The 127,253-nt window shown below is 39.3% G+C and overlaps 1 protein-coding gene, 2 long non-coding RNA genes and 2 pseudogenes across 3 annotated transcripts in view; 2 read left to right on the top strand and 3 right to left on the bottom strand.

Moving 5' to 3' along the window:
* Positions 1-9,282: 9,282 nt before the first annotated feature.
* On the top strand, positions 9,283-83,712 carry LOC150019788 (ankyrin repeat domain-containing protein 26-like). The gene is made up of 18 exons (XM_090267371.1): positions 9,283-9,677; positions 13,543-13,657; positions 13,811-13,984; positions 18,986-19,083; positions 22,868-22,941; positions 27,313-27,346; positions 29,781-29,853; positions 42,292-42,421; positions 42,720-42,781; positions 47,604-47,700; positions 52,647-52,860; positions 54,435-54,618; positions 56,754-56,875; positions 67,227-67,617; positions 68,812-68,964; positions 81,303-81,590; positions 82,121-82,230; positions 83,439-83,712. The coding sequence occupies exons 1-18, from the start codon at positions 9,454-9,456 to the stop codon at positions 83,710-83,712; spliced, it is 2,817 nt and encodes a 938-aa protein (XP_090123497.1). The 5' UTR covers positions 9,283-9,453.
* Positions 45,666-46,953, bottom strand: LOC150019789 (cytochrome c oxidase assembly protein COX11, mitochondrial pseudogene; annotated as a pseudogene).
* Positions 83,713-85,171: 1,459 nt separating the features above from the next.
* Positions 85,172-91,893, top strand: LOC150019786 (uncharacterized). The gene is made up of 3 exons (XR_016509085.1): positions 85,172-85,270; positions 90,439-90,484; positions 91,634-91,893. It is a non-coding gene; the product is annotated as an uncharacterized LOC150019786 (long non-coding RNA).
* LOC150019787 (lysine-specific demethylase RAD23B pseudogene) lies at positions 87,721-89,793 on the bottom strand (annotated as a pseudogene).
* A 34,150-nt stretch (positions 91,894-126,043) lies between the features above and the next one.
* The window catches only part of LOC150019785 (uncharacterized), a 22,856-nt gene continuing 21,646 nt past the window's right edge, over positions 126,044-127,253 (bottom strand). The window contains exon 2 of the long non-coding RNA XR_016509299.1: positions 126,044-126,130. This is a non-coding gene — a long non-coding RNA (uncharacterized LOC150019785). The remainder of the gene's footprint in view (positions 126,131-127,253) is intronic.

Raw genomic sequence — 127,253 nt, 5'->3', positions numbered from 1 at the left:
ACTAATTTTTAATATGCTGATGGAGTCAAAATGAATGTATAGAGAGGGTTGGGATTATTCTTTGATCTGCTATACTGTTTTACTTTTATCTTGGGTCTGTCTGGCTTTTAATGAGGTTTTTGTTATTTATGCTCCTGACTTTATCTGTGCTTGGGTTTAGCTGGCAAAACAGCATTAACTGGGTCTCTGTTCTCTATTTGCCAAACCAAAGTGATTTCAGCTATGTATTTTCTGGTTAGGGAGGAGAGGTAGAAATCATTTGCGCTCAAGTCCTTAGTTAGGGGAGATAAGGTCTTATGATTCACCAGCTTGCTGTGAGTTCCTTAAGCTGTTTAGCCTTAATTTTCTTATCTCAGTTTCCCCATTAGGCCTGGCTGGTTTAGCTCAGTGGATTGAGCGTCGGCCTGCGAGCTAAGTGTCACTGGTTCGATCTTCCAGTCAGGGCACATCAGAGAAGGAAAACTCTGATTCCAAAAAACCTCCGCTGCCTTGCGGCATACCTCTTCAGGGGAAAGGCTAAGGGAGTAAACCCCGACAGAAAATCCGGAGCCGGAGTCCCTAAGGCGGTTTGATGTTGTAGTCAACACTGGCAACTCCTGCGGCGCACCTGAACCCAAGCTGTATCGACTCCGTCTTTCCCTTGGACCCTTCAGCTGCGAAGAGAGGGGGGGTCTGCTGCATGGGCAACAGCAGACCCTCCATATCACCCTGCCCAGGCTCTGTAGCTTCAGCGTCATCGCAAGATGTCGATTCAACACGGGAGGAGACAGATACCATGTCACTCCCGAGTCGGACTGCACAGCCATTCTCGGCGGTGCAGATAGACTCTTAAGAAGCTACACCATCGTCTCTCGAGACGGATGGCTGCCGACGGAGTTTCCCCATTCCATTTACCCAGGAATTTTCCTAGCTTTTAACTATTCTGTCACAAGATGGGCAAGAGATTCATGTAATGTCTAATCAATGAGATGTACACCTGAAACAAATATAATATGTGTCAACTGTAATTGAAAAATAAAAATGATTTAAAATGATAAAATAAAAAATAAAAATAAATATGCCCATAACATTTTTTTCAGTGAAATTTAGTGGTGGTATTTTTACATAATTATCAAAGTTAATACTGTTAATGTTACAGAACCCCTGGGCTACTCCAGTTGAAAACAAACCCACGGGCTCTTTAGTTAGGGGCCCGATTGCCCGCCGCCAAAATTATAACTCTCAATACCAGAGTTTAGTGAAAAGAAAAAGAATAGTTTATTTAACAGTTATATAGATTTAGTTATTTGCGGATTTCTGTTGTTAAGTCTTATGTTCTTTAAAACACCCATAAACACATATCCTTGCCTCCCCCCTACCAAACCAGGCCAGCTTTAGAAAAGTCAGAGAAACCCTTTCCCTACTTTCCAAACACAGTTCAGCTTTACCAGTAGCTGCCAATCATTCAATCCTGATTGGGGAGACCTCGTCTGTGTTATGGGGTCCACCAGCTTTTAATCCAGAACCTCATGGATTCTCAGCCTCCTTGTAAACTGGATAGTAAGTCCTTTTGTAATCTGCAGTCAGCCTCAGCCTTAGTCCAATTCGCATAGTCAGTCCTAACCTTAGTGAAATCCGCACAGTCAGCCTTAACCTTAGTTAAATCCGCACAGTCCGCCTCAGCCTTAGTCCAATTCACACAGTCCGCCTTAACCTTAGTTAAATCCGCACAGTCAGTCCTAACCTTAGTTAAATCCGCACAGTCAGTCCGCCTAAAATGTCTGCCGCTTATTTTTAAATCCCTGACTACATCCTCTGATGTAGTGGGTGCGGTAACCAGTTCTGACCATTCACAGAACCTTACGCAGGTTCTGTGTGCTTTCTCCATACCATCCCCTGGTTCAAGACTCCTCCCATCTACCTGAGACTTTGGATGCATTAAAGCCATTTTGCATAAAAAAAGACACAAGCCACCGGCCTCAGGCATGTGGAAGCATTCTGAAAGCTGCTTCCTTCTCCCCATCCCCCAGCTGCAAACTCTGGGGTTTTTTGGAATACCCCTGTTTCTGTAACAGTTTCCCCCCTCTCAGACTTAGACCCTTTATAATCTTATAAAGGACAATGGGCGAAGGTCTCATGCTCCTCTAACTGCTTCCTGCTGGACGTGGTCGTTGTCCTACCTACCCTTGGGTCTAGAAATCCCTAATAAGAGTGGGGATGTAGGGGAGGGTGCCCTTCCCACATGGGGAAGGATCTTGCAGAGTCCAGGTCAGTTGGCTGTTCCTGGGTAGCAGCATGCTCAGTTTCCAAGGGCTGGCATCCTTGTCGTATTCTGAGGGCAACAGATTTGGCAACAGGGTTAAAAAGAAACACAATTCAACCTACAACCACTATATACAAAAGGCAGAAGTTAATTTTTCAATGTCCCACATTAGAAAAAAGAAATGGCTTCTTTGGAGGAAGGTGTGCAGGGCATGTCACACCTGTCCAAAGCCTTTTTGCCCACTTCACTTAGCTTGGGCTGAGGGGTATAAATTTTGGATTTCCCCCCTCTCAGACCTCTGGGCCCTTTCTGTCCAAGCCATTAGGACAGAAAAGAAACCAGTTTTAAAGTGAAGCCCACAGACCACCCCATACTTCACCAACTCAACCACTTAGTTCAGCCAAACCGTTGAGTCTCAGGAGGTGGCAATGCAGATGGGCTTCTTAAGTGAGGCCTATATGTACAGATAATTACTCAGGTAGAGATCATAGGCTTACGCCCTATGAAAACAGAAAGAACATGCATGTTAAATCACACAACACAATTGACAAACTAGTCTTCAAACCTGAGAGACTGTCTTATTGGGAAGACATCCAGTTGCAAGGCGCCTGACATTCTTCTTGTCTGTAAATTAAGCATCCTTGATAATGTCACAGACTTGGTTTAACTTTCAAATGAAAAACAAACTTTATAGACAGTTAGCTGCACTGAGCATTGTGATTTTCCTTGAGTCACAATTTTTCTCCTTAAGATCACCCTCCTTGTCAGTAAAGGGACTGCATTAAGTCCAGTTTTTAATTTAGCCTGTTCATTTGCATAAACACAACAAGAGCAGTGATTGATCACATATGATCTTTAAGTCTACTATGCTGGAACTTACGCAAGGAACCTTCATGTTGACTTTAGTCTGCCCATCAGGGCAACAGAAGCTGAGCCACACACCTACCATTCAGCCTTGCCTGCAAACACCTGCTTTCCCAAGTCCTTTGGGTTTTCCATTGTGCCTTAAGGTTCTTTCTAGCCATCCTTCAGGAAAGCAACCTTCGTTCCTTCCCTGGAAAGACTGCCATGAACCGCACAACCAACCAAGGTGTCAGGCCTTTTTCCTTCTGGGCTTTCCTTAGCTTCAAAAGTCAAGTCCAGTTCCTCAGGGCTTTCTGGTGACAACCAGAGCCCAAGCATGCCTCCTTCAGGCATGTCATTCCAGTCAAAAGTCTTGGTTAACAATACCTTTATTAACAACTGGTCTTTTTAGTTTTATGCAAAGAAACCTAATGTAATTACTTACTCCTTTAAATAGCCAAATTCTGGAGGGATCAGGTAGGGAGAAAAATATACAGTGTGAAGGAAAATCCTTGTCCTTCTAATATTCCCTAAAATTGCATTTCCATGCCTTATACTTTCTTTTGTTCACTTTCCTACATGTGAAGTTTTCTTAACTTTCTCTGGGAAACCTCAATTTTCCTTTCAGATTATATGGCCAGTACCAATACAGAGAATTCCAGACCTTCCATAGGTCCCCAAGAATTCTAGACCTTACATAGGTCTCCAATGGCTAATGCCAAACCAACACAGGGAATTCCAAATGACCTTTCATAGGTCCCCAAAGGCTAAATGCCAATCCAGGGAATTCCAGACGACCTTTCCTAGGTCCCAAGGCTAAATGCCAACACAGGGAATTCCAGACGACCTTTCCTAGGTCACCAATGGCTAATGCCAATCCCAACACAGGGAATTCCAAATGACCTTTCATAGGTCCCAAGGCTAAATGCCAACACAGGGAATTCCAGACGACCTTTCCTAGGTCACCAATGGCTACATGCCAATACAGAGGTACAGTAACCATACAATTAGACCACAAGTAGTTGAGGTTTCCCTTTTCCCAGGTTTAAAAAACTTTCACAACCTTTCTACATTTTTTATGACTTTCCACAGACCTTCTGCAACATTCACAAACTTTCCATATATTTACCCATTCAGATTTAACCATAACCCATTTCCAATTCTTTTCCACACTGTAAAGGACTCTACCCAAACTCAGTATTTAGCAGCTAAAATTTCCCTAGATTTGTAGATATTCTGCAGTTTTCTGAAGCTTAGACCTTGCAAATACCTCTCATGCAACAATGACTTGAATGTTTAGACATATACCATTTTGCAAACAAAGCACATCACCTTAAGAGCATACCTAACCCACCATTTTGCCCACTTCAAAGATGGTGGCAGCATTACATCCAGCATCTTTAAAGACGGTGGCACCCATAAGTACCATCCACAAGATGGTGGCAAACCCACGTGACTTATCCACCATGGTGGAGCACTCACGTGGCTTACCCTAAATGGCAGTATACCTATGAGGCTTAGTGTCCAAATCACAACCTTCATGCGGGCTCTGGAGGGAGAGACCCATTTCTCCTCCTGAAGAGGTGGAGTCATTGGCTTTGTAGTCACTTCAGAGGCCATAACCAAAAGGCGTGCTGAGAGGGAAGTCCCTTGAATCTGCAGATGGGTGGGCACTGCAGAAGCCATGCCCACCTGCAGAGAGGGCTGCGCCCCAGGAGCCCTGGATGCTGCCTCGGGAGCTGCCCCTACCTGTGGAAGGGGTGGTGCCATGGGAGGCGCCTTTACCTGGGCGCAGTTTGGCGCCAAAACAGTTCCTTTGTCTCCCGGATTTAGAGAGTTAAAGAGGGCTACTTCTTCATTTTCCTCCTTCTCCGGCGTTTGACTTTCAGGAAAAGGCTTTTTGGCCTCTTCTTCCCTCTGCACCATTATTTGGCCCTCTACCTTCACCAAGGCTTCATTATACAACTTTACAGATGCATCTAGATAATAAACATCTTCCCAATTTCCCGATTGCAAACAGTACTTCTTTAATTGATTAATCATAAGGTAATTCAGAGAACCATTCACAGGCCACCTTTTCTTACCATCCAGAATGTACTCAGGCCAAACAGTGTTACAATAATAAATTAACATTTTCTTAGTCATAGGATAACGACAGTACATATCCCAATTTTCCAAAATTCTCTTCAGTGGACTGCACTCAGGGGCTTGCCAAGAACTGCTTTTATTGACCCAGACATACATGACAATGGCTAAAACCAGAAAAACCCCAAAGACCAGAAAGCATATATACCACTCAGGCATCCATAGTTCTGTTACTTCCAGGAATTCTCCTAATCGGACAAACAAATCTAGTATCCACGATGCCATTATTTCAGAAATACTTCAGAAATAAGTTTTAGCAAACAATCTTACTTCTCTAATCCCTTCTCGGTTCAATTTTCTTTTCACCACACTGGCGTGCTTAGGCGGTCGGCGTCCTCAGAGGGTGTCTCTCAAGGGGGTCGACCTGCCACGGGCAATTATTAACGTCCCGTCTGGGTCGCCAAATTGTTACAGAACCCCTGGGCTACTCCAGTTGAAAACAAACCCACGGGCTCTTTAGTTAGGGGCCCGATTGCCCGCCGCCAAAATTATAACTCTCAATACCAGAGTTTAGTGAAAAGAAAAAGAATAGTTTATTTAACAGTTATATAGATTTAGTTATTTGCGGATTTCTGTTGTTAAGTCTTATGTTCTTTAAAACACCCATAAACACATATCCTTGCCTCCCCCCTACCAAACCAGGCCAGCTTTAGAAAAGTCAGAGAAACCCTTTCCCTACTTTCCAAACACAGTTCAGCTTTACCAGTAGCCGCCAATCATTCAATCCTGATTGGGGAGACCTCGTCTGTGTTATGGGGTCCACCAGCTTTTAATCCAGAACCTCATGGATTCTCAGCCTCCTTGTAAACTGGATAGTAAGTCCTTTTGTAATCCACAGTCAGCCTCAGCCTTAGTCCAATTCGCACAGTCAGTCCTAACCTTAGTTAAATCCGCACAGTCAGTCCGCCTAAAATGTCTGCCGCTTATTTTTAAATCCCTGACTACATCCTCTGATGTAGTGGGTGCGGTAACCAGTTCTGACCATTCACAGAACCTTACGCAGGTTCTGTGTGCTTTCTCCATACCATCCCCTGGTTCAAGACTCCTCCCGTCTACCTGAGACTTTGGATGCATTAAAGCCATTTTGCATAAAAAAAGACACAAGCCACCGGCCTCAGGCATGTGGAAGCATTCTGAAAGCTGCTTCCTTCTCCCCATCCCCCAGCTGCAAACTCTGGGGTTTTTTGGAACACCCCTGTTTCTGTAACATTAAGACTGAAAGAGCTAATCCAGGGTTCTGGTAGAATTATCTGTTTGTAATACTGCTCAGTTAATGAAGACAAAAGAAACCCTTTCTGATGAATACTTTAGTTTGTTATAGCTCTCATTTCCTCCTTTATTCTGTTATAACAATTCTATGATGGTGTTAAAATTTAGGAATTATATTGTGGGTTTTTATTCTTTACTTTTCCTTTCATATTAATAAACTCTACAATTGTATCCTTAGTCCTTTTAGTTTCTCTCCATATTTTTCTACCATCTGTACATTGGTGACTTCTTAGTCTTTCTCTCCCGCCTTTTTCTATTTAAGCTCTATGTCCAACTGCTTTCTCTGTTTCCCTACAGCATTTGATTGGTACTTCTGTAATAAACTGTTCTCTAACTTATTGTTTCTAGGTCTGCATTCTCCCACCTGATGGTGCGTTCTAGGAAGAAATTGTGAATACTTTTGTATCTCTAGGACTAAAAAGAGTGTTTTCTAGGTCATCAGCTAACACTATTTCAGTGAGTTAAAGAATAGGTATTCAGTAGATTAATTATCCTAATTCTCCCACCATCAGGCAGAGCAAGGAATAGATGGATCAACTCACTTTAGAGGGCTTACTATGCTATGTAGATAATGAATATTGAATGACTCTTTCATCTCTGAAAATATCACAGTGAGAATAACTATAAAGGAGATATCCTTTAAATGACTGAAGTGTTTTTCTTATAGAGGAAAATCTGATTTCTTTTTTAGAAAATACAGAAATGCAAGGAAGGATTGTGTGTCAGTCTAACAGAGAACTATATCTGAGTGAATATGTTTCACTAAAATGTGCTGTATCTTTCATGTTTCCTACTTTCTGTTCCATAGAAATGATTTCAGGCTATCTCCTCAAATTTTTCTACCGTTCAGTTTTGAGGAATGTTAAAGACCAGTTCTTCAACCTGAGACATTAGTTACATCTATATAACTTTGCCAGGTAATGAAAAGAAGCAGAGGTAGGAGAAAATGGAGGAAAAAAGGGAAAAAACAAACAAAAAACATAGAACAACTGGAGAAACTGGTTGCTAAAAGATTTTCAGAAAGAACAAAACAGACTCTATTTTTATATTGTTTTAAAATAACCATCACTTCAGGTTTCCTTAATAGATACAGCAGAATGCATGGGAAGACATCGCAAAGAACAAATTAACCAGTTGTGGAAAAGTGTTTGATTGTTTTGTAGTAACATTAACATGAAGAAGACTTTAATAATAGCGTTTGAGTTAGAATTGGAAAACCTTAGCTATGGCATTTGTTAAGGCATCCACCTCCGAGTTGTTTTTCATGACAAAACAAATATCACTCTACCCATTATTAATTCCGTTAGCATAACTATTAAGTGAGAGTGCAGGAGAGCTCAACCAGGGCGTTATCTGAGTGTTAAATAGGCATGAGAGTTCTAAGTAGCAACCTTCTACAGGTCATCTGCTGTGGATCTGAAACTAGTTTCCACAGAAGTCTGGGAACAGGCAATCCTAAATTCCTGTTGCATTTGACAAAGTAACACAGAAGCTCAAAGTTGGTCTAACATATACTCCTTAAGTATCTTTGGTCTGTACCAAAACACTAGTGTCAACCAAATCTCTAAAACTGACCTGGAGTCTTGGTGTGTGGTTCCTACCTCTCCGCAGCCTGGTAATGTCTTCGAACCTCATTACAGGCTGTTTCAAAAAATGTCATATTCTTCTCTTCAGATGTCACTACAGAGAGTCTTTACTGGTCTTACAGGTCACCCCAAGGAATACTGAAGGATTTACATAAGAAAAAGGCTGCCAAGAACTGATTAGGGAGATAAAATAAGAAATAAATTAAGAGTCATAATATCTACCTGGATACACTGATTCAACAGATTTTCAGCTTAAGTTAATTTTCAACCTAAAATAAAAATTTCACTAAGATGCATCTCAAAAAATTTCGACGGAGTGGGGAGAGGGGAGTGAGAGAAGGGGAATAAGTAAGGGAAGGGTCTAGTCAAGGAACGTATATGAATGACTCATGGACATGGACAACGGGGAGGGATATAATTGTGGGAGAAGGGATGGGCTGGGAGGGGGGAGCAAAAGGGGAAAAATGGGACAACTGTAATTGAATAACCAAAACATAAATTAAAAAAAAAAATTTCGACGTAAACATTGCCGGGAGAATACTGAATAAAGAGGGGAAACTTTGGATCTCTAATGTATATTAAAATACATCTTATAAAGAAGTTCAAATACTGGAGTACTTTTGCAAGAAGTATATCATTCAGTGGAATGGAACAGAAAATCCAGAAACAGAAAGAAGAAAAAAACAAAAACGAAACGAAATATTTAATGCAAAATAAAGTGGTATTTTAAATTAGGTGAGAAAATGTGGTTTGCCACATGTGAGTAGCTAATTTTTTAAAAGTTCTTGCTGTTGTTGCATCTACCTAATTCCATGGGGATTGGCTGGGGCCCAGAGGGATGTGGAAGAGGAATGAGCTGAGGGGCAAGAAGACATATAGATTTCTTTTAGGGGAGTTTCCTTGGGGAGGAGGCCTTCAGCACCCCAGATTTCCACACCACTCTAGCCCCAGACGTAGGCAAAGACAGCTTTTCCACTGGGGTGAAGCTAAGTTTTGTAGCTGTCTCAAAACACTGCCAAACTTCCGCTGACATTGAGACGGAACCCACACTACCCACAAGCAACGCTGAGATTTTAAAACGTCTGGACCTGGCACATGCGCTCTGGGTATCTCTGACTGCAGGCTTCCGTGCTCACTGTCTGTGATGTAATCCCTGAGGCACGCACGCGCAGTTGTGTCTGCGGGGGCCAGGGGTGGGGTAGTTGCTTGGTTACGATTATTCTGAGCTGAAAGGTTCTGAGCCCTACTACCCTGCCGGGGTGTTGTTCCGTGAAGACGTTGGCTCGTCTGGAGCGGTAATGTGGCTCACCAGATGGTGAAAAGCGGAGGGGAAAATGAGGCTGTTCTAAAGCCCTTAGGTTATCCAAGATGAAGAAGATGTTTGGTTTCCGGAGTAGGAAGGGCGTGTCGCCCATTGTCCAGTCGGACACCCCGGGGAGCTGCGTGGGAGGAAGGCATTCCCAACGTAGGCACCACCGGGACAAAGATATGGGAAAGATCCACAAAGCTGCCATTGTGGGCAGCGTAACAAAAGTGAAGCAGATTCTGTTGCACCGGATCAGTGGCGTGAATGACAGAGACAATATGCACAGGTAATAGGGACCGCGAGGCCCACAGCCAGGGGTGGACCGGGAGGAGGTGGTGTGGACCTGGGAGAAGCGCTCACCTGCTGGGGCTCAGCCAGGTGGAGCTCAGCCCTCCTGTCACCGAGGGCGCTGGGCTGTCTTCCCTCCCGCGGCTCCGTAGCACCTCGGTGGTGGAGACCTTAGGTGGGGTCTTGCACTCAGGCCGACTTTAGGAGCAGCAAAAACCAAAACTTAAAAGACCCATTCATAATTCCTCTCACAGAACACTTGAAGTATATGCAGCGTTTTTTATTTGATGTTCACATTTTTATACCGTAATGCTGTATACTATAGAAAAATGCATAGTAAGAGAAATAATTTCCACAATAGGTCAACTTCTGGGCCAAAAATTCTTCGGATAAAATCCAATATCCGTTTTATATCAGTGTACAGTGGTGTATATATGTTCTTTGTTGAAGGACCTCAGAAGGGAGTTTTGAAATTGGAAGATGGCTGTGGTCTTAAATAGGGAGAATCGTTTTTTTTGAATGTGTGCTCTTCCGATCATTACCAATTTTACATAAATTAAATAAAAATTTTGAGTTACACATGCTGTCTGTTGTTGTGATGAAATTAAGAAAATTACTGTATACAGTAGTGAAGATTTGCCTTTCTAGACATCAACATGTGCTATCAATTTCCACAAATTATTTACTTACCAATAGATGAAAAGACAAAGAAGGGATTGGAACAGAATAGAAATGCCCAAACATCCAAATAGATTTAAGTCTTTAGAACTTGGTACTGTTAACATTTTATGTTTACATAAAAAGATGAATCATTCATAAATGGAGAAATAACTTAAATATTTGGAGAAAACTAGCTAAATTTTAATCTCAAAAAATAAGTTCCAGATGGGATGTAGACTAAAATTTTGAAATATACAAAATGCAAAAATTATCAGAAGAAGACAGAACATATTTATATATTTTTTCAAGTTGACAAAGACTTCAAAATTTTGCAAGACTTCTGGTGGTTGATTGAGCAATATAAAAAAATTAAAACTCAGAAATTAATATTAATAAAATAAAAGAAAATGTACTTGCAAAATATTTACAACATGCATATCAGAGAAAACATATATCTTTATTTTACATAGGAGATTTTGTAATCAACAAGTAAGAAAACTCTAATTTGAAATTGGACAAAGTACTTTTAGCATATCTACAAGTGACCAATGGACATAGGGGAAAAAAACAAAAGGAATTTATGTTGAAAAGTAGTGAAATACCGTTTTCCATCCACAAAGTTTGTGAAGGTGACCAGCAATAGTCCTTATACTGCTACTTAAAGTTTAAGTCACTTCTGACTTTTCAAATAGGCAATTTGTTTATAAGTACCACATTTAAATATATAGTTTTTTATCTATCCTATTTATACTAAAATATTTCCATAAAATAATTAGATAAATTAAATGCAATTTGTTTTTCTCAGCACTGCTTAAAGTAACAGTGTATTAAAAACTCATATAAATGGATTTTGTTTAAAAATTGCAGTGCATCTGTAGGATGGAATAATATGTGACCATTAAAGGTGGACTAGATAATAGACGTATGTTGACATGAAAAGATGTACTTTGGTAGATCAGAAAGGGAGACAAAAATCAGTTTGATTATATATACACACAGACTATGCCCTTATGTTAACCAAAAAATGTGCAAAATGTGATCAAATTTATTTCTGAGCATTTGAATTATAAGGGAAAATTTCTCTTCCTTTTTAAAAATTCTGATTTCTACAATGAACATGTATAGAAATTTTAGTAAAATTTTATTCTGAATGAAATAATCTTGGTGAAGAGCAGGACTATGAATCTTGAACGGATAAAAATAATTTCTCACTTTATATTTTTTTAATGTTTTTTGAGGAGTCATATATTTTGATAACTTTTAGCATCTTCAAAAGTAAAGGAAGCCCTGGCTGCTGAGGCTCAATGGATTGAGCGTCGGCCTGCGAGCCAAGTGTCGCTGATTCGATTCCCAGTCAGGGCACATGACAAGGTTGGTTGCATGTCAGGCCCCCAGTTGAGAGCGCGAGTAAGAGGCAACCACACAGTGATGTTTCTCTCCCCCTCTTTCTCCTTTCCCCTCTCTCTAAAAATAAAATAAATAAATAAACAAACAAATAAATTGATTAATTAAAAAAAAAGTAAAGGAAATCTTTTTATCTGTGCCTGTAGAGTTTATGCATATATTTAATTATATGCATATGGTTTTTATTTTATATAGTTTTATTATGCGTAATATGTAAATGATTATAATCATTTTAGTTGTGTTCTTATGAAAATAAAAAATCAAAGCTAGCAAGTATAAGAGATTATTATATTGCAGAAGGATTGCTTTACTTTATAAACATTTTCTTTAAGAATATTGAACTCTCAAACTATATTTACCCATTCTTTCAATTTACTTATTCATGAAATATAACCTGAATACCTTTGTAGCATGTGTCTTCTACTCAGGGCCCTTTCAGTCTATCCTCAGACTCTTTTCCTTTAAAAACTTCGTGTTGCTCAGTATTAGCAAAGTAAGAAATTTAAAATTGAAGTATTAGGACTACAGCTAAAGCTTTTTCTCCCTCCTTTCAAACAAAAGTATTTCTGAAGGTAGGAAATTGTAAAAGATAACCTTTACCTCCCCTTTTGAAATGTGTAATATTATTAAATACTAATAATGATCATTGGAAATATCTAATTTCCATACAGTCTGTAAGTCTAAATATTAAATAAAATGAGCCATCCTATTCACTTGAATCCATAGTTCCTTTTGGCTTAAAGTTTCTTAAACTTTAAAAAAAATTGTTCTCTTGTTTTGTCTTTCCCCATAATGCTTTTATGAACTAAAACTGATTTACATACCAACCATATGACTAGAACTGCAAAAGATCTGTTATGTTTATCATTACTTCACTTAATGTAGGGCACCATGGATGGTATGATGCCTAATATTTTATGAAGGAATTTTTTTTAATGCTGCCAGTTATAGTTGTAAGACATTCTGAATTATAAATTGCATTCCAATATCAAAGTATGAGATGTTAAAGTGTGAGAAAATAACATCTTAGAATCACTGAAATACAGTATATCTTCTCATTCTTAAAACACATCTGCAAAGTAGGTATCATATTACCATTTTCTTAGTTGAATATCTTTGTAAAGTTATAGTAATAGTAATAATAAGAATCTAACAATTACTGAGATTTTTTTTGTGCTAGGTACTGTAGTAAACACTGCATAACTTTTCATTTAAGCAAACAGTGTTCTATGAGATAACTACTATTTTTAACCCCATTTTGTTGATGAGGAAATTGAGGCACAGAAAGGCTAAGTGATAGCTAATAAGTGACAGGGTTAAAATTGGATCAGACCCAAGCTGAGCTGAATTCCCAGGTCATGGTCTCTCTATTCCATTAAGCTGCTCCTTCATTAATGTGGTGAGTAACAAAAACTAATACATATTGTACTGTCTTCAGGAAAAAACTAAATATTTGTTTTGAAGGCATAGGGATAACTTTTTTAAAAATTTATTAATAGTTTACATATAATAATAAATGCTTAATTAATCATTTAACATAGAGCCTGGTAGATATTGTGAACTCAATGAGTGTATACAACTTTATTATTATCTTCATATTATAATTTTTAAACTATTAAGTTCTAAATGTAGATATTTATCATTGTAATGAAGGATTATTAAGTCATTTTGTTGTTGTACATCCCTATTTACATTTCTTTTGGGGGGGGGATAACTTTTAATGTTTGCAATTGCATGAATAATTGTATGTTTTGAGATAGTGCATTCTAGGTTCCTAAAAATGTCTCTCACTTGCACAGAACTGCTCTACATTTGGCCTGTGCCAATGACCATGCGCGAGTGGTCACTCTCCTAATAGACAGAAAATGCGAGATGAACTTCCGTGACATTGATGAAAGGACAGCTCTGATTACGGTATGGAGTAGCCAACTATGTCAGCATGAGATGGGTTTGATTTAATTACTTAGAATAAAAATGAATCTATCTCATTTAGCTGTAAGTTATTGTTGAACTGTTTACTTTGAACTCCTAGCATTTATGATCTATTTCTCGGCATACTACTGACAGGCCGTACGATGCCAGGCGGAGGAATGTGCGACTATTCTGTTAGAACGTGGTGCTGACCCAAATATAATGGACATCGAAGGCAACACTGCGCTCCACTATGCTGCCCTGGGTGACAATACAGAGATAGTAGCAGAGCTGCTTGCACATAATGCAGACATTGAAGCAAGAAACAAGGTATAGATCAACCGACTTTATTTACAAAATATTTGAAATACATGGTTTTACTTTTTTTTCTCACATGCATATTCTGAATATAATATATCAGGCCCTGTCACCATGGGAACAACTCCAAGCCAGGTCAGGGAGGGCTGGAGAATGTAGTGTCCAGGGAAAAGGCAAAGCACTGTCTCCAGCTACCCTTCAGCCCAGAAGGAAAAAGTTTCTGTTAGTGCCTGGGACTGGGTGATAGGCTGAGAGCCCACCCAGGACTGAAGGCCTGCGGGGAGTGAAGTGAAGGTGGGGCTGGCTCCTGTGCAGGCAGGGGCTTAGGAAACGGGGGCTGCTGGGGATGGGTGGGTGGAAGAGACCTAGTACCCAGCAGGGGGAGCTGGGTGAGTGCAAGTGAGAAGGGAAGCAGAAGTCCACAGGCCCTGAACATTCCAGAACACCAGAGTTTGGAAGGCTGTGGCAAGAGAGTCAGGCCATGTCTTGACATTACCAAAGGCATCCACTTGTGCTCATAGCCACTCCGCCAGCCACACACCTCCTTGGGATTTTCCACGTGAGAGTGGACCTCCTGCTCAGCCTCGGGTGGCTCCTCAGTGGGGTTGTAGCTGTACACAGGGCGCAGGTGATGGCAAAGCAGTCCACCCAGTTTTACTCCTGGACACACATTACCTCTCACCACTGCAATCCTGACAGGAACAGCATCGGCGGACACAGGTGGGGTTGATATTACATATTTGGAAGCTGAAGCATTCTCTGAATGAAAATATCTTGAAATAACTTAATTGTATAAGATTTCACTTTACATAATGATACTTTTGAAGAAGCAGTAGAGGATATAGCTCTCTTTTATGCCCTGCTGATATCTATTTATGAAAACAATTTATTAGAGGTAAAACTTCTAAAAAAAATTTTTCAGCCAAGTTTTTCCCTAATTAATGTCAAACAACACAGGAAAGCAAAATATCCCATGGAAATAGGCATTATCTTAAAACTCAAACAAAACAAAACATTTTATACTAAATAGAAATCTTGCTGCTATTGACAAGTTTTTATATGATAAAGAAGTGATTTATATAAAAGTGATTTATCATTGGCCAAAGCCTAAGAGGGAAAAAGGAAAACGAAAGAGAAAGAGCAATTAAAAATACCGAGGCCAATTTGGAAATATGTTGATTGAGAGGAAATAACCAGAAAAGTGTTTTTTTGGGTTTTTTGGGATTTATTTTTTGTTTTTCCTCTCCTTGCAGTTTATGTGTTTGGATAAAGCGCTCTTCATTTTTCAGGGACAGTGATTTTTAGTTTGGGAGGGTGCATCAGTGAGTTATAAACTTGCCTCAAGATCAATATTAGGAGGCTCTGAGGCCACCAGACTGGCATTGAACAGTGATCATTAAGTGGGGCCCAAGAGGAAAGGACAGGTGATTAACTGAGCTATTATCCTATTCTGGCAGAAACAGTCACTTAGATAAGAGTCTGAAGTCTGTTCTCAAATCTAGAAGGTCTTGATGGGAAGTAAGGAGTTTATAAATAATGAAATCGAGTTGCATTTTGAGTTTAATAGTCCCTTTTGACCCCTACCCAGGAAATTAAATGCCGTTTTGATAAGTTATTTATATCTCTTACACTTTTAGTTGGCCCAGTCCTCAAGTGACAGAGGGGTTTGGCCAGGCAGGTGAGAGACGAGACTAAAGTGACTGTGTACTTTACTAGTTCTCAACTTGAAGTGTGCTGGTGAACCACAGTCACCTGATGGACTTTAAAAAGTTTTCAATTCTAGGCTCTTCCTTAAAGATTTTGCCTGAGTAAATCTAATAATCCTGGACGTGTGTATTTAGAAATATTTCCTTGAGATTCTGATATAACACTTGGTTAAGAACTACTGAATGGGTAAGTGTAATGTGTAAATTCACAGATCGCACAAACTTAAGCAATCTCTAAAAGACTTGGAATTTGATAGGCGAAACTTCCTTAAACTCTCTCCTTTCCAGCAATATTGGCCTGACTTTCAACTGTTGCCACCTCTTCGCTTAGGAAGTTACTGGGACCATTATTGGCAATATCTACTGACTTAAAGAACACCTTTTTCCTTTCAACCATCCAGTCTTTAGATATTTGCTTATGGGTCATCTGTTAATTAGTAGAATCGGACCCTTTAAGAATTTTGCATCATTTGTTCTTGTTCAGATCCTTAGATCAGCAAATGTTTACCACAAGCAGGATTTTCCTGCAATAATATTAAGTCTTGAGGCTTCTTTTTAGTTGAAATAGTGTGATGAACTGTTTCAGTATGTGTTAAATTCATAGAACCCTGGCATAATCAGGATGGCAGCTTTAAACATTAAAACATCAAAAACCATGAATTTTAATAACAATGACGATGAGGATTGTTCCAGTAATTTAGTTTCAGCAGTTCTATCAACTAATTATCTATTTGATTAACAATTTCAGAGAATTAAATACAAATTGATTATAGTTTTAATAAGTATTGGCGAATTTTTGTAGTGGGTATTATTAGTCTAAATAATTATTTTTATTACATACATGGCCCGAAATATTGGTAAGACATATGATGCTAATGAAAGAAATGGGTTTAAATATAAATATTTGTTTTATACACAACCATTTAAAAACATAGCAAATAAAAACACAAGTGGGCTCTAGCCTAAATGTGGGCCCTGAATGTTTATTTTGCTTCCATAAATTGAGTCAACATTTAAATTTAGGAGACTCATGTGGAAATCTGGATTTCAAGCTTCTCTTAACGAATCAAATATGGCACCCCATAAGCCCATACTGCTGTTTGCTATGTTGTGGAGAATCTGACCCTTTCATATGAGACATGTGTTCTCTAGTTTGCTGCCATCCCTACCTAGATTATTTTCTTACTTGAGTTACCTACTTTACCTCTATAAGCACTTGAGTTTACAATTCCTGTATTATATTTTATTAAAGACATCAATATTTTCAAGACCATCTGCATTCATTTATAATATATATATTTATAGTGATCTTTTAAGAATGGGATTGAATTTTTCAAGTTAGAATTTATGTTATTGTTTTAAAAAACTTTTCCTTTATAGGTCCTATAAATAATCATATTCTTGTTACTGCACAGGGACCAGCCTAGAGCTGGTCTGCATCAGGCCAGCTTGTAGTGTGTGGTTCTTGAGTTCATGTAGGAAGGATTTTGCAACAGCAGTCTAAGTGATTTTGAGAGTACATTTATTATAGCTGGGGACCGTGAAACAAAGGAAGGGCTTAGGGTAGAAGTGGCAACAGGAGAGAGCCTAGGCAGTGCTCTGCTTTGGTTCCCTGGAAACATTGTAGGGAGGAAGTGAGCCCAGGTGGGGCAGCTGTTAGCTCACTGGAGAGTCAAAGAAAAAGAGAGCCTTGGAGAGAGGGTCAGGGGATAAGCTCGGGTTAGCTGAGGGTTAGCTGCTGCTGCCCGCTGCTCCCCTGGCTGTACGTCTCATGGACACCCTTAGAGTTTAGAAAGAAGTAAAAAATTCATGGCCTGGACGGGGCATGGGTGTGCTCCAGTGCAAGCCCGCAGTGAGTCTTTGTCCTGAGGGCTTTTTCTCTTTTTTTTTTTCCCATGCTGGAATGAATCTTAGGGGAGGGTTTCAGTAGACTATTCAACAGCTTTCTGGGTGCATTTTTAATATGCTGATGGCGTCAAAATGAGCATATAGAGGGGTTTGGGATTATTCCTTGGTCGGCTATACTATTTTACTGTTACCTTAGGTCTGACTGGCTTCTAATGAGGTTTTTGTTATTTGTACTCCTGACTTCATCTGTGCTTGGGTTTAGCTGGCACAGTTAGCATTAATTGGGTCTCTGTTCTCTATTTTCCAGACCAGGGTGATTTTGGCTATGTATTCTCTGGTTAGGGAGAGAGGTATACCATTTGCTCTCCGGTGTCCTTGGTTAGAGGCAATAAGGTCTTGTGATAACCAGTTTATTGTGAGTTGCTCACACTGTTTGGCCTGTCTCTTAATTTAGAGTCCATTTTTTTAGAAACCGTTTTGAAGCAGGAGTGACTGACGTTGACATCTGGGATCCTGATAGCTTTAGTAGAATAGAGTCAAGCAACTGTGTATAACCTGGAGAAAACCTTCACCTCTGTTGCAAAGCTCTCAAAACTGTATCCATGCAACTCTGTAATTTACAAATGTTAATGTTTGCCACAGAAAACTATTGACAAATTGGGATTAAGCAAAGTTAAATACTTTTTTAGTACTGAGCATACAATGCACAGTTTTGTCATATTTTTTAAACACGGGTGATCCTTCTGGATCCTTTTTCTGCTGGGACATAGTGCTACAATTCTGGCAAAGTAGGGTACATATTCTTTGAAATACAATTTAAGAAACACTAGAGTTAATTATTTAGGTTATTAATTCAGTAAAAGTATTGAAAGCATTTACTACTATGTTTTATAGTTTGGAAATACAGAGATCAAAAAATAGCTTCAGCCCTCATGAAGCTCTTGTTTTAGATGGGGAGCAATGAAATAACGCCAGTATCCCACGATAGATAGATACTGTGATAGGAACACAGACTCTTGAAACCAGTACTGTACGTGTTTGAAGTGAGTTCTGGAGAGTGATGTTGCAGTTAATCTACTGAAGAGGGAGAGGTGGGCATTTTAAAGAGAAGCAGCAGCCGGTGACAGCACAGGGGTGAAAAGGAAGGGGCTGCTTTTTTTTCTTTTTAAAATACTTTATGTATTTGTTTTTAGAGAGAGAGAGAGAGGGAGAGAAACATCTCTGTGAGAAACATCAGTCTGTTACCTCTCATACTGCCCTGACCAGGGACCACCGCAACCTAGGCATGTTCTCTGTCCGGGAATCAAATCAACTGAGTCACACTGGTCAGGGTGGAAGGGACTACTTTTATTTACTTTCTGTATTATGTGTTTAAGTTCAGAGGATCTTTTATAAGTTTTAAAATTTAGTTGGATATATGTTATTTCATAAATTATAAATTGTTTTTGCTGCTTTACAGGAGGGCCTCACACCACTTTCACTTGCTAAGCGTGAACACAGAGAGAAAATGGTGGAATTTTTAGAAAACAGAGATGCAAAAGTCCATCAGTTGGAAAGGTACAGTTGTTCATTTTCTTTATTGTTTTTGAGTGGAACAATCACTCAAGTCAGAAAGATTAAATTAATAATAAGAAGATTAATTTATAATTATATAGTGAAAAATACCAAACATAATCAACTAGGTAGAAAAACAATTATTCTGACTAGGCAACTGGAAGGAGAGTATAACATGGTTTCATATTCATTTATAATATTGAGTGATGTCATTTGCAATCTGATTTTTTGGTTATATGATCTCAGCTAGAGGGGTTTCCTCTTGGTTTTATTAGTTTTATATTGTATGGATTCTGTTAGTTTAATATTATGATACAATATTGGATTTAGTCTCCCTGAATAGTTTTTTTTTTACCTTTACTTTGCATATAGTTTTCCTTAAAAGATGTATATTAAAATTAAGTAGGAGTTGATTTTGTCTTTTGGATGACCCTGCTTTACATTTCTCTCTCTGATGAATACTGGTGTTATTAGATTATCCCTAAGTGGCTATGAATTACTGCTGCTAGATACTATGTACTCATCCTTTTTCATTTCTAGTATATTTTGATGTTTTTATTTCTAATTGGTATGGTCGAAGGAAGGAAGATAACTTTAATTGAATAAACTTTTCCTTTAATGAAGATGAGTCATAGGCGGGTGATAAAGGAAAGAGATAAGCTTTCAGGTCACTTGAGACTGGGTTTAATGGCTAGCTTTCCTTCTTGCCAGCTGCGTGACCTTGTCAACATTACTTATCATCCCCAGATATGTTCCTGATATGAAAAAGAGAATCCTAATGTATCCTTCAAGGCTGGTTGTGTGTAAGATTATCTAGCATTTAACTTCGTGCCTACCTCATGCTTGTCAGCATCAGTAACACTATGACTAGGTGTGGGGAGCATGTCGAGGGAAGTCAGGTGAGAGGGGAAAGAGGGGAGAGGGAGGGAAATGGTGCAGAAATTAAGAAGCGTAGTGGGAGGATGCAGAATAGTACGGGAGGATGTTGAGAAGGGCTTTATGCCCAACCCAAGGACATGGATTAAGTCAGGGGGACTGATGGAGGGAGGGCGGTTGCTAGGTAAAGGGGAGCAAAGGGAAAAGAAATTCGGACAGCTGTAACAGCATAATCAATAAAACATACAAAAAAAATAACACTATGACTATTAACATCATAATTATTATTGATATTATTGTTTTAAGCCTGCCAAAAAGCTCTTACTTACCTGACTTCTAGCTGACTTTGAAGTACAATATAACAGACTAAGGATGAAACAGGAAATTCTTTTAAATCTTCACCTACTTCAGATTAGTGACCTCAGCATAGTTTCTTATCCGTTTGAGGATTTTAAATTAGCAAATTCTACTGTGTAATATCCAAGTGGGACAAGAGGCTTTCTTTTTGTCCCTTAATTTTAGCCTTGGAAGTAATTTACAAAGATAAACACTTAAGCATGTGAATGATCAATTCTACACAGATAAACAGGGTATTGACTTGATAACATATATCAAATTAGATGTTTAAATGACTTAATTGAAGTTCCCGAGGGTGAAGTTTACCTCTGTGTTATAATAGAACAGCCCTCATGCTTGCAGTAAATGATGAGTCCACAAATAGAGTCAGGCTTTTTCTTCAGCACGGCACTGATTTCTTTTTTCAAGATAACTATGGATGGACTACAGAAGAATATGCTTTTGTTAGTGGTCTTCATTTGTAAGTGTTTACACTAAAATGCTAGGTATCGCTAAACGTAGGTTTAAAATAATTTAACCATTACTTCTTATGTAAAAGGTAAGATTTCATAGTTTGGTTCAGGCAGTCCGGGAATGGCACTGAATTAGTCTGTGCCAGCAGCCAGAAACCAAGCAAAAGACTAGACTAGTGAGAAGCAGCAATGGGCCAGATTCTTTAGCTCAGAACTTTTAAGATCTTTATTGTTTTGGATCCTAATATTACCCATTTCATTCTATGTAGAACCCTATGCATGGGGTAAAAATAATGTCACATCTCTGATTTTTCTAACTAGTTATTTGGGACCTTGAAATCTTAGGTTTAGCCAAAGATTCTGTATTTTCTGGGGGCGAACTCCTATAATCTCATCTTTGAATTTTTCAACAACCTAAAGGGTTCCGTAAGTCCAAGGGAGCCAGTTATCTTTTACAGGTCAGATGGAGAAGTAAAACAAAGACACTAATCATTTTGTTGTTTCCATTGATTCTATTGCTGCAGACTTGCTATTGAAACTGGTCCTACAGTCATGATAGATCTATGCTCCTAGGTTACCCTTGCTGATCCAGATTCCCAAGTCTTCATGTTGATCCACACTTGGACTTGAAAGTTACAGCTTTTTTTTTTTAGTTCACATACATATGCTTGTATGCTCAGCCCTTATTCTAATTACTCGTACCTTGTTCTGGCAGCTGAGCCTCCTAGCTTTAGACACCCACAGTCTTCCACACACATTTGAAAACCTATGGAGAGCTCACAACTTAGTCCAGACCTTTGTGCACTAGTTATCCTTTGAGCATCTTATTTGCTTTTTTCTGTTAGCAGGTATTTGTTGGAAGCATTCTAAGCTGTCAGAGAGGTTCAAATAATGTTGCAGGAAAAGATCAGACTTTCCTTTCTTTTTCATTATCAGATTTCTAGCCCAAGGCCACTTTCTGTCCTGTAGAGCATCTTTGTTTAAGTCAAGGAAGGTCCCATATCACCTTTCCTAGAATAATAGGCATCAACTTGCCTGAGATTCTATAGTTAAGGTTGACCCCTCAAGTGATCTGTTTTCCGTAACAATGAAACTCTCCCAACTGCTTGAATTTACCTCACATATCAAAATATTTTAATTATGCCTCATGTGGAAGTCAGTAAACAGAAAGCTCTTAAGTCAAAGTAGGTTATTGGGTATTAGAATTGCTAAAGCCCTATCCCTGACTCATCAGTATCCATGATTGACAAGTAGGATTTTATCTTCCAAGTCTATTGGGAATAAACAGGGAGATTAAGCATCGTTCTCATAAAGATCTGCTGGTTCAGAGTCTGAGCAGGTGGAGAAGGATGCTAGTAGTCCAGGCCAGGTCCTGACTTCTATTAATTTTCTGCCATTTGTATGATTAGCTACAATAAGAGGGGAATATTATGTTATCTGACTTAATGAAGTAATATATTTCTAAATAAATTTCATTGCAAGTTATATAATTGCTGAGATGCCCTGAATTACAAGCCATAAAGAAGCAGCAGCTAATAACTAACTTAATTCTATTTTCTGGAAACTGCAACAGTTAAATGTTAGAAACTATGAAAAACCCACTTTGGGGTTGATTTGCGATTTCATAGTAGGTTCAACAAATAAAGTTCATGAACAGATTTTTCTTTTACTATGCTGTTTCCCTAAGCATCTCTTCTTGGTGTATTATCTCATTTAGTCAATCATCCTAACAACCTTGTAGAATAAGGCAGTAAGATTCTTATATTAGAGGAGGATTTCGAGCCAAAGAGAAGTACTGTCTTAGAACAAATAGCTATTGGTTACAGACCTAGGACTTCTGAGTTTAAGACACTTGCCATTATGTCAAGCTAACTCTAATTGATTTACAGAAGTGTATTGCCATCAAGTCATGACCGTTTCATGTTTTTATTTTCCTTAATAAAAAGTTTGTAGAATTTACAAATTTGAAATGTATGGTATGAAGTCTTGATATTAGCTCAAGATATTATCTGAAATACTCTTAAGAATTTAATATATTTGAAAAATATTTTTGATATCAGTATTAAGGTAGTAATATTATTTATCACCAATTTTATGCACAGCAATCATCAACTAAGTTGTGAAAATACGGAAGAAAGGAGATCTAAAACGGGTTTCGAAAGTAGCAAAAGTCTTGGTAAGACATCTAGTAGTGAATTACTTTTGGCAGTCCTGCCATTGATAAGTAAGAGTAAAGAAGTTTTGATAAGAAAGAGCGGTGAAAAAAAATGTGTAAATCTCACGTACAGTTTTTCTTTCATAATTTCTTTCTTAATAGAATAGTATTCAGTACTGCTTAAACAGTTTATTGTAGGTAATTCAAAATCTGGGACAGTATTGTCTGAAAAGAAGTTCATTTCTTTAGTCATTACCCCTAAAATTTCATATTATATCCTTATGTAAAAACGAAAAAAGATTTTAAAGTTAGGATGTTGTATGTTTCCTCTATAATCACATGATAACAAATTATACTTGTTATAAAAATGGTTCTTTTGTTTAGTTTTTACAACAAATGGATTATATTTAGTAAGTAAATACTTGTTATTATGTCCTGATTTGTCTCACTAAGAAAAGTAACTAAAACTGGGAACTCAACAATACCTTCCTAGTGCCATAAACAAATGGCAAGCGGTAAGAACTACAAAACTTAGCCAGTGTGCAGCATTCCCAATGAGATTGTTTTTTAACATGTTTCCTCTATAATCACATGATAACAAATTATACTTGTTATAAAAATGGTTCTTTTGTTTAGTTTTTACAACAAATGGATTATATTTAGTAAGTAAATACTTGTTATTATGTCCTGATTTGTCTCACTAAGAAAAGTAACTAAAACTGGGAACTCAACAATACCTTCCTAGTGCCATAAACAAATGGCAAGCGGTAAGAACTACAAAACTTAGCCAGTGTGCAGCATTCCCAATGAGATTGTTTTTTAAAGATATCTACCGATAGATAAGTCAGAAAAGCAATGCCTTGTTGAGAAGCGTAAGTTATTCTATATGTTGTTATACGAACAGGGTCTCACTGTTATCAACTTCCTTTCTCATAGGTCAAAACAGAATGAGATATTTTGACTCAATTAGAACAAGATGTTTCCTTCTGTTTGTTGGATAATTGTCATGATACTGTAATTTCTTTAGAACAAGATACTCTGTTGCCATTGGTCAAAAGATAATCAAAATAAATATTCAATAGCCCAAAGTCAACACATTTTTAATAAAAGTATAAAAATGCTTCACAGTAACAAAAATCGCTGGTGTGCTAGCTGGATGTGACACCTAGTGCATCGCGCAGCCTGAGCTGTATGAGGACGCCTTTGACTTAGTAGACCTTTATCAAAGGACTTGCGTAGGTTGTTTTGCGAGTTATAAGAAACACAAAGATGAAATAGAGTTTTGATATTTAAGGCATTCATAATGTGATAGAGCTGTCCTTGGTTTATTTCTGTGGTTTTTTTAAACGTACTTTTCAAAGAAATTTTCAAAGTTCATTTATTCATTTGTCTGCTTAATGGTGTGCCATTTAACTCTCAAGTGCCTTAGGTGCTAAGTATTACTCTGATGTTGCAAAATACAAATATTTTAAAAACACAGTCCCTGCCCTTCAAGAGGATGTTGTTATTGTCATTTGTATTACTTACTATACTTTATTCAGTGCTTACTAGGTACCAGAGCCCACTAGGAATTTATAATTATCATTATTTATTCTTTTCTATTAATGCATAATATGTCCCATACACTTTAAGTGCATAATGGGGAATTAGGGTTTTTAAAAAGTGGGTAGAATGTTTTTTCAGCTACCATCAGTTCTTTATGAAATTTTCACCTATCCATGTTGAAATAAAAAAGCCAGGAAGCTTCATTTATTCCACTTAAAATGTGCTCTGTTTCTAGGCCTGCATGTTTTTTATTTATTTTCCTTAAAAAATCTTATTCATTTAAGAAATAGCAGTAATAGTTGGTAGTGTTTTTTTCCCTTTGAAAGCCATCTCTTAAGAACCCATGATTGACTAGGGCAGAAGCAGTGGCAAAGTAAAGCAGAGACAGAAGAGGTCTAGATAATATGATTTAATGATGACTGAATTTAAAAAGTTAGCAGGGAGAGAGAAATCTAAGATGATTCATAGGTTTGCAGGTTGTGCACTAGTATTTTAATTGGACATGCAGACTAGGACTTTATCAGATGAACAGGGAAGAGCAGCAGGTCAACAGAGAAGACCAGTTTTCTTTTTCCATACGTGTTGAGATGGAATATCCATGGATAACTTATGTACATTTTGTAGACAATTATTTTTGACTTTTTGCCTTGTCCTGTCAACAAATGCCTTTAATAGTGAGCTATATTTTTAGCATAATAAGAAATTAAGAAAAAATTGGGAGCAAATAGAATGAGTAGCAGGGGGGAAGTAAAGGCAGGACTCTCACCATCGCAGTCTAACAAAGAACTTAATAGAGAAGGCAAGAAGCAGAGGGAGACATGTCTCACCCGTTGACCAGTAGTCGTGAGCCTGGTCCGATAAGGCTGCCAGGCATTCCAGACTACACAAGTAAACTATGATAGTGCAGGGGGAGCCCTTGAAAGTCTGTGCGTATCATCTCCACTAGCTGGGAAAAGAAAAGCCTTGAGACAGGTAGTCATCCCAAGGCCTGGAAGTGGGGAGGGGAGGGGTCTACGGTGTCCAGAGAAAAAGCCCATCCATACAAGAATTCAGTTAACTGCCTGCCTTCTGTCACGTATGCAAAACGAACAAATAAAGTCTGCAGTGACATAAGGTTTGGGACTAACAGACTCCCACTCATACCTACATTTGGGTAGTCACATCTCCCTGGGGGAAGCTGGCACCATCTTTACCCATCAATCAATCTGTAATTCCCTCACCCTCATCCCACCTGGCCACCTGGGCTCTGGTCACATGGGTGCTAGTCACCCGCCTTTGGCCACCCTTGTTTTTGCCACCCTTGCTTTGGCTTTCCCATTCACTGATAAACTTTGCATGCACACTTCCAGGCTCGCTGATCTATAACTCTTTACTGCATAGGTGAGAAGAACCAGGGTCCGGTAACCATACTACATATGATAACTATAGCTATCACAAGTGATTGATGCACAGTTATTATAAAAAGTTAAGCACTGCTTAGTTGGAGAAAATTAACAGTGGTGTTTTTATTTTCTTTATAGGAAGTTTCATACTATAGAATGTATTGTCAGTCATTAGAAGTCTTTATTTCTTATTCTGATTATAATAGGATTGTTACTGGTTTCACATATTTTCTGACATCATTGTTTCCTTTATTCCTTTTATGTCTTTATTCACGTGGATGTAGATCTACTGGAATTTCGAAAACAAGTATCAACACAAACAAATTCAAGGACAGGTATAACACATCAGCCCAAATAATGACTTATCATTATCACCCAAAGTTCATAGTTTACATTAAGTTTCACTCTTTGCGTTGTACATTCTATGGGCTTTGACAATGTCTGATGACATGTAGCCACTATTATAGTATCCTATAGAATTGTTTGACTGCCCTAAAAATCCTTCATGCTCTGCTTATTTATCCCACCCTCCCCCCTAACTCCTGGAAACCACAGATCTTTTTACTGAATGTCATATAGTTGGAATCATACAGTAGGTATTTTTTTGAATGTTTAAAAAATTAAAATTTCCAAGGTAATTAAATGTAGTTATCCAAGATGTTTTTTTGTCCTTTATGGGTTGTTGCTGCTGTTGTTGTTCATCAGTATAGGATCTGATGATATATGCCTTACAAGCTGAGAAAGCATGATTTCTATAGGCATTTGTCACATACTGGGGAGGGTTGAGAAAAATTACATCACGCACTACTGCACAGCGCTAACTATTTGGACCATCCTTCTCTCTGAGGTGGGTCCAGATAGATTCTAGCCATGTAAGGAGACTGTCTCAAGGAGCTATACTTGATAAAACTGGAACCACAAAGTCTGTCATACTTATCCTGCGATGGGAAATAGGGCCAGAAAGTGTCTGTTTCCTATGTTTTGCCATGTGCAAAGTGTACTGCCTGTAGCCAGGCTCCCTTGTGATAGAGTGGACAGAGCTGAGAAATTGTATTGTATTACAGCAAAATAAGCATACTCTCTTCTAACTAAGGGTAGGAGTCTGGAAAAATTATTCATTTCAAGTTTGACATTGTTAGTTTATGATACTGATTCTACTAATGATACTATTTTCTGTCAGTTTGATAGGATTTAGTTAGAATTATGATCATTGTAAATAGCAGTTCACTTGTAGATATCAGATTATGATCTCCTTCTTTTTTTTCTCCTGCATTTGATATATATAAAGGAGGAGAAGTAAATATTTTTAATGTATTAATTGCCTACTAATAGTATCATTCATATTCATTGTAGTATAATCTTAGGTCCCAAAGGACTACTTTCTAACAAAGCATCAGTCTGGTACTTTTAAAGTTCTGGATTTTTCCACTGCTGATTTAAAATGTATTTTACTTTTTTTTAACAGTGAGTGAGAAGTCTGAAGAAGACCCTTTGAAGAGGTAGGATTTTATGGATTTTTAAAAACTATATGTTAACTAAGGGAATGCAGAGAAAAGAAACTTAACATTTCTTGAGCGTTCTGCCCTGGGCTGGACACTATACTATGGAATTAACATGTGTTATATAGTCACCGCAATACCTTTGCAAAGTAGCTATGCCCTAATAGCCTACTTTTCATTAATTAGGCAGCTGTGGTTCAGGGAGGTTGATGAGTTGACCCATGATTCCATAGTTAACAAGTGGCTGACCCATGGTTGGAGTGTCATTCTGCCTGGCTCCCAGATCCCTTCTGTTGTCCTTCAACATACACTGCCAAGTTTCTGTGTGGCCCTGGCATCAAGATACAGATACAAATCAGATCACCTCAGAATGTCAGATCTAGTTGTGTGTTAACTGTGATTTAGAGTTTTCCTAAGAAACCCAAGCATTTGTCTTAATATAGTCGACAATTGCAGTGGTAACTAGTACCTTGTTTTTCACAACAAAGACTTTAGGGCACATCATGGTTAGCTATGGCCACAGAACCATAGATTTGACCTAAGGAAAACCTAATCAGGCAAGTGTTTTTAAGTATAATAGTATCTGTTCTTCTTGATATGAATTATTTTTTGTAAGTGAAAAATATCTGTGTATAAACCATGTTATGTTAATTAAATTCAGCATCTATTTAAAAGATATTTCTCAATGATTTCTCTACTCACTGACTTCCCAGTCTGGTTTTCTCTTCAGGCCAGTAACTTGGCCTAGTTGTAGTTTTTTTCTTTTTCATAGAGTCCTTTTTTCTTTCATGACGTTTTAGATTTTTAACTTTCTTCTCTGCCTTTTTTGGAGTTTCTCTCATTGTGTTAGTTTTTTTCCACTTTAGCCTGTTACGTGTTCTCCATTTTTCTATAGATAGAATGAAGAGCACATAGAATTGTAGGACTTTAAGGAATCTTAGCAATTAAATAATCAGAACACCCACTAGTACTTCAACCTGTGTTTAACATTCTGGCCAACTGGTTGCTCACATGGAGAATTTGAAACTCAAAGAAATTAGAGTGACTTACTTGGATGTGGTAAGTGGTGGAAGTGAGATGTAAATTCAGATTTCTAAGCCTAGTAGGATTGGGTTTAGTGAATGCAGTGAAAGAAGACAGAATAGAATTAGCAGGGAAATCAGGAGGAAAAACACTGGGTTGGGATAGGAATAAGGGTTTTAGAAAAGAGATGGGAGAGATCAGATAGGGGAAAGAGATCAGAGTAGAGGGGTTTATGACAAATTAAAGACAAGTTACAAGAAGGAAGGCCACAGGATGTTGGGAGTTTTCTAGAAAGGCAGATTAAAATAAAGGGTTCAAGAGAGTCCTGAAGATGTTCCTGTTCTTTTGTTTGTTTGCTTAATTTGGAAAACTAGCAAAATTCAAGGTTTCTATTGAAAAGTATTAGAATAATTTAGAAAGATTCTCCTTATTGCAAACAGGACTATGGTATCATCTATCTGAACCCCTACTTACAGAGTGGGGATTTGATCCCCTCGAGTCGTAGGGGGCTGGAGATTGCTGAACTATATAGATCGGTGGCCCAAGGCAGGTGTCTCCTCACCTCTGCCCCTTTTCCCAATTAGCTGATAGCCTTCCCATGTAGGAATGGGGTAGGAAATGGGTAGGACTGGCTGTTAAATCAGTAATGGAGGTGTGTAGTTGATAACACGCCTATGTTAGATATGGATGGCAGAATCCATTTAGCTTGTTTTCCAGGAGCAGGGAAGTCGAGAGCTCTTACTCTTGGTTATTTGAACCCATTCTTGTTTCAAGAGTGTGTGCCTCTGTAGGCTGAAGATTTAAAGCTTGGAGATGGTCTTGGAGGCTGCAGAAGGGTAATCTGGGAGTGGGAAGGCTAATGTCATACACATTTGTTCTTTGACATTTGGACATTTAACTTTTAAACATTTCAAGAAACTCCCTGTAGTATTCTAGGGTAAAATGAAGAAATGTTGTCACCTTAGTAAGTTCCTTCCTAAAGAACCTAGATTAGTCCTTTGACGGACATAGTTTAGTCCTTGAACCAAGGACAATGGAGAAGAAACAGTCTGTCTTTCCACCTTGATTCAGGTCATCAGATCTTTTCCAGTTCAGGAGTCAAAAATTATGTCAGCCATTTATTGGATTTTTAATTCAGGCTTCAGGACTTCTGGTGAAAAATTAACTTCAGGCTTTGCCAGTATATTGGCTGTCACCCTTTGTGGGAACTTAGAGCATATCTCCATTGACTAGTTCATAGATTGGGAGAGGTGAAGACAGAAATAGAGAACTGACAGCTTTTCTAAAACAGGCCAAATTTTAATTATATCAAGAATCTTCATTTAATACACAGATAGCTGACCTTTCACTCAGGTTTTTGGTTGGTTTTTTAAAGAAATGAAAATTTTTGTTGCCTATTTTTACTCTAAAGGCATTCCAGCAACCCTGGCGCTGACAATTCATGGCCTGTATCAGAGGATGAAGACTTCCGTTCTGATACCAAAGTAAGGTGCTCCTTCATGAAATTAATGTTCCTGCTCTTAAAATTTAGTAGTGGTCTAGCTATCGTTGTTTTATGTTTATAACGAAAAATTAGTCAAAGCAAACCATTTTGGTGGAAGTATGATATGTTGCATATTTTTTAACTTTAAATATTGAAGGTGGGGGGGCTGCGAAATATATAGTGATAGAAAAATTATATTGGAGGAAAGTTTACCACAAAAGAGGAGGTAGGAAATTTGATCAGAGATAAGGATTTTTAATATGACTTCTAAATCATACCAGCATGATTTTTATAATACACATGTCTAAATGATTCTTTAGTGGATCCCATTACTTACTGTAATAATCAAGAAATCTTGGTGTCTCTCAGTTCCAAAACTATATATTATATAATATATAGTTTTTTTTTCTCCTTGGACTGCTTTTATTTTGGTATCATATTGTTAGGAGAGAGTTTTATTTTGTTTATTTCTAACTTGGTTAGAAATAATATTTATTTGAACTGAAATAATATTACAAAATGTGTAATTTTAGAAATTTAAATTGTCTTTCTCAAAAACTGTATTGCAAAAGGATTCCATTGTGTTTTAAATCATTCCATTGAGAGTCTTTTAAATTATTTATTTAATTAAAGAATACATGTTTTGCTTAAAATAATAACCAGCTCTAGAAGCAGAAATTCTTAATAACCAAATAGTAAAATATCAAATTTCAGAAAATTTGTTGTTGCTTTTTAAACTTTTTATTTCAGTTAAAATTAACGTTCAATATTGTATTAGTTTCAGGTGTACAGCATGGTGGTAAGAGATTCATATAAATCACGAAGTGATATCCCCAATTAGGCTAGAATTCCCATGACATCATATATAGTCATTATAATATTATTGACTGTATTCCCTGTGCTGCATTTTGTATCCCCATCACTGTTTTGTAACTACCAGTTTGTGGTTCTTAATCCCTTCATTTTACTACCTCCCCACGCCCACCACAGCACTGGTAATCATTAATTAGTTTGTTCTCTGTATCTATTAGTTTCTTTTTTTGTTCGTTTGTTAGATTCCATACATAGGTAAAACCATACTGTATTCGTCTTTCTCTTTTCAACTTACGTCACTTAGTACAATACCTTCTAAGTCTACCCATGTCAGTGATTTTTAACTGGTGTGCAGCAAGAATTTTTAAAACATGCAATGCTGGACTATTTAGTCATGACCTCTTTTCTCTTAGATTGTCAAATTTTTTAAAATGGCAAGAGTCAACACAACAATAGCCATCTGGAGGGAAAGAATCAAAATGATATCTGTCTTTGTCATATCGGCAAAAAATATATTTTTGGGTGTGCCACAGAACTTGAGTAATTAGATTATGTGTGCCATGAGATGGAAAAGGTTGAAAATCACTGTTTCGTGTTATTTCAAATAGTAAGATCTCATCATTTTTTATGGCTGAGTAATATTCCATTGTATGTATGTACCACCTCCTGTTTATCCAATTGCCTATTAATGGACATTATAGTTGCTTCCATATCTTGGCTAGTGTAAATAATGATGCAGTGAACATAGGGATGCATGGATCTTTTCGAATTAGTGTTTTGACTTTCTTCAAATAAATACCCAGATGTGGTATTGCTGGATCATACTGTTTTCCACAGGGGCTGCTGCAATTTATTATCTTACCAACAGTGCACCAGAGTTCCCTTTTCTTCACATCCTCACCAACACTTGTTTGTTGATTTATTGATGATAGACATTCTGACAGGTGTGAGGTCACATCTCCAATTGGTTTTAATTTGCATTTCTCTTAGGAGTAGGGATGTTGAACATCTTTTCGTATGTTCCATTGTCCATCTGTATGCCCTTGTTGAAGAATTGTCTATTAAGATTCTCTGCCCATTTTTTAATTGGATTGTTTATGTTTTTAATGCTAAGTTTTATGAGTTCCTTATATATTTTGGATATTAACCCTTTATTTTGGATGTATCATTGGCAAATATCTTCACCCATTCTTTAGGTTGTCCTTTTTTTTGCTGTTGATGTTTTTTTTTTTTCCCTGTGCAAAATTTTTTAGTTGGATGTCACATATATGGGTTTTGTTTTCTTACTCAGCCACACTATGTTCTTTGGAGTATTTAATTAATTTACACTTAAAATAATTATTGATAGTTATGTAGTTATTTCCATTTCATTATTCATCTATATATTTTTTTTCCAAGAAATCCCTATAACATTCTTGTAATACTGGTTTGGTGATGATGAACTCTATTTATTTCTTGTCTTTACGTCTCCTGTGATTCTAAATGATATCCTTGATGAGTAGAGTAATCATGGTTGTGGTTGTAGGTTCTTGCTTTTTATTACTTCGAATATTTTGTACCAATCCCTTCTGGTCTGCAAGGTTTCTGTTGAGAGATCAGTTGACAGTTTTATGGGAACTCCCTGGTAGGTAACTAAATGTGTTTTTTCTTGCTGTTTTTAGATTCTTTTTTTTTCTTTTTCTCTACCTTTATCATTTTAATTATGTTGTGTCTTGGTGTGGGTCTCTTTGGGTTCATTGGCGGGGGGGCGCCCTGTGCCTTCTAGATTTGTATGTTTATTTTCTCGGTCAGGAAAGATAAGCTTTTAGTTATTATTTCCTCAAATAGCTTTTCAATCCTTTGCTCTCATCATTCTTGTACCTCTATATGTAAATGTTCTTATGCTTGATGTCACCCCTGAGGTCCCATAGCTATCCTTATTTTTATTAAATATATTTCCTTTGTTTTATTGATTGGGTGTTTTCCACTCCCTTGTCTTCCTAATCACTGAATAGATCTTCTGCATCATGTAATTGGCTGTGGATTCCAGCTAATGTATTTTTCATTGCAGTTATATATCTTTGATTTCTATGTCATTTTCATTAATTTTTAAAAAATATTTTACATATTTATTTTATTTTTTAAGTATATTTTATTGATTCTGCTGGTATAGTTGTCCCAGTTTCTTTTCCCTTTGCTCCCCTCTGCCTAGTACCACCCTTCCCTCCAGGAATCCCACCCCTCTTAGTTCATGTCCATGGGTCAATGCATATAAGTTCTTTGGCTTCACCCTTTCCTATATTCTTAACTTCCCCCTGTCTGTTTTGTATCTACCAATTATGCTGCTTAATCCATGTACCATTTCCCCCTTTCTGCCTCTTCCCCCTCCCAGCTGATAACCCTCCAAATGATGCCCACACCTATGATTCTGTTTCTGTTCTGGCTGTTGGCTTAGTTTGTTTTTGTTTTTATTTTTTAGATCCTGTTGTTGATAGTTGTGAGTTTGTTGTCACTTTAATGTTCATAGTTTTGATCTTCTTTTCCTTCAATAAGTCTCTTTAGCATTTCATATAATGATGGCTTCGTAATGATGAACTCCTCTAGCTTTTACCTTGTCTGGGAAGCACTTTATCAGCCCTTCCATTCTAAATGATAGCTTTGCTGTATACAGTAATCTTGGTTGTAGGTCTTTGCTTTTCATCACTTGCAATACTTCTTGCGAGTCCCTTTTTTTTGATGTTGTTTACTCTTTTTAAGTGTATTTTATTGAATATATAGTTACAATAGTTCCAATTTTCCCCCCTTTATTCCCCTCTTCCCAGCTCCCCTTCCCCCCAGCAATCCCACCACCCCCAGTGCATACCCATGGGTCGTGAATACAAGTTCTCTGGCTTCACCCTTTCCTAAATTATTCTTTCTTTAAAAAAAAAGTTAATTAATTGATTGATTGACTTTCTATAACAATAAAAAACAATCCCCCCTCTCAGACTTAAGACCCTTTATAATCTCGTGCTACTCTAGCTGCTTCAAGCTGGACATGGTCGTCATCCTACCTACCCTTGGGTCCAGAAATGCCTAATAAGAGTGGAGGTGTGGAGGGGAAGGTGGCCTTCCCACATGGGGAAGGATCGTTCAGACTCCAGGTCGGTTGGCTGTCCCCGGACAACGGCATACTTGGTTTAACAGGTTGCCATCCTTGTTGTATTCTGGGGGCAACAGATTTGGCAACAGGGTTAAAAGGCATCATTCAATCCATAACCACTAGATGACAAAAGGCAGGGATTAATTTTTCAATGTCCCACATTAGAGAAAAAAAAAGGGGCTTCTTTGGAGGAAGGCGTGCAAGACACATCGCACTTGTCCAAAACCCTTATGCCCACTATACTTAGTTTGGGCTGAGGGGAATATTTTAGGTTTCCCCCCCTCTCAGTCCTCTGGACCCTTTCGGTCCAAGCCATTAGTGTAGAAAAGAGAAACCAGTTTAAAATTGAAGCCCACAGACCACCCCATGCCTCACCAAGCCAGCCACTTAGTTCAGCCAAGCCATTGAGTCTCAGGAAGCAGCGCTGCAGACAGTATTAAGTGAGGCCTATACGTACAGACAATCACTCAGGTAATGAGATCCCAGGCTTATGCCCTTTGAAAACAAAAAACATGTTAATTTATGTAACATAACCCACAAACAAGTCTCTAAATCTTTAAGACTGTCTTATGGGAAAGACATCCAGTTTCAGGGCATTTGATATTCTTTTTGCCTGTAAATTAAGCATCTCTGATGATGCCACAGACCTAGTATAACTTTCAAATGAAAACAAATTTTAAATGAAACGAAACTTTAAAGACGGTTAGCTGCACTACTTTATAGTTTACCACTGAGCATTGTGATTTTCCTTGAATAGTGATTTTTCTCCTTAAGATTACCCTCCTTGTCATTAAAGGGATTGCATTAAGTCCAATTTTAATTTATCCTGTTCGTTTGCATAAACACAACAAGAGCAGCAAATAAATCACTTATGATCTTTATGTCTGCTTTGCTGGAACTTACACAAGGAACATTTACGGTGATCTTCAGTCTGTCCTTCAGGGCACAGAAGCTGAGCCACATACCTGCCATTCAGCTTTGCCTGTAAACACCTGTCTTTTCCAAGTCTTTCAGGTTTTCTATTTTGCCTTAAGGTCCCTTCTAGCCATCTTTCAGGAAAGCAACCTTCGTTCCTTCCCTGGAGAGATTGCCATAGACCGCACTACCAACCCAGGTACCAGGCCTTTTTTCTCGAGGGTTTTTATTACCTTCTAAGGTCAACCTTAGTTCCTCAGGGTTTTTTTGGTAGCAACTAGAGCCCAAGCATCTTTCCTTTAGGCATGACATTCCAGTCAAAGTCTTGGTCAACAAAACCTCTATTAACAACTGGTCTTATTAGTTTTATGCAAAGAACCTTATGTCATTACTTCTTCAGGATGCCAGATTCTGGAGGGATAAGGTAGGGAGAAAAATATACAGTGTGAAGGAAAATCCTTGTCCTTCTAATATTCACTAAAATTGCACTTCCATTTTTTATTTTTTATTTCCCCCCCATTAAAAATTTTTGTTTGTTTTTCTATTACAGTTGTCCCGTTCTTTTCCCTATTGCTTCCCTGCACCCTGCTCACCATTTCTCCAACAGTCAATCCCCACCGAGCCATCCATGTCCATGGATCATTATACTTGTTCCCGGACTAGACCCCTACCCCCCTCTACTCCCCTATGCCCCCCCACCAGTCTACTCCTTGTTTACATACCTCCGATTCAATTTTGCTTGTTTGTTTGTGTTGTTCATTAGTTTCCTGTAATATAGGTGATAGCATAAGGTATTTTTCTTTCGTTGCCTGGCTTATTTCACTGCGCATAATTCTCTCTAATTCCATCCATGTTGTTGCAAATGGTAGAAGTTCCTTCTTTCTTTCTGCTACATAGTACTCCATTGTGTAAATGTACCACAGTTTTTTTGATCCACTCATCTACAGATGGGCACTTACGTTGTTTTTAGCATTTAGCTATTGTAAATAGTGCTGCTATGAACATAGGGCTGCATAGTTTCTTTTTTTTTTTAATGTTTTTTATTGATTATATTGTTACAACAGTTCCAATTTTCTCCTCCTTGCTCCCCTCCACCCAGCACCCCCTCCCCCAGCAATCCCCCCCAAGTCCATACCCCTGGTTCGTAGAAATTAACTATCCCCCCCCCTCAAATATTAGGACCCTTTGTAATCTTGTAAAGGACAATGGGCAAAGGTCTCAGGCTCCTCTAGCTGCTTCAAGCTGGACATGGTTGTCGTCCTACCTACCCTTAGGTCCGGAAAACCCCAATAAGAGTGGGGGTGTGGAGTGGAGGGTGGCCTTCCCACATGGGGAAGGATCGTGCAGACTCCAGGTCAGTTGGCTGTCTCTGGTCAACGGCGTGCTTGGTTTAACAGGCTGGTGTCCTTGTTGTGTTCTGGGGGCAACAGATTTGGCGAAAATGGTTAAAAGACATCATTCAATCCATAACTACTAGATGACAAAAGGCAGGGATTAATTTTTCAATGTTCCATATTATGGGGGAAAAAAAAGGGCTTCTTTGTAAGAAGGTGTGCTAGGCACATCTCACCTGTCCAAAACCCTTTTACCCATTATACTTAGTTTGGGCTGAGGTAAATAGTTTAGGTTTCCCGCCCTCTCAGACCTCTGGGCCTTTTCTGTCCAAGCCATTAGGATAGAAAAGAGAAACCAGTTTTAAAGTGAAGCCCACAGACCACCCCCTTCTTCACCAACCTAGCCATTTAGTTCAGCCAAACCGTTGAGTCTCAGGAGGCAGATCTGCAGAGAGGATTAAGTGAGGCTTATGCGTACAGACAATCACTCAGGTAATGCGATCATAGGCTTATGTCCTTTGAAAACAGAAAACACGTGTTAATTTATGTAACGTAACCCACAAACAAGTCTCTAAATCTGTAAGACTGTCTTATTGGGAAGACATCCAGTTGCAAGGCACTTGAAATTCTATTTGCCTGCAACTTGAATATCTTTGATGATATCACAGACATGGTTTAATTTTCAAGTGAAACCATATTTTAAATGAGAAGAAACTTTTAAGACGGTTAGTTGCCCTATTTTATACTCTACTACTGATCATTGTGATTTTCCTTGAATAATAATTTTTTTCCCTAAGGTTACCCTCCTTGTCTTTAAAGGGACTACATTAAGTCCATTTTAAATTTATCCTGTTCATTTGCATAAACATAACAAGAGCAGCAAATGATCATTTATGATCTTTAGTTCTGCTTTGCTGGAACTTACCCAAGGAATATTTGGGGTGACCCTCAGTCTGTTCTTCAGGGCACAGAAGCTGAGCCACATATCTGGCATTCATCCTTGCTTGTACACACCTGTTTTTTCCAAGTCTTTCTGGTTTTTCATTGTGCCTTAAGGTCCCTTCTAGCCATCTTTCAGGAAAACAACCTTCAAAAGAATCTGTGCACCCCTGTGTTCATAGGAGTACTACTTACAATTGCCAAGTGCTGAAAACAACCTAAGTGCCCATCTGTTGATAATTGGATCAAAAAACTGTGGCACATTTACAAAATGGAATACTATGTAGCAGAAAGAAAGAAGGAACTTCTACCATTTGCTTGAACAACATGGATGGAACTAGAGAGAATTATGCTTAGCGAAATAAGCCAGGCAATGAAAGAAAAATACCATATAATATCACCTAATACAGGAAACTAATGAACAGCACAAACAAATGAGCAAAATTGAACTAGAGGCATGTATACAAGGAGCAGACAGTGAAAAGAGGGTCGAGGAGAGGGAGAGAAGGGGGTAAGAAGGGGAAGGGTTTAGTCAAGGAACATGTATAAATGACTCATGGACATGGACAACCGGATGGGGATTGACTGGGAGAAGGGGTGGGCGGGGTGGGGGGAAGCAATGGGGAAAATTATGGGACAACTGTAATAGAAAAACAATAAAAATTTTTTTTAGAAAAAGAAATGCCATTGGTGTTTTGTTAGGGACTGCATTGACTCTATAGATTGTTTTGGGTAGTCTGGACATTTTAATGATGTTAATTTTTTCTATCCGTGAGCATTATATATGCTTGCATTTATTTGTATCTTCTTCGGTTTTTTTCTTCAGTGTCTTTTAATTTTCTGAATACAGGTCTTTTATCTCCTTGGTTAAACTTATTCCTAGGTTTGTTTGTTTTTTTAATGCAATTGTAAATATAATTGTTGTCTTGATTTCTCTTTCTGGTAGTTTATTATTGGCATATAAAAATGCAATCGATTCCTGAATATTCATTTTGTATCTTGCTACTTTACTGGATTCATTAATCAGTTCCAGTAGTTTTTGATGTAATTGTTCAGGTTCATTTTATTTTAATTTTTTAAAATCCTTACCTAAGAACATGCTCCTTGATCCTAGAGAGTGGGAAAAGGAAGGAGAAGGATAGAAAGAAAAAAACATCAATTTGAGAGAGAAACATCGATTGGTTGCATCTTGTATACACTCAATCCAGGGACCAACCCACAAACTGGGTATGTGCCCTTACCGAGAATGAAACGCACAACTTCCAGTTTACAGGATGATGCTCCAACCAACTGAGCTACACTGGACAGAGCTCTTCAGGTTTTTTATGTATAGTACCATATCATCTTCAAATAATGATAGTATCACTTCTTCCTTTCCAATTTGGATATCTTTTATTCCTTTTTCTTGTCATATTGCTGTAGCTAGAACTTCCAATACTGTGTTGAGTAAAAGTTGTGAAATTGGACTTAAAAAGCACTATAATATGAGATGAAGAGTATTACATAATAATAAAAGTATCAATGCAATAAGAGGATATAATCCTTATAAACATTTATGCATTCTTTATATATTTAGGACCACCTAAATACATAAAGCAAATCATGATAGGCATTAAGGGAGAGATCAACAGTAGGGGACTTTAATACCCCATTGACATCAATGGATAAATCTCCCAGACAGAAAATTTACAAGGTAGCAGCAGCCTTAAGTGACACATTAGGTCAGATTAATTTAGTTATTATTTTTAGAGCACCACCCCCAGAGAATTAGAATATACATATTTTAACATGCTCATGGAACATTTTCTAAGATAGACTACATTTTAAGCCATGAAACAAATTTTAATAAATTATAAGAATTAAAACTATATCATGCATGTTTTTCTACCACAAATTACAAGAAGAAAACTGAAAAGCACACGAACACCTGGAAGCTAAGTAATGTGCTACTAAACAATGAATGGGTTAACAATGAAGTCAAGAGAGAAATAAAAGATACCTTGAGACAAATGAAAATTCAAAACAATACAAGCCTACCTCAAGAAACAAGAAAGATTTCAAACAATTTAACCTTACATCCAGAGGAACTAGAGAAAGAACAGTAAGCAAAGCTAAAGTGAGTAGAAGGAAGAAAATAATAAAGATCAGAGTAGAAATAAATGAAGTACAGTGTAAAAAATCAATACAAGATGTCAGTGAAACCAACAGCTGGTTCTTTGAAGGGATAACCAAGATTGATAAACCTTTTACCAGACTATTCAAGAAAAAGAAAGGACACAAAGAAAGAAAATCACAAACGAAAGAGAAGCGACAGCTGACACCACATAAGTAAAAAGGGTTGTACGAAAATACTAAAAATAATTATATACCAACAAATTGGACACTCTGGAAGAAATGTATAAATTCCTAGAAACATAAAAATCTCGCAAAACTAGATCAAGAAGAAATAGAAAATCTGAATTGATGTCTTACTACCAATGAAATTGGATCAGTAATCAAAAAACTCTCAACAAGCTAAAGTCCTGGACTAGATGGCTTTACAGGTTGATTTTTCCAAACATTCAATGAAGAACTAACACTTATCCTTCTGAAACTATTCCAGAATATTCAAGAGGAATGAAGACTTCCAAGCTCTTTTTACAATGCCAGTATCATCCTGTCTCCAAAACCAGACAAAGACATTCCAGTCAACGAAATTGTAGGCCAATATTCCTGATGAACATAGATGCAAAAATCCTCAATAAAATATTAGCAAACCAAATTTGGCAAGACATTAAAAAGTATACAGCATGATCAAGTGGGATTTATTCCTGGGGTGCAAGGTTCAATATCCACAAATTAATGTGTTATACCAAAGAAGGATACAAATCATGATCATATGAATAGATACTGTAAAAGCATTTGATAAGGTCCAGTATTCAGTGATGACTAAAAAAACAAAAGTCTCAGCAAAGTGGAAGTAGAAGGAACATACCTCAACATAATAGAAACCATATATGACAAACCAACAGTTAATATACTTAATGGGGAAAGCTAAAAACACTTTTTAAAGGCGAGATCGTGCTTTACATTTTAAAATCATCAAATGGGCTCATCTAAAACACGTCTGTTAACATTGTTCTCTAAATAGCTACTCTGTTTGGTGCAGTAGCTGCAAAGACTTATGTAGAAGTCACAGGAGTTATTTATTCAGTCCCCTATGGATGGACAGCCATTGTAAACAATGATACATGGAACATCTTCAAGCTCTATTCTACATCCTGCTCCAGGGCAGAATGAGACTGAGCAGGGCTGGGAGGGCACACAGACTCCCTCTCCAAGTCCTCTTGAGTGCCTATCACAGTGCTTCCCTCTAGGGCTTGTTCAGGAATGGGGGACAAAAGGAAGAAAGGAAGCACAGGAAGGCATGAAATGGGAACAAGGAGGGGAAGGGATGGCAGAGCCACATGAGATTTTAGCATGGACACATATGCAAATAGCAAATGAATGAAATCACAATTTCTGATTTTTTTCTGATATAAAGGCATGCTGTCATAAAATACCAAGGTAAAATTACCAACAGAGTATACAAAATTATCTCTGAAAGATGATTTTTACTTTATAAAATATATCCAGCAATGGGTACATTTCATATTATTCCTAAGAAATTTTATCATCTTTGGTATTCATAGTTGTGAAACGTATCATGGAAATTCTTTCATATCTAAATCTTAGACATCGTGGTGACTTGATGTTTTTTAGTCTCCTTTTTATTCAGTCCTCCTTGATAATCACAGATATATTTGGAGACTTTAAATCTTCAACTTGGATGATTGTGGTTTTATTCGTTTTTATACTAGACTTTTTATACTTCATTAAGTATCATCCTATATGGAGTAGACAGGCAATTAGAGCCATTAATGTGCTATTGACAGGGGAATAAGAAAACCATGTGAATTTTAAAATAAGGTTTTATATTTCTCTCATACATCATAGTGGTACTTAAAAATGCCTCATAATTTTATAATCACGTGAGCATTTCTTCTACAATTTAAAACTTGCCTTTTAAAATTAATTTTTAAAAAGGAGTTTTCAAAAATTGTGAGTTGGTATTTTACCATTAAATTTTTTCATTAAACATAAAATGTTTATACTGAAATATCCCAGAAATATTTGCATATATTTGTAAAAGGGTATTTTATATTGTTGAAACAAATTTTGAAATGTATAGTTGAAAAATTGAGTTTCATGTGTTTTTTACCGCCTGCTCTTATTTTCAATTTCAAAATTTTAGAAATTCTGTGTTAGGTTTGCATTATTGAATTATATCAATTTATTATATTTTACAAATATCTATCTTCTTAACATCATGTGCTTTTCCTGAATAAAGTAATGTACTTTTACTTCAAGTGTATTTATCTAGATCTTTCTTCTAAGTCCCCTGGGTGACTCAGATTTGATATGTCTCAAACTGAAGACATTGCCTCTGACCCTTTCCTCTTTGTAGACCCTGTAATCTGTTCTGTCATCTGTTTTCCCATGCTCGTCAATAGCAGCACTGGAACACTGAAGTACGAAAAATCCTGGACCCCAGCCCTTCCTGAGATCACCACATCCAGTCGTTCACCAAGTTTAATACTTTCTACCTGCTGCCATTTTTTGTATCATTAGTTTACTTATTACAGTAATTTACTTGGTCCTTTTTTATTTTGAAGTACTCTTTTCTAGTTTTGGTCCCCTTATGTTCATCTTTATATTGCTTGCAGAGTGACTGCTCTGAAATATATCTGTGGTGATGTAACTCCTCTGCTTATTTAGTGTCTCTCCATTCCATTTGGACAAAATTCATATGCTAGCATGGCACGTGCCTATTTTGGTTAGGCTCTGATTTTCCAGTTTTCTCTCTCCATCCCATTTTCACCATTCCAGTTTTACCACATTCCTTTGGTACCCTCACTTACCTTATGCTTTTGCTCATACTCCCCTTTCTAGAATGCCCTTCATGCTCTCCCTCTGCACTTAGTACACCTTTCACGACACATCATTTCCTGAGCTTCCCTGGTACAAAAGACTAGTCTCTTTTGTGCCCTTACTGTAGTTTATTCAGTTCAGTTCTAAGACTAGCAAATGATACTTTCCTTATTGTTTTGTTGTATCTCTCCTTTTACTTGAATATTGGGGAAAATCTTTTATTCATAGTTCTAGCTTCTAGGTTAGTGCCTGTGATTTGATAGATACAGTAAATTTTTGTTGTCCTGCTGACTGAGTGATTGAGTGGTTGAGCAAGGCAATGAATATGACTTTTTCTAAAGTTTGGTTTTTGTTTTGTTTTTTATAGGGAAAGGAAACAGAGTCAGGGATTAAAGAAAAAGGAAATGGTATTGATATTATTGAAAGTGCTCCACAGAACCAAACAAATATTGACATTTTGACTTATGTTCATGGAGAACATAAAGACAATAATGATGGTAAGTTAGGGACTATCTGTGAATTTTTTTCTATGCTTAAGTGCTGGTATAAACAAATCTAATTTGTATAGATCCAAATATCCATTTTTTAAGGTGGTTTTTTATTTGCTATCTATTCAAAAGTATCTCAACTAATACCATCTTCTTCTTCCTGCAAATGCTTCAACCCCCTGAAAATCTTTTCTGCTGTTATTTTTATTTTATCGAAATATTCATAAATGGAGATAGACCTGTATATGTATTTTAAATTCATAGTAAAAAATATTCACATTAATGTATCTGTGACTACACTTTGTAGGTAAAGTGGCAGCATTAGGATTAGGAGAAGATGAAGATACAGAATTACTTTGGGACTCTGAGGTACATTTTTTTATTATTATTTTAAATATTATCATTGATGATGTTCAAATATAAAAGGTATGCTTTGACTTTATTTTCTCACCATTATATTTGCCCATAAAAATTATTTTCTTATATTTTAACCTATAATTAATAGGATAACTATGTGCTAAAGACAGGGTAAGGCAAAAGTACATTTACAGTTGTGTGTATTATAATTTATTAATTATTGTATTATTTTTCATACAAACAACTGAAAACCTACTTTTGCCGTACCTTTATAATAATACTGCATAGTACAATTCCATGAATTTGCAAGATGCACTGAATAAAATCAGTGTAGTATATTATAAATAACTAAGGCTTTGAAGTCATAGGTAATCCGTTTAGGTTCTGAAGTTAAGTTTCTCTGAAAACTAAAGAACTATTCCAGGTCAACCTATGGCCAGTGGATGTTACTGTGGTTTATACAGATACGTAAAACTAATGAGATTCAGATAGAAACAATTTGGATTGTAGTTTTTTTAATCACTTGACATTTGTAAAGATAATGCCTGGGACTTCAAAGAGTTGTTCAATTTGGATTGTCAAGTAGATGTGCAAGGAACATTTCCAGAGAAAGAAAAGCATGGTGAGTAGTAATAAATATGTAGGATTATAACAACAATTTGGCTTAGCGGTGTTTCGATAAGTAGCAGCCGTTTTCAATAGTTAAAACAGCATGCGTTGAGTACTTTACGGCAACCGTACTTGTAGTAACTTAGGTACAGAGATCTGATGAGCTGTTCTAAGGTGACAGTTGGGGAAAGACATACGAAGGGCCAGATCTCTTGGGTACAGACATCTGCTCCCTGATGATACAAACACTGTATTTGAAGTCTAAGGTCATGCTGGACCTGTCACCTAGTGGCTACGCAATCTTGGGGAAACATGTCTTAACCTGTTGGAATGTCATTGACCCCATTCATAACAATGGTACTAATCCCTACCTTTCACGTATGCGTGATGAACAAATGTGGTAACAAATGCGGAAAACACTTTATAAGCTGTAATGGGTGCTGTGGAAATGTAAGACTACGGTGATCACAGTGGTAATCTGTGACTCACTAAATACTGAGGACACTTTTTATAAACCTGAAGGACAATAAAATAGCAGTACTGTTGAGAAAAAAAATGGCAACATTAGAAAGGGTATGTAAATTTCTAATTTGAGGGATGTTAAGTTTTTGTAGGCTATTAATGGAGGTGTCATATAGGTATGTAGTACTTTGGTACTTGAGGCCTTCTTGATGAGCTCATACATGCGTTTTGACCTTAATTAAATTTATTATTGAACACCAACTATGTGTTGGGCAGTTAGATGCTGTACAAGTTGAAGAGTCAGGCAATAGTGAGTGGAGAGTAGAAAAACACATAAACAACAATCCATTATAAGTCACTATAAATGCTTCATATAAAGGCAATGGAGAATGTTAGGTTAGAAAATATTGGGGGAGTTTTTAGTTAGAATGGGAGTGGAAATGGAATTTAGGTGGTCAGAAAAGATCTTTGTGAGTGTGACAGAAACTTCCAAGCGAAGGAGCCAGGCATGTGAAGGTCTAGGAGAAGGACTTGCTGGACAGAGAGAACAATGGATCACATCTGCTCATCATTTTACTCTAACATCTTGGAATGACCTAGAAGCAGGAGGCAGGATAGCCATGTAATACCATTTTTATTATCGTGTTTGTGTGTAGAAAAGAATCAAAATGTGAATAAGTGCCTGGCACATTTTAGGTGATTGATACATAAATGTTCTTACTCTTCCCTTATTAAAGCTTACTATAATTTTTTGAAGAGTTACATAAAAACTATGCACTTTGCCACAATTATTTAAATATAATTCAAAGAAAAGTTTTTCTTCCTACTTTGCCATTTTATTCAACCATTTTTCCTATCAAAAATTTTATCAAATAATAGCTTTGTCTAAGCCCTAGAGTACCTAAATGAGGTAGGTTTTACAGTGTTTTGTTTATATTTAACACAACGCACTCCGAAGTTTCTTATTATGTCAAGTATCTTTTTTTAACACTAAAAAAATTCTGTTAGAAATATTTTAATCTTTGTTTTAAAAATAAAGATAGTAAAAAAAAAAAAAGAAAAAAAAAGCCCTATTAAAAGAGTTTAATACATCTTTTTTACAGTTTGTTCATCGCAGAACTTCTAATGTCAGGAGTCTTCACATTTCTAACACTTACATTTTAACATTCAGGGACTTGGAACTATCCCAAGAAATATTAGAAGCCTCGTAGATATTTGCATTTTCGTGACACCAAAATTTCAAAGTACTTTGAATGTAAATTGCCCTAGGTCTTAAAGGAAAAACAGTCACATCTGCAATCAAAATATAATCTTTGGGCAAACTGTTAGGGCTTAGTGATTCCTCTTCCATTTTGAGTTTTTAAAATAGTGACTGTATACAACGGGAAAAAAAAAAAGTAGTAACCGACTGTTTTAGAAATAGTCAGAAGTTCTGACCTAGAGCCTAAGAACAACTAGCATTAAAATATATATATACTGCTAACAAGTATGAAGTGCAAATAATTTGGAAGGGGTCCAGTGAATTAAGCTGAACCATCAAGTCCATGCCTACATATTCACGAAACAGCACTTTCATACTACTTAGCAAAGTATGGTTTTGAACAGTCATACATTCTAAGTAGGCATGTGGATTCCTTATGCTAAAAAGCTGAACTTATTCTCTATTTTAAGTAGGGCAAATTAGTCGGGAAAGAAAACATCAGTACATAATATTTAAAATAGAAAGCATAAAATATAATGGAATACATTATTATAGAATGTTTCTCTTCTGAGAAGACAAAATACATGGTTTTTCAAAAATGACAAATTTGAAGCAGAACTTGGTTGCTGACTTCAATTATAGCCAGGAACTGGCAACCTGTGCCCCTCCTTTGCTTCAAAAAATGTGTAAGAAAGAGTGATGAGATCAACATTCACCATCCTTGGATCTTCAGCAAATTCAGGATCAATGTAGAAAAACACTGGCATATCTACTTCCTCCTGTGGATTAAGCCTTTGTCCTTCAAAACAGAAGCACTGTATTTTATTGAAATACTGTCCAGCTTCAAATGGTACGACATTGTATGTAGAAATTCCAATTACTGGCTTGTCAGTAGGATTCTTAGCTTTATAAAATGCAAGTGCAGCCTCTCCAGGCACTACATATATTTCAGTTTGCTGAGGTCTGAAGTTCCACTGGAGACTTGCATGCACATCTGCATTAAAGGTGACTTGAATGATGCGATCCTTAACGGGCACCATATTTTTGGTCTGCTCTGATGCATGACCTGCTGCTACTGATTGTCCAAGTACAGTTGTCTAGCAATAGAGCCGATACGAGGGTACAGCGGCGTAGGACACCCCTAGCATGCCCATGGCGGCCGCGGCCACATACACACGGACGGTCTTGTTCCACCGCCGCTGTTCCTCCGGTGCACGCGTGTAAGGGTTCGTGCTCTTCGGCCGTTGGGACGGCTGCACGGCCAGGTCCCGGGCCAGGTTCGGGCGCCTCCATGTTACAAGTCGCCTCAGTCCCTTCTCAGCACCTCCTGTCCGCTTCGTCCTGGCTTGAGACACTTGTTAAAAGGGTATTTCTTAGATGTCCAGACAGTAGGGTAATCAGCTGAACTTGGGTCCCGGGAACCAGACCCCCGCAGTTGCATGCTCCGACCAAGCAGAACAAGGAACTTAACCTCACTGTTATTCCTTTGAGCAGTGACCTATTTCTTTGAGCAATGACCTGGGTATAGTGGAAAATTTTTGTCTACACAAGCTGTATTTCTGTCCAAGTTCCTGCACCTGAAATGCTTTATAAACCCCCGAATCCCTAAGGTTGGGGTTGTCCACCTAAGTCCGGCTTGTGGACTGGTCCACCTAAGTCCGGCTTGTGGACTGGTGGGCAGTCGCTGGCCAGATAATAAAGGCTCTTTAAATTCTAAATTCTAATTTGATTGTCTCCGACCGTTTGGTTCTCGCACTTGCTCCACAACAACACTGCTCGGGCCTCTGATCATCTTTGCTGAGCGTTTGGTTCTCGCACTTGCTCCACAACAACACTGTCTGCCCTCTCGGCAAAGATGATCAGAGGCCCAAGGGGGCTCCACCGCCAGCCACAAAAAGCGACGCACCTCCATCCCGGACTCCAGAGCCCTCCCATAGTGTCCGGAAAAGTAGGACTCTTTTTTTTTCTTTTTCTTTTTAAAGATTATTTATTTATCTTTTTAGGGAGAAGGGAAGAGAAGGAGAGAAACATCAATCTGTGGTTGCCTCTCTGGACCCCCAACTGGGGACCTTGCCCACAACCCAGCCATGTGCGCTGACTGGGAATAGAACCAGTTACTCTTTGGTTCGCAGGCCAGCACTCAGTCCACTGAGCCGCGCCAGCCAGGGCAGAGATATTTTAAAACTTTTAGCAAGTATACTTAATAGATAATTTGTTTTAAAAAGTACTCCCCCCAACTGTTCTCTTATTTTGGTGGAGAATACTAAGTAGAGGTAGGTATTTTGAAATTAGTTCCTTGTTAAAATGTACATATACATCAGTACTTTATCTAGGAAAGGATTTTCTCTGGCTTTTCAAGCTCAGTATACTGTCAATAGCCAAATGAAGACAACAGAAAGCTTGATCTAGAGAACATACATGACGTTTTCTATTTAAATGTTTTATTCAATACATGTTTCTCTTATTTTTAAGTCTGATTGCTTTTAAAGTAGGAAATTGAGATATTTTCTTAGAAAGAGGTTAGGAAGTCTTTATGTAACTCATTATTGATACACATTTTAGGAGAATTTCCCTGCAAGTCTTCCACAGAAGGATGTTGATAATTTATCTGAAGTGGTAGATCAGAGAGGAAAACTTAAACTACATGATCAAGTAGAAGGTAAGAACTGCATTTTATTAAAAAGTCCTTTGACAGAATGTTGATTTAAAACATGAACACATATATTCTGATAGTCAAAGAAAATCATCTGTTACATGCATAGTAAATAAAAAGAAAAGTGAGAACAAGTTGTAAATCTTATCAGGTATCAGCAAGAGATTAAATTGAGAGTATCACTGCGGGAGCCAAATTATTTGTTCCATTTCAAGATTCTCTGAAACCTGAGGAAAGGGAGGATTCAGGAAGAGGCAAAGAATGAAAAAGGGAGTGAAGAATGAGAAAGGCAGAAACACAGGGAGTAAATGAAGGAAAAAGAAGCTGGCGTATACAGGGTGGGGCAAAAGTAGCTTTACTGTTCTGAGTATGCGAAACAATTTATTCTTCTGTTATTATTTATTAATTGTATTACTTTCCATGCAGACAACTGTAGACCTAGTTTTGCCCCACCATGTTTGGTGGGAGGTGATAAAATAAAATACCTGTTTAGGAAAAAGAAAGCAGAGTGTTTGAAATGTGGGAAGAATATAAAGAGAGCTTCCAGTACTGAAACTTCTCAGAGAAGTACAGCAAAATTTTCCCACTCTTACTCTTTTCCTCACTATTGGGAAGGCATTGCGGATGACGAAGAGCTGTGTTTTATCTACCATGGGTGAGCATAAGTGTATGTGGTCAGCTCGAAATGTCTCTATTCTTAAGTCATGTAAAATGTTACTACGTAATAGGATGGTATTCTGTAATCCAAGATGAGGGCATCGGAAAGGAGAGACCAGGGTCAGTAATGGGGAGATCAAAGAAGTTAAAGCCTGATGAAAAGTCCACTAGAAAGTTTATGACTTCTAATGCAGTTTCAAGTCTAAAGAAATGACAGTATGAAGCCTGGTATTCTGCATTGTCACCAGCTCTCAGGTGACGCCAGTGCTGCTTGTCCTCAGGGTATGGACTTCTCTCCAGAGAAGTCTGGAAGGAGGACAGCCTTGGATAGATAGTTTAAGACATGAAAGGGTTAATGAAATGCATTGTTTTTATTTCTGAGCATGTCTGTGGCCACCGAGAAGCAAAGAGATGAAGAAACAGAAATGACAGATGTAAGATCCTACAACTAAACAGAGGAAAGAAGAAATAGTGGGGATAATCCACAAGAAGAATGGGAAAAGGAGAAAAATTGAGACCAAAAATCTAGAAATTACTTTTGAAGAGGAAGGGGGTATAGTGAACAGACAGAGGGTAGGGGAAGAACCGCATTACCTATTTAATTTTGGAGTGGATGAGGACATTTGAGAGACCTCACCTTAGGCTGTAGGATATTGGCGGTGAAACAGAAGATGAGATCGTTGCTGCTCCTGAGAATACTGGAAGCAGGAGGCAGTGCTAGTCCTGGGGTGAACTGTAGTTCCTCATTTATCCTCCTCGTGATTGTCAGGCATCAGAGGTATATGCTACACTGGCATTTATTGTTCCAGTGAAAGTAATTTGAATAAAGAAGCATTGGCTGTGTTTTTAAGGTAGTTCAGGTTTGGTAAGACAGCTGTTTAATAAAACTCCTTTAAAGACTCGCATAATATACCAAACTGATTTTGGACAGAAAAGAAATTAGAGTTTATTCTCTAAGGGCTACACTTGTTTCATACGTGTTTTCATTCATTTCAGTAGGACTAGCCTTCATTCCTTCCCCATCTTGATTAAGTCCCACTGTTATTTCTGTAAGCTGTTTATAACTATAGCCCTGAACTGAGCCTCAGAAAGATTATCTATGTGCTCATCCATTAATTCGTGTATTTGCTTTCTGGTCAGCTGCGTGATTGGTATCTCTATCATTATCCCTGCCATCCTGGCAGGTTTGTTTACCTTTCCTTCTTGGGCGGGGCTGTCACACCTCCTACGCTATAGGGGGCAGAGCCCCATGCTCTCATCACTAACGGGCAACCCTCCTCACCACACTGTGGTGCTTTGTGTGGGGTCGAGAGTCCAAGATGGATTCCTGCTGTTTACTCTCTGCTGAGAGATCGGGAGCCTCCGTCTCCGTCCCCACGCCCTCTGAGCCTCACAGTCCGAGGCAATTGGGGTCTGCCTTCCCCGGGTTGGAATCGAGAGCTGACGGGTCTGGACTGCAGCCGGGGGTGCTCCCCAGGTGCTTCTCACCTCCCCTTAAACACGGGTGCCTGTGCTTATCGCAGTCCCGTCGCTCGTCGCTGCTGCTGCCACTGACAGCACGGCTTGATCTCTCCACCCCAGCTTTGCCTCTTCTACCCGTCTGGACGAGCACCACTTGTTTATAACTTCATATGTAGCTTTATTTTCTGTAACTTCTGGTTATTTCTGGTTTTGCAGTAGTTGTAGTCCTTCTTAGTTGTGGAGGGAGACAGAGCGTGTCAGTCTAGGCCTCCATCTTGGCCAGAAGTCCTACTCTAGTTTCTTTTTTTTTTTTTTTTAAGTATATTTTATTGATTATGTTGTTACAGTAGTCCCAATTTTGTTTGTCATTTCTTAATGTGGACACTAAGGTCACTGATTTGAGACCTTTTTTTTTTTTTTTCTAATAGATTTTTAGTGCTGTAAATTTCACTGTTAAGTAGCATTCCACAAAGTCTAATATATTCATTTTTATTTAAATCCAGTTTAAAATACTTTTCAAATTTCTCTTTTCATTACATCTTTGACTTAAGGGTTCTTTAGATGTATGTTACTTAGTTTCCAAATACTTGAATATTTTCCAGAGGTATTTTTCGTTTTGATTTTCAATTTGATATCTTTGTGGCTAGGGTGAATATTTTATATGACTTAAATCCTTTTGGCTGACTCTTTCTATTAAGATTTATTTGATGACCCAGAATATAGTTTCTTCTGGTAGATATTTCATAGGTACTTAGGAAGAGAAGTGTGATGTTCAAGTCTACTATATCCTGGATGATTTTCTGCCTACTTGTTCTATCATTTATTGAGTGAGTACATTTAAAATCTCAGACTGTAATTGTGAATTTGTCTGTTTTTCTCTGCAGTTCTATCAATTTTTGCTTCATGTATTTTGATGCTGTTAAGTGCGTGATCATTTAGGATTATTATACTGCTTATTAATTTATCATTATGCATTGATCTTTCTAATTACTGATATTATTTTTTGCTTTGAAATCTACTTTGGTGTTAAGATAGCCACTTACCTCAGTCTTCTTTTGTCTGGTGTTTGAGTCTTATTTCTTATTTCTAAGCTTTTACAGATTTTGTGTCTTTATGTTTAAAGTTCATTTCTTATAGGTGGTATGTAGTTGGGTCTTGGTTTTTTATCCAGTTGCGGTTTTTAGACAGTTTTAATTTAATGTGATTGGGAGTACAGTAGGTTTGAATCTGTCGTTCATGCTGTTTGATTTCTTTTTGTCCCATCTGCTCTTTGTTCCTATTTTTATCTCTGTCTTCTTTCAGATTAATCGAGTGATTTTTATGATTTAGTTGTATGTCTTTTTTTGGCTTATTTGCTATATAACTCTTGCTATTATAGTGGTTGGTTTAGGGTTGCTTTATGATAAATGACTAAATTATCACAGTCTACTTTCAAGTAATATTATAGCATATCATATGTAATACATAAGAACATGGTAATAAGTTACTTCAATTTCTTCTCTACTAGCCAGATCTGTCCTAGATCTGTGGAATTATATTTTTCATTGAGTTTAGAAAGTTTTTGGTCATTGTGTCTTCAAATATTTTCCATCCCTTCCTCCTGCTTCTTTGGGAATTACACATTAGGCATTTAAGTTTTCTCACAATTCACTGATGAGAAATTTACTAACTTTTATTTTGTGATGTCTAATATGCATTTATTTCCTTCCAGTATATTTTTCATGTCTGACATTATAATATGCATCTTTTTAAGTGCAATTTATTTTTAAATAGCTTTCATGCCTCTACTTATCTTTTTGAGCTTTGTTTGGGATTTAGTTAAGTTCCTTATAAACAGTTTGATCCTTTCTGGTCTTGCTCTGTCAATGTTAGGTCAAAACAGAGCAGTGCTTTACCAATGGCTACTCTCCACTACTGAGGCAAGACTTTTCTGCCTGCTCTGTTCATTGGCCTGTGAGTTATGAGGTTTTTTTTTCAGCCTGGCTAATGGAAATAGATACCATTCTTGGTTCTTTGTGAACACCAGGTTACTGCTTCCTCCACTCTTTTCATATATTTGTTTTCTCTGGTCTGTGGTGATTCTGCTCTGCTCCCTCTTCTCCAGGATTCCAACCTGTGACCTCTACCTGCCTGAGTTTCATCAGACCCTCAGCTTCATCACCCAACCCAAGGAGTCTGGTGGACTCTTGCCTCAGTTCTTTCTCCCTGTGTTGTGGCCTGTAAATTCTCTAAAGGCAGTGAACTGGGACATTCACTTCATTGGGCTCACTTCATTTGTTTCAGGCATCGTTGTCCTTCATTGCCTGAAGTTTGTTGTCTCGAAAGTAATTTTTTTAGTGTACTTTTTCTATTTTGTTTTTGCTTGTTTCATGTAGGAAGGTAAATCAGTACCTATTACTCCATCTTGTTAGAAGCAGATTGCATAGAACTTTGGCACGTGCTGTAGAGTGTCTAGAATGTTCTCCTTCCTCCTTTGCCTGATTGCTTCCTGCTCATCTTGCCTTTGTCACTGTACCCATCTCTTCTTTGGGGAAATCTTCTTGGGCCCAGTCTAGATTGAATTCTATTATATGATCATAGAACTCTAATTTACTTACAATATCTACCTGAATTTATAATTGTCATTTAATTTGTCTTTTTCCTCCAATAGACTTTAAACAAGAGCCAGGAGTCTTGTCTGCTTTATTTGCAGAGCTTAGTATATATAATCTCTTCCACATTGTAGGTACTCAATATATATTTGTTCAGTATATGAATGAATGTGAAAATGCACAGTCCTTTAGAAACAAAAAGTACTCAAATGTTTTTCTATTTTTGTTTTCTTGCTGATGCAGATTCTGTTACCTTATTGAAAATGCAAGCCTCATTTCTTCCATATAAAAGGTTGCTAGAACGGAAGACGAATCATCGTGAAATACTTAAAGAAAATATTAAAAATATGGAAAATAGGGTTAGTGTACTACAGAAGGAGCTCTCAGAAACAAAAGAAATGAAATCACTGTTAGAACATGAAAAAGTACAATGGGTACAAGAACTCAACAGCTTGAGGTATTGAATAGTTTATTTTTAAAGAAATATTTAAATATTTACTTTTATTTTTATATACTCTTCATATTTGTAGGAAAAGTTTTATAATTGCCTTCATACCAATTATGATTTCACAGGAAAGAACACGTCTTCACTACTATGGGGTATGACATTTTTGGAATAATATAACAATTTTTAACAGTGCATACTTCGAGTTACAAGATAATGTATATTTTTTAAATCATTATTTGCATTACCATATAGAAGTCCATCATATGGAAACCTCATTATTTATTTAACCAGTTGAATTTTAGTAGTTTTTCATTATTGTGTATTATAATTAATCCTGCCAGCAATGTCTGTTATATAAGTCTGTTCCTACATTTTTTGATTATATACTCTAAATAAAATTTTTAATAGAGTCTTATTTGGTTAAGTGTAAGAACTTTATAAAAGGATCTTTGTTCATATTCCTAAATTGTTCCAAGACAGTTATATTAATTTGCACTCACATCAACAGAGTATGAAATGGCCATTTTTATCAAGACAGAAAAAAAAAATGTTTTTAACTAATGCAGTTTTAGTTTTAATATATGCATGGAATGGAGAAGGATGACTGATTAGTGTGTTCAGCATCTTTCTTACACTTAGATGACACTAACTTGAAGGTCTGTACTAAAAGCATATATTATTCTTTATTGTTGATTTAATTAATTCTATCTTATTCCAAAGGGATTTTAAATGGATGTATAAAATAGATAATAATGGAAAAGATACATTGAAAAGGTTACAAAAGAAGAAACATAAAAAGTGTTAAGCAACAGACTTCCTAGCCTAGTCTTAGATTACAGTATTCAGCAGATATATCTTGTGTAAAAGACTTCTACAGATGCTGTCCTACACTGTGAATCATTTTTAGGAGTACCCGTGATATTTTGTGAAGCTGAAATTGTATTTCTAGAGAATTTACAAACCTGTTTATAGAAAACCACTTCTCTTTCTAATTAGTAACTATATCATGTGTTGTCCTAATGGAGGAGTAATTATGATTGTGCAAAAAAGGATAATTTCAGTTCTACCTTTACTGAATAACTCCAAATTTTCTTTTCTACAGCATTTACCACAGTTACTTCTGACTAAAACCTACTAAGTAACAAAAAGGTTTTAATTCTCATATATATGTATATATATATATATATTCCAAAAATTTATATGGAACCAAAAAGGCCTCAAATAGCTTCAGCAATCTAGAGAAAGAAAAACAAAGTTCGGGGTATCACAATACATATCACACTGTACTACAAAGCCATTGTATTCAAAACAGTCTAGTACTGGCATGAGAACAGGCACGTATATCAATGGAACAGAATAGAGAGCCCAGAGATAAACAAACAAATAAATATATATTTATATTATATATATGTATATAATTTCAGAAGAGATTGAAGAAATAAAAACATGAAACCTAGCAAGAAAAAATTTCAATAACAGGAATTTCATTATGATAATAAACCAGCATATGTGGAACCAGATCATAAAATGAACATTTTATTTTCTAACAAAATGAATTTTAAGATAAGTATATTTAACTGCAGACTTACATTAAAAGAGGAAAAAAAGAAGAGAAGAAGTATGCATTCATTATATGACAAAACAAAGGAGCAGTTAAGAAAAAGAGAAGAGCAATATACTAAAGAAGTTGAAATGAAACAACAACTTGAAACTGCTCATAGAACACTACAGATGGAATTGAAGGTTGTTAGAATAAATTTCAATCAGGTAAATTTATCTTTTGTAAAAATGTCTTATTTCTGTGTGTGTTTGTGTGTGTGTGTATGTGTGTGTGTGTGCAATGGCTAAACTTTCCTTTGGGGAGACAGAGCTTTGCCTTTTTAAAAAATATATCAATTAGAGTTTAAATTCAAATTCAATATTATTTTGTATTTGTTTCAGGTATATAGCATAGTGATTAGACAATCATATACTTTACAAAGTGGTCCCTCAGATTTCAAGTACCCACTTGGCACTGGACATAGTTATATATCGTTTTTGACGGTATTCCCTATGTTGTACTTTATATCACCATGCCTATTTTGTGACTACTAATTTGTACTTTTCTTTCATTCTTTTTTCTTTATTTTTATTGTTGACACTATTACAGATGTCACATTTATCCCCACTTTGCCCACATCTACCCAGCCCCCAAACCGTCTTCCCTCTGGCCATCACCACACTATAGTCTGTGTCTATGGGTTATGCATATATGTTCTTTGACTAATCCCTTCACCTTCTTTTTTTTTTTTTGTATGTTTTATTGATTATGCTGTTATAGTTGTCCCAATTTCTTTTCCCTTTGCTTCCCTCCACCCAGCAACCCCCCACCCTCCAGCAGCCACCCCCGTTAGTCCATGTCCATGGGTCATGCATAAAACTCTTCTCAACAAACCTCTGTCCATTCCACACCCTCCTACTATGCTTCTTAATTCCTGTACCATCTCCCTCCATCTCCCCGCTTCCTTCTCCCCACTGACCTCCCCCCACATGCTCCCCATACCTATGATTCTGTTCCCACTCTAGTTGCCTCCTTCGATTGACTTTGTTTCCATTCCTAACTTCTGTTGTGATAATTGGTTGTGATAGTTGTGATACCGTTTTCATTTTAATGTTCATAGTTTTGATCTTCTTTTTCTTAAATAAGTCCCTTTAACATTTCATATAATAAGGCTTGGTGATGATGAACTCCTTTAGCTTTACCTTGTCTGGAAGCACTTTATCTGCCTTCCATTCTAAATGATAGCTTTGCTGGGTAGAGTAATCTTGGTTGTAGGTCCTTGCTTTTCATCACTTTGAATATTTCCTGCCAGTCCCTTCTTGCTTGCAAAATTTCCTTTGAGAAATCAGCTAATAGTCTTATAGGGACCCCTTTGTAGATAATTCTACTCCTCTCTTTCTGCTTTTAATATTTTCTCTTTTTCCTCAACCTTTGGCATTTTGATTATGATGTGTCTTGGTGTGGTCCTCCCTGGGTCTAGTTTGTTTTGAACTTTCTCTGCTTCCTGGATCCAAATGTCCATTTCCTTCCCCAAATTAGGGAAGCTTTCCTTCATTATTTTTTCACATAATTTTTCAATTTCTTGCTCTCCCTCTTCACCTTCTGGCAACCTTATGATTCAGATGTGGGCACATTTATAGCTGTTTCAGAGGTTTTAAGCCTCCTCATTTGTTTTAAATTCTCATTTCCTCCTGTACTGGTTGACTGTTCATTTCTTCCTTATGTTCCAATTTGTTGATTTGAACCCTGGTTTCCTTTCCCTTACCACTTGTTTCATATGGATTTTCCTTCATTTCAGCAAGGATAGCCTTCATTCTTTCCCTGTCCTATTTAATCTTTGCTGTCAAGTCTGTGAGCATCTTGATCACCAATGCCTTGAACTGTGCATCTGTTAAGTTGTCTGTCTTCTGATCTGTCAGGTGTGCTATCTGCTGGTTGCTTAGTTGTGTCACTGGGACCTTGATCTGCCACTTTCTCTGTGTCCTCATCATGACAGCTTTCTGTGTTCGCCTCTGTGACCTGGGTGGGGCTGTCGTGCCTCTTACATTATAGGGGGCAGAGCCTGAGGTATTCATTAGTGCTGGCAACCGTTTCACTGTTTTGGCGCTGTATGTGGGGGAGGGGTCAGAGAGGGAAATGTGCCGGTTGCCATCACTTTTCCAAGCACTTCTCCCCCTTCCGGTACTAAGCAAGCTACCTCCTTTTGGAGACTATTGGCTTCGTCCTCCATCCCAGCCCCCACCTGCTTTCACAATCGGAAGCAATGCGGCTCTCTTTGCCCCGGGGCGGTAACCGCCCGCTATGCGGTCTGTTTTGGCGCTGAGGCTGCTTCTCAGGTTTAAACTCTATGGCTGTTTTTCAGCCCAGGTACAGCTCCCCGCGCCTACCAGCCACTCGCCTGCCCAGCATCACCCCCGCAGCCCCTGCAGCCACTGCTCTGCTCCTCTTTCTCTCCATCCTGGCTCTGCCCCTCCAACCTTTCAGGCTGATTATTACTTCTTTATTTCTTTGCTGAACTTCCCTGTAGTTTCGATTTTCTGGATGTTCTGGGTTTTTTTTAGTTTTGACGTGGTTGTAAATTTCTTTTTAGTTGTGAGGAGACACAGCATGTGTATTTACGCCTCCATCTTGGCCAGAGGTCCCCCTTCACCTTCTTTTATCCAATTTCCCCATCTTTCCTCTGATCTGACAGCTCTCAGTCTGTTCCATGTGTCCATGCCTCTGTTTCTGTTTTGTTTGTCAGTTATTTTGTTCATTAGTTTTCACATGTAAGTGAAATAACATCATACTTTTCTTTCTCTGATTGGCTTATTTCACTTAACATAATAATCTTCAGGTCCTTCCATGCTATGACAAAAGGTAAGGTGTCCTTTTTTATATGGCCGAACAGTATTCCATTGTGTAAATGTATCACAGCAGTTTTATCCACTCATCTTTTTTTTTCCAATTCATTTTTTTATAGTTTATTTATTTGTTTGTTTGTTTATTTATTTGGGCGGAGGACCCCGCTCTGAGTCCCCGCTCTCAGACTGAAGACCCTTTATAATTTTATAAAGGACAATGAATGAAGGTCTCGTGCTCCTCTAGCTGCTTCAAGCTGGCATGGTCATCATCCTACCTATCCTTGGGTCCAGAAATCCCTAAAAAGAGTGGGGGTGTGGAGGGGAGGGTGGCCTTCCCACATGGGGAAGGATCTTGCAGACCCCAGGTCAGTTGGCTGTCCCCGAACAATGGCGTACTTGGTTTAACAGGCTGGCATCCTTGTTGTATTCTGGGGGCAACAGATTTGGCAACAGGGTTAAAAGGCATCACTCAGTCAATAACCACTAGATGACAAAAGGCAGGTATTAATTTTTCAATGTCCCACATTAGGGAAAAAAAGGGCTTCTTTGGAGGAAGGTGTGCCAGGCACATCACACCTGTCCGAAACCCTTTTGCCCACTATACTTAATTTGGGCTGAGGGGAATATTTTAGGTTTCCTTCCTCAGACCTCTGGACCCTTTCTGTCCAAGCCATTAGGACAGAAAAGAGAAACCAGTTTTAAAGTGAAGCCCACAGACCACTCCATTCTTCACCAACCCAGCCACTTAGTTCAGCCAAACCATTGAGTCTCAGGACGAAGCGCTGCAGACAGGATTATGTGAGGCCTATATGTACAGACAACCACTCAGGTCATGAGATCCTAGGCTTATGCCCTTTGAAAACAGAAAACACATGTTAATTTATGCAGCATAACCCATAATCCAGTCTCTAAATCTGTAAGACTGTCTTATTGGAAAGACATCCAATTGCAAGGCATTTGACATTCTTTTTGCCTGTAAATTAAGCATCTTTGATTATGCCACAGACCTAGTTCAACTTTCAAATGAAAACAAACTTTGATGAAAATAAACTTTAAAGACAGTTAGCTGAACTTCTTTATAGTCTACCACTGAGTATTGTGATTTTCCTTGAATCGCGATTTTTCTCCTTAAGATTATCCTTCTTGTCATTAAAGGGACTGCATTAAGTCCATTGTTAATGTAGCCTGTTCATTCGCATAAACACATCAAGAGTAGCAAATGATCACATATGATCTTTTAAGTCTGCTTTGCTGGAACTTACACAAAGAACCTTTAGGGTGATCTTCAGTCAGAACTTCATGGCACAGGAGCTTAGCCACCTACCTGCCATTGAGCCTTGCCTGTAAACACCTGTCTTTTCTAAGTCCTTCAGGTTTTCCATCGTGCCTTTTTTTTTTTTTTTGAGATATTTTTAAAAGTATATTTTATTGATTATGCTGTTACAATAGTTCCCATTTTTTCCCCTTCGCTCCCCTCTGCCCAGTATCCCCCTTCCCTCCAGTAATTCCACCCACACTTAGTTCATGTCCATGGTTCGTGCATATAAGTTCTTTAGCTTCACCCTTTCCTATATTATTATTAACTTCCCCCTGTCTATTTTGTACCAATCGATTATGCTTCTTAATCCATACACCATATCCCCATTTCTCCCCCTACCCTCTCCCGGATGATATCCCTCCAAATGATCCCCATACCTATGATTCTGTTCCTATTCTGATTTGCTTAGTTGGATTTTGTTTTTATTTTTTAGATTCGGTTGTCGATAGTTGTGAGTTTGTTGTCATTTTAGTGTTCATGGTTTTGATCTTCTTTTTCTTAGGTAAGTCCCTTTGACATTTCATATAATAATGGCTTGGTGATGATAAACTCCTTTAGCTTTACCTTGTCTTGGAAGCACTTCATCTGCCATTCCAAATGATAGCCTTGCTGGATAGAGTAGTCATGGTTGCAGGTAGCCTTTCACCACATTGAATACTGCTTGCCAGTCCCTTACTGCCTGCAAAGTTTCCTCTGAGAAATCAGCTGCTAGTCCTATAGGCACCCCCCTGTAGGCAACTCTCCACCTCTCTCTTGCTGCCCCCAGGACTCTCTATCTTTCACCATTGGCATCTCAATCATGATGCATCCTGGTGTGGTCCCCTCTGGGTCCAGCTCGCCCGGGACCCTTCGTACTTCCCAGACTGTATATGCATCTCCTTCGCAAAATTTGGGAAGTTTTCTTCATTTTTTTCAATTCTTGCTTCCTCATTCTGCACTATTTTACTGTGTTTTTCTTCCTTATGTTCCAAATCATTGATTTGAACCCTGGTTTCGTTCCCTTTGCCATTGGTTTTGTGACGATTTTCCTTCGTTTCACTTAGCATAGCCTTCACTTCCTTATACGTTTGCTTTACTCAAGCATATCTGTCAAGCCTGTGAGCATCTTTATCACCAGTATTTTGAATTATGCATTTGTTAGGTTGCCTATCTCCTCAACTGTTAGGTTTACTATCTCCTCATCACTTGGTTCTCCCACTGGAACCTGATCCATTCACCCTTTTGGTCCATACTTCTCTGTCTCCTAATTCTGACATGCTCCTGTGTTTGTTTGCCTCTGTGTCTTAGGCAGAGCTGTCACTCCTATTACGTTGTAAGGGATGGAGCCTTAGGGATTCGTCAGTACACGGCGACCTGTTTCACCCGTTGTGGTGCTGTATGTGAAGGAGGGGTCCGACAGGGAAGAATGCCACCTGCCCAGCACTCGCCCCTCTTCCAGGCACCTCTTCCACTTCCGCACCAGACTGGCACCCCTCTTGCTGCTGCCCTGGCCATCATTCCCAGAGTGGGTGGGTCTGTGGACATTCTAAGACCGTGGGGGCCCTTTAAATAAGCAGACTCTGCTGAGAGACGGGCAGTTTCTGCCTCCTCCCCAACCCGCACTTGTTTGCACAGTCAGAAGCAATGAGGCTTGATTTTCCCTTGTGCTGGGACTGTGAGCTGCTAGGTTCAGTGAGGAGCTAGGAACGCTCCCCAGGGGTCCCTCCTGACTTTTTTAAATGTGTGACTGCGCTTTCTGCGGGCCTGCCACTGGCGCTGCTGCCACCACACTGCGTCCTCTCTGCCCTCCTACCTGTCTGGATGAGTATTTCTTCTTTATATCTTCATTTGCTGGACTTCCATGCAGTTTGATTTTCTGGAACTTATGGTTGTTTCTAGTTTTGAGGTAGTTGTATTCCTTCTTAGTTGTGGACGGAGATGCAGTGTGACTGTCTACGCCTCCATCTTGGCCAGAAGTCTCAAATTTTGGCTTTTTGAAATGTTAGCATTCATGCTAAGTTGCCTTGAGGCTATTATGGAAGTAGTCAGACGTCTTTTAAAAAAATTATTTCACAGTGCTTGTATTTTTCACTCTTTGACCCATTTAGCTGTGATTTAAATTAAGATTTGAGCTTTTCATGGAAGATAAGATCCTTCTGTTTAAAAAGGCTACCTTCTTTTAACAGTATTTTAAAGGTTCTGCTCTTAAGCTTATGGCTTTTTTTTTTTTTTTTTAATTTAATTTTTTTAGAGGGAGGGGAAGGAAGGGAAAGAGGAAGAGAAACATCAGTATGTGGTTAGGATAGGAGTAAGTTCTTCCCTAAATGTTTGATAAAATTTGCCTGCGATGCCATCTAGTCCAGGGCTTTTGTGTGCCGGGAGTCTTTTGTTTACTGCTTCACTTTCACTAGTTGTTATCAGTCTATTCAGGCTTTCTGCTGCTTCTTGATTCAATTTTGGAAGATTATATGTTTCCAGAAATTTTTCCATTTCACCCAAGTTGTCAGATTTCTTGTCATGTAGTTGTTCATAGTAATTTCTTACAATCCTTTGTATTTCTGCGGTATCGGTTGTGATTTCTCTTCTTTCGTTTCTGTCCTTATTTATTTGGGTTTTTTCTCTTTTTTTCTTGATGAGTCTAGTTAAAGGCTTGTCAGTTTTGTTCACCTTTTCAACAAAACAACTCCTGGTATTATTAACCTTTTGAATTGTTTGTTTAGTCTCTGTGTCATTTAATTCTGCTCTGATCTTGATGATTTCCTTTCTTCTCACTCTGGGCTTTGTTTGTTGTTTTTCCTCTTAATTCTCATAGCTGTAGGGTTAAATTTTTTATTTGAGATTCCTCTATCCTTTTTAAGTAGGCCTGTGTCACTATAAACTTCCATCTCAGGACTGCTTTTGCTGTGTCCCATAGGTTTGGACTGTTGTGTGTTCATTATCATTTGTTTCCAGAAGCTTTTTGATTTCTTCCTTGATGTTATTGTTAACCCATCATTATTTAATAGCATGTTATTCATTCTCCATGAATTTTAGTGTTTTTGAGTTTCTTCCTTGAGGTTAGTTTCTAATTTCAAGCCATTGTGATCTGACAATATGCTTAATATAATTTCATTTTTGTTGAATTTGTTGAGGCTTGTTTGGTATCCTACCATGTGGTCTATCTTTGAAAATATTCCATGTGCACTTGAAAAGAATGTATATTTTGCCTTTTTGAGGGTGAGAGTTTCTGTATTTATCAGTTAAGTCCATTTGATCTAGAGTGTTGTTCAATGCCTAAATATCCTTGGTGTTTCTTTGCTTCAAAGATCTGTCCATTGTTGATAATGGGGTGTTAAAGTCCCCTACTATGAATGTGTTGCTGTCGTTATCCTTCTTGAAATCCTCCAAGATTTTCCCTGTAAATTTGGGTACTCTTATGTGGGTTTATATATGTATACAAGGGTTATATCTTCTTATGGGTTGTTCATTAAGTATTATGAAATGTCCTCCTTTGTCTCTTTTTATGGCCTTTGTTATGGAATCTATTTTGTCTGATATAGGTATTGCTACCCCAGCTTTTATTTTTCATGTCCATTTGCTTGAAATACTTCTTTCCATTCCTTCACTTTCAGTCTGTGTAGAACTTTTGTTTTGAGGTGGGTCTCTTGTAGACAGCATATATGTGGGTCGCATTTTCTTACCCATTCAGCTACATTATGTCTTTTCATTGGTGCAGTTAATCCATTTACATTTAAGGTTATTACTGATAACCTTACCATTGTGATTTTTTCCCCTTGTGCTTGTGTTCCTCTCTGTCTTGCTCTGTTTCTTCATCTTAAAGCAGTCCCTTTAGCATCTCTTGCAGTGCTGGTTGGTGGAGATGTATTCTTTTAGCCTTCTTTTGTCTGGGAAACCCCTTATTTCACCTTCCATTTTGAAAGAGAGCCTTGCTGGGTAGAGTAATCTCGGGTGTAGACCTTTGTTTTTCATTTCTTGGAATAGTTTTTGCCATTCCTTTCCTGCTTGTAGTGTTTCTGTTGAGAAATCTGCTTATAGCCTTATCGGAGCTCCCTTGTATGTTATTTGCTATTTCTCTCTTCCTGCCTTTACGATTCTTTATGATGTGTCCTGGAGTAGGCCTCTTTGGGTTCATTTTAGTTGGAACCCTCTGTGCTTCCTGGACTTGCGAAACTTTTTCTCTCATCATGTTCGGGAAGTTTTCTGTTATTACTTTATCAAACAGGTTTTCTGTCCCTTGGTCCTCTTCTTCTTCTGTTATCTGTATGATACGGATATTATTGTGTTTCATGTTGTCCTGCAGCTCTGTTAAACCCTCTTCATTCTTTTTCAGTCTTTTTTCATTTTGTTGCACTGTATGGGAATTTTTTTCTACGTTTTCCTATAGCTTGCTGATCTGATGCTCTGCTTCATCTGTCCTGCTTTTGATTCCTTCTGCTGTGTTCTTCAGTTCAGAAATTGTATTCTTCATTTCCTCCTGGCTTTTATTAATAGTTTCTAAATCCTTTTTAATGCTGGTGTAGTTCCCCAGTGAGTTCCTTTTAGTTTCCCTGGAGTTCTTTGTAGATGCCCTGTGGATCTTTGTAGTTCCCCTGGAGTTCTTTGTAGTTTTCTCAGAGCTTGCTGAGCTCATTGAGCTTCCTTGTGACCATTATTTTGAATTCCATGTCTGATAGTTTGCTTGCCTCTATTTCATCTATCACTCTTTCTGCGAATTCCTCCTTTCCTTTTAATGGGATGTTGTTTCTTCATCTTCTCATTTTAGGTGACTTCTTGTTTGTTTCTGCTTCTTAGGTTGATCTACTTTGACTTTCTACTCTCATGGTGTTACCGTCTGTGGTAGGAGTCCTGTGGGATTCAGTGGTGCAGACTCCTTGATCTCCTGAACCTGATGCTCTTGGGATGGCCTTGTGCCGTTTATTTGGACTCTGGTAGTGTTTTGGTTTCTGTTGGTATTGTCCTGCTCTCTGGTGGGTCCTTCCCTCCAGCTAGCTGACTGAGAGTCACTCCGCCCACTCTGTCTTGTAAACAGTTGTTGAGCTGCTGCTCAAACAAACCACCAGCCCAGGCAAGAATCCCACACTCACAAAGACATCCCCCACTTTCAGTCACCATATAAACTGCAGATGAACCAGTATGAATAAGGATGTAAAGAGATTAAGACTATTATAAGAAAAGAAAAACAAACAAGAGTTGAATAACTGAAAGAAAAATGATTTTGAGGAGGGGTGGGGAGGAGCAATAATAGTAGCGAGTAGGGATAAGGCAATGAGAGAGAAAGTAAAATTTATATCATATATAAAAAAAAGGATGGGAAGAAGGCAGAATGAAGAGAGGACAAGTGTATAGCATTAGGTTTAAACAGAAGTTATAATATTTATATATAGTGTGTGAGAGAACAAACGAAAAAAAGTAAGGAAGATGAATAAGAAGAAAAAATAGGAATCAAATTTGAGAAAAAGTTTCACCACAACACTATCAACAATCTATGAGCTAAGATTTATATAGGTGGGATGGGTGTAAGAGGTAAAAAAGAAAGAGAAACTTAAGAGAAGTCTGGAGGAAAGGGAAGTGATTTTGAAATGATGGAGGGAGAAGGAATACTAAGAGTGAGGAATCGAAACCAGGCTAAGGCAGGGTAAAATTCAAATTTAAAATTAAAGAAGGAAAGGGCTGGAGGAAGGTACAAATGGAGTAGGAGAGGCGGATGAGAAGGTTTGAGATTTGAAATACCAGAACAGTGAAGATCTGTGAATACAGTTGCAGAAATGCCACAACCACCACCATATCACACTCAATGGGCACAGATTGATCAAGCTGGAGAGAGAATAAGTGTATTTTATGAATGAGGAAAAAAATGCGGGGTGACTAATGACAAGAAAAATGGTATGGAGAGGCTGAAGAGGTGAGAAATAATGAGTGCAGATTGGAAACGAGTCGTGGCAAGAGAGAAGATAGAGTTTAAAACAAAAATAAGAAGAGGAAACCAGATGATACATTAAATGAGAAAGGGGAGGAGCAAAGTATGAGATTTTAAGTAAACTATAATATAAAAACTAGTTACTTATAATGCACAGACTGGGAGGACAAGAAATGACTGTTGAAAACATATGCAGGAGACAAATAACTCCTGTAGAAGATCACATGGAATTGGTTTCCATAGTATCTAGTTTTTACCACTTTCTTCTCTTTCCTGACCCACCCCTGGTGACGTCAGATCATATCCCAGTCTGGATCTAGGCAGCCTTATTGAAATTACCGGCGTTCTGCTGCTGTGTCTGTCTTTTTTGGTTGGGTTTTACTCTAGTCGTCCTACGTGTGATCTGCAATCAGGTGCAAACACCATGGAACAGGGCTGAGTTATTTCTTCAGGCGGGGCTATTGCTTTCCCTCTGGCTGATGCCACTTGGAGGAGAGTGGTCTGCTTGAAATATTTCTCCCGCAGCACATGCGATGAGTCAGCACTGGGATCCCATCTGCTGCTCCCCCAGCTCTCTCCCCGACACCACCACCCTGAACTCTCTGCAAGCATCTCTAGTCTACTTCAGGGCACAGGGCAAGCAGACACAAATGCAATCCTGCACACCCTCCTCTCAGGAATCTCACTGCACCTCCAGCCATTCCTCCTTGGTCTTAAGGGGTGAGGGAGATCCTGCTTTACGCATCGTGCAGCCAGGCACCACCTGGTTCACTGTCTGCTCTAACAGCAGACCCAGCCTGAGGTCCACCCCCACTCTTCTTGGAGAATCCTCGCGGCACTGAAACATCTCTCCGCACCCCCAGCTGCCACCCAAGGGAGCCCAGCTGGGACTCCTGGCACTCCTGCATCTCCTCCACGATCTGCTCCAGACAGGTCGTGACGAAGCAGCCTCCTCTGCCTGCTACAGCTACAAAGCTAACTCCAGCCTGTGTCCAGTTGGTCATCCAGATGATTTCTCCACAATTAAGCCAAAATTCCAGACTGGTCCTGGTAGGAGGCAAGCGCAGCCTTCACTCACTCCTCTGACATCGTGGAGAGTTATCTAATTAAGAGATTCTTAAAATTTCTCTTATGATTCCTTTTGTACTTTCATGGATTTATCATTTTATATTACATTTTTGAATTTTGGGGAATTTATACTTGTACAGATTTGGAAGTTTGGATCCAACTCTGTTTTTTCCAGGGGGATATCCACTTATTGCAACCTTTCATTCTGTAAACATATGTTACTCTTTAATTTCAGAGGATATCATGATACGTCATTTCAATGAGTGTTAGTTACATGTCTCCTATGTTTTCCTTAGGTTTCTGCAAGTTACGAAAAAGAAAAAGAAAAATGGTTGCATTTTCGGGAAAAAATGAATCGTGATATCTCTGACCTAAAAAAAAGAAACGAGATGCTTTCTCAACAACTATGTAAAGCAGAAAGTAAATCCAATAGCGAAAGAAAACTGCAGGTATTTCTTGCTAGTGGTAGAAAAATAGGGCCTAGAATCCTACTCTGGGGTCTCATGGGATCTATCTTAAGTAGGGTTGTAAAGTTACTCCCTTTCTAGTCCCTGAAGACATGCTTTTTGGTGTTCAGCACTGAAGGAGGCATTGGAGGTGATGTTTTGCCATATCAGTAAAGCCCATACCCCCCTGTCCTATGGAAGAGTCTATACATTTACATAATACATCCAGCCAATTGGCCCTGTTGCGATCTACTATTCAGTTAGGTATTTGGTCATGTCCTATTCTAGTCATAATAAAATCATTATAAAAATTTATAGAGAAATGCATTCTTCTTGGGCAGATGTTAGTTTTTTCAATTAGAACATTTCCTATTGCTATTAATTGTTTTACAGTGAAAATAGCACAAGTGATTAGACCAAATTATGAATCAGTCATCTGCCAAATTAAATTTTTAAAATCACCAGCGTTAGAGGTTATGGGAATGTGAAAGAGAAGCAAGCAAACCTAGGAAACATTAGAGAAAGAGGCTGATGTTTTCTCAAGTGCCTCATTGCCCAAACCACCTGCCTCTTTACCATTCTTCCAATGAGTGCTCATGCATGTACACACACATACCGTACATATATATATATATATATATACACACACATATATATATATATACATATATATACACATATATATATACTTACATTGCCCTGGCTGGTTTAGCTCAGTGGATTGAGCGTCGGCCTGCGAGCTAAGTGTCGCTGGTTCGATCTTCCAGTCAGGGTACATCAGAGAAGGAAAACTCTGACTCCAAAAAGCCTCCGCTGCCTTGCGGCATACCTCTTCAGGGGAAAGGCTAAGGGAGTAAACCCCGACAGAAAATCCGGAGCCGGAGTCCCTAAGGCGGTTTGACGTTGTAGTCAACACCGGCAACTCCTGCGGCGCACCTGAACCCAAGCTGTATCGACTCCGTCTTTCCCTTGGACCCTTCAGCTGCGAAGAGAGGGGGGGTCTGCTGCATGGGCAACAGCAGACCCTCCATATTACCCTGCCCAGGCTCTGTAGCTTCAGCGTCATCGCAAGATGTCGATTCAACACGGGAGGAGACAGATACCATGTCACTCCCGAGTCGGACTGCACAGCCATTCTTGGCGGTGCAGATAGACTCTGAAGAAGCTACACCATCGTCTCTCGAGACGGATGGCTGCCGACGACGACGACGACGAAATCCAATAGCCTAGAAATTGAGCTTTATCACACAAGAGATGCTCCCAGAGAAAGAACACTGGTTTTAGAAGGTGTAGAAAGAGACCTAAGCCAAACACAGTGTCAAAAGAAGGAGATTGAACACAGGTATCAAGAAGAACAAGGTAAAATGAATAAGTACATTGGAAAGCAGGGCTCCTTAGAGGAGAGGCTATCTCACCTACAAAGTGAAAACATGTCGCTTCGACAGCAGCTAGATGATGCTCACAACAAAGCCAACAATAAAGAAATGACAGTAACTAATATTCGAGATCAGTTTCGGGATATCATCAAAATATTTCAAGCCGAAAGTGAAAAACAAGTTGTTATACTAAAAGAAAGAAATAAGGAACTAACCAATGAATGCCATCATTTAAAGGAAAGAATGCATCAGTATGAAAACAGTAATGCAGAGAGAGATGTAAGTATCCAAAAAGATAGATATTTTTCAAATTTCCTAGAAGAAAATTCAAAGTAATATTATTTTTGATGATGGCTAAATTTTGAATCTAGTTGAACATTAAAACTATATAGATTATAACTGTGTTTGCTCTATCAGTTTAAATGCAGATATTGTATCCTGCAAATGAAAATTAGACTTGAGAGGTGTTTTGTTTTGAGTAAAGACATTGTGTTGTCTATGAAATTTTAAGAGGTTATATTATAGACTGTTAATAGATATAGATTTATATTAACAATTTAGCCTTATACTGATAAAATACTAATTTTAATCTCACCACATTTCAATACCATTATGAAGCAGATAAATGGAAATACTCATTCCTAAAAGGAGTATTTTGAAATTAAGTTTCAGTTAAGTGGATTATCTTGACAGTTAATTTCAGATTTCCCAGATGAACTGAAGTGTAGACGTATCTTATAGTACCTTTCCCTCAGTGGCTTCTGATACATTTTAGTTAGTATAATGCTATTTTTATTTATGTCAATCTGAATTAAATTTGGAAATATTTCATTCTTGAGTAATATAATCTTATGACCTCTAAACGCTTTAAAAATATCTACTTTTCATTAAATCATAATTTGAGACAAACATGATGAGTTTTAGCAAAACTATACTTGACTTAATCTTTCCACTATTTACAATTTTGTTTGAATATTTTTACAAGTAATTTGCTCATATTTTTTGTTTCAAGATCCAATTATGATCATTTGGAGATGTTTGTTTAATACAGAGAAAATTGTAGTTTTCTGTGATTTATTAATTTGGCATTGGCTCTCCAGTTCAGACTAGTGAGGGGTGGTAGGATTTATATGTAACAGGGGGGGAGATCAAGGCCAGATTACCTAATAAACAGGAATGTGTCCATCTGAGGAAAAGAAGGTGAATTGATGTATATTGGTGATACTTTCCCGGTTATATTTTGTGTTAATAATATGACTAACAAAGTACATACAGAATGGGGCAAAAGTAGGTTTACAGTTGTTTGTGTGGAAAATAATACAGTAATTAATAAATAATACAAGAGTAAACTCTTTGTTTTGCATATTCACAGCTGTAAACCTTATTTTGCCCCACTCTGTATATGAAGTTATGTATTATTAACATGACTTAATAGTGTGATTTATAAAATCAGTAACAGAAATGTCTTACTAGGCAGCTGTGAGACAACTTCAAGAAGAACTGGCTGATACTCTGAAAAGACTATCTATGTCAGAGGCTTCACTGGAGGTTACATCACGTTATCGTACGAATTTGGAAGAAGAGACACAGGATTTAAAGAAGAACTTAGAAGAAATCGGAAGTCAAGTATGTATGGAATTTAACATGCCATCAGTTAATCTATAGCTGATTAAGTAATAGAATATGTTTTAGGATACTAATTTTCATGGGCAGCTTTCTTTCTATCTTTATTGTAATTAATTTATTATAATTTTATTATCTTTATAATGCACTTACATTTATTAAACCGTTGCTTTATTCAGTCATTTGTATTTATGTTTTTTCTCATAATATTTATCCTTAGGAAAGTCGAGAATTGTGCATTATTCTTCACAAAATTCAAGAGACTTTATTTTCTACTATACAATATTATTAGTGCTATCTCCATTATCATGATGAACTGACAGATAAAATCGGAGGATAATGTGTAACGGAATGTTCCAGAAATTTTTTTATCTTCACTTTTGTGAATGGACAAAGAATCCATATTTACTTCATAGACTTCAGAATAACTTGTATGGAAACATCATTCTACAAGCCAGTTGAAATAGGCATTTCCTTCATTTTCTCTCAGAAACATTGCAAAAGCATGGAAATATTCAGATCATTATAGTATGCACATCCACAAGAGAAAATTTTAAAAATTAAATTTAGATCCACCATTGGCTTTTTAAAAAAATTATATTGCTATAATTCACATATCATATAATCTGCCCATTTAAATTATACATGCAATATATTTTGACATATATAGAGAGTTATGCATCTTACTATCACCTCAGTCAATTATAGAACATTTTCATCACTCCAAAATCAAACTCCACGTCTCCTAGCTGTCACTCCCAGCTTCTTGTCTTCCCCACCACCAGGCAGGCAACAACCAGTGTACTTTCTGTTTCTACAGACTTGCCTATTCTGGACACTTCATATAAATGAAATCACACAGTATGCAGCATTTGTGACTGGCTTCTTTCACTTAATGTCACACTTTCAAGGTTCAACCATATGATAGCACATCAGTATTTATGTATTTCTTTTTATTGCAGAACAATACTTCATTATGTGGCTAAACCACTTATCCATTCATCAGTTCATGAAACTTTGTGTTGTTTTCACTTCCTAGCTGTTAATAATTCTACTATGAACATTAGTTATTATGTAAACATATGTTTTTATTTACCTGCCATTGGCTTTAACCGTGCTGATTTCAGCATCTCTCGGCCTTTACCCATGCTGTCCATTTTGTCTTTTCAGTTGCTATTCCTCTTGCCTAATCCGACATCTATTCGGACCCAGCTCCCAACCTCCCTTTCTCCATGAAGCTTTCTCTGACTGTCCTCTCATTGGCCTCATTCTTTTCAGCACTTGTCATCTTGTCTGTGCTGAACAATCCAGTCCTTAATTTTACATTGCTTTAATTCTTTTTATGAGACATAATCTTGTCTTTTTAAGTATAAATTTGTCTATGGGGTGTATTATTCGATATGAAGGTACTTATCTTTGTATACGACTAAATTGAAAATATTTTAGCTTAACTATTTGGATAAAATTATTTTATATCACACCGCTACTTTCTTCTTGGAGACATTGATATAATTAAGCTTTATTCTCAATGTATTTTAAGCAATTAAATATAAATATAATAGAGAATTATTTGATCAGAAGCGCATTTTTTTATCCCCAATGTAAGAAAACAAACAAAATAGAAACCAGCCTTCCTTCACTATGCAGCCAGACCTGGGATTTAGAGATTTATAGCACTTTACCATCTGTAAAGCTCTGGGAAGGGCTTTTCTGATATCGATATGCCATTCCGTCGTCGTCGGCGGCGGCGGCGGCAGCCGTCCATCTCGAGAGACGATGGTGTAGCTTCTTAAGAGTCTATCTGCACCGCCGAGAATGGCTGTGCAGTAAAACTCGGGAGTGACACGGTATCTGTCTCCTCCCGTGTTGAATCGACATCTTTACGATGACGCTGGAGTGTCCTCTCCAGTGAAGCTGAAGCTACAGAGCCTGGGCAGGGTGATATGGAGGGTCTGCTGTTGCCCATGCAGCAGACCCCCCTCTCTTCGCAGCTTGAAGGGTCCAAGGGAAAGACGGAGTCAACACAGCTTGGCTTCAGGTGCGCCGCAGGAGTTGCCGGTATTGACTACAACGTCAAACCGCCTTAGGGACTCCGGCTCCGGATTTTCTGTCGGGGTTTACTCCCTTAGCCTTTCCCCTGAAGAGGTATGCCACAAGGCAGTGGAGGTTTTTTGGAGTCAGAGTTTTCCTTCTCTGATGTGCCCTGACTGGAAGATCGAACCAGCGACACTTAGCTCGCAGGCCGACGCTCAATCCACTGAGCCAAACCAGCCAGGTATTCTCCAAATACCTGTAAGATATTAAAGGTATTCTATGGCCCTGTCAAACCTCTGCATATTCAAATCAAAATGGAAGACTCATCCCTCTCCCTGCAACCAGCTGGAACCCACTTCTCCTTCCTAACTCTATCATCAGCCAGAGCACCACATGTCTTCTTACCTAGAGTAGCATGGTGGTGCCCTCTTTGCTTTCTGTTGTTTCATGAACATTCTGTCAGTGATGCCTCCACATTCTTTCCTGGATTTGTACCTTTATTTTTATCCCTGCCAGTCTTCATCCACTGATCTGACAGACATTTATAGTTTTAGGTTTTACATTTTGAGATAATTTTTATATATGGTGTGAAGTAGCAGTCTAATTTTATTCTTTTGCATGTGGATATTCAGTTTTCCTAGTATCATTTGTTAAAAAGACTATTCATGTCTTATTTAATTGTTTGACACCCTTATTGAAAAGCACTTAGCCATATGTGTGAGAGTTAATTTTTGGATTCTCCCTTTTAATTCATTGGTCTATATGTCTGTCATCATTCTATTACTGCATCAAATTTTATAAGAACTCTTTCCTGGTCATCTTGCATATTACCAGTTTTGTTTTTTTTTTTTTTATGTAATAATAAAAAGTCAGTGTAGTGGAATGTCCTTAACTCTACTTTTGTGGAGATTTATTGCTTCTTCATAAAGCCTGTGGCCACTTTATGTTTTGCTGACCTGACATTACGGGAAAGTAATCTTACAGAGACAATGTTCATTCCTTTTTTTCTCCACTCAAACCTTCAGTCTCTAACTCAACACCTCTCACTTCACTCCCATTTCCATTAAGTCCTGGTAACAGGATCTGCTGACTTAGGCATTTGCTCCACTGTGTTTAACTCATAATTCATAGACTCAGTGATAGATTTCACTACCTCTCTTCAATAAATGGTGTTGGAAAAATTGGACAGAAACATGTGGGGGAAAAAAATGAAACTAAACCACCAACATACACCATACACAAAAATAAAGTCAAAATGGATTAAAGACTTAAATGTTAGTCAGAAAACCATAAGATTCCTAGAAGAAAACATAGGCAGCAGAATTTCAGACATTTCAAGGACAAATCACAACCAATACCACAGAAATACAAAGGATTGTAAGAAATTAGTACAAACAACGGTATCACAAGAAATTTGACAACCTAGGTCAAATGGATAGATTTCTGGAAACATATAATCTTCCAAAACTGAATCAAGAAGAAGCAGAAAGCCTGAACAGACTGATAACAACTAGTGAAATTGAAGCAGTAATGGAAAAACTCCCGACACACAAAAGCCCTGGACCAGATGGCTTCACAGGTGAAATCTACAAAACATTTAGAAAAGAACTAACTACTGTCCTTCTCAAACTTTTCCAAAAAATCCAAGAAGAGAGAAGACTCCTAAACTCTTTCTATGAAACCAGTATTACCCTAATTCCAAAACCAGGTCAAGACACAGCAAAGAAAGAAACCTACAGGCCAATATCGTTGATGAACATGGATGCTAAAATCCTCAACAAAATATTGGCAAACAGGGTCCAGCAACACATTGAAAAGATCATACACCATGATCAAGTAAGATTCATCCCAGGGATGCAAGGATGGTTTAATATTCACAGATCAATAAGCATAATACACCACATAAACAAAATGAAAGACAAAAATCACATGATCATATCAATAGATGCTGAAAAAGCATTTGATAAAGTACAACACCCATTTATGATGAAAACACTCAGCAAAGTGGGAATAGAGGGAGCATATCTCAACATAATAAAGGCCATATACGAGAAACCTGAAGCCAACATCATACTCAAGGGGCAAAAACTGAAAGCATTTCCCCTGAGGTCAGGAACAAGACAAAGATGTCCACCCTCTCCACTCCTATTCAACATAGTGTTGGAAGTTCTAGCCACAGCAGACAAGAAAGAGAAATAAAAGGCATCCAAATTGGAAAAGAGAAAGTAAAACTGTCATTATTTCCAGATGACGTCCTAGTGTACATAGAACACCCTGTAGACCCCACCAAAAAACTACTCAACCTAATAAGTGAATTTGGCAAAGTAGCAGGGGACAAAGTCAATATTCAGAAATCAAAGGCATTTCTGTACACCAACAATGAAATATCAGAGATAAAAACGAGAAGAATAAACCCCATTTACTATAGCAACAAGAAAAATAAAATACCTAGGAATAAACTTAGCCAAGGAGGTAAAAGACCTATACTTGGAAAACTACAGAACACTGAAGAAAGAAATTAAGGAAGATACAGATAAATGGAAGTAAATACCATGTTCATGGATGGGAAGAATCAACATCATTAAAATGTCTGTGCTACCCAAAGCAATTTATAGATTCAGTGCAATCCCTATTAAAATACCAGCGACATATTTCACAGACCTCGAACAAATACTGCAAAAATTTAAAAGGAACCAAAAAAGATCTTGAATAGTCACAGCAATCTTGAGGAAGAAGAACACAGTAGTAGGAATCACAATACCTGACATCAAATTATACTACAAGGCCACCGTAATCAAAACAGTCTGGTACTGGCATAAGAACAGATATATAGATCAATGGAACAAAATAGAGAGCCCAGAAATAAACCCAGGTCTATATGGCAACTAATATTTGACAAAGGGGGAAGGAACATAAAATGGAGTTAAAAGTGCCTCTTTAACAAATGGTGCTGGGAGAACTGGACAGGGACATGCAAAAAAATGAAACTATACCACCAACTTACACCATACAAGAGAATAAACTCAAGTTGGATCAAAGACTTAAATGTAAGCTGTAACACCACAAAAGTCCTAGAGGAAAACATAGGCAGGAAAATTTCAGATATCCCACGCAGCAGTATTTTCACCAATACATCACCTAAGGCAAGGGAAATAAAGGAAAGAATAAACAAGTGGGACTACATCAAACTAAAGATTTTCTGCTCAGCAAAAGAAAACATCAGCAAGATGAAAAGGGAACTAACTAACAGTATGAGAAAACATATTTGCCAGTGATACCTCAGATAAGGGATTGATCTCCAAAATATATAAAGAACTTACAGGACTCCACACCAAGAAGACAGACAGCCCAATTTAGAAAATGGGCAAAGGACCTGAACAAACACTTCTCCGAAGAGGACATACAGAGGGTCCATAGGCATATGAAAGAATGCTCAACATCACTAGCCATCAGATAGCTGCAAATAAAAACCACAATGAGATACCACCTCACACCAGTCAGAATGACTGTCACCAACAAATCAACAAACAACTTGTGCTGGCGAGGATGCGGATAAAAGGGAACCCTGGTACACTGCTGGTGGGAATGCAGACTGGTGCAGCCACTATGGAAAGCAGTATGGAATTGCCTCAAAAAACTAAAAATGGAACTGCCTTTTGAACCAGCGATTCCACTGCTAGGATTATATGCAAAGAATCCTGAAACACCAATTCAAAAGAACCTATACATCCCTATGTTCATAGCAGCACTATTTACAATAGCCAAGTGCTGGAAACAACCTAAGTGCCCATCTGTAGATGAGTGGATCAAAAAACTGGTACATTTACACAATGGAGTACTGTGTAGCAGAAAGAAAGAAGGAACTCCCACCATTTGCAACAACATGGATGGAACTAGAGAGAATTATGCTAAGCGAAATAAGCCAGGCAAGGAAAGACAAATACCATATGATGTCACCTAATACAGGAAACTAATGAACAACACAAACAAACGAGCAAAACTGAACCAGAGACAATGTAAACAAGGAGCAGACTAACAGTGACAAGGGGGGAAGGCGGAAAGAGAGAAGGGGGGTCATAAGGGGAAGGGTCTAGTCAAGGAACATGTATAAATGACCCAGGGACATGGACTGACTGTGGGGACTGACTGTGGGAGAAGGAGTGGGCAGGGTAGGGGAAAGCAATGAGAGGAAAAATGGGACAACTGTAATAGAAAAACAATTACAATTTTTTAATTAAAATAAAAATAAAACAAAATTAAAAAAAATTTAGACATTTCTTATAGCAGTGTTTTTGCTGCTATATCTCCTGGACAAGGGAAACAATGGAAAAAATAAACAAATGGGACTACATCAAAATAAAAAGCTTTTGCACAGCAATAGAAACCATCAACAAAATGAAAAGAAAACCCACTGAATAGAAGAACGCATTTACCCATGATCCATTTGATAAGGGATTAATGTCCAAAATATACTATGAATTTATACAACTCAACATAAAAAAGACAACCCAATTAAAAAATGAGCAGAGGACCTGCATTGACACTTCTCCAGGTGGCCAATAGGTACATGAAAAAAAACACTCAATGTCACTAATCGTCAGAAAGACACAAATTAAAACCACAAAGAGATATCACCGTACACTGGTCAGAATGGCTATCATCAATAAATCAACAAACAACAAGTGTTGGTGAGGATGTGGGGAAAAAGGAACCCTTGTATACTGTTGGTGGGAATGCAGACTGGTGCTGCCACTGTGTAAAGCAGTATGGAAAATATCTCAAAAAATCAAAAAGTGGAACTGCCTTTGACCCAGCAATCCCAAAGAATCTCCTATGTTCATAGCAGTGTTATTTACAATAGCCAAGAACTAGAAACAGCCCATGTGTTCATCAGTAGTTGAGTGGGTAAAAGATCTGTAGTACCTTTACACAATGGAATACTAAGCAGCCATTAAGAAGAAGGAGATCTTACCTTTTTGCAAAAGCATGGATGGACCTGGAGGTTATTATGCTAAGTGAAATAAGCCAGTCAGTGAAATACAAATACTGAATGATCTCACATGGAATCTAATGAACAAAATAAAGTCACAAAGTAGAAACAGAAGCATAGCTACAGAGAACAGACTGACAGCTGTCAGAGGGGAATGGGGTTGAGGGGATGGATGAAAGAAGGTGAAGGGATTTAAAATAAAACATACAGTGGTACATAAAACACAGACAAGATAGCAGTGTGGTGATAGTCAGAGGGAAAGGGGGATGGCAGGTCGGTGGAGGTGGGCAAAGGAAGGGAAAATGGGGCCAAAAAGAGACTGCTTGGAGCCGTGGGTGCACAATGCAGTGTGTAGATGATATTTTATTGAATTGTACACTTGAAACCTGTATGGTTTGCGAACCAATGTCACCCCAATACTCAGTTTTTGAAAAAAAGCTTGAAAATAGGTGAAAGCATCACCATCATGGATTTTTTTTTTTTTGCAGGTTTTGCTCTACTTAGTGGTGCTGCTTTCAAGGGGAGTAAGTCAGACACACACACACACACACACAAAATGTGGACTGTCTCCTTCTGAAATTTCAAAATTTTAAAGCTAATTTGTGTGCTGTGGAAAAACATTGTGGTGTAACATAAAGATGAGATGTTCTTACCTTTTCATACAAACAAGCTTGAAGTAAGGTAGAGGAGAAATTGTACGTATTTAATAGTGCCAAAGGACACTGCTTTTTTTTTTTTTTTTTTTTAATAGTGGGATTTAAAATGATTTCAAACTTTCCTCTATTTCCTCACTGAAGGAGGAATGGAAAACTTAGTCCTAACCATGGACTGCTTCTCTATGGCCCTTGGCTGCTCCCTCTGAGCTCTTTGTTGTGCCCTTTTCATTAGAAATGACCTGGGATTGCAGCTCTTTTCTCAGCCTGCTTGCTCCCTGTTGAACATCTGAGATCCACAGGCCTCTTTACTGTGTCCTGTCTTGGTCTCCTTTAGTCCAAGCTAGCAAGCAGGGTTTCTGCTTCTACAATTCTGTCAGAAGCTTTGAGTTTCCTGTAAATTTTATCAGGTTCATGCCATTAGAAAAACCACTCTTATAAATTGTTTTAAGATAAGAACTTCACCTAGGGCTTCCTGGACCTATTATAAGACAGTGCCTTTAAAATTCTTATATTCTGAAGATCCTTAAAGAAATTGGAGGCACCATCTTAATCTTTCTGAGGCCTTAAGGGTTTTCCAGTCTTGGCTTCATCCTCAGACCATGTTTTCCTGGAAGCACCCTGGATTTTATCTTAGCCTAGAAGCCATTTGTTTATTTTAGCATTACTTGACAGTTGGACATGTGGGAGAAGCTATGAGAAATGGGTATTTGAAACCAGTAAGTCCTGGTTCTTTTATATTTAATAGTCTTTCTTAAGCTTATCTTTCACATCCATTTTACTTTGAGTTCCTTTATAGTAGGAGTCCCCTTTTGTCCAGGTTCCAGGGTCCTTTTGTTCACTTGCCTGGAATCCCTTGCTGTCAGCCTCTTCAGGGGCCATCAGGCCTCCACTAATCGTCTCTGGGAGGCCCTTCTGTTTTCCATTTTCACGTGTCTTCACATTATTTCAGGTTCCACCTGCCTCCTGTTTCAAAGGCACTCATACATTTGTCTGGGTTTTTGTTGTTTTTTTTTTTCTCTTTTTTTAGTGGCAGCACTCTGTTTTAAATATCAGAGTCTGTGCTAGTTATTTATTGCTGCTTAATAAGCCACTTCCAAACCTAGTGGCTCAACACAGCATTGTTTTGTTCACAAATCTGCAGTTGGGCCAGGCTCAGTGAGGCCGGCTCGTTTCTTTTCCACATGCCATCCAGCTGGGATGATGTGAAGCTGGGAACTAGAAGCAGCTAAGGACTTGTTCATTCACATGCTTGTCAGTTGGAGCAGGCTTTCGGCTGGGACGTTAGCTGGAACAATCCCAGCTGGAACACCTATATGAGGACTGACTCTGTGGCCTGGGTGGCTTCATTCCTGACAATGTGGCTGGGCTCTCAGGGTGAGCTTCCCTGGAGAAAGTCAGATAGAAGCTGTATCACCCAGACACAGAAGTCACACAGCAATTCCACCATATTCTATTCACTAGGAATAGTTACTTAACTAAGGCCAGCACCTGTTTCATGGGAGGAGTGCCAAAGAATTTGTAGACATCCTTTAAAAACTCTGCATCACTCACCTTGTCTTATCAAATAAAGGAAAGTAGTATTGGGTTCATTTGTTCTTTCCCATGAGATGGCTCTAATAGCACTTAGTTGTCTTGAACTTCATTCAAAACAGTTTTGTTAGATTGTATTTTGATAGCTGCTATATCAGCATACATTTTTAAAAAGCTGATCAAAATTGAATTTTTGTGTAGCCATTTTAATATTGAACATGAAAGAAAATACACAACATTTTTGGCATATTATGCTTTATTATTTCAAGAAGGGTAAAATTAGAACTGAAATGCAAAAAAAAAAAAAAAAAAAAAAAGATTTGTGTAGGGTATGGAGAAGGCGCTATGACTGATCCAATGTGTCAAAAGTGTGAAGTTTCGTGCTGGAGATATCTCGCTGGACTATTAATACTCCGTGGTCAGGTAGACCAGTTGAAATTGATAGCTATCAAACGAGACGTTAACTGAGAACAATGAACGTTATACCCCACGGGAGACAGCCAACATACTCAAAATTTCCAAATCAATAAAGATATTGGTTAAAATGAAAAATACTTGTATGTCTTTTATTTTACTGGAAAAACTAAACGGACTTTTTGGCCAACTCAGTATTTCTCAACTCAGTATGACAGAATTTCCAGGGAGTTTTTGTTGTTTAGTATATTCTCTTTGTGGGAAGTAACAAAGAATTGCAAGACAGCACTACTGAATTAAGCCTTTTGTGGTTGATTTAAAAAATGTATAGCTCATCTCACTAAACATTTATAGTGGAAGCTTTGATTTCTCTTTAACCCTGGGAATCCTTTCTTCTTGGAATGCAATTCAAATTAGCATCAAACATTTGTAGTTCATTTAAAGCTCATGGTATTAGAATCTATATAAGATTCATTAATTAGAAAAATAGACTTCCGGCCAAGATGGAGGCTTAGACTGACATGCTCTGTCTCCCTCTACCACTAAGTAGGAATACAACTACCTCAAAACCAAAAATAACCAGAAATTCTAGAAAATAAAACTACATAGAAGCCCAACGTATGAAGTTATAAACCAGCGGTGCTCGTCTGGGTGGGTAGGAAGGGCGAAACCTGAATCGGGATGGAAAGCTTGGGCGTGCTGTCCATGGTAGCAGCGGGACTGCGAGAAACACCAGGGGAGCAATCCCGGCTGCAGTTGAGACCCAGCAGCTCGCAATTCCAATGCTGGGGAAGGCAGACCTCTCATTGCCTTGGATGATGAGACCATAGGGAAGGAGGCTCCTGGTCTCTCAGCGGAAAGTAATGGCAGGAATCCATCTTGGACCCCTGCCCCCACACAAAGCGCCACAGAGTGGTGAAAAAGGTCGCTGGTCGCCAGGTAGTGACGAGTGCACATGGTGCCGCCCCCTACAGCCCGCCCAGGAAACAAAGGTAAACAGAAAACTGACAAGATGAAATAGACCATGACTGAAATCCCGGTGACGCAGCTCACCAGGCAGCAGATGAGGGACCTAACCGATGAGCAAATAAGAAATCTTTCTGAGGCTCAGTTCAGAGCTATAGTCATAAGGTGGCTTACAGAATTAACAAAAGAATTGGAACAAGACAGGGAAGGAATGAAAGCTAGTCACACTGAAACGAACGAAAACATACAAAACAAGTGGTGAGGAAATGAATACCAGAGATCAAATCAACGAATCGGAACAAAGGGAAGGAACAGAGTCAACCAGTGCAGAAAGAGGAAACAAAAGGGATGAACACGAGGAGAGGCTCAGAAACCTCTGGGACCGCTATAAGCGAACAAACATTTGAATAATAGGATTGCCAGAGGGTGAAGAAGAAGAACTAGAAATGGAAAAATTATGTGAAAAAATAATGAAGCAGAACTTCCCAAACTTGGGGAAGGAAATACACTTACAGGTCCAGGAAGCACAGAGAGTTGCATAAAAACTGGACCCAGGGAGAGCCACTCTAAGACACATTAAAATCAAATAGTCAAAAATTAAAGAGAAAGAGAAAATCTTAAAAGCAGCAAGAGAGAAGAAAAGAATTATGTACAAAGGGGTCCCAATTAGACTATCAGCTGATTTCTCAAAGGAGACCCTGCAGGCAAGAAGGCTCTGGCAAGAAATATTCAAAGTAATGAAAATCCAAAACCTACAGCTACGAATACTCTATCCAGTGAAACTGTCATTCAGAATAGAAGGGCAGAGAAAATGCTTCCAGGACAAAGTAAAACTGAAGGAGTTCATTAGATCCAAACCACTATTATATGAGATGTTAAAGGGACTGGTTTAGAAGAAGGAGGATCAAAATTATGAACATTAAAATGAAAACTGCATCACAACAACCAACAACAGAAGCTAGGGAATCGAAACAAAGGCAAACTAAATAGACAATGAATTGAGTGGAAAGAAAACTATAGGTATGGGGAACATACTGGGGGGAGGTCAGCAGGGAGGGGGAAGGAGGAAAGGGAGGGAGATAGTACAGGAATTAAGAAGCATAGGAGGGAATGGAATAGACAGAAAGATGTTGAGAAGAACTGTATGCATAACCAATGGACACGGACTAAAAGAGGGGGACAACTGGAGGTTGGGGGTGTCGCTGGTTGGAGGGGAGCAAAGGGAAAACAAATTGGGACTACTGTAACAGTATAATCAATAAAAGATATTTTAAAAATTAAAATAAAAAAATTATATAAGATTCATTAATTACACTATTATTTTTTAAGTCTTATTTTGGGAGGCATTTATTGAGTTAGGCCTAAATAACTCAATATGCTATCCCTAAAACTCCTTTAAAAATTATGGAGAATTCGTATTGGGGAAGAGGTAATAGACTTTCTACTAAGAGGTGACTCACGGTAATTTTGTGGAGGAAGACATGAAAACAGTCATAGGAAAAAAAGTATAAAATGAAATGCAGACATTCTGTGACAAAGACAATAACATTAAATATATTTTGTTGTGACTTCTGGTCTTTTTAACTTTGTTTTTTATTCTGAGTAATTAAAAATTTCACATTATAAGTCTCTACTACAGTACCAATAACTTTATTGCAACTGAATTTGTTTCAAAATTTGATACTTGTGTTGAGTTAGACTGTTCTCAGTCTACACCTTCATAACCAAACTCTATTATTTTATTCATGCAGAATGATCACCTTACAGCAGAACTGGAAACTGCATCTTTAAGATATCTATGTCTGGATGAAAAAAATAAACTTCTTCAACAGGAGTTATTATCTCTGAAAGAAATGCAAAAAGAATATGAAAAACTAAAGGATGAAAAAATGAAGTGGAAACAAGAAATAAACTTCAAAAGACATATGGAAATGCATATGGTAGAAAACAGTGAAATAGCACAGTATAAACAGAAGATTGAAGAAAGACTAAGACAGGATATAGAAGAAAAATTTAAAGAAGTCTATCTATATTTACAGGTTAATTTCTTGATATTTAAAGTAATTCATTTCACTGCAGATTACGTTTTGGAAATAGACATTGTATGTTTCCTTCTTTTAATAGCAATTTGTTTTGTAAATTTAAGGAAGGAAGGTAGAATGTTTCTCCCTTTCAGTATTTCAATTTCTATCATTGTTATTACTAAATTGCTCTTTCAAAATAATTCTTACTAGAGGATAATTTTATTTTAAAGACCAGTTGATATAAAACAAGAATATTAGGAATAAAAAATAAATTAAAATTTTAAAATTATACCATTATTGTTATGCAATTCTTAAAATTTTACATTGATTCTGCTATTCTTTGAATTATCAGAATGCAAGAGTACTAATAAAAGATGTAACTTTATAATTATAATTTAGTTGTGACATTGTTAACAAATATTTTAAACTTCAGCTTTTTTATGTTTAAAGATGCTCTCTGAATCATTGACTCAAAACTAAAGAAAATAAGTATAATTATTCAGATTATACTTATTTTTAAAATATATTCTGCTTATTTGCTTTAGACACAAGCAACATCTCAAGAACATTGGGGGCAGTTAAGAGAGACTCATAATGCTTCAGTAATAAGGCAGTTGGAACTCAGAAATGAAGCTCTAGAATCTGGACTAAAGAAGTAAGTCAAAACATGGAATCAGGGAAAACAAATTTACCTCATTAATTAGTTTCAAAAGCATAATTTTTATCTAACCAGGTTCATGAGATTAGTAGGAAGTGGAAGCTCACTAAGTAGTGTCATTTGGAAAATTATGTTAGTAAATGAACTTATCTTTAAAATGTTTTTCCAGAACAGTTTGCATCTCTTCCCCCATTTTAAATTTTACATGGCTTTTTCCCCCCGTTTTCATATAGTTAACCTGATCTACTAGTCTTTAAGCTAGGTGTTTTTGAAGCTTTATAATTTAGACAGTGATATTATTATAAAATTGCTTGTTGCAATTTCCCTAAATAGAAATGTTAATGAGTTTAACTATTTTTTGAAAGAAAACAACTTAAACCCAAAAGGTTCAATACTGGGCACATTCTGATGTTTGGCAAATTTATTTTCTTGATTGTGATCTTTGTTATTATCACTAGAGGGCGGCTTGAGACTAACTATCCTTTATAGTTTTTGTACTCTACATAAAGGCATACATGTTAAATAGGGAAAGATTAATATCGGGGTGAAGGGCAGCATCATTGACAAAGTGGCTAAAAATAGTAAGGTGGTCTGTCTGAGGGGGGCGTGAAAGACAGAAAGGGCAGATTCCCCTCCAGTGCCTTGGTAACAACGTTATAATTGCCTCTGGAGCTGTTCTGGTTCATTCTGATCACCAACTAGGCTACCTTGTTCTCCCTTAGAGGTTGTTGCTCTAAATCATGCCTCAGTGCCAAGTGGTTAAAATCTCCAAGGTAATGAGTGATTTGCACAAGGGTGGTGAAAGCAAACGCTTGACAATGTCTATGAAGGATTTTTTTAAGTCTCTAAACTTGTTTACTAAATATGTCCAAGGTAATCCTCAAGAATCTTGTAAGTACAGCCCTTCCAGAAGGCAGCAAGTATTACCTGTTAAGCCTCGTACATCACTGATAGCCATTTCTCTCCCCTCCCTGCTTTGGATTACTCATTCGTCGGGAACCCCCACAGTCCCCCCCTCAAGCATATGTACTTCTTTAGAACAATTTAGGACTTAAACTTGTATATAGTAGGTCTACTCCTACACATTTTCAGTGTTAAAATGCTGTTTAATGGGAAATTCCATTTACTACTGCAGCAACTTTAAAAAATGCAAGTCACTTAGGGAAAAATGAAATACTAAGCATTTATTTTTACAATCTTCACAGGACTAACGAGAGGCTAGCTGAAGTCAACACTGAACTTCTCCTGCAGAAAGTACGGAACAGATTTTTACTCAACACTCCTAATACAAGGCTAGTCCTGGAGATGCCTTGTGTTGGAAATCTTAGTAATAGTTCTGTACTCTATGGAAATTATACTCCAAAAGAAAACTTGATTCCTACTTTAAGGCCGCGGACTTCAAATAATAGCATGGAGACTTACTTGGCCAAGCTTAGTTATAGTATCTTTTTTCCCTTGGGCTTCAGATTTCTGATATAATTTTAGTGTTTAATTTGGTGAAATTCCAAGTTGTTTAATTGACTAATGCACACTGAGTAAAGGCCTTAATTATTTGTGCTAATATAGAAAGGAGACATAAATTCTACAATCGTTTTTAAGTCCCCAGATCTCTCATTTTAAAGAGATGCCTATCATTAACTTTACTCAACAAATGTAGCTAAACTGACACATTTAAAAATTTTTTTAAAGCTACATATAATTTCAATTTTAGAAACTAAATATTACTGCCTAATAACTTATGGTATACTGGGAGATGCTTTGGTTTACTTTGTAATGGGTTTTAGTTTGGTGACGCTTCATAACAATTTAAAAATTTTGCTGCACCCTGATTTTTCCACGCTTAAGTGAATGATTGATATCCAAGTACTTAAGCATATTGGATATTTATTGTTTAAATGAAACTGAGATAAATCCTTTTTATGAATTAAATAATCTTGTAACACTAAATGGATTAATTTCTATTTTTAAGTTAAAATTTTGGTCATCTTATGTGAGAGAATATTCTTAATTGCTATTTTTATTTATACAAGCTTTATTTAACATTTTGGACTGTTTATACTGTGAATTTCTTACCCAGCATTGTTATTCTAACTTTAAAGACAATAATTATAATAACATATCACCTAAGTCTGTGACTTTAGTTGCACTGGTTATTGAAGCATATTTTCTCATCTTTCATGATATTTAATTTGTTGCCTCTCTTACCATTACATGAAGTTTAGCATTGCCCACTTGATTCCATTGTACTGTAGATTACTCCATATCTGTTTTGCTAATTTTTACCTTGACTTTTCACATTTTAGTTAATGTTTGTCCAATACCTCAGAAGTTATTTATAATTTCTTTCAATTGTGTTATTTAATGATATTATAAAATACAGATATCATTGAACGGATATTCATTAGATCTTCTTCTTAGAACTGAAAACTTAAAAATTTATTTCAGACAATTTCATAACAGATGAGATTTCTCTGGTTTACAGTTTTTTTATGTTCAAGTGTTTGTCAGTGTTTGTATTCCTAACACAGTGCATGACATAATAGTTCCTCAATCTGTGTTCTTTAAATCTGTGTTAAATAAATTTTAAGACAACACCAGAAATTAAGTCAGGGCTATAGCTGCTGTGCAGAACAATTTCATACAGCAGGCCTAAGGCTGCTATCCTTAGAAAGTCCTGCTTCAATATCTGGCCTTGGTTGGTGTCTGGAAACCTGAATCTGGGGAGGGTTCCCACCATTCCCTAACTGATAAGAATGGTTCACTATACCCAAACTGTTTGTACAAACAGGGGGGTTCATGCTGAACACTTCCTTTCCTTCTGGGAATCTTGTATTTTGGCACATGCTATGGGGAAGATGCCTGTGTGATTAGTGTGCCATAAAAACCTTGGCACTGAATCTAACAAGACTCTTGCACATTTCACATGTGTTATAGGTCCTTGCTTTTCATCACTTTGAATATTTCTTGCCAATCCCTTCTGGCCTGAAAAGTTTCTGTTGATAAATCAGCTGACAGTATTATGGGAACTCCTTTATAGGTAACTACTTTTCTCTTGCTGGTTTTAAGATTCTCTTTTTGTCTTTAACCGTTGGTGTTGGTCTCTTTGGGTTTATCTTATTTGGGACTCTGTGCTTCTTGGACTGTATGTCCATTTCCTTCACCAAGTTTTGGAAGTCTCTGTCATTTTTCAAATAGGTTTTCAATTTCTTGCTCTGTCTCTTCTCCTTCCAGCAACCCCGTGCTGTGAATGTTTGTATGCTTAAAGTTGTCCCAGAGGCTCCTTATACTATCTTCATTTGTTTGGATTATTTTTTCATTTGCTGTTCTGATTGGGTATCTTTTGCTGATTTGATTCTCAGCTTCATCCACTGTCCTGTTGAGTCAACTCTCTGCAAATTATTCTTCATTTCAGTCTGGTTCTTTTTTATGATTTCCATGTCCTTTTTTATGCTATTGAAGTTCTCACTATGTTCACTGAGCATCCTTATAACCAGTGTTTGAAGTCTGCGTCTAGTAGATTTCTTGTCTCATTTGTTTAGTTGTTTTTCTGGAGTTTTGCTTTGTTCCTTCATTTGGTACATGTTTCTTTGTCTCCTCATTTTGGCAGCCTCCCTATGTTTGTTTCTATGAATTAGGTAGAGCTGCTACATCTCTCAGGCTTGGTAGAGTAGCCTTATGTAGTAGGTGTTCTGCAGGGTCCAGCGACACAACCTCCCTGATCACACAAGCTTGGCACTCCAGGCGTGCCACTTGTGTGGGCTCTATACTCCCTCCTTTTATAGTTGAGCCTTGATTGGTGTTGGCACATCAATGGAAGATATTTACTCTCAGGCCCATTGGCTGCAAGGACTGGCTGTGACCACCAACCACTGTGGAGGATCAGCTGTGCAGCGGCCCACCCCACAGCGCAGGACTTACTTCATTGGGGTCTGGTGCCAGTTGAGTCTGCCCCTTCAGTGTTTCACATGTTGAGTGGTCGGATGGTTGCTTCAGTGTGGTCTGGATATATCCAACGGGAGCGCGGGCTCTGGGGCCTCTTGGAAGGTTCAGGGTCAGCTGCCACCTGTGTTCTGCCAGGGCCAACTGGCATGAGCTACAAATAAATCTGTAAAAAGCCATCTATTTATGCTGGGCTTCAGGGTGCTTAGGTAAGGACAAGATGCCAACCAAGGCCAGCTGCTGCTAGTGCTAGGTTGAGGCCACTTAGTGATAGGTACAGGGCATACTGAGGCCAGCTGCTGCTTGTTTGAGGTATTTTAGGAAAGTCTGAAGCATGAGCCAAGACAGGCCATTCATATTTTTTAAAAAGCCACTATAAACAGCTTAGGTGGGCCCACTGGTTGGGTGGAGTGGGGTCTCAGGGAATAACCAGGACAGGGCAAATGGTGTGAGTCTGTCTGATTGATGGAGACTCAGATATGGTGCCCACCTGTCCTCTCTGTAGTGGGTCAGGGTCTCAGAAAAGAACAATGGCCTCTGCTAGCACTTTTGTCTGGCAGAAAACTGCCCCCCACCCAGCTCTTACCCAGATGCCAGGCAATTCAGTTCCTCCCTGGGTGTCTCTTGTGTCTTAAGCTGCTGCCCAGTACTGGGGCTCAAAGGGAGTGAGTCCAAGGAAGTCTGTGTGTGGGACAGTTAAGAAAAATGCCTGGGACTCAGAAGCCCTCCATCTCACTCAGCCTCAATCCCCACTGACTTTTACAGCCAGAAGTTATGGGGACTTTTCTTCTTGGCACGGGAACACTGGTCTAGGGGCCCTGGTGTGGGGCTAGGACCCACCTCGCTTCTCAGGATATCTGCAGCCAAGATATCCTTCCCGATATTTATCCACCATACATGGGTGTGGGACCAGCCCGTTCTGCATCTCTGCCCCTCCTGCCAGCCTCAATGTGGCTGCTTCTTTAAATCCCTTGTTGTAGGACTTTTATTCAGCTATATTTCAGGTGGTTCTGAATGATGGTTGTTCTGTAGTTTAGTGGCAATTTTGATGTGGTGGTGGAAGGATGTGAGTACTGCATTTACTTATATTGCCATCTTTTTTTTTTTTTTTGAGGTTTTTCTTTTAATATGCCACAAGATATCTTGATTGTATATTTTTCAAAGTACTTTTCCAGACACATCTCCCAACCCGCCCCAAAGATTTCATCATTCATCAGTCTTTCCAATGCAATAAAAGATGCAGGATTCTAGTTCTGTTCACCTCTTTTTGAAAGCAGTATAATCCTAATGACTTTAATGGTCATATATTCTTATCTAATAAAGAAAAACATTTACAAATATCAGAAACCCAGTTTTGAAACATTTGCATTAATTTTAAACTGAATCAGCATGTTGTGGGGTTTAAAAAAGGCAGCAGTTTGAACTCACGACTTGCTGACAAACACGTTTCTGCTGAGGGAGGGGAGGAGGGAGAGTGAAGGCTGCGTTTTTCCATTGGCCCCAAAGTGCTAGTTTCACAAAGGGATACATCAAAAGCAAACATGCAACGAAGGTTTTAAAACTTTTACTGCATTGTAACAAGGAAGTAAACAGTATTTAGACACCTACCAATTTTCCCCCAAAACAAACCAAAAAATGTAAACAGGAAAATAACTCTGCCTATAATTGTAGAGCTTTTCAAATCATGTTAGAAGGGTCTCACATTCAATGATCAAGAGATTTGAAAATAGCAGTAATTATTTTCATTTTAAGAAAAGGTTCCCCTTCTTCCCCCCCCACCCCAAGTATTTAACATGAAAGAATGGGCTTTCTTGACATTAATTTTATACTTATTTGAAGCAGCAACAATAACTAGCAATAATTTGGCATTTCTGTTTATAGATGTCCCCCAAATTTTTTTCAATTTCATAAAGCCATTATCCAGTGTTGCCATGAAATAGACTGTAGATTCTAGGTAGCAGAGATTCTTTCTGAAACCAATGTTAAGTCAAAGAAATATTAAGCAGGGCATTACACTAAATTTCTGGATCTAGTACACTAAAGAGTGAAACCTAGGAAGTTACCTACTGTTTTATACAAGATATAAAGACCTGCAAAAGCTGGTTTTTGGTTGTCTATTTTACATACTGTGTGGATCTGCAGCATCTGCTAATTGAAGCAGACATGCACTTTATTTATCCCTGCCCTATATCCTAGATCCCTCCCTCCCCACCCCCAACAATCTACTACCTTATACCAAGTATTGTGGATATGAGCCCAAGTCATCCCAAGACAATCCAGTGAACAAAGTTAGTGTAATGCACTGGTGTGAAGTGTGAGATTAAAAAAAAGTCCCTTTCAATCTTCATCAAAGTTTTGCTGTAGAAGAAAATTGGCAGCCAAGTTCTCATTCTTCTCACAAGCAAAATATGCTTGTATCACAAGTCCTTCAGGAAATCCTAATGCCTTTAACCTTTCTATAGCTTCTTTTTCCTGAGGCGTTACTTGAATGTAGTTCATATGACCGCTTCCAGCTTCTGCAATTCCTCCACTGCCACCTCCACCCCCTCCTCCTTGACCACCAGCTTCTTGAACTGGTTCATTTAACATCTGAATAAAATGCTCCTGATGTTGACTAATTTGCTGTAGTAACTGAGGATTTTCTCGACCTATTTGTTGTAGCAATGCTGGAAGTAGGGAAGGATTCTGTTGAATAATTTGTCTCATCTGTTGAAACTGAGGTTGATTCCGTAAAAATTCAAGGGGATGTCCTCCAGAACTTGTTGTTGTAGTTGCTGCTGTCGTCGTCGCTGCAGCTGCAGCCACTGAGGACTGAGGAGCCCCAGTACCTGCTGCTGGAGGGGGATCAACCACAGCCTGACTTTCTCTGTCTCCAGGAATTCCCATTAAGAGATACTCCACTGCTGTGTCAGGGTTGTTGAAACTGGCTCTCAGGGCGGCAATTACTTGCTCTCGTTCATAGCCCATTGACATGATCTCAGTGACCATATTTTCATAAGACTGACCTGTCACAAGTGCACTTGTTGCATCTTCAAAAAGGTTTGACCGAGAAGAATCTCCTGATGTACTGTCAGTTGATGTCGGGCTAGTAGCCACTGGTGTTTCTGCTGACTTTTCTGCAGGGTTCTCCTGTTTTGTCACACTAGCAGGTGCAGGTTCAGAAGATGCTGTCGTTGATGCTGGAGTGATAGATGCAGGTGTGGGAGTGGGAGCCAAAGCGGGGGCGGGGGTTGGGGCCTGAGCCACAGCTGGTGCTGTGGAAGAACTAATTGTGGTAGTGGTGGCAGGATTTGATTGCTGAGTTGTTGTTGGTGTTGGTGTTGACACTGCTTTGGGTTTTGTCACCATAACCACCACAAAGTTTTTCTCATCGATTTTATATTCTTTTAGAGCAGTATCATCATTGAGGATTTTGCCTGCATAAATTAATTTCTGACCCGCTACAGGAAAGGCATCTTTCCCCTTTTCGGATTCAATCTTCTCTTTCAGTGCTTTCACCGTCTCGTCAGGGTCGATGTCGATCTTAAAGGTCTGCTGCTGCAGAGTCTTCAGGGTGACCTGCATGGTGCCGCCGCGCCGCTCCGCTGCCGGGCCTGCTCCGGGTGCTGGCCGCTGGGCGGGGTCTGTCTATATTGCCATCTTGAGCAGAGTCCCTGATTAAACTTTTACAAAGGGCAGTTTTCCTAACAATTGCAAAATAATGCATTCCTTGTAAAATATGACTTCACCTGTTTAAACTTTGTTGTACCAATGGGATCAAACATCACTTTCCTAAAGTCATGTTTACTCAATAGACCAATATCAACTGTACCTTTTATCAGATTAATCTAAGTAGCATTTACATATTCATAAAAGTTAGTGGGAATTGATTTTACTTATGTGATTGTTTATTTATTTATTTACGCAATCCCCAAGTTAGGGCTAGTCTCTAAAATTATTATTTAGCCCTGGCTCAGCTGGTTGGGTGTCGTCTCACAAACTGAAAGTTCACTGGTTGAATTTCCAGTTCAGGCACATGCCTGGGTTGTGGGTTCCATCCCTGGTCAGGGTGCGTGTGAGAGGCACTTGATTGATGTTTCTCTCTCACATTGATGTTTCTCTTCCTCCCTTCCCCTTTGTCTAAAAATAAATAAATGAAACCTTTTAAAAGTAGATAGAAATTAAATAAAATTATTTAAAGCTCACATTTCATAAGCTGTATGTCATTCTTATAATAATGTCTCTTGTTTAACTTCATTGTTATAAATTATACTTGACTTATTTCAGATGCGGCAGGAGTTCGAAAAAATTCTAACTAGAGAACTAGAAGAAGGTATGTTGCCATATTTTATTAATTAAATTTTGATATTATTGATTTCTGAAATAAATAGCAAATGGCATCCATTTACATGTTTGAGTAACCCATACTGTATTAAGTATTTTCTTATACATAGGGATTGAAAAATGTGAAAGCATAAACATTCACAAGGAAGAATACACTTATTTGCATTCATTTATCACATTTCATAGCTTTTTTAAAATCTCAAAAGTCCATGTATCTCTTTTAGTTTCTGGCTGTCCCCTTCCTTTCCTCTGCCATGCCTATGGGTCTGTCAACCTGCACACTGAACCTCTTGTCAGAAAAGTGGGCTTCATCCACCTCTCATGTTTTTGCTAGAGATATAAGGCCCAATAACCTGACTCATCTAGTAATGCTTAGTCAAGCAGTTACAGTTCATATAGCTGTCGCTGAGGGGCAACATTTAAATCTCCAGTCATCGACTTTGTCATTGGTTTACCCTTGACCCTCAGGAAAAACTCCAGATTCCTTTGCATGGAATAAAAACACAGAAATCCATTTAGTTCTTGCCAAATAATTCAGACTTATTTCAAAATACCACTTACCCTACTCTGCCCCTTTGCTCTAGCATCTAGCCAAACTAGACTATTTCTAATTCCACAAGTGTTCTCCCTCACCTATAGCCTGGGCATCTGCTTCATTTGTTTCTCTGGCACACTCTTTCCTAATTCTTCAGCTACCCACTTACATATATATATATATATCACCTTCATCAAATAGCTGACAATATTGACACAAAACTTGGATGTCCCTTCTGTGTGCTCCAGTAGTGCCCTTAATATTTGTCATCTTATATATGACTCTGAGTGGAAATTGCACATTCATCTGTCTTTTGAGTTTATAATATATGATTGTTCAGGGGTGGACTGTGTCATCTCCACCTTGTAACTCCAGTGCTTGTCATACTCAGTGCATGGTTGTTGATTAAATGAATGAAGAACAAAAAAACCAGAAGCTCTGATACTTAGCCACAATAGCAATGAATACAGTCGGCAACCATGGACAAATTATATTTCATAGTAATCTTGTGTGTGTATTGTAGTCATATATAAATGTTTTCATTCTTCTTAACACTTATTTGTATTTTAGATAAAGAATATAATCCTTTAATTCTTTTTCCAGGTGCTGCGGAATTTGAATCTGAAGCCTACACAGCTTATCCTATAGGTCAGGCAGATACATATGAAAATCTACTTCTGAAAACATCCCAAGAATATACACAAATTTTAAAGAAAAAATATATGATCTGAAAGATAATTATTTACTGGACTATTTACATAATATTCTAATTATTTTCCACTAAACACATACTATGTGGCTGCAGTCACTCCAGACTCAGCCAAGCCTGCTCAGACCTCCCCAATAAAGGCTTTGAGTTGGTTTACATGTCTCCTACCGTCTTCTTCGCACAAGCCTAACATTTTGGCTGAAACCTAGAATGAGATGTGTTCAGGGACACCCATTTGCCTTGTCCCTGCATCCACACTGGCTGATCTCTACCAGGGTAAGGAGTTTGCCTTCTCCCCACACTTCCAGCCCTCTCTCTGCTCCTGTTGTCACTGCACATCACTCCGAAATCCCAGTGCTGGGTGAGAGGCGCTACCAGGTTCTGGACCCTTGAGGGATAAGAGGACCGAGGTACACCCCTCTCCTTTCTCCTCTTCCTCTGTCACTGCTCTGATGGATCACAGGGCAGTACACCCGCTGAGAGGCCCTCAAGCTGGGAGACAGGCCTTACTCCTCACCCTTCTCACATTCAGGCCAATCCAAGCCCTAGTGGAACACCGTCCCTGGAACACCATCCCTGGAGTGACTACTGAGAAACCTCAAGGACTTAGGCCTTAAATGGACCTCAAAACTAAAAGACTGATATTTTTCTGTAATACTGCCTGGCCTCAATATAAATTAGACAACAGGTCTGTTTGGCCCGAGAAAGGGACTCTTGGGCCCCGAATATCAACTGATCTCAACAACTACTGTCACCACCTGGGCAAGTAGAGTGAAATTCCCTCCATTCAAAGCTTTTTTTTTTTTTTAAATAATTTATCTGTTTGTTTGTTTATTTTTTTTATTTTTAGAGAGGGGAAAGGAGAAGGAGGGAGAGTAACATCACTGTGTGGTTGCCTCTCACTCGCGCCCCCAACTGGGGACCTGACATGCAACCTAGTTATGTGCCCTGACTGGGAATCAAACCAGCGACACTTGGTTCGGAGGCCGACTCTCAATCCACTGAGCCAGACCCATTCAAGGCTTTTCTGACCTACACAACCACCCCTTCTTCTGTCAATCCTGTTCCACTTACCAAATAATCCTCCTCACTTTATCCTCCCCAAAACCCATCCATCTGATCCTATTGATCCCATTACTCCGTCTCTGACTCCTAAAATCCCTTCAGATGCCCTAGAAGACTGCCTCCTCTCCTCTTCTCCTCCCTATGCTCCTCCACCTCCTAATGCCCCGGGGGTGGCCAACCCAACCCACCACTTTCCCCAGACTACATCGCGAGACAATTTCTCAGCCTCATCCTGTCCTCTGTCTTAGACAGCTTGCTGAGCTCCAGGGACCCATTCGGCTTCACATTGCTTTTTCCCTCTCCGACCTCTCTCAAGTAGAACAACGCCTTGGTTCTTACTATACTGACCCAACCCATTTCATTAAGGAATTTAAATATCTCACTGTCTCCTATTACCTGGCAAGATCTCTTTGTCATTCTGTCCACCTGTTTAGCTAGTGAGGAAAGAGAGTGGGTGTGGCTGGCAGCCCAGCCTCATACCAATACAGTAGTCCTTCTCTGTATCCCGGTTCACTTATCGCGGCCTCACTGTATCACGGGATTATTTTTTAAGTATATTTTATTGATTATGTTGTTACAGTAGTTCCAATTTTTTTCTGCCTTTGCTCCCCTCTGCCCAGTACGCCCCTTCCCTCCAGTAATCCCACTCCCCCTTAGTTCATGTCCATGGGTCGTGCATATAAGTTCTTTGGCTTCACCTTTTCTATATTATTCTTAACTTCCCCTGTCTATTTTGTACCAATTCTGCTTCTTAATCCCTGCACCATTTCCCCATTTTCCTCCCTCCCCCTTCCCAGCTTATAACCTTCCAAATGATCCCCATACCCATGATTCTGTTCCTATTCTGCTTTGCTTAGTTGGATTTTGTTTTTCTTTTTTAGATTCAGGTGTTGATAGTTGTGAGTTTGTTGTCATTTTAGTGTTCATAAGTTTTGATCTTTTTCTTTTTTTTATGCAAAATTGAATTTAATATAGCTAAAGAGCAAATTGATATATTTGTCACCACCTATACGATCTTCTTTTTCTTAAGTCCCTTTGACATTTCATATAATAATGGCTTGGTGATGATGAACTCCTTTAGCTTTATCTTGTCTAGGAAGCACTGCATCTGCCCTTCCATTCCAAATGATAGCTTTGCTGGATAGAGTAATCCTGGTTGCAGGTTGCCTTTCATCACATTGAATACTGCTTGCCAATCCCTTCCTGCTTGCAAAATGTCCTCTGAGAAATCAGCTGATAGTCCTATAGGCACCCCCCTGTGAGCAACTCTCTGCCTCTCTCTTGTTGCCCCTAGGACTGTCTTTATCTTTCACCTTTCGCATCTCAGTCATGATGCGTCCTGGTGTGGTCCCCTCTGGGTCCAACTCGCTCAGGACCCTCTGTGCTTCCCGGACCTGTATGTCCATCTCCTTCGCAAAATTTGCGAAGTTTTCCTCATTTTTTTCAATTCTTGCTTCCTCATTCTGCACTGGTTGACTGTGTTTTTCTTCCTTATGTTCCGAATCATGGATTTGAACCCCAGTTTCCTTCCCTTCACCATTGGTTATGTGTGGATTTTCCTTCATTTCACTTAGCATAGCCTTCACTTCTTCTCTTATGCGTTTGCCGTACTCAAGCATAGCTGTCAAGCCCGTGAGCATCTTTTATCACCAGTGTTTTGAATTCTGCATTTGTTAGGTTGTCTATCTCCTCATCTGTTAGGTTTGCTATCTCCTCATCGCTTAGTTCTCCCACTGGAACCTTGATCCGTTCCCCCTTTTGGGCCATACTTCTCTGTCTCTTCATTCTGACAGGCTCCTGTGTTTGTTTGCCTTCGTGTCCCAGATAGAGCTGTCGCTCCTGTTACATTGTAAGGGATGGAGCCTTAGGGATTCGTCAGTACACGGGGACCTGTTTCACCACGTTGTGGCGCTGTATGTGGGGGAGGGGTCCGAGAGGGAACAATGTTGCGTGCCCAGCACTCGCCCCTCTTCTAGGCACCTCTCTCACCTTCGCACCGGACCAGCGCCCCTCCAGCTATTGCCCTGGCCGTCGTTCCCAGGGTGGGCGGGTCTGCGGACCATCTAGGATCATGGGGGCCCTTTAAACAAGTGGACTCTGCTGAGAGACCAGCAGTCTTTGCCTCCACCCCAACCCCCACTGGTCTGCACAATCGGAAGCAATGAGGCTCGATTTTCCCCAGTGCTAGGACCATGAGCTGCGAGGTCCAGTGAGGAGCTGGGAACGCTCACCAGGTGTCTCTCCTGACCTTTCAAAACATGTGACTGGGCTCTCTACCGGCCTGCCGCCACCGCCGCCGCTGCCACCACCATACCACATCCTCTCCACCCTGTCTCCAGCCCTACCACCTGTCCGGATGAGCATCTCCTCTTCATATATTTGTTTGCTAGACTTCCATGCAGTTTGACACCCTGGAACTTCCGGTTGTTTCTCGTTTTGAGGTAGCTGTATTCCCTCCTAGTTGTGGTTGTCTCTAGTTTTAAGGTAGTTGTATTCCTTCCTAGTTGTGGAGGGAGACTCAGCGTCGCAGGATTTTTAAAAATATTATATTTAATTATCATGGATTTTTCGCTATATCATGGGATTTTGTGGTACTGTATACATAGGTTAAAGTTACGTAGGTTTAAGACTGTAGAATATGTTTAAGAACATAAGTAGTGTTTATAAAAGTGTGGACAAGGTTAATAAGGGAGTGGGAAAGGTTAATAAGGGACTGGGAATGGTTTATAAGTGTGGGGGAAGAGTTTATAAAGCCTTAAAATATATATAAATACTAAAATAAATGTAAGGTTCCTACTTAGTGGATTTTCACCTGTTGCCGGGGGCATCTGGAATGTAATACCCACGATAAGCGAGGGAATATTGTACTCTAAACTGACAGGCCCACAGTCATATGATAGTGTGCCTCCTGGCCAGATTGAGGGAAGCCCTCCAGCGTTTCACTTACCTAAATCCTGATTCCCCAAGAACATACTTTTTCTCCATATGCATTTTATTTCACAGTCAGCTCCCAACATACACCACAAGCTCCAAAAATTAGAGGCTAGCCCTCAAACCAGTCAGACCAAATGTGTTAATCTGGCCTTAAAAGTCTAACCATCAAGATGAGGAGCATGCCCAATTGTGAACTCAGGCTTTCCAATTACTGGCTTCTGTTCTGAAACAGTCCGGCAGACCTAACCCATCAAAAGGAAAAAGTCTGACCCCTCCAGGGCGCTGCTTCAAATGCGGCAAGCCTGGACTCTGGGCTAAACAGTGCCCAAATCCATGAGCCCCTCCAGGGCTGTGCCTGCTGTGCACACTAGAGGAGGCGCAGGGATGTTGGTTACCCGCCTGGGACGGACTCCTGGCTCTGACCTCCCAGAGCTCCTGGGACTAGCAGTGGAGGACTGAAGCTGCCCAGGGGCTGCATGAGCCCCATGCCTGTATTCAAGATGGAACATTGGGTAGCTCTATCAGTAACAGGGAAGCCAGTATCTTTTCTTATTGATACACTGGGCCACTTACCAGTTCCTCAATCTTGATTGCTTGGGTTGATATAAGAATAGAGATGTTAATAGTCTTATTTTCAGGGTGGTACAGTTAATGGAAAACAACTGGTGGTCAGCTTGCACAAACAGCATAGTGGGCATGCCAAAACCGCAAAATGTTGGTTAGAGGGTCTCTGAGGAAACTGAAGAACAAAAAAGGAACAGGATACATGAGAGAAGGTGTGACAGGAGCTGGGGATTTCTGCAACGTGCTGTAAATGCCTTGGAGAACAAAGAGAGGAGGGGATAGCCAATCATTTTTAAACACGATCAGAAAGATTGTACCTCCCACAGTACTCAGCCAATGAGAAACTGGGGGAAGAGAACCCCGCACTAGGGAATAAAAATCCTGCTGTGCCTCCACTGGGTGTGCCGGCATACCAGACAGACACCCGGTCTTGTAAGGCCTCCATTAAAGCCTCACTTTCGCTGTACTCTTTGTCTCCACGTCCATTTGTTGAGTTTTGGACGGGATGGAGGTGTTTCTCACAGCTGACTGCATAGTCTCGCAACCGTCCACTATTCCTGTCCTTCCGTGCTCCTTAGAAGAATATGTTTTTGCTGAGGTATTCTAGTCAAGCTTAAGGCCCAGATACTCCTTCCCTCTGCTCACCAATCACCTGCCACTTCCCACTCTCCTCCCTCCATTATTTAACAGAAATGCTGCCATGTCTCGGATTCCACTCTGTCTCTAGCCTTTTGGAACATAGTGAGTACAGTCTCTCACCTTTGGGGTAAAGGACATGCTGCACTTTGGGGGTGGAGCATTCAAACGTGCTAGACCTGTCTTTGGAGGGGTAGAAACAATGAAATCTGAAATGAGTGCTCGGGTTCCCCCCAAGCTCTGAAGACAAAAGAGGCACTTCCTTCATCCAGCCCAAGTTCTCTAGCATCCCTACATGAGTAGGGGCCTGGCAGAGGTGTCTGGCGTCAATCCCTAGGAGGTACAGGGGCCTCATAGGGAACTCCCAACACTGTAATACAACTGTGGCTCGTCCGGGAACCCTCAAAATAAGGGGTGGTCTTCTGAGCCCCCTTGGCTGTTTTAGACAGGAGGAACTGAGACGTAAAAGAGTCGGGAAATGACCAAAGGTATAGCAGCCTTTGGAAGCCCTTCTCACAAAACAGCACGTTTGACCCATCAAAGGGGTTCCTTAGCCTTTTCTGCCTCTAAACCTGGCCAGGAGAAAAGTCAATTTAAATCATTGGTCTATTGTAAGCTTACTGCATTTCTTTATAGCCCAGATGACTTCTAGCAACTCAATTTGCATCCAAATACTCCGTGCAGGAGCTGCAAGGAGGGGCAATGTTAGTTTGCCAAGTGAATGTCTTCTTCTCAAGAAATTGCTGCACCCCGTGGGCACAGGTCAAGCATTTAAAAGCCACCAGGGTGCTCACTGCAAAGAAGGACATCCATGAGAGGATAACCTGGGACATGGACCAGGACCGAATGCGAGGTTTCCTGCCAGCCACAGGCAGAAGCCCACGCAATGAGAGGCACTCTCTAAAAGCAATCTCACTGTCCCATCTTTGTGGTGCATTCCCCACTTAGGTTTAGTTCTCAAGAGGAGAAGCAAGATTTTAGCCTGTAGTTGGAAAGTCCTGGCTTTTCCAGGTCCTGTTCTCCTAACTAGGCCTTTTTGCTCAAATTCCCTCACTCAGTCTTTTTTTCCCCTTTCTCTGGCTGCTCCATTTACCTCTTTACCGCCCCCCCCCCCCCATAACTATCTGCTTTAAAAAGTAATTGTGTTTGTTTTTCAGCCAAGTGGCCGTCTAATCCGCTAAGGCCATGCTTTTGATCGCTATCCCCCTAGTAGGAGGCGACGCTATTCCTTACCTGCCTGACCCAAGTCTTGCATTTAACTTCAGTTTCAAATTAGGCTTGGTCCCACTGCACCCACTTTAGGAACAAGAGTACAGAAAGGGAAAAATCTCACCCCTCCCTCGATATACAAAAGAAAAAATCTGGTACTCTTAAAACTGAAGTGATCGAAGTCATCCAAGCCTGATCTCTCCCCTTCTTCTCCAGCCCCTGCTGCTGTCAAGGTTATGACATTACAAAACATCTCACTTCTGAGCACTGTGTATATCTGCCAACATAATAAAGTTTTTTTCTGTATTCGTTTCCTGATTAACTTTCAAAGAAAATTCATCTCCCTTATTTTAGAATGTTGCGTCTTGCACAGAAGACTATGTATATTGCAGAAGATTGCTTACATTGCAGAGGGTTCGTGTAAGTCATAGATGGTCAGTGTAAATGGAAGAAAGATTGTGAGGGAGCAGGAAAAGAAAGGAATTGAAAAAGAGAAGGGAAGGAAGAAAGAAAGAAGGACTTAAGGAAGTGAAAGAAAGCAGGGAAAGAAAGAATATGGAGGTAAATCTTTGAAACACTGTAACTTCTAGACCTAGAAGCTACTAAGTCCTAGAAACAGCAGGATAATTAACTCGCTATTCAAGCTTATTACTGGTTGAAGAAAGAGCAGGGTGCTGGCCTCTCCAACGCAGAGGAAAAAAAGTGATACTTCTAAACTCAGGCTGGTTTTCAGCGGATGCCTGAGGCCTGAGCGTGTAATCTCAGCCACTTTGCTCCAGCCCCTGCCCTAAGTAGAGCAGGGCGGGAGTAGGGGGCCCATTCTAGGGCAGGACAGCCTACTTCCACGCCCACCTCCCCCCACTGGTATTTTTAGAGAGAGAGCCTTGCCTCTCCTCCTTAACTACTGAAGCAGGTGGAACATGCACTTTGTTAAATTGATGTGCTGTTTTATGTCAACACTAGTGGGCAGGTTGTAAAAGATTTAAAAGTTTTAAAAAAACATTGACATCATAAAACATGCAGAAATAAATGCTGCCAGTGACTCCTCCTGGCTTGAGATCTTCTCCTATTTTTCCTCTCCCCTCTGAGCCTTGCTAATACCCTTAATAACCCCAATAATACTAACCTGTCTCCTACACCTTCTAATAAGTTTTCTCCTCAGGACAGTGCAAGCTGCCACAAACCAAGCTGTTGGTGACGTCCTCCTACTCCATACCCTTCCGTATCAACCAATACCTCAAGAAGAAATATAAAGGCAGCTCTACATCCTAACATCAGCCCAAAGAAGTTTCAGAAAACAGACCTTCGACCCAACTCCCCAGAAGCAGTAAAACGAAGGCAGGAATCTTAGGCATAAGACCTGGATTCCGGGAATTCACATCTAATTGCAGCAAGCCCCCCAATAAATCTGGCCCTAGTAACTGCCTATGCCCTGCAGTTATCCTATTTAACCAAGATATCTTTTTCTGCTGACAAGATTTTAGCGGTTTCCCTGTTCTCAGAGCCTACTTCCCTATCACTAGCTCCATCGGGACTTTTGAGAGTCCCGCCAACTCTCCCACCCCTTAGAAACCCTGCTCTGTTTCTGCTCGGGCCTGCAGTCACTCCAGACTCAGCCCACCTGCTTGGACCTCCCCAATAAAGGCTTTGAACTGGTTAAAATAAATAACTAAATAAAGGAATGAATAAACACATAATATGTGAAATTTATTAAAAATCTATTTTTGGATCTTATGTGTATGATGAAAAGTTCTATGGTATTTTAAACTATGTTTCTTGACATCTAAGTTTTAAGCAGATTTTATAAATGAAAGCCAGCACTATTGAGTTTTACATACTCAAACTGACCAAATACCAGCTATTTAAACAACACCCAAACAACCAAGTGGTCATTCATACTGTAGTGGTGTTAAATTCTTTATCAGACATGGCTATGGAGGGGGGGGGGGGGCAAAAAACTGAATTTATTTACTAAAGATTATGTATTTATTCTTACATGCTTAAAACTCAGTCACCTCCAAAGTACTCTCCATTTCATACAATACACATATCAAGATGTTTTCTCCACTGCTCAAAACAGTTTTTAAACTCACCAATTTTGATGCCTTTTATTGCTTCTGCCATTTTTTGTTTCACCTCTTCCATATCTGCAAAACATTTCTTTCTGAGGATTTTTTTTCATCCTGGGAAACAAAAAAAAATGTTGCTGGTGAGATCAGGTGACTAGGGAGGGTGAGGCATGGGGGTCATGCCATTTTTTTGTCAGAAACTGCCGAACATTCAGTGTGGTGTGGGCAGGTGTGCTCATAAATCACGCATCATGAAATGGGCAAACACGATGAAAGAGTCTTCAAAAACATTCACTGAAATTGAATGCAGCCTCTCACAACAATGCCAGCTGGTGCACTGGTTCTAGGGTTCCTAGAACACTAACCCAGTGGGGGAAGTCTATACTACCAGAGGCCTGCCCTCCAGAAGATAATTCCAGGTTTTTGCCCCACATATGTATTTGTACTGCGGTGTATTTGTGTGTGTGTGAGGGTAAGGGGGTGCAGGTAGGGAGTTTCTCATGAGCTGACAATGTTATCTACATTGCTGGTCACCACTATTCCTTTTCAGCCTGTTCTGAGCTTGTTTTCATGCTCATTATTCTACTGAAAATGCTTCACCAATGTTCTTTGTATTGCCAAACCCAATGACTATGTCTCTGATCTCAAATTTCTCTAATTTATTCTCGGTGCTTCTGACTTAGTTGACCACTGTCCTCTTTTCAGACTCTTCTCTCCAGTTCTGTGATCATTTACTCTCATTCTACTTTTTCTCCTACGTTACTAACCTCTCCTTTTAAGTCTCCTTTGCTAAGTTCTCCTTCTCTACCCAATCATTAAAATTTGATCCTCCTCAAAACATGGTCCTGAGCCTTCTTCTCTTCAGTGTCTTCTATCTCTAAATATTTTCATCCACTTTAATATCTTCACATACAATTCATATGCCATGTCTCCTAAATTAATGTTGATAGCTCAAATCTGTCCCCCTAGCTCCAAACTGACATATCCAACTGCACAACATAACATCTCCACTTGGCTATCCCACGGTTCTCTCTAAATCCTTATGTCCAGACAGACCTGATGCTTGTCACCTCAAAGTTCTGCTTCCATCTCCAATCCCATCCCTCATTCTCTCCCTACATGAACAATGACAACACATTCAAGCGGGAACCAAAATTAAAAATGGAGAAATTATTTTTGACTCGCCCCTTTTGCCAATCTCTTGCCTCCACTTAAACCCTTCAGCAGATTCTACTTCCAAATATATTTCAGTTCCACCTACTTCTCTCCATGTTTGCTGTCCTGGGGCCCGCCATAAAGTAGGGTAAGGGTGGGGGGAGGAGAGCATCATGGACAGTCCAAACTTCTACAACGCCAAGTTTGTGACCCTAGAAGGAGATAGATGCTCTCTCCCTGCATTAACAGGTAAAATCCCAGAGAAGAAGAGGCCAAGTTTGGGTCATGTGGAGGAGAAAGGGCAGCTTCCCAAAGGTATGGTGGTGCTGTTACCAGAAAAGCAAAAGGGAGCCAGACAGAGAAGAACACTCTGTGAAGAGCGGAGGCTGGTGACAGACTCTCACCTCCTTACTTGTCCTTTGCTGTCCTGCGTACATCTCCCAGGCAAACCAGATGCTTGAGGCAATTGGCTCTTAAATAAATTGTTATTATAATGCCCCCAAGCTTTGAGGATTTCCCAGAGCAGGTAACGCATAGAACTTGGAAGTAAAAGAGAGCCTTCTAAGGCTCTGAAAGCATGTGTCTACATTTTGTTGCATTAATGGGTATGGTAATAAGCAGAAGGTATCTACTTCTGTGGGGTTTTATTTTATTTTTTCAGTCTTTCAGGATGATTTCAGCTCTGGGTTCCAGGTTGGCAGGGTTCCAGGACATGTATATATTCATGTAAATATAACTCCTTAAATTTATAATGTAGCTACAATTATACACCTGAGAAAATTTATACTTGAAGAACTAAACAGTCGTCGGCCGTCGTCGTCGTCGTCGTCGTCGGCAGCCGTCCGTCTCGAGAGACGATGGTGTAGCTTCTTAAGAGTCCATCTGCACCGCCGAGAATGGCTGTGCAGTCCGACTCGGGAGTGACATGGTATCTGTCTCCTCCCGTGTTGAATCAACATCTTGCGATGACACTGAAGCTACAGAGCCTGGGCAGGGTAATATGGAGGGTCTGCTGTTGCCCATGCAGCAGACCCCCCCTCTCTTCGCAGCTGAAGGATCCAAGGGAAAGACAGAGTCAATACAGCTTGGCTTCAGGTGCGCCGCAGGAGTTGCCGGTGTTGACCACAACATCAAACCGCCTTAGGGACTCCGGCTCCGGATTTTCTGTCGGGGTTTACTCCCTTAGCCTTTCCCCTGAAGAGGTATGCCGCAAGGCAGCGGAGGTTTTTTGGAGTCAGAGTTTTCCTTCTCTGATGTACCCTGACTGGAAGATCGAACCAGCGACACTTAGCTCGCAGGCCGACGCTCAATCCACTGAGCTAAACCAGCCAGGGCAGCTAAACCAGCCAGGGCATAACTAAACAGTAAGACCTATATAAAAAGAGGTCAAGGTGGTTTTCTTCCACCCCCATGCCTTATCTCCAAACACAGTAATTCAAATTAGTCAAATAAAACTCCCAGGGCTTCTTTTAATGTTTTTAGAATTAGGGAATTCAACTGGAATTTTGATTTTCCAAAACAAAAACAAACAAGAAAAAACTCACAGGGTCAGAGACAGTAGTTCTAATCATTCCTATTCTTCTTCTGAACAACCAGCAGAGGGCGAAACAGAACAAATAAAATAAGTGGAACCTGAATTTGTCCAAGTTCACACAAAACCTGAGTGACGACAATGAGTCCTAACTCAAGAACTTAGAAAGGGATAAATATGGTTTTGAACACTCATTTGATTTATCCATGATGTTTCCAAGTTATTTCTATAAAATTTTAGTTTGTGATAGAAGTTACATTTTTTTCATCCAGGACCCACTCATATCACAACCTGCTAGAGACCAATTTTAGAAAGGTAGGTACTCAGAAAATGTACTGGAGAAGGCAGAGAATACCAAGTATTTCTTAGTCTAATAACAGGACTTTTCATGCTTGTAGCAACTAGAATATAACCTCCCCTGAACACTTAATTTATAAGAAAGGGAATCAAGAGAAGTAAAACTTGTTCTCATATACCCTATGTTCAAAATGAAGGCACATAGAAGCACTATTGTAAGAAAAGGTAAAAAATTTATGAATCTTATGTTAGATAAGGGTGAGAACATTCTATTAAAATTTTAAAATATGTAATGTATGTGTGGTCTCTGCCCAGTTCAGTTGCCTTTTGGGAAAGCACTCTTTATACTATAAGTCAATGTGTCAAAGATCAATTATATTCACCTATTAAATTATAAAATACAGTTGGGAAAAAGTGTGGAGAAATGAACAGTCATGTACACTATTGGCTGGACTATAAGTTGCTATGACTTCTGGAGACCAGTTAGGCCAATCATAACTCCCTGTGAATGTTCTACATGATCCCTCATTCTCACTTCTTCTTTCCTGTAAGAACATTAGCAGAAGTGTCTGAAAATATCTGTATGAGAATGCTAATCATATTTAAATTTAAATGAATCAGTTTGTTGAGTAATATGCGTTTAAAAAGTATAATCACATATAAACTATCTGTTAATATGTATATTATGTTACATGGTTAGAAGTGGTTTCTTCTGGGAATAGAGAATGGTGGAGGAAAGGGAAGGATAAGCACTTCACATTTTACTGAATGAAGGAAGCACAAATTCCTTTATAAAGATGTTTAAGACCAAATTGAACACTTATATAGAGTTCCACCCAGGGACACCTAAGTCAGAGCTCCCCCTAGGGAGCTAAAAAAATCACTCAGAATGACAGGTCTAGAAGAACAAAGGATAGAAAAGCTAGTTTTCCATGGAACTGCTGTTGATTACCTAAAATTGTTGACTTAGTGGCTCTTTAGATCTCAATTTGAGTCAGCAATATAGAGTTAATTATTGACCTAATAATCCCTAGAATCAATCAACTTTATATCTGAATGCTGATTCTCAACCAGATCATTGGGGGCATATCAATACGTAATTGCTGAAAAATGCAAATGATATTATCCCAATCTGGTTGATTAAACTATGCCACCCATGTAGCTTGATTTCTAAATGACATTGGATTCTTTGACACATATGCATTTTAAAGAAATATTCTACACTGTTTTTCTTTTTCCCCATTAATGAGGCCATTGTGTCATTAATGTGGCTATTGTGATGATGACAATTGCCCTTTTCAAAAATTCTATTTGCTGCAGCAGGAAAGATGGTGGCTTTAGTAAGCTGACACATCATGGCCCATACTTGGCCCATGATAGGGGTCATTTTTTAGAGTTGGTTGGCTCTGGCAAGGTCAAGATCTGGTCTGCCCTTTTGCTAGGCAGCCTTCTCAATAGCACTCTTCTCTGCTGATGTGGTATACTTTTATTTTATAAATCCTCACCTAGGGATATGTTTCTTGATTTGAGAGGGAGAGAGAGAGAGAGAGAGAGAGAAATCAATGTAAGAGAAACAGCGATTAGTTGCCTTCCAAACATGACTCAACTGGGGATTGAACCCTCAACCTTTGGGTGTGTGGGACAGTGCTCCAACCAGCTGAGCCACCTATTCGGGGCTTATGTGTTATGCTTTGCAGTAAAATTGTTTCTCTTTAGCATTCTATATATTCACCTCTTACTTTCTAGCCTTATCCCGGTTTTCCACCCAGCATGTTCCTCCAATCTCATTTAATTTTGTCTTAGTCTCTCCCCATATCTAATCTGACAAGAACCCATGAACTGAGGGAAAGAGAGCCAACATTAAGGGGTATATACCAGGTACTGCGTGAGTTGCTTTTCTGACATCTGTCACTTGATTCTGCTAACACTACAAGAGAGGACCTATGACCCTCACTATCCCAGTGAAAGAATAAGTTCATTTAGGCTTCTAGTAGGAAACAGATGACATATTCAAATTGGGTAATTTAAGGAAAGTTCAATAAAATCTGACTATTTACAAAGATGCAAGAAGGCTGTAAGAAAAACCACAAGGCATCTACAATACCTTGAGGCTAGTAACATGCCCAGTTACCCCCACTAAAGTAGCAAAAGAAGGGAGAGTTGCAGGAAGCAGGAGAGAGACAGGCTGTGTGGAAAGAACTTTATAGGAGCTATGACTTAGTCAGAGGGGACACAGCCAGCTCAAGGTGACCTTGCAAAGAGGGAGCTGGAGTGCTAAATGTCTTGCCCTCACAATCTACACTCCCTTCAGTCTCTGACCAATGTATCCCACTGGTCAAATACAATTAGAAGCTAAGGCCAAGAGACCCCAGTGGCTGTGTTTCATACAGGTTGGCTTCCTGGAGTACAGAGCAGAAAGACATCAAGAACTGGAGGCGCAAAGGGATAATATCTAATAAAATCCTCTTCCCCTCTAAGTAGGCAAGATTCTTAAACAGTTATTCTTCTCTTGAAGCTTCTTTAATGCTGTCATAAGTACAAACTATTTGTCTAGTATGCTCATGTAATATCCTGGATCCCTTCCAAATTCTGACTGTGTATTTAATGTTCAAATAATCTTTATTCTAACACTGAAAACCTATTAGAAAGCTCTAATGTTGTCATCTGGGATAATTTTAGATTTCAACAGGTTTTCACAAAGAATGTAAGCAAACCAATTGCTTAAATTGGAAGAAATGTCAATGCTAGTAAAGATTGATTTTCTATACGCCCTCTCTCTAATTAGTTGCTTTGGACATCAATGAGTTGCACAAAAAAGAGCCACAATGATTTGTCTGATTAAGTAGCTCCAGCAAACCAGAAAGGCCAGAGCATAGCATTATTAACTCTTTGATGGGCTATGTATGTGAAGCCATGCTGAGCTGAAGAAACACTGAGATGCTCAAGGGGCTAACAGAATAAAAGCAGATAACAGGAGGAGGGCCTTCAAAGGAAGACTTGATTTAAACCAGTGGTCTAGAAAAGCCAAGGAGCATATTCATCAGTGTAGAAGAAAAACACTGCTAATTGGATACTTGCTACCATGTGACAGGCACTATGCTAAGTGCTTTCACATCATATTTCATGCAATCTGCAGGACAGCCCAGTGAGATATTTTTATTTGGAGCATTGTACGTGTGAGCAAAGTAATTTGCCTAAGGCACTACAAAACAAAATCAGAAAATCCAATAAAGAGGCATAGTTTTCAAAAGGTTTTACATCTGTTGTGACCTCAGACACAATCCCATCATTTCACCATTTTCAATCATTGCTTGTGTCTTCAAGAAAAGTGATAAGACACAAATGATAACTTATTCTGCCTATTTATCGCATCAATCTGGAAGAACAGAATTTCTTCTGAAACCAGCTCCTTTTGGAAAATATTTTAAATGATCATCACAGCACTGGGAAGCATTCCTGAGAAAGAGTTAGCCTGTAAACTCTTTTCCCCAGAATAGGCATAAAGGTTTCATACCAGACCTCAGCTCAGAATAGTCCTCGGTTGTAATCCTTACAGCAGCAAGCACATGAATAGGACACATAACTAGGATTAAATAAATGCTTATTCAATGAGTAGTCAGATAGCACAGTATGTAATGGCAAGAGACTTCAGAAGAGTAAACACTGGTTTCTTTATCCATAAAAAATAATCAAACTAATCTTTTTATCTCCACTAGTGCTATTGCATCTAATTTCATTTTAGTGTGGGCCAGTGACGCAGTATATAGTAGGTGCCTTTTCTTAGGCCTTTCCTACTCCCATTACTCATCCACTTAATATCCACCTCAGTCTAGAAAATTAATACAGGAATAACCAGGCTAAAATGTAAATCCAACCCAAACACGAAGTGGAAAGTGAACAAAAACTAATAAGAAGAAAGATAATACCTAATGTTAATTACGTGCCAGGCCAAGTGAACATATATTTTCTCATTTAATTTCCATAATAACCATTGTCCTCATTTTATAGATGAAGACACTGAAGCTTAAAGAAGTTAAGTAACTTGGCCATGGTCACATAAATAATAAGTGACAAGTGACAGAGTAGAAATTTAATTAAATTCTAGAAGATAATCATATAAGGGCAGCCCTTAATATCAACAAAGAGACAGGGAGTAGGGGGTGCCCCGCCTTTGCCTTGGTGGTGGTGGAGTCATTATGGAGATGACTAATGTATAAGAGACTCAATAGCTTCCTTACCCTGGTGAGGGCATCACAGTGAGCACCTGGCTTGCCCTGGAAAAAAATGGGGAAACTTGTGAAAAGAAGAGCTAGAGCTGACGTCCTGGCTCCATCACTTTCCTTATCTCTCACCTTATCTCTCTGAACCTCAGCTTCTCAACTTGTCATATGTGAATGGTAATGCTTCAAAAGGTGTTTATGAAGATCAGTCAAAGTGCTTCAAAATCCATAAAGCATTGTGCCACGAAATTTTTCAGTTATTTTCTTCTACTGATAATACTCCTAGCCAGCAAGACAGGAAATGCTATAACATAAAATCCTGGGCAATACACACGTTAGGAACGGTTTGTGTGTAAAGACAAATCTATTCATTCGCCACAGTTCACAGCTCAGGGGCTCTTCATTCAGTGATATAAGGAACCCCAAGGAAGAGATGGGGGTGGTGAGAGATGTCAAGTGGGATTAATGCTAATTTTGTGGGGCAAAGAAGGGCTTAGGGAATGCCTTTGAATTGGGAAGGACCTTTATTTTACTAGGGACAGAATAAGTTCAACTATAACACTATTGTATGGTAGTTAGGCATACCCTGCATTGTTGTTCCAAGCTGTATTTGAGGTAAGGTGCCTTACCTTTCTTTGTACCACTTTATGGTTTTCAAAGAATGTCATATTGATGATTTCAATTGATGGTATTTTTATGTTGTTGTCTTCTTAGTTCTATTAAGGAAGAGGGTGTATATAGACAAAGGCGATAAATTACTTTTATTATCTGCAAGGCTGTTGAACGATTTTAGACCCAAGTTGTTCTCCAATAGCTAATAATTTTTATTTTTTGTTCCTTTGTTTTTTTATCTGTAAATAGAGTAAAATGACCTTGTATTGTTTTTCATATCTAATAAGATTATGTACATAAGATGTTTTGGTAAATTCTAAAGAACTGTTATTATTGTTTATTATCCATCAACTCTGCAAAGTGAAGGCATAAGTCTTGTGATTCAAACCCATAGCAACTCCAAATCAAAGATGCAACACAAGGTAAGCCAAGAGAAACCCCTAGATCTAGGCAGCATTCACACATAAAGGAAGTTCACACAATGTGCAGAGAGAGGGAGCTGCATTAACTAGGGACCCCAGAGGGTCCGCCCAGATGCTTGGACATTCAAAGCTAGCACTGAGCAAATGGACTCCTAAAAATCAGAGCCAGCATCAGGGTACTCACCCAGCCATCTGACTCACTCACAGCACCTGGGCCCGAGAAAATGTTATTTCCCAAATCCTGCTTTCCTTCCCCCATCTTCCCCAGCCCCACATACAATCTGGACAGTCCATAAGGTAGAAGATAATTTTAGGGGCTTCCCCAGAGCCTGGATGGATGCTTTCCAATCATTTATTTCTGGCCTGTGAAATCAGATGCACTATTTCTTTATACATGAGGAAAAAATGAAATCAGTTTCTATTTGCAGAGTTGAGATGGGGAAAAAAACAAAAGAGAATTGCACACAGCTCTGTCACAGACTTGGAAAGGGCCTACCTAGGTGAGAGGAGAGCAAGGAGGCAAAAGAGAACCTCAAAAGGAAGAAAGTTCAGTTTGTTAACCCCTGAGAAGTATCCCAGATGCTTGGCCTCACACATTTAAGTACACTTAAGGTTTTGGAGCAAAGTAGATATATAATATCAGTGAGATTTCTGGGTTCATTTTAACCACTGATTACATGATGTGATTTGATCATCATAGCCATTTCAGCAGCAAATCACTGTGTGTCTGTGTGTCTTTCTGGAAGTGTGTGACTCTGTATATGCTTCTGACCTCTCCCACACCACCCCACTTTCTCTTAACAGACACATAACACATTTTAATGTGTATAAAATTTGGTTAAAATGAACATCGAGAATAAGCTTGTTGGGGGAAAAAAGACTTGGGGTGGCTAAATTTCACACCGATTCAAGAATGAAATAGGGAAGAATAAAACTGACAAGATTACATGAACAAATTGTATATACCCAAATGTGGTTACAAATGAAGTCATCTTATCACTTACACCCACAACTCTGCTAGCCAGAGAACTCCATGCACATTCTGAGACATCAGATTCTCTTCCAAGAATCCCTTCTTCCTTTGGTATCAGTCGTTGTGCTCTGGGGAAAACTACATCACGTGAGCTCTTGAACCAGCCATTGGACTGTACTGTAGCCAACTACCCATTTCTGCTCTGCTCAGGACATCAGTGCTCCCCATGCACTGAAAGACTTCCTCCTCTGAGTTCTGCCCTTTGAAATGGCTCCATAGCAGAGTTGCTTGGATCATCCATCATGTCAAGCTCTTTTTCTTTTTTTGGCAGAGGGTATAGCTGGGCTCAGGGGACAAAGGGAGAGGAGAGGGCATTCACACAACAACCACTATACCTTTTTGCAATCTGCAATCGTAGCCTCTCATATCCTCTTTCTGAGCCTGGTCCAGCAGCCCCTCCTTGTAATTCTCCTTCTGTCATGAATATCTGCACACCCATCCCCACCCTTAACCTTTATCTCACCCTATCCCAACCTCCCACCTCTACTCCTTAACCCCACCCTCCATCTTCCCAATGTTGATGTGATTCTGTCATTGATAAACCTAGTTCAAGTTTAGTTTTTACAAGATTTATTCCCTACCTAAATCTCTGAATACAAATAGATTCCAGGGGTTATTGCACAGGGGCTAAAGCTCTAGTTGTAAAATACAACTGCTTCATATTTCTTTCTCAACCTTTCAAAAAGAAGCATTTTATTCTTTACCATTCATACCATCCCTAAGGGTCCATTTGCCAGCAGGCTCCTGCATACCCTGGATGCCAGGATATACGTGCTGTTTCTGACCTCTTCATTACAATATCAGTGATGGCAACTCACATTTGTCTAATGCTTGACATTTTATAAAGGATGTTCACATTTATTGCCACACAGAGCCTCACATCATTTCTGTGAGTAAAGCAAATCAAATAAGGATACTTTTGTTTTAGAGCTATGAAAACTGGCACTCCAAGAGGTAAGAAGATTCCCCCAATAGCATTCAGCCAGTGAGGAGATGAGCCAGGCTCAGAATGTAGATATTAAGACTCCCGGCGCAGGTTCTTTGCAATTCTTAATGCTGCTTCTCTTTAGTTTTCAGCCCATGTGCCTCTCTATAGGCACCCTCACTGGACTTTCAGCCAAGTCCAAATAATCTCCGTGAAAGTAAATTCCTATGTGTTCAGGCCTTCCAACAGAGTTCCTGGGGAAGCAGGGCATCACTACCCACTCTTTCCCACCAGAAATTCAATAAGGAAGCCCACTGGGTAAATGTTTTTTGGATTAAATTAATTTTGGAATAATCTAACCTAACCTCCAGCAAGAATTCTCCACCCACAGCATGAAACATAAAGGTCTGATGAATAAAATCTTGACTGATGGCATGAATTTGCTTCACTTGACTTATTTTGAGGATATGTGTTTGCAAACCATTTGAAAAATAAAAGAATACTCTGTGTTTAATTATATTGTAATCTATGGTTGAATTTTATTTAAATGGCATTTATAATTGGCACATTTTTCAAGTACTGCTTCTGCCAGAATTGTATGTAAAAGTACATTATCATCACATTTACCACTACAGGCTAAGTTAGCATCAGTATACATCCCATAGATAAGAGACAAGTCATTAAAGAACAGTGGGTGTCACATTTCCATGACATACAATTAAATATATCTGGATATAAATTGGTTCCCAGATTTTGCTAAAACAGCATATGGCATATGTTCAAAGTTAATAAATATTGATTGAGTACCTATGTTGTGCTCTGCAATGTGAAGAATTCAGGAAAGTGTAAGGTATGTCTAAGGTAGTCAAAGAAGAAAGACAACTCAGGGATATTAGAATCAAGGAGAAAGTAGACAATAATAACCATAATAAACATCGTTATTATATGTTATTTGTCAATTACAACATGCCACATAATATGCTAAGTACTTTGTTTGAATTCTTATTTAATCCTCATAACATTTCAATGAAATAGCTACTATTATTATTATTCTAATTATACAGAAAAAAAGTGAGACACAAACAAGTAATTTACTTAAGGTCATATAGCTAAAAAGTGGGGGAGCCAGGATTGGAAGCCTAGTATCTCATCCTCCAGCCTGTGTACTCTTGGCCTCTTTGCTGTGACTTTGGGGAAGGGATCAGAAAAGGCTGGGTTTTTACTGTAGCCCTGAAGATTGTGCAGTTAGGAAGAATGAAAAGAATGAGGATAGGTCATCATATTATAGGATAGACAAGGGCAAGAATTTGTATTTGACATGTGAGGATCAATGGAAGGAAATCAACGGCAGGAAGTACAGTTAGCTAGGCAGAGTAAGACACTTGAGAGAATACTTTAGAAATAACCTAGGCAGAATTTAGAGACTCTTACGTAGGAAAGTGACAATGATAAAGTATTGTGGTATTCTAGTAGCAAATTCAGGGAAAGTGGAGAGGAGGGAGGCTTCAGGGAAGCAAACCAATTACGGGCTTATTGTGAAATCCCCTTTAGACCTTACTGTACATATTCAATAAATGTTTGTCAAAACAGTGGATGAAGACTGGCAGGGATAAAAATAAAGGTACAAATCCAGGAAAGAATGTGCAGGCATCACTGACAGAATGTTCATGAAACAACAGAAAGCAAAGAGGGCACCACCATGCTACTCTAGGTAAGAAGACATGTGGTGCTCTGGCTGATGATAGAGTTAGGAAGGAGAAGTGGGTTCCAGCTGGTTGCAGGGAGAGGGATGAGTCTTCCATTTTGATTTGAATATGCAGAGGTTTGACAGGGCCATAGGATACCAGTAATATCTTACAGGTATTTGGAGAAATAGGCCAAGAATAAGTTTAAGGTAGAAAGCACAATCCTTACTCATCACAGAATTCAGATAAGTAGCCATCAAAGAGATGCAGGTTAAGACCACAATGAGATATCACCTCACACCCTTCAGAATGGCCATCATTAATAAACCAACAAACAACAAGTGCTGGCAAGGATTTGGAGAAACGGGAACCCTGGTGCACTTTTCTGTGGGAATGCAGACTGGGGCAGCCACTGTGGAAAACATTATGGAATTTCCTTAAACAACTAAAAATGGAACTGCCTTTTGACCCAGTGATTCCAGTGTTGGGAATATACACTACGAGTCCTGAATCACCAATTCAAAAGAACCTATGCACCCCTATGTTCATAGCAGTGCTATTTACCATAGCCAAGTGCTGGAAACAGCCTAAGTGCCCGTCAGTACATAAGTGGATCAAAAAACTGTGGTACATTTACACAACGAAATAGTATGCAGCAGAAAGAAAGAAGGAACTCCTACCTTTTGCAACCGCATGGATGGAACTGGAGAATATTATGCTTAGTGAAATAAGCCAGTCAATGAAAGAAAAATACCATATGATGTCACCTGTGAGGAAATCTAATCAACGAAATAAACTAATGAACAAAATAGAACCATAGGCATAGAAACATGAAACAGACTGAAAGTGACTAGACAAAGAACATGTATGAATGACCCACAGACATGAACAACAGTGTAGGAACTGACTGTGGAAGCAGGGGTAGGGATGGGCAGAGGAGGGCAAAGGGGGAACTTTGGGGACAACGTAATAGAATAACAATTAAAAAATGATTTAAAAAATTTTTAAAGTAAAACAAAAACGTTGTCATTCTATATAGGCCACTTCAATAGGTAACTCTAAGTAGGTAGAACTTTCCTAATATAAATGTCACTACTGGACCTATTGTATTTCATCAAAGATTTACAAAGTAAAGAAATTCATAATATACAAGAACACCTACAAATTGAAAAGAACTAAGCAAAAAAATAAATCAATCAATCAAAGACCTAAGCTCTTATCTCTGCTTCCTCTGACATGGAAACCAGCACTGGCCATTTGACAGATATGAAACACCAGCCTTTCCTTATCAAAATACAGAAAAGAACAAATCATGTAACTGTTTCTCAGCAAGAAGCCATTAGACAGATGTAATCATAATGGGACCAAATATTCCTATAAATGAAATGCGTGCATTAGGACCACATGCAGAGTTTAAAAGCAGCTAACACAAAGAAAAAGAGAGTTGCCCGGGTGTATACAACAGTTCAGATGTGGTAGAGAAATTCAATTGGCCCTCAAACCAACTGAATTGGGAATTTAAAAGACAAATGCAGCATCCATTAGCTTAAAATTCAAATGGCCCAGCTGTGGTAACAGGAGCTATTATTCTCAAAGTCAGCTTCTCTCTTATGATCATCATCCACCAACATCTAATCACTAAAGTGAAAGCTATATACAAGCAAGTTATTTACTTTCAAAACAGACTGACCACATGGTTCACTTTTTAGATGCTTGAAACCAATCAGAATGACCAAGTGGATAAGAATGTGTAAGATTCTTTTAAACAGATAAAGAAGTTCATTGTAATGGACAAAATCAAGATCTTTATCAAGCAAATTAGAGGGAAAAACACTGCTAGAAAGAGAAGAGATGGGCCTATTAAAATATAAAACTGGTAAGATCCAGTTGTAGCATGGGGAGTCAGTCCAACCAGTGGGGCACACTTGTTAGTGGATGCAAAGGACAAATAAATTGAAATACAAGTACAGCATTCAAAATAAAAAACTATGTCATAAAATATGCTCAGGTAGCATACCAAACGTTTACCCAATTTAGAGGCAGGATATTTATCAAAAGTTATTTGTTAAGTTAGTTGTTTAAAGCCCTGAAAATAATTTCCATCAAAAAATAGTGTTATGCATAGTAACTGTCTTCCCAAGACAGACCACAAAAGTCTCCTAATGTCACAAGGTATAAGGATACTACTGGATAATGAGGTAATACAAACTGGTCTGTAGAAATAGAATATTATCATCCTATATAGCTCTGCTTTTCAAATTATGAGTCACAACTCATGAAACCAATTCAGCGGGTCTTTCCCCCATTTAATTCTTACTAGGATGGAAGAGGTAGAATGCAAAGGAAAGAACAGAATTGCAAAAATCAGAGTCCATCCCCTGTCATAAGGGAAAGTACTATTCTTGAAACTTTATTCCAGTATAATATTAGTATAAATAGCTATGTGAATTCAGGATTGAAATGTAAAATATATTTGTTATTGTGGGTCACAGTCAAAACAATTGAACGTCTCTTAGCAAGGCTTCTATGGGGTGCCTAGCACAAAGCCAATGCTTAATAATAATTGTTAAATGAATGACTGACTGAATGAACTGGTGAACACATGAAGAATGAATAAACAGGATGCCAGTAATATGCCTCACACAGTTGCAGCCCTGACACTTGCAGTGGAAAGCTTTCAATGGGGACAGACAGGTGCCCAGCTACAATTCCCTACAGGTGGCTCCTGTGTCCCGGGACAGGCTTTCTGGCGGAGTAGGGGCTATAGAAAGGAAAGGACAAGACAAGACTTACACAGTTGAGTGGAACTGAACTCTATGAGCTAGTTCTGAGGGAGGAGGAGGAAGGTAAGATAGGACTGCTAGATTTGGCAAGTGAAAAATACAGGGTGCTGCTTAAATTTGAATTTCAGATAACAAATAATTTAAAGCAAAGAAAATTACGGACCCTCAGGGTTGGATGATCAAGTCAATCGGACATATATTTGATGCAAACTATGTGCCAGATACTCTGCTACATGGTGTGAAAGGAAAAAAATATTTAGTTCTTGAGGCTGAAGATCAGAGACACACAAGGAAAGGACCTCAGGAATGACCACATACTGAAACTATTCTAAGTTCTCTCCAGAAATTAACTGCCCTGCATTTGGTCCTGCTATTATCCCCTATTGAAGATAGAAAACTTAAGTATAGAGAAATTATAAAAGAAAGTTGTACACAGTTTCACATGGAAACAAACATAAATAATATTCAGTGAGACTGTGGGAGAGGGTTGGATATTGTCCAAGGGGATCTGGAGGTGGGATTTGAACTGAACCTTGAATAAAGGGAAAATATCAATAGGAGAATATAACGGAAAGAGTATCCCAGGCAGAGGGACAGCTTGGAGGTGAGATCACTCAATCAAGAAATGGGGTAGTTGCTGGAATATTAGGAATACAGTGGGAGGAAGGAAAGACTGGACATGAAAATTAGGTAGTGACCACACTTCTGAGAGGAACTGCATACCCTGCTGAATCTATGTGCAGCGATGAGCTACCAAAGAATCTGGGGTATATAAATGGGCACAGTGTTGAGGTGGGCTCTTAAGGAAGATTATCTAACTTTGGCAATAGTCCAAGAGATAGAATGGATGAGATAGAGATCAGAGGCCAAGAAAAGATGGGGTAAGTCAATGCAGCTGGTTGGCAAAATACTATGGAATCAGAGTCCAAGATTTATCTCCCAGAACAGATCTTAGTAGGTGAGTGACCCCCGGCAATTTGTGCAATGACTCTGAGCCTCGTTTTCCTCACTTCTGAAACAGGTATGACAACTCGACTTACCTCATAATGTGACTGGGGAATAAAACAGGACAACATACGGCAAATGCTCCACACATGGAAGCTCTCTATAAAGGGTCAATAGATTGAACTTGAATCTTTCCTTTAATATTTTTTCTGTGTTCAATCAGCCTTTGCTAGAACACTTCCAGGAGTAAGGTATCTCACCATTCCAAGGGTCACATAATGAAGGTGAAAGAATGAAAGAAAATATGAAAGAATGGGTTTCCCTGTCCTACTCCCGAAGGGAAAGAGTGCATCTAGGATTGAAGCTGAAGTAGAAAACCAAAAAATAAAGCAAAACAGAAGTTTAATGCACAGTAACAATAGTTGGGGGAAGTAGATGAACTTTGAGGTCCTCACTCTAGCACACATTACCAGAGTGACCTGAAGCAAATTAAGGTTGGTCTGAAACCACCAACCTGTGTGTGTAAAGTGTCCCACCTTTCTAGACATCCAGAATCCCCAGCAAGCTCAATCTTTCTGCAGGAGCTCTGTCTTGCTGTGGCACAAAAGTTATTCCAAAAGCCTAGCCCCAGTGCTCATGGCACTGACATGGTTGGGGTAAGCTTAGTATCCTTTGCTTTTTTTCTTGAAATTGTAAAGTTGTTTCTCAAAGACCTGGCTTGTAAATATAAATACTTTACTAAGAAAAAATGAAGCAGAGGTTAACAAAATGATCACAAATACCTACTCTCTGTTTCAGATGGACACCATCTGTCCTTAGCCTCTGAAGGTGACACAGCAGGGAATGCCCTGGGGTTGTTTTACAACCACAGTGGCTTTTTGTCCCTGGGTTCCCCGTACCTGTCGCCCATTCTCCCTTGTCAGGCAACTGCAAGCACACAAGAGGTCCTGTCGGGATTCAGTACTCTTCCAGGCAGAAGCTCCTCTGTGCAAACCTAATTGGCCTGTGTAGGAAGAAACTACATTCTTGGCCACCTCCTAACCAGAATGAAACCAAAGGCCATTCATTAGGAAAACATTCGTCTCTTCTCTTGACCTCCCTGAAACTAAAGTAACCTCCAAAGTTAGAATCAGAGCATTTGGTGGAAGTGAGAAGCTGCTTAAAATTTTCTCATGTCCTAGCAATCTCACTTGTAAGAAATTAGTATTTTAAAAGGTTTAAGTTTATCTTTCTTACACATTTCTCTCCCTACCAGATGTAGAGAACTCAACCACAGTGTGTTGAAGGGGTTACTGGTTTCTGCCTGAGAAGAAAGCATCCTCAAAACACGCCCTTGACTCAGTTATTCATCTCCTTGGGCACAGATTTTCCCCCACAGGTAGGAAAGGGATGGTCACTTAACTCCTCCAGCAACATTGATTAAAAGTGATACCTGCATGTAGTATTTTTGGTTGATTCAGCCAACACTGAATCAATAATTTGTAGAAAGGGAAGAGCTTGTGCTTCAGTAGCTCCTGCCTCCGAATGGGTAGGAAATTACACAAAGCAACTTTTGAGCTACCCAGGACTGAGGGAGTTCCCTTTCTCTGGAGCTCTTTCAAAAAAAAAAAAAAAAAAAAAACAGCCACTCATTTTCTTCATTGTCTAAATATGTCTCTGATTAGATTTTAAGGCTCCCGCCAACCATCAATGATTGAGAGCCAATTATTCTGAGAAACTATGGTGGGCCATCTATTGACTGGAGGATAAAATGGGCTTATCTACAACCAAGACACAGTGCATACAACTAAAATCGCTTGGAATGGAACTTAAGAACAAAAATCCAAATACAAGTGACGAGAAAGCTGTAGAGAACAGCAGTTTTAAAGGAGTCTCTTAGGTGTCCCAAATGGCCCCCCAAAGCTTCCTAACAGTTACATCCCAGAGAAGCAAATGAGCAGAGATGTTACCCACCAAAGGAGACAGCTAATTTTAGCTGCAGGCCTGGAAAACTACTTTTTCAAGCTCTTCATTATTTTTTAGATTCTAGGCTACCAAGTAAGTGCCTAAACATTTCAATCTGGTTTCTTCCAGCCTACTCTTGTTGTCCCAGATCCTCTTTATTGCCTACTATGGGGGGTCTCCCTGCTTAAAAACTGATTTGCCACACAGCAAACATTAAGGGTTGGGCAATCTGAGCTCCAAAATCAAAGGAATGTGACCGACCATAAGACCTCAGAAGGTAAGAACACCTACAGTTGTCAAAGGCTTGTGAAGAGACTCACAAGCAGTCAAGGAAGAGACAAACAGTTGGAGTTCTCCAGAGCTGCCTTGCTGAAGGACAAGCTCCCACGCCCAGAAGAGAAGAGACCAAGTTCTGCTCTCTCTGGCCAGTCGGAAACGCAGACAGACAGGGCTGACGCTGCTCCTGGAGCAACCCTGAGGCTGGTAGGGGAAGTTGTCAGGCCCTCAGGCTCAGTGAGGAGTGCCAGGTAAGCACAGGCTGCAGCACTGCTTCACCTGGCCAGGGCCACAGCAGGGGTGCTCTGGTCCAGGCCTTGCTGTCAGGCAGTCAGCCTGCTGGGGAGGGCAAGTGTGTAGAGACAAAAGACCCTGTGGCACTACAGAGGTAAGGGAGGGACTGTGCACAATGTAAAGCTGTTTCTCCTAAGTGGCCAATATAGGTTTCCTATTTTTAAAAGCTTGATGCCACCATTCCCCCAAGGAGGACGAGCAAGCCAGCCTTCCCAAAAACAACGCCTGGCCAAGATGCTTACAGCAGCGTCATTGCCATCTCTCGCAGGTGTGAGCAATTAGAAGTACCTGCCTTCAGAACTGAGATCTCCTCACATGACTTGGCAATCCCTATTTTAATCCTTCTCTTTCCCAACGTATCTCACTCACAGAAGAAGAAATGCATTAACTTTTTGAGTTTGCCGTGCACTGGAGGTTGGGGGAGGGCAGGAGGAGGAAGGAAGGTAGGAACTATCTGACCTAAAGATTTTACTGTTCATTATGTTTTCAGATTAAAAGGAAAAAGGAAGAAACAACGTAGACAGCAGAGAGGGACTGCAGGATGCTGCTCGTTTCAGGCATTCCCGGCATTTTAGGTAAAGGCCAACTCTAAAAACTCGTGCAGATGGACAGAAAACGTGTTTGCCTGTCAACTAGGGAAGAAGAAGAAGAAGAAAAAAGAAAAAGACTGAGGTCCGGGGAGACAAGAATTCAGGCTACAGGTCTCCTTCTCGCCATCCTCTCCCTGCCCCACCCCAGACATCCAGATGGAAACCAGTCAAGTGAGCCTGCACACTTATCAACTCCTGGGGCCCCAGGGCCGCGGTCACAGGTCCCCCGCCGCTGCAGACAGCCGTGTCGCTGCGGGGACACGCCCTCTACCACCTACCTCAAACATGGGAGAGGCGCCCTTGCTCGGCAATGTGCAGCCCAGGAGCTCGGCGAAAAACTTGGCCATATACGAGCAGTGAGGCAGGGTGTCCTCCCGAAGCGCTGGATCCGTCCTTTCCCCGTGTAGGAGCCCAAGCGGCGTGGTCTTGCCCGCAGCTCACCGGCCAGCGCCGGCAGAGTCTCGGAGGCTGCCCTGCAGCGGCCAACGACCCGGGGCAGCGGGGCCAGCGAGCTTACTGCCCGGCCGCCGCACTCAGCGGGGCGAGGGGCGCGCAATCCTGTCCGCCGACCGAGCCTCCTGCGCCGCGGGATCCGGGGCGCCACGGTACACGCTAGCCTTTCCCGCTGAATGTCACTATTACCGTAGTAAGGAAAGGGCCCCGCCGAAGGGGTGGCGGGAAGGCCAACGGCGCCGCAGGTCGCACGGCCGCGTGCGGGCAAGGGCAGCCGGCGGGCACAGTGGTGCGGGCACGGGTCGGCCCAGCCCTGGGCACGGACACTCCAGCGACACCGCTCGGCTGGAGCCCAAGCCTGATGCTCCGCGGGAGAGCTGGACGCGAAGGCGGGGGAGGGTCTGCCCTGACGGGCCCGCCGGGCTGACCCACTTCTCCAGTTTCCCCTCGTCCGTGCTAAGGGAGGTGGAAAAGGCGCTGCTGCTAAGGCTGCTGCCTGACCCAGGCGACTTACCGCTACAAGGCGCCCAGAGGAACTCCTCCTCGAGCCAGCGCCAGCCTCACCCTCCCTTTGGGAAGGGAAAGGGCTCCTGAAGCCTGGGAGCAGGAACTCCCTCCCATTCTTACGTTAACACTCTTTACAGAAAGGGGCAGGCACAGGTAAGCCCCAGAAGAGGAAAGATGACTTTGTAGGCACAGCGGCTTGGCCAGATATGCTCCATCATCACTGTCACAGCTCCCTCCATGGCCTTGGCTGGAGTGCAGTTTGGGGGTGTGGGAGGATGGGCCTTGGGGCCAGGAGACTGATAACACACAGGTGGGACCCTGTTGTTCTTTCCAAACCTATAAGGCTTGTCCTTTATAAATAAGGGAGATACTTTCAGGACACAAGACCTATGTTATATATTTATGTCGCAACCCTATAACTGTACATCTCAAACTTTAATGTGTATAACACTAACCTGGAGAGCTTCTTTAAAACTAGACTTTTTTTTTTTTTTTTTTCATTAAGTACCACAGGAGATTCCGATGCAGGTAGTACTCAGACTGGACTTTGAGAAACATTGCCCTATATTGTCAGCACATACAAGCACTGTAAAAGCATTAGATTGGTGACAGAGACCTCAGAGAAATTCTTGTCAAATCACCTAATATCACACGCAAGAAAAACAGAACTAGAAAAGTTTCTAATAGTTCATCAAGTCACATTGTATTAGAGACTCCAGGTAAAAAGGAGCATTCTAAAGGTGCTTGTTTGACTGAATAGAAAGAAGATGGATGGGTAGATAAACAAATAAGCAAAGAGACTTGTTGCAGCATTATATGCCCAAATTTATAAACCATCTAAAGTTTAACAACAGGAGGTTGTTTTAACATACTATGGTTGATAAATATAGTAAGCTTTCAGTATGTTCTAAATGACTATTTAGTGACCTAGGAAATTTCTTCTATGTAATGTTGGTGAGGGACAGCATATGGTACATGTAGTATGGGCTAACTTTGTAAAATGTTCACATGTACACATAGGAGGAAAAGAAAAGGAAATATATGAAGAGGCAATAATAGTTCTCTTTGAGTGATAGAATAATGGATTATTTTTATTTTCTTCTTTACACATTCCTGAATTTTCTATTCTTTGCAGTGAACCTGAGCAAAAAACACCAATTCTAATACTTTTTTAAAGATCCTATCATTAAGAACTTGGACATTAAAAAAGTTAGCAAGTTAATCTTAACTGATTTAAGATCCCATCCCCTCAATAAAACATTTAGAATAGACCAATTAATACAACTAAATCTACTATACTGATACTCTCTTTTTAAAAAAAAAATCTCTGTTTGTGAAGAGGCTCTACTAAGTCTCACCCGTAATTTGTTTTTAAAGACACTCATCCTTGCTAAAAGAGCTGATTGTCTATTTATTAACATTAACCATGACCTTGGGAATGGCAAACTCATAAAAAACAAATATCTATTTTTAAAACTTACCTATTTTCTCTTTTCATTTAGTTTAGAAGCTAATGTAGAAGTTGAACAATAAAGCTCTGGAAATGTTCACTTGCCCAGAATGAGTAATACTTTTTCTATGCCAACCCATAAAGAATACTATCTTCATCTACCTTACTTCCTTTGTGGCTTTCAGGGACATTGGGTGTTATAGTTACCATAAATACGGTACAGTACTTGAGTCTGGTCAGAAAGTGAAGCAGTCTGATTAATCAACTATGTTGACTAATTATAGTCTCTACAACACATGAAATACCACTTTTCAAAAAATTAGACTGTCATAAATTACAACCAACACTGGAACTCTACTGAAGGTTTCATAATTCTCTGATGATTCAGAAGGCATTTCCATGTCTCTCAGGTTGTCAGATTCACCAGCATAAAAAGCATTTATCCTGATAAGACAGATGAGGGCAGATACTTGTTAATAGGAATTTTCAGTTGAGAGCAATGTAAGCAAGCCAGGTTTTACTATGTTTACAAGGCTGACTGGGTGTCTATTGAGCTCTTTAAGCACCTCCTGAGAAAGGCTCTTTATTTGCCTGAGATTTTGTAATTATTATTCCACAGGAATACAATGGTAACATTCTATTTTACAACAAAAGAACTAGATTACAAGTTATCCTACAACGTCCCACCTCCAAGCTGAGATCACACACGTATAGAGTTACAATGGTGCCAATTATATTATCTTTTCATGCACTGTATGTTTCTATGGCTTTTGATGATCTGAATGGATTTCTTAGCAAATAGCAGCTACTGGCAGCAATAAAAACAATTTGGGGAAAATAGTTCCATCTTCTGTGTTCCGGTAGTGCTATTGATTGAAACTTAATATTTGTCTCACTTCTTTCTTGGTACAACAAGGAAGCCTGTGGCTTCAGTCTGGGCCCCCATCCTTCCTTACCAAGAAGGTGAGCAGGAAAGCCTGGCATATACCATGGATTTTCCATCCCTATATGCTGGAAGCCCGATTCCATTAAATATATATAAATAGTTTTTTTTAAGAATTTAGTCCAATCCACCCTCCCCCTCCCTCACCCCACTTTATTTCAGAAGCATAGAAAGTGTAAAGTTTTTGCCCAAGTTTACAAAGTATATTGGCAGAGTCGGGGCTGGATTCTAAGTCTCCTCATGGCCCGCACTCTTTGCATTCAATCATGCCCTCTGTGTGAAACTTCGCATCGTGTTTAAATAATGCCAGGGCTGAGATTTTTCCCCTGAAAAATGTACTTTCCTTTGAGATAGGTGTAAAATGGGAAAAAAGGAGGGAAAGAGGGAGGGAGAGAGAAAGGGAGAAAGGGAAGGAGGAAGTTGGAGGGAGAAGCTAGCGTCATATCCTTGAGGCAACACTCCCACATCGCCAGCCAAGCTTGCTCCTCTGACGCAGGAACTTGGGGTTTCAGTGCTGCCACAGTGAGCTAGCTGCCAAGGTTTACTTACTTGAAAAGCTATAATGGAGCTCCCTGGAAAAGTCTTCTAGGATATTTGAAGCTGACGGCGAGAGGCTCTTTAATAAATAAAGAATTATACCTTACCCGCACAGCCCTGCCCTGGGCTGTGACACGTGGGGGAGACATATTCTAATGTGAGAGAGATTCAAAGTTTGGGCCAATATAATTGGCTGATAGCACAAAGCAAAGTTAGGGTTTTTAAGGGGAAAGTCATTCAATGAAGTATCAACATTCCAACTCAGCCCTGGAGGGAATGTATATTATAATTCACAAGATAGAAGCAGCCTAGATAAATTGAATCAATAAATGGAAAAGTTGCAATATTATAAGTGTAATAAGAGACTAAGAGAATAAGGTACACCTCCCCATAGTGTGGGGCTTAATATAAGAGTCATTATGCTTGTGGGAAAGGACCTGATTCATCATGGTGATGGTGGGAGTGCCTAAGTGAAGGCCCACGATAATGTTTAGACTGATACTGCATAACAACAACAAAACCCACAGTGGCATCAAGGCTCTGCCATAACCTTAGGAATGATGGTTCAAGTGTAGAGAGCCAAAGTCACCTGGAAAGTAGGGCATCGATATAGAGCCTTTGGAGCCAAATGCACCAAAGGGCAGACGCAAGTAAAGACTGTAGCTAACACCAGATGGAGGAACATCGAAGGTTGGGACCAGGACTCTGGCACCACCCATTAAGCAAGGGTGCTTCAGAGACCACAAACAATTGGGCAGAGAGAGGGAGCCAGCACTAAGAAGCAGAACTGCTGCGGGGAGAGAGCTGAACACATGACGGCCTGGATCCTTCATGGGAGACAGGGCACCAGAAAGCTGAAGATCCAAATGCTCCCCTGGAAGGCACTTGAGGCAAATACCATTTCTGTTTGCATTTCATTGCTTCACACCCCTCCTTTGACTGGTCCCTCACCCTCATTGGTGTGGCCGACATCTGTGAAACCTCACATGAAAGACAGCTGGGACAAGAGAAAGGAGAGGCTCTTGGTTCTGGTCAGAAGTACACTGCTCCCCAAAGGCTCATTCAGTTCCAACTATCCACCAAGGCCCAGATTTTCTCTGCATTAGATATTCAGTGAGATTAAGGAGTTCTAAACAAGGTCACCCCTAGCACTCCATCAGTCTCACAACTAATACAGTTCGAAGATGACTCGAAGTCAGACCAAATCCAAACACCTGGTGTTAGGGGGAGGAGAGGGCAACCTGCACCACCCTCAAAGGAAGGGATGGCTCCCATCCAACCAAACAGCTTCATGAGTTCCACAGCAGTCACATATTTAAACCAAAGCTTTTTTTTTAAAGTACTATTTCTATTTTCTTTCTTCCTTCCCCTATCAACCTTGACCTCTCTATGCCCCATGGACAAAGATGTGTTTCAGAAACATCCTTCTCAGCTAAACAGCACTAGTCATGATGTGGAATCCACACTCCCATTTTTCTCCAACCTCCATTTCTGTGGAAATAACAGTAGCAATAGCCAACATGATAGTATGAGGGAGGCATTATGCTGAGTACTTTGCATATATTATTATGCATTATTATATTTGATCATTTCATCAACTCTTTCGGGTAACACTATCATAATCCTTACTTTACAAGTGAAGAAAATAAAGCACAGAGATGCTTATTACCAAGGTCATGTAGCTAGAGAGATGAAGGCTGGCCTGGCATCCAGGCAGTGCTCCAGGGCACACATCCTTCCTCTACCTGCCATCATCATTAGACTAGAAAAGCAGCAAGGTTTGGGCTCTTTCAGCATATCCCCCAACATACACCCACACCCCACCCCCGGAGGGAGAACTGAATGTGAAATGCATTTAAAAAGGAGGCAATTTTTAAATATACACTGCCCAATGCAAAACAATGCAAAGTGTGCTGACTAAATAAAAATAAGCAGAATGAAGAATTTTGACCCCTCTGCCCTCAAACCTGCACAAAGGGTATTTCAAGCGCACCTTCCATTAGCCACCTCCTGCCCAATAGTGTTCATACCAACTTTCCAAATCTCCTGCCAAATTTTTCTAGCTTAAGTGAGATTTTAAGTTAAGAACTCCATTTGATTATCTTAACTTATTTTCATCTCTTTCAGACCTTAAGATCCCCATATTTCAAGTACCTTAAATGACACAGGGTTTCAGGTCAGAGACACCCAACACCCAAATAATTTCAGTCCTACAGTGAGCTATAACTACTAGGACAGGATCATCAATGGTCATAAAATTTATCCTGAATGGGAAAATAAGTTAAAATTTCATCAATCAGAAAAACAGCATTCAGATTTAGCCTGGTAAGAACTGTCAGATGTCCAGCATGTCATCTGTACCCTGTGAGAGTGCCTACAGTTTAAGCCTCACGGGTGCATAAGATATTATAGATATTTATTAATTTTAAGCACATAGTTCTGTTTGGGAGGGGCACATGGAGATCAGAAAGGGGGGAAACATTTATTTAAATATGCCAGAGGCATCAGAAAACAAAATTAAAGTCAATATAATTGTGAAGAGGGTGACCCTAGTAACCTACCCCAAAAGAGGGGGAAAACACAAATGATCCAAACTAAAAGACTTTGAAGAAAGGAAAAAGAAAAAGGAAAAAAACAGGCTCTTTGTGTTTGATTCTGCAAACATATATTATGCTCACACTGAGAGCTGGCGGGCAGATGGCTGAAGCTCATACAAGGAATATTAAATCTATTTGGAACCCTCTTGCCCTCCTGATACAACACGACTTATGCCTAGAGGGCAAGACAATCAGCACAAAAATGCCTACAAATCACTTAGATTCTGTCACTAACTGGGAAATCCTCACTGCATCTCTGAGCACAGGAGTGAGAATGGTTTGCCCACCTCCCTCACATCAGATCAGACAGAGGGTCAGCAGAGAAGGCACTCCCTCCCTCTCTCTCCCTCTCCCTCTCTCTTTCTCTTTCTCTCTCTCTCTCTCTCTCTCTCTCACAAACAAACACACACACACACACACACACACACACACACAGGGTAGCACACCTCTTTGTATTCAAACTAGTTTCTGTCACTAGAGCCAGATCTGAAATAGAAAGGTGCATGTAATGCACCCAGCATAAAACTTGGTCATGGGGCTTGGTGAGTTTCTGCCATCTTTTCAAGTGAATAAGAACAGATTATTAGAATGTAAAGGACAGGAGAAATGAAGAATCAGCAAACTCTCACCTTGCCCCATTGTCCTTCACTTTATATTTTCTGATGGGCAATCATTCCACAGTGCGGTGAAGGTCACACACAATCCACTATTTCACCTGGAAAGCAAACCATGAGACAGAATTATTCCAAAAAATAGAAATGCCATATCACTCTTTTTAATCTGAGCGTCTAAATCTCTGTGGCTTATTGAATATGTGGGCAGCAAGATGCTTGAGCACCCAGCTATACAAAGTATGGTTCACAAACCAATTCTATCGGCAGCACCTGGGAGCTAGTTAGAAATGCAGAATCCCAGGCCCCACAAAGACCAAATCAATCAGTCTTCCAGTTAACCAGCTCCCCAGGGGATTCATTAGCTCAGAAAAACACTGCTCTAGAACATTAATTTCCAGAGAGATATGTGCACACCAGGACACACACAAAATGATCTATTAGGATGTGCCAAGGTTTTACCACTTTGTTTTTTAATTTTTTAGTTGTATTTATTTTTACTTTTGCTTATGCTCATCTCACAAAAGAAAGTCAGTTTCTCTACTATTTGACATTTAGCTTGACAGAGGTACATGTACAAAGAAATAAATATACATATTTGAAAGTGTGGACTCAACAGTTTTTTAACTGATGGGACTTTCCATTTAAAAATTGGGATGATACATCTAGCTAAGCTCTGGTTTAATAAGACTATCTCAAAACAAACACAGGAGCCTGTCAAGATGAGGAGACAGAGAAGTATGGCCCAAAAGATGGAACAGATCAAGGTTCCAGTGGGAGAACTAAGCAATGAGGAGATAGCCAACCTCACAGATGAGGAGGTAGCCAACCTAACAGACACAGAATTCAAAACACCAATGATAAAGATGCTCACAGGCTTGACAGATATGCTTAAGTATGGCAGACACATAAGGAAAGAAGTGAAGGCTATGCTAAGTGAAACGAAGGGAAGTCCACACAAAACCAATGTTGAAGGGAAAGAAACCAAGGTTCAAATCAATGATTTGAAAGAAAACAATCAACCAGTACAGAAGGAATAAACAAGAATTGAAAAAAATTAGAGGCTTAGGAATCTCTGGGACAACTTTAAACATACCAACATTCAAATCATAGGGGTGCCAGAAGGAGAAGAGGAAGAGCAAGAAATTGAAAGCTTACGTGAAAAGATAATGAAGGAAAACTTCCCAAATTTGATGAAGAAAATAGACATAGAAGTCCAGGACGCAC

The sequence above is a fragment of the Furipterus horrens genome, unplaced genomic scaffold, assembly GCF_987537825.1.
Source record: "Furipterus horrens unplaced genomic scaffold, mFurHor1.1.pri manual_scaffold_2, whole genome shotgun sequence".
In the NCBI taxonomy this organism is placed as follows: Eukaryota; Metazoa; Chordata; class Mammalia; order Chiroptera; family Furipteridae; genus Furipterus; species Furipterus horrens.
This window is presented reverse-complemented; position numbering and strand designations above follow the sequence as displayed.

What these genes read in the sequence shown, in the direction of transcription:
- LOC150019788 (XM_090267371.1), top strand. Translation starts at nt 9,454, where the DNA reads ATGAAGAAGATGTTTGGTTTCCGGAGTAGGAAGGGCGTGTCGCCCATT. An exon ending in CAAGAACTCAACAGCTTGAG is followed by an intron (nt 52,861 to 54,434) that starts GTATTGAATAGT and finishes ATTTAACTGCAG; the next exon opens with ACTTACATTAAAAGAGGAAA. An exon ending in TTAGAATAAATTTCAATCAG is followed by an intron (nt 54,619 to 56,753) that starts GTAAATTTATCT and finishes GCTGTTTTTCAG; the next exon opens with CCCAGGTACAGCTCCCCGCG.